This window comes from Mercenaria mercenaria, chromosome 9 (assembly GCF_021730395.1).
Source record: "Mercenaria mercenaria strain notata chromosome 9, MADL_Memer_1, whole genome shotgun sequence".
NCBI classification, from domain to species: Eukaryota; Metazoa; Mollusca; class Bivalvia; order Venerida; family Veneridae; genus Mercenaria; species Mercenaria mercenaria.
Genome location: NC_069369.1, coordinates 82,245,252 through 82,389,430, shown reverse-complemented (window position 1 = coordinate 82,389,430; position 144,179 = coordinate 82,245,252). Strand labels below are relative to the sequence as shown.

The window sequence follows — 144,179 nt, the reverse complement described above, 5'->3', positions numbered from 1 at the left end:
ATTATTCTGTTCAAATATTTTACTATAATTAAAATTAATTTAGATAATAATGTGATACCGTCGTCTAACCAATATTTGTGTAAAAAAAAATGGTGCTGCTCATAAATTTCTGTCATTGATTAAAAGCGTGTTCCGTTTGTGCTGTTGGTTGTGATAATGTTAATGTTGAGAACATTTACAAATACAAGTTCAAGACTGATAAAGTTTTGAATCATTCCCCCTAAAATTATATTAATTTTTATAGATATCAAATTCACTTCATCGCAATTAAAAGTAATTTGGAAAAATATACTTATGTGGTCTTTGAAATAAAATATTCTTTTTATATTTATTTGCATGTATGTATTGTCAATGATGATGATAGCTTCTGGCTAATCACTGCCAAAGAATAACCTATTCACAGAAATATGGCACCTCCGAAATTGCACCTTTCATACATATGGAAAGGAACATTTTTGCCAAGACGCTACATTAACTCTGGCACCGAGATATGGCACCTTTCAAACATATGGAATGGAATATTCTTGCCAAGACGTAACATAAAAACTCAGACACCGAAATAGTCACCTTTCACACATATGGAATAGAACATTGTGCTAAGCGCACATAAAACCTGACACCGAGAATATGGGCACCTTTCACACATATGGAATGGAACATTTTGCCAAGACGCTTAATAAATCTGACACCGAAATATGAACCTTACGCTTTCACACACAATAATGAATGGAACTTTTCTGCCGAGACTCAACTAAACCTGACACCGAACGTACATTACGACAAGTAGGGACAATAAAGGTATCATGACTTACACCATGTTAAAAACTTGTCTTCGTATTGCTGCAGCCGGTCAGATTTTGATTAATAAATGTAATTCAGAAGTCAGCTAACAGACAGTAACTTGTCCAAATCACTGTGTCCTTATGACATAAGCCCTGCGAGTCATTACAAACACTTGTCAAAAAATAATTTATTGCTTTGCCTTAATTATGATTAGATTTTTTGTCGAAAATTATGCATAATTTCTGCAACATGGCCTAGACTCATGCAATATTATTCTGAGATAGAACAAATTCTTATTTCTGGATGCAAAGCTAATTTTCAATATTTACGTTCGCCCTATTCTTTTCCATTGGAAACAATGACGTTTCTGTCGTATTAACAGCAAAAGTAAAGGCGCAAAAGACATACGCCATCACTGCATAGTGATAACCGTCCACTGTTTTGACGACGTCCGCAATATAGTCAGAGAACGTCCATATATGACGATCACAGTTGTTCTGTCTGTGAACAGAAATGGCCGGGAATCGATTGTAACGTTAAATCCAACAAAAATGTAGCACTTTATAATATAATCATGTTTAAAAATGGAAAGGAAATAAATGTAAAATAGAAGAAATGAAACAATTTTTTTCGGTGTTCATGCGAAAAGAACGACAGAATAGGATCAGCAAATTTAACCTGTATCGCTAGCGCGACTCATACAAACACATAAATCTACTCTTAGAATTATTCTGATAGACGAAATGAATAAGTTCTTTAACCAAAGAAAATTGAAAACGTTGATGTTTAAAAGGAACAGTGATGGTACAATGATGACACGTACCCGAACAGTAAAAACCTGCTTAAGCGGACACCTCTAATAGCAGACAACCTGTCTTAAGCAGCCTGTGTCTCATTCCAAAATGGTTCAATATTCTATAAATTACCATGCATTAATCAGCCACCTGCTGTAATACGCTCGTGCCAATTGGAAGAGTATATATATGAGTATGTAATTTAGGTATTGATGTTGGCTTATTGATCTAGGAATAGTCCCCTCTATATACGGAATAGTTGTCTGAACATACTGTAAATTAATCATTATTTTTTATTGTTGATTTATTGGAAATTTACGCACTGGAATACGCCTCGCGGCAAGAGCTGGTTTGACCACTCTTCCGTTGGATTAATTTTGTATTGTAAATTCGTTTTTAAAGAAAATTCCTGTTTAAACATTTTTTTGCTGTTATTTTATTTTATTTTTTTTATTTTTTTTTTTGTCAATGTTTTTTACTCCAATGAAATTTGCTCACCGTGTAGTTATTGTTTATTACAAATAAATTTATGAAGTGATACCATTTAGTTACTTGAATGTGTAATGAGAGTAATTCATTCTGTTTATTTAATTAGTTTATGTAGACTAAGCAGACTTATCTACATACAGTGACCAGTCGTTTAGTTCCCGTTGTACACAAGCTTAAGTCAGTTGGTAAATGTTGCCATTATTGGCAATAAAACATGACTCGTACTGCTATGTCTCCTATGAATAACTACAAAATGACGATCTTTCCAGAAAAAAACCCTTTAATTAGTGTATAGAATAACTCCATGATGGATATAAAACTATCTCAAAGAGGGTTATCATTGAATTAATTTTCGAATCGAGAGACGTCCGCCATTTTGTTTCTAATGTAAACTGAAAGATGGCCTTGCGCAACGGCCAATCAAAATCTATATCACTTTCCGTATATACCGTCTGAGTAGAGGGGCCCGCTAAAAGGAAATTCACCTCACGGGATATTCGGTTATATACCTGCCATGTAACCAATGAACAATCCAAGAAATTCCTTTGCAGGATTAGGATATAAAATTATAGAAATAGAATACATATCTCATAGAAATAACGACACTGAGGACCTAGCGCAAAACTTTTGTATCTTGTTCTTTAATTATATACAGTTACAATAGTTTTGCACTATGTCCATGATATGTACATTATGTCAGGTAAATGATAACTGGATGAAACAGCTATAATACAATATTCGAAATTATTCAAATTTTGTGTAATACAGTGACAAATTGTCCATAGCAAGATGCAATAATATACATTTACAAAAATCTGATCACGTGCGTTCGTGTATCTTGATACTAAATACAGCGTTGCTTGTCCTACGATATATGTAATCCTTTCGTGAACCAATAGAAGCACGTCTCACAGGCATGTAACACGCACTAATTAGTATTTAATCATATTGCAGCCTCCTGTGTTTCACAAATAAAGATATGCTCAAAGGGCAAATGTCAATCAGTTATTGCGCTTATAAAATTGTTCTTGTATTACTATTACATTCCAAAAATGTAAAGACAGAGTATGGCATGCGTTTCGCCAAGTTTAGAAATGGTGTTGTAAGAAACAGCCTTGTAGACAGAAAATTGCGACACCAACGCGACAAGAACCTACGAATAATTAAAGCATTTTTTTATATGAAATCGCAAACATTATACCACAGCATGCCCGGGGTCTGGGGGGTATTACTCGCAAACCTGACACAGACGAGGAGACTAGTATATGATTTTAAAAGATATTTCAAATACTCTTAGTTTGCATATTTACACGAGACAAAATATTCACAAATAGTATATTAATTTCAATCACGTTCCAAAATGAGAGCAACAATATGAGAATAGATGTGAAAAATGTTTTTGTTTTGTTTTTTCGTGTTGTTTTTTTTTTCTTTTTTTTTTAACAATAACGTCAGTAATATACAAATATACAAAATGTAACGCGGTATTTTTAGATCTTCTAAATTATTGGTTGTTTGCAAGCTATTGGTGTGAATGCATTTGCTTCTCCGGGTATTATGTAAGGTGCGGGTAGCATCTCGATAAAGCCAAAGACATTGTTCTGAATAGTAAAAACTACCCAGTTCGAACTATAACGGGTTTTACAGTTTTTGAATTATGACATTTCATTGCTATACATAACGTCTATGTAGAAATATTCTTGTCGGCGCTTCATTTTCAATACTTTTGTCCAGATATCATTTAACCCCACAGGACTGATTGGTATGAAGCTAAGGTGGTGTGCATATCGGTGTCAAGCCTCCTTATTTGTTGTGGAGTTATGAATCATTTAAAGTCAGTTTTCAATAAAAAGAAGAATGCCCAGACGACTTCTCCTAGTATACTACTGGTGTTCATTTTATTGCATCTTCACAAGAATGATCAATAGTTAGCCTCGTTACACATATATCATTGTTTTTTATTCACTGAGTTATAGCCTTTTAATTTTACACATGATACCTATATAACACCATGCATAATTTTCAGTAAACTTTTCTGTCAAAAAAATGAATTCCAAAATTTTCCTTAAATATCTGCAGTAGCATGATTTACTACCAAGGTTAACATAAATACTCTCAACCAACCACATTGGTAAACAGATTTTCAAAAACCTGGTTTTTAGTTTGGTAATTACCGTTGCGCGGATGGGCGGTATCAGCGTTTGATTTCCACAAAGTGACTTGAATTAGGAATGATCGATTGCAATGAAATTTGGAATATAGGTAGCACGCACTACGACGGAGTTTGGAATTTTATAAGAAGAAGTCACTATAGCCAAGGTTAATGTCACTGTTGCGAAAAACAGAGAAAGAAAAAACTGTTTCCACTCAATGAAGTAAGTTTGCATTGATGTATTGAAAAACACTCGACCTGTAGGTAGCTTATAGAAAACCCCAAAGTTTGGATTCTATACGGGTGTCAATGGGGTCAAGTTCAAAATCAAATAAATTAATAAATATGCATACTTTCAAAAATTCCACCGCGGCGAAGTTGACTAGAGCGTTGGGCCAAAGCTACCTTTTGTGTCATAGAACGGATGAGTAGCGGTTCAAATCCCAGCCAGGATCAAGATCAAGGACACAGTTACTAAATATAGATTTTTACGTCAACAAATTCGGTGAACAGAAAGCGTATGTGAAGAATTCGCTTTGGATGATATTTGGGGTCACTGTTACTAAAACTTGAAAAGTAGCTTCCTCTCAATATTTTTAGTTTTGCTACACTTATTGTCAGCAGCTTAGTGTGCATATAGCTTTATCAAACACAAAGGTTGAGATGTATTTGGGGATCACTCAGGTCAAGGTAATTGTTACTAAAAATAGGAAAACGATGTTCAGTTTGTAAATGGAAAGTATTAATTACACCTGTAGAGTTTGAAAGATCCTTTGTGCTTCAGTATCTAGAGTGCTGAGCCAAAGTCATTTTTGTGCTGTGAAACAAATGCTATATGTGTCCAAAACATGTTCGGCGACATTTGTGTTAATGGACGTTGGTCTGTACAAACTCGAAAAAAAAAGAATTAAAAATGGATTGGAGAGTGAAATTTTATGTCAACCATTTAGCTTGAAAAAAGATAAGAGGTAAGGGTAGATTTCTCGGAAGCACAGAGCACCAAACACACAGCCACAGAGCCACGCATTTGCATAGTAGGCCCACAACAAAAGAAGCTGTAAGAAAAAAATAATTTCATACGGTTTCCCAAACATCCAACAAGTACATATTAATTTTATGCTAAATATAGATGGAAAGAAGGAAATGGTAAGGCAAAATGGCCGCGGGGAGGGGGGCGCGGAGGAACCGAAGGGGAAAGTTTGAACAGACGAATATACAAGCATTATCTTAGATTTGGTATTTTGGCCTTTTAAACTTGCATTTCAGACCTCTCCGTGAACCAAAACTTTAGAAGCAGATGACATAATATTACATATATGGTCGTGCCATTTGCCATCTTAACTAAGTAGAACATTACTTCAGTTTTGCAATTACCCGCAGTCTGCAGTCACTGCAGTCACCTTTTCGTAGTCACTGTCTGCTCTCAACGCCACGCTATGGCTCATAAAAGTATATCCAGATCTTATCTGTTTGGAACTGTGACATTGTGTGATCATTTAATTTTGAAGACTTTTCCAGCGTTTCTTTTACAAATTTGACCCTGATTGCCTTTTGTTCTTCAATTAACATGTGAGGCACCCATCGGACACAAACTTTTCTTAAACCCATGTGCTTGGTGAGAATCTCATCAGTTCTCCCCGTTTAAATGCCAAGAAAAGACGCTACCTCGAACACTGTGTACATCGCGTCTTTATCAACCAGCCGTCTTACAGCACCAATCTCTTGACTGCTGATTTGGGTCGCCAGACAACCTGTTCTTTTAAGGATGCCTTACCATTTTTTTTTTTAATTTACGTACCTTTCTCTGTTACTGTAGACTTCCCACACTAGATATGCAGTTCACTGAGTATCTGCCTTGCAGTTATTTCTACAAAATAACGTACTTTACTGTACGCTCTAATTTCAGATATGTGTCCGCTTTTCATAGCTACATTTTTGTTAGTGTATATGACTACACCTGATACAAAACTAAACAACTCCGAAACGGTACGGTAGGTCTCAATAAAATATTGCAGGATTATAAAGGTACGTATAACAGGAGTTCCTTGCGTGAAGCGAGCGATTGCCATTATTTTTAGAATGGCCTAAAACACTGAAAGTATCATGATACAATATCTCATGTATTTCAGTAGCTTACTTAAAAGCATAATTAGCTGGAAAAGCAAGGAAACTGACAACCTTTTATGTGTAACCTGCCTAATTTAATAATTTAGTGTACTGATACAGCCATTGACTTTCACTGTACGTTTATGAAAAAGTACAACTAATCTATTTATAGTACCGGGTGTAAACATTGTGACGTGTAAACAGCGATGTGTTTGTATGATAGTGTTGTATTTATTGGTAGTACTATTTAAATGCGCAGTATAAATTATTTAATGTACCTAGTTAAAAGTGAAATATAATAATTGGAAACTCAAAGTTCAAACTTTATATGATAAGAAAACTGTACGGATTTAATTTGGGTCTTTATGAGGCAGGAAAGACGACTACGCTACTACTTTAAAACTTGGCAGCGTGGAAGTAAGTTACCACATGTCTAACATTGATTTTAAGTAGATAAACATTGCACTATAAAACATAAATATGATGACATGGGACATAGGTGGGTAGAGAGAAGTAAGACCATTACGGACCATTATTATCAAGACATCAATTGTCTGGTATAGTCCTGGATAGTAATGACAGGGTGAGGATACGTATCTATTTCACTAAATATCAACTGAATATTCTTAATTGCTTTAAATTTTGAATAAGTAACTATATTTACTGTTTTAAGAATTTATGTAGAAACCTTTTATCTGTTACGGAATGAATGCAAGAAAATAGAAAAGGAAAAGTGTGCACTTAATAAACTGTATTAACAAATTTATTGATACTATGATAGTAACAAAAAATAATATGAAACTCGTATATATACCAAGGATCTTGCATATATAATTCAACTACATTTCGAGAGTTTCAAAACATTTCGAAACGCATTTCATACGTTTTTAAATTATTTTGTATTTGCAATATATGATCTCGATATAACAAATTTCACATGTTCATACAGTAAATAACATGTTTTCTCTTTTGGCTTTCAGATAAATAGCTTTGACAGACTACATATCATAGAAAATGAAACATAATTGAAGGACAACCCGGTTTTAGTTTTCTTGGCTAATAAACAAGATCTTTTGGACGCCATCAAACGGCGGAATTATACGTAGATTTACAAGATGAAAGATCATGCGTGAAGACGATGGATGGTATTCGGTGTAAGCGCTGTTGACCAAACGAACAATGGCCTTTCGAAGCATTTTGATTGTTTCAAATGAATAGCTGCAAAAGAGGAAACAGAAGTTGGCATCGAGCCTTTTAAATCGAAGCGGATTGCACAGAAACAATGATAACACATATAAAACTTCAAGGACAAATATGGACAATGTTAATAAGTCTTTCTTTTCAAGTTGTGTTGAATCTCTTAAAAAGATGGTAGTTAGATGATATTGACACTGGGGTTAAATGAGATTTATTTCTTGTCATTAATTACTAAGTGGTTGAATAAAATAAGAGCGGACGGCGGGTATAGGTAACTATAGTTTCGGATGATGATACTACCATATGAGAACAGAATGAATTGTACTCTTACAAACATGCACGAATAATAAACGTGTTACTTGTTTTGCTTAAGTATACTGTATCAGATGATTCTCTTTAAAGCCATCACAAAAAATAACATTATTGTAAGACAATACACGAATCCATTTACTGGTAGTAGCCAGTATATGAAATAATAGGTTATTTTATTAACAATTAGATTTACTGATATAAATAAATGGCCGTGTTGTTACTAATAGTATTTCGCTTGTTGTTGTAAATGGTGTAGTAAAGGAACAGTAGTACTAAATAGGTAATAAAGCAGATAATGGCGGAAAGAAATCGTCATTTTTTTCCAAGCTAAAGTGGCATTTTCATGTTTTATATAACTCAGTCCCTGTTTTTATTTCATTTTGGACCTATGCTTGACATTTTGGTAGCATCTACAAGGAGATTTGTTGCATTTACAGAAATGAAAACAAGCCTTATTACTCATGTGTTCATACCCACATTTTAGCTGTAAGGTTGGAAGATATTCCATAGCGTTGACCTAACAGACAAAAAATATCTCTTAGAAGATTCATGGCCACTACTTGTCTTGATCGTTTATAGTTCATTTAAGAACATAAGGCTAGTAATTCTTTTTAAGATAGATCTGGCTATGTGTTAGAGCTCTGAGAAGACTGTGAATTTTATATAGAACCTATAGCAAATTTATTTAATACTATACACTGTCAGTCTGTAAACTATTTCTATACTCTTCCAACAAACAAACATTTATGAAATCAATGAAAAACCCATGTTAAACCCTTTGATTGGACTGTCTGTCCAAACTATTTCTTATAAAGTATTATTGGTATGAATATGTGAAACGAATGATAATTAAATTCTCTGTAAACATTATTAGTGCCGTGGTAACCAACGTTAGATTGAATGTTTAACACGATTAGATGACATAACTACCTTTCAATGTTACTATATTAACGTTAATATGATAATGCAAACAGTTATTCCATTGGCAAGCTTTGTATTAAGTTAATGAGCTCATGATGCCACTTGGCAATTTCCGTATAATTACGAACTCTCGGTTTGCGATTCGGCATTCTTCGGATGTAACTGTAGATGGCGCGCACAATGACTTTCCGTAAAAATTCATATACGGAGATTACGTACCTTTCCGATTGTCATTACGGGGCAACAACCTTAATTCACATGATTGTATTCTATACTTACAGAAGTGTAATATTTTTAAATATTATCAAGTACTTGTTTGTGTAGTAAGCTCCGGGTATGTTGACGTAACTGAATGGAAATAATAAAGTTGTTTTTATTTAATATGCTTGTAAATGTTCAACTTTTTGCGAAATGTTCTGTTAAAATCCGATAGGTTGATATTCACATAAAGTATTATTAGTAGAAGCAATTAGATCATACCGATACATTGTACTAAAGTGTTTAGGTTTTGCAATACCCTCTTGTTTACCTGAGAAATTATAAAAAATGTTGAAGACAGTACAATTTTTATACATGTGATAAAAATGCCTTGCCTTTCAGTTGTTCCTTTGTGAAAACACGCATGTACTCAATGTCGGATTCTATAGAAAAGAATGGGCTGCTCCATGTTTTACTGTTTCTTTTTAGGCTTTGCGTCACTTGTAGGCTCGAAACCTCGCTTTTATGATGTAAAAATATTTATGTGAGGAAATAATCTAACTGGCTTACTAAAGGTCGATGGTTCTACCCAGGCGTCTGTCTATCATTTAAATAACATAAACAAAACTAATCTACCAACAAGAAACATCCGTAAAATCTAAATGACATAGTGAAGCAATTCCAGTGATGTATGGAATTGTTTAAAACAGAAAATATTTGCGGACGATAGTATGTCAAACCGTCAGTGCCCTAACTTGAAACGACATGTAAAACTGCATTAAGGTAATATGAAAAACAGCTTGCACCGCTCGCATATAGGTCTGCATATTCAAACGTCTATATCGATATTTAATACTGACATTAAAAGAACATTTTGATGTAACTAAACCTTTTTTTTATAATGTGGCTTTTTGTATTAAGATAATTAACGAAAGTATCTTATACCTATAGCGTAAGTTTCAGCATGACGCGTAGTTTCTTACTATACGGTATATGCATTTCCATATAAATATTGTCTGGAGTACAGGTTGTTACAAGTGAGTACGTTGTATGGAAGAGAAGACGATGTACGCTTTTGTACTTATTTTCATATTTGACCCCACCTAGATTCTTAGGTAAATAGAAATTTGAACAGTTATAAGACCTGAAAGAGTTGAAAAAAATCAAAATGTTCATAAGTGTTCAAACTTGCAACCGTAGAACAATGCATGAACTAATGATTTAGCAATGCGTGTATAGGTCTTGCACATTGCTGTAAAGTACCAGCACATGGACATCTGTGAAAACTCTTGTGAAGTGACAGCACACGGACATCTGTGAAGACTCTTGTGAAGTGACAGCAAATGGACATCTGCGGTGAATCTTGTGAAGTGACAGAACATGGACTTTTGTGATGACTCTTGTGCAGAAACAGCACTTGGACATCTGTGGGGATTCTTGTGATGTGACACTGCACGGTCATCTGCGAGGACTCTAGTGAAGTGACAGTACACGGTCATCTGCGAGGACTCTTGTGAAGTGACAGTACATTGTCATCTGCGGGGACTCTTGTGATGTGATAGCACATGGACATCTGCTAGTACTCTTGTGAAGTGACAGCACATGGATATCTGTGAGGTCTCTTGTGAAGTGACAGCACATGAACCTCTGTGATAACTCTGGACAGTGACTGCACTTAAACATCTGTGAGGATTCTTGTGAGGTGAAAGCACTTAAGTATGTACGAGCGGTTTTTTTTTTCAGGATATCCGCCATTTTAAAAAATGATTCTTCGATTATTGCTTTCTAACAAAAGTTTTGCCAAAAAATAATGCTAAATAACTGAAATATGGCTAATAATGTACCATTTAACCAAACAGATTCTACTTTTTTGCGAAAAATAATGTTCACCTTTATTTTTGGCTGGTATTTGCCTACAATTGACGTAAATTTTACAATGGGGTAGGGGTAGGTAATTTCAAAAATCTATTAAAGTAAATCAGGTTTGGTTTTGATATTTTCCTGACTGATACATAAATTAATAAGCTATAATTGAAATAAAAGTTTTTACGATAGACTTTATATTATCTAGAAAATATAAATTAAAACAAAAAGAATACAAACCATCAAAATTCACCAGTTTTTAAGTTTTTTCTTAATAAATCTCTAAGATGCACGGTGATCCTACTCTTATTTCTTTCGATGTTGAAGCATGTTTGTGTGTTATTAAAGCTGCAGAATATTTTGAAAACCTTAATGTCAGAATTTTTTATCGATCTAAATACGTTTCTCCCATTGAAAATAAAGTGGTTAGGGTAATTATGTTTACATGCAAAAATGAAAGAGAATTGTTAGTGACATTTATGCTTATATAATACTGACATTACCTTGTATTCATATTGACCTGTAAGACCTGAAATCTCTATAACATGAAGTGGGATATTATATGTTTAATAAAGTTCCCCCATTATTTTAATTTTACCAAATTTCAGAAATGCTTAAACAGTGGGTGAAGATAATGCCCTATAAAATTAAAACGAGTCCGGTGACCTGTTTTTTCTTCTCTTGTTTGTCTTAGAAACTAATGTTCTTCATGGGTATGGAAAAATTCTAACGTTAGAAAAAATTCGTTCACACATCCTTAAACATCTGTGAGAACTTCTGTGAAGTAACAGCACATGGACATCCGTGAGCACTGCTGTGCAGTATCTATGATTAGAATAAAGTCTTATTCTGCTGCAGTAAAACGTCTTGGTCTGATAGAATCAATATGTACATTTCCTTTTTCGTTTCGTTTTTGAGGTTTCATATCGGGAAAACAATACATTCTGCATTTGCTGTCAAAATACACAAGCGTATAATGTCAGTTTAAAAACATTTTGTGTCTTCTCTATTGTCATATCTTCAAATGTTTTGAATTATTGTGGTTTCCGTGTAAAACCCTTGGTTTCTTTATCAGATTGACAAAGTTTATTGCGTGCACAATTTTCAGTGGGTCATATTCACTTAGTAAAATTTCTTTTTGGCCATTTTTAATTAGCAAATGTATTTTCCAAAAATTACTGAATTCTAATCGTTTTCATTGTATTAAAACTTATAGCTCGTAAAATCATATTTCTTTTATAGTATTATGGTGTCCGAAGATGTAATTAGAAAATGAATTGTTATACTGACAAAAAGTTACATTTGATTATGGCATTACTTCGACATTTTGATGGAGCAAGTTGCAACATTTACAACCTTTGTATATGAATAACGTTTGAATTATCAATTAATGTACAGCAAAAATACGCCTGTAAGAGTTAATTTCTTTTCTATCAAAGCTAAGTGATTCCCATTGATAAATTTAAAGGGATTAATGAATAAAAGTGGATGCTACCTTCACTTCAGAATACCAAATAAATTGATATGAGGAACAGTAATTAAGACTAATGAGATACAAACATGAAAATATGTTCCCAGGTTATAATAATCATCTAAATGAGAGCCAAAACGACCATTTAAACATAACTAATTTACTTGTTTTAAATTCATGGAGCGTAGCCTTTTAATATCGCTTTTTAATGAACCCATTGTACCTAATGAATTTGATAAACTCTGAAAAGTGGTTGTTCTTATCAATAGGAGAGCTTTTTGCATGTCCCATGGAATGAAACCTGTAAATTGTGCAATTATTGTTTATCATATTGCCTATAACAGAATCAGTAAAACTTAACGAATGTGGATATTCATCAATAATAAATACATATGACTGTTAACATTTCTACAATGGTAAAGTAATGCATTAGACCATTAATTGTCTGAAAACTACTGCAAAAGACGCTTGGAGTATCTGACCCAGGTGTTTTGAACGCTGAATTTGAAACAGTTCGATCTGAGAATGTAAGGATACAATTGCATGCTGCGGGTACTGAACAAAACTTCAAACTATACTACGAAATGTATATGCTGTTTAAACTTTATGAGCAATCATAGTTGTTTCAAATCTTACGCTTTATTTGAGACATTTGATTGCCATATTTAGTCAATATCATTGTGAATTAATATCATAATGACAATACTTCTCTATGATCTAAAACTCTTTAAATCCAAAGTCATTCGTCCTGTTTCAGACAGATGAGTTACACAAATGTTATTGCTTAACTCGACTACTTGAAAGGAATCTAGAGCGAGTATTGCTATTATATGTGTTTATATGTAAGCGAGTATTGTAGTAGTTATTCATGTAAACAGATTGAAAGGTTTTATAACTCTCGTGTTGCTTTTTCGTTAACATATGCCTCTTTTTTGAAATAGCAATTTTTGTTGAAGCTTATATGTACACTGGTATCTCAGCAATCTAGAAGGTAAGGGCAGACTTCCCGGAAGCACAGAGCACCCCAAACACAGACATATTGACCTCATAAATTTAGGATTTATTTAAGAACTGTGCTGTTTTGCTTTTTTCTAAATACAAACTTGCACCATTTTGCTAACGCTTGAAGAACTTTACATCTACGAGGAGTGTTCGAAAAGTATTGTGTATTGTGGTCTGAAACCTTGAAAACAGACGGAAACGTGCATGTTGTCATTTCATACCCTCAAACTATTCCCCGTGGTGTGAAATGAACTTTAGTTAACGGATCCATTTCCGGAAAGCGTCATTGTAGGGTGATTTTTGTATACTACGGTCCGAGGTACTGATGGACAGCAGAACCGAGAGCTGGTCGCGATCGATATCTACGACCAGAAAGGAAGTTTTTCAGTTTTGGAAACAGAAAGAAGTCGCATGGCGCCAGATCTGGGGAGTAAGGTGGGTGTGTTAGCACAGTAACTCTCTCCGGCTTCAAAAACTGTGACTCTGTACTAGAGGTGTGCGCAGGAGCATTGTCATGCAACAGTCGAACATGTTTGAAACCAGTGACTGGGCGACGATTCTTTTAGTACTTTCCTTAACTTTTTCAAGATAACGTCACGGTAGTACCTACCAGTCACTCTTCTGCCCTTTTATCTGGAATCTGTACTGCTATACCTTCGCTGGAGAAGAATATGGCATACAAAACTTTCTTTGCACTCAAAGTGCGTTTTGCAATAACTGTCCTTTGGCCATGTTTGGTGGCCCATATTTTGTTCCCAACCGTTCTGACAGGTTTAAAATAATGCACCCAGATTTCATCACCTGTAACAACATTTGCAATCTTTTGGCAGTTTCAACACGTAGCCTGTTTTGGACGTCAGTCAAAGGATGGGGTACCTACCTAACAAAAATCGTTCTAACTTTCAAGCTTTTCTTTAAAATAAACTGAACTGTTGATACCGAGCATCATTTTGAAGAATTTCTGTGATTTTCAAATGATTTTGGTCACACGATGCTGTCTTTGGCCGACCTGATTTTGGGGCAACACAATCAAATTTCTTTTTCAACCTTCGAACCGTCTCATAAGACACCTTACTAGACCCATAAACGCAGTTATTTTGGCTAAGAACTCTTTCAAAGAACAACCGAGTTTACTGCGAACTTTTATATATGACCGAATTTCTTAAGTATTCGTTATTCGTTTTCCAACCATTTTTGCTACAATGGTCAACGACTGTCCAAATTGAAATACCGACAACTCGGTAAAACGGTTATTGAATGGATACATGTATATACCATTGTGTAGATTATAAGATTCTGTCACTTGTTTTAGGTGCAGATGGGAATATCTGGCTCGAGGATAACTGTTTAGGCGGTAACGAGGCTCCTGCCGAGTTGCCGCATAAACAGTTTCCCGAGAGCCAGATATTCCAATATGCACCTACAGCCAGTGATCGAATCTTTTTCTTGCATACCATATTCAAGAAATTCTTGTAAAAATAAAATCTATCTAACGTTTTTTTTTTGTTTTTTTTGTAGAACTATTCTTAAATAGTAGCGCATTTAAACAAAGCGCGGGAAACCAACGTCCGTAAACAGGAAAGACGTCATAACGTTTCAAAGACAAATGGCAAAGCTTAGTTCCGGTTTTGTTTTATCAGTTGCAGAGTAACGTTATAATTTTTTGATAAAATAACGTTTTTTGAATCGAGAAATATACTATCAGGAACAAAGAGGAACTATCGAGGTACTGGCCTTATTCCGTTTTATGAAATAAGATATAAATAACTACATAAATCTTCTACAAATATGTAGGTCGTAATACGTCATTTACAGCACGAGAGTCATCCTGGAGTATAAGATGGATTTCTCTTGCATACCAGACGGGGATTTCCGGATATTTTACCGGTGCTGGAAAAATCCATCTTACACCCCGGGGTGTAAGATGACTCTCGTGCTTTAAATGACGTATTACGAACTACATATATGTAGAAGATTTATGTAGTTATTTATATTTTATTTTGATAAACGGAAAAAATTCAATACCTTGACAGTTTCTCTTTGTTCCTGATAGTATATTTTTCGATTCAAAACACGTTATTTTTTATCAAAAATTCATAACGTTACGCTGGAACTGATAAAATAAAACCGGAACTAAACATTGTTATTTGTCTTTGAAACGTCATGACGTCTTTCCTGTTTACGGACGTTGATTTCCCGCGCTTTGTTTAAATACGCTGCTATAAGAAATAGTTCTAAATAGAAAGCCGTTCAATTGATTTTATTTTCATTATTATACCTTGATATCGGTATGCAAGAAAAAGATTCTGTCACTGGTTATATGTGCAGATTGGAATATCCGGCTCTCGGGTAACTGTTTAGGCGGTAACTCGGTAGGAACCTCGTTACCGCCTAAACAGTTACCCTCGAGGCCGGAAATTCCCATCTGCACCTATAACCAATGAAAGAATCTTATATTCCAGCACCGGTAAAATACCGGAAATCCCCGTCTGGTATGCAAGAAATGAATAAAGGTACAAACATCGACGTGAAATTCCTCGTGGAAATGGCGTGTCACCACAATACACAATACTTTTCGAACACTCCTCGTAAGGTTTGATTACCATTCCGATGGTATACGCGTTAACGAAGTAAAATCTACTTTTATTGAATATTGGTACTAATGTTGTTTATCTTTCAACTGATATGGGATGAAAACAACATGACTACCATGAAGGCATATTTTATAAACAGCTTGCTTGTTTCGTTTAAATAAATATTCAAGCAGACATTTACACTCTAAAGGATTTACCAATCAAACCGCGTTTTAATGAGAGAACAGCTGCAGTCTGTTGTTATGTTCTAAAATCTGTAATGTAAAGCGAGTGTGGGATTGCCTAACCTTCCTTTTTGTTGATTAATGAAAAGCTGTTTTAGAGCTGATATTGCTATTATTTCATGTATATTGATTGACTCAAGGCTTTTGTCGGTTAATTTCCTGTCATGCAAAGAAGATTACAAAAGAAATACTTTTCTCAACTCGAACGTGTGGTTTTTTTTTTTTGTGTTTGAAGCAGATTTCTTTTACTCTTTGTTGAGTATTTTAGCTACCTTAGACAATACAAACACACAAGTAAATCTTTCGAGCTTTATTCAATGCATTAAACATTAAAATAAAAGAATAAATACGAACACGGTTATCTTCTGCATTTGTTTAAAAATTACTTAATCAGGCCAGCATTTTTTTATTTTCTGGTTTACGGGAGATTTCTCAAAAAAAATGGGTCGTGTGGCGGGGGGACAATAAAAAAAATCCCAATTTTGAGCAGTCGACTAAATAAATAAAAATAAAACGTCCAAAAGGATACATTTTTTTTTATTTTTTTGTACAATACAGATATCAAAATCTTTCAAGCTTAAATGGCATACACACTCACAAATGAACTATTTTGAACTGGTTTATATCTCATCATCTCAGTATACTGTTGTTTTCTTTATGTGTAGTCTGTATGAATAATGACATTCAAAGTCACCAAGGATATGTATTACTTGTGTTTTTGTATGTATCTATTTTGTAGTAAAAATAGACTGGTGGAAACATTCTTCATAATAAAATATACAGATCATAAGAACATTGCATAAGGCTTATTATATAAACATGAATAAAAACTGCTATTAAAATGGGGATATGCAATGACTACTTTAGGTCTGCATCCTGCATACATGCATATTAATTGGCCGGAGATGCAAAGTCTTAAAAGACAGGCATTGTCATACTAGAAAGCAAAAATTACGAATTGATAAATATTATACACACTGGCTTTAAAATTAAATGGCTTTGGTTAAGTTTCAGTGGCTTATATATTGTTTTATATTTTGCCGGATGTCAGTGCCACCTATATGTACGACAAGCCGAAACAATCTGAATTTTGGTTTAGCTAAAATGTGTACAAAATAACAACCTTATCGGCTGATGTTCAAACAACAGTATTGGAGATTTATAAGACTCTTCACTGAGATGGGACTTGGACTTACTCACTTAGTAAGTTATGAGTCCGAAAAAAACATTTATTACTGGATATGTCATTATGTGTTCCTCAGTGTCAAAGGCACATGTGGCATATAGTGTCTGAATGTTTGTCTCAAACATACTTTCAAAGGGTCTTCTTACAGATTTTATCGGTATACTTCAAGTGAACATGAGAATATTGCTTGGAGTTTCATGTTTGATAATTATCTTTAGAGTTACAGTACCTGGCTAGAACTTTAGTCAAACTAATTTGACGCGACCTTAGGAAATATTGAGATAATCTTTTCGTATGGGCAATATCTCCACTCGGTTAGATTGCCTGTCACAAATATTAAACAACCATTAATCTGACTGTCCAATTATTTTGACTAGTTTGTTATCACATGTATCATTGTCAAGCATATGTGAGACATGTGTCATTTTACATTGAAATTGCACTTTGTTTTGAACAGAACTACTGAAAATTGTGGTATTAGTTATTTTTTCTCCTCTAACCCTCAAGACTTCAAAGTAAAAAAATACATGTTTAGCAAGTTGATACTCACTTTTGCTCTTCCATTTTGCCATTTCTTTGGTTTCTTTCCTTTTTATCAATTGTGGTATTTTTCTGACAGTCCCACATGAATTTGATCGTTGTCCAATTATAATATACAGACAACAAATCTTGTACATGTGATACGCCAGATTTTTCAACATCTGGACAGCGTTGATAGTGAAGGTCATTTTTCGTACGTGATTATTCCTAATGTTGAGCTTTAGGTGCTGTAATTTCTACTCAGATCCAGTTTGTTTACAATACTTGTTATCTCTGCCAACTTATTCCAAAGATTATTGTCTGTTAACTTGTATATTTTCCTATTTAATTTCACACAATTTACATTCATGAAGGCCACCATTTTTCATGCGTCTGCTGATCTTGATCAAAAACCTCTACCTTACAGTTAAACTTTTATTTTTGGCAGCAGCAATTATGGACGGTCGGCGGGTAAAATGAAAATAAAAGTACTGAAAATGACTTTTATTTTTATTTTGTTTTGTCAAAAAAATAGGGTCGGCGCTCCAGTAAACCAGAAAATTAAAAAATGCTGACCTGACACTGCAAACTATAAGACTGGGTTATTTTTATTGTATGACTGACAAACTACAGAGAGTGGGAGCAGCATCGTTATATATACATGCATCTTTATACCCGATATGTTTTCCTATTCAATAAAAAACAAACAAAAAAACCCAATGTGTGTTATCATTTTACAATTCACTGCTTGTACCTCACAATTATGACGCCGTAGTTATTTGTTCCATGTTTAAGGTGAGTTTCAGGAACGTAAGATAATATAGAATAAAAAGTATAAATGACGAGAAAGTGCTATGTGAAGTTTTATCTGCTAAAATTATGGTGAAAAGTTAAAGTAAGAATAGATATATTGCAGATTTAAGAAGAAACTTTTAAGAATGCATTAATTCTTAATTATGAGCAATGTGTATACTGAATTATGCAGTTTTATTGTGAAGCAATTGGAGTCCGTTACAATTATATCCTACATGGCGTATTTTTACCATAAGAAGGAGATTGTATTTTCTTTGCATTCAATTTAAATTTTGGCACCTGCATTATGCTACTGTTTTCACCCAAAGGGATATCGAGGGACATTCATGGCCTATTGGTTAATGTTGCTGACTTTGAATAACATGTCCCTCACTGTTGTGGGTTCGAACCTCACCCCGGGGCGTTGAAATCTTCATGTGAGGAAGCCATCCAGCAGACTTACGGAAGGCCATTGGTTCTACTGTGATGAAACAATGTACGGAGTAGCACCTGTGGGCCTTCCACTACCATCAAAACTTGTAAATCGCCATATGACCTATAATTGTGTCGGCGCGACGTTCACCCAACAAAACAAAACAAAGGGATATAGAAAGTTAAAAGTCTCTAGTTTTCACTCTTTTATTATCATTTATCAAAACAACAAATGAAATTGCTAGGATTAGTATTTCATTTGTTCTTGTACTGAAAGAACGCCAATATGTTGAAAATTACTTAAAATCTTACCATTTTATTAAAGGCCATGAGTATGATGAGGCAGAACGATTTATGGAATAAAATAAAGTGAAAACTAGAACTTGCATTATGTTTATTGAGGAATTAAAATTATTATACCTGCGTAGAATGAATGATACATGTATCTTTCTTTTTATCCCACTACTCGATTTCTGTTCTTGATTTTGCGACAGGGTTTATAAAATAATACAACGGCTTGTCAATGTTGTTTTAGCAATCGCTTGTCTTTTCCAATATTTTAAGCATACGTGTATATATATCTTCAATAAATAAGTCCCAGATGCAATATCTTGTCCTGGGACGCCTCCGGTTATGAAATATGTATTTGATTAAAAATCCACCACAGGGAAACATATAAATCAATTTCACTTGTTATATGGAATGTTTTATCATGCTCAATATTTGGAATATGGGAATATGCAGACAGAATAATATTCATGGCAACAATTTCATCAGGATTATGCAGGCACTCAAAATATCAGAATAGAAAACGCACTGTGTGCTACAGCTTCAAATACATCCACTCAAATAATGAATTATTGAATACTAGTACATACGACTGTAGCATATCTATGCCTACACGATAAAACAGTGAATTATCAAGCCGGAGTTGCACATCGGGTTCTATATTTATTTAAAAATGCGTGAGTTGTGGGCTGTTTGTATCTACTTCCGAGTAATTGTTAAGGCACAAACAGATTTCTGTGAGATAATATAAGACACAATTATATTGACATTATAATTGACTGTTGAAGCCCAAAGGACAAGAACAACAAATGGAAGAAATTAAAAAAAAATATCCAAAACAAATCCACAAAAAAATCTTAGTCCACAAACAAATCCTTACCAGGTACACATATGTCAAAATACACCTAAACATTGGAGGTACCATCCATGTTGTACCACAGAAAAGTGGTTTCGGTTTTTCCCTACGGCCAGTAATACAAAAGTTACAAAATAATCCATTTATAGTAACATAAAAGGGAAGTTATCAAAAAAAAATATTGTAAGTGAACAAAAAAGCGATCTGCCAAAAAAAACAAGAAAACCGCAATGCAGAGCAATTTACACACGAAACAAAGTCATATGACCTTGACCCTAAGAGTGACATTGACCTTAAAGCAAGCCATCCGAAACACGCGCTCTGCACGTCGACTCGATGTGGTGTACATTTGTGCCAAGTTTCTTTGAAATCCTTCAAGCAGTTAAATAGTTACAGAGCGAACACGAAACAAACTCATATGACCTTTGACCCCCTAGTGTGACCTTGACCTTGAAGGAAGCCATCCGAAACATGCGCTCTGCACGTCATCTTGATGTGGTAAACATTTGTGTCAAGTTTCTTCGAAATCATTCAAAGAGTTCAAGAGTTACAGCGCGGACACGAAATTGCTAACGGATGGACGGATACCTGGGGTATAACATAATAAGTCCCTTCGGGCGTATAAAAGGACTTGACAGTAGATGTCTTCTCTTGCCTGAAAATCTCCATATACCCTTGAGCTGTTACGGACCCCTGTGGGATTCGTGTTAATTCCGAGTTCAAATATGTTTTCGTAGATGAAAAGCTGACATGTCGTGCTAAAGCCCATGTATTTTTAAACTGTTAGAAATTGCCGAAAATTGACTCCCCATAAAAAAAATAAAATAGAAGTCTGTCCCCTGCGCGTGACCCCTGAATATGTACCAATGCAGATTTGACTTTCGTTTTCAAGTTAAGCCTGTTTACTTTCATTTTCTTTACTTTCAAACAAAGCTGAAGGTCGTCTGACGTCATTTTCTGTGTTGTCAAGTACATACGTATGCCTGGCGAGATTGTATAAAAATCATTAATAACTATAATATGGGAACACTTTTGGTACTCGATTCGCAAGACCCGTAGCGGTGTACCGATCACGTTATCGAGATGACACGGCGGTGTAAAACGGTGCATACAATCGAGTCCGCTTGCTGTTCTTTTCGTCACCGGACTCTTTCAGCGTAAGGTATAGAAAGCGGCATTTTTAAAGACGGAACGAAAATGACCCTGCGTGATTGTGTAGTCATGTCTGATAAGCGGTTCCTCATTCATATAATGAAAAAAAAAATTAATAGTCTTATTCATATTGAAGAACAAAACCTCGACCAATGTCATCAGATGTGTTTTGATGAAATTATTTGTTATTAAATTGGTCGACGATATCAGTCTTGTTTCCAGTTCTAACAAAGGATGGTTCCCCTAGACACGTCACACAGATCTTACTTCAGTAAACTTTTCATGAACTGCTCAGGCTCAATTGTAGAGTACCATGCCACGTAACTGTATTAGTCGAGTTGTTGATGATGTTGTCAATGTGTAAATGTTGTAAAATGTGATTTAAAAGTTTTTTCAAGACAAAAGTTATACTTTTGTAGTCCTGTCTGGTATTTGCCAAAATGACCAAACAGGCATACGAATCAAACAAGAAAGCCACTGCACAAAATTTATATTAGCTTCAGCAATGTTACAGATAATAAAATGAAAACATCATATTCAAATGTGTTTCGCATGACAGGAAATTAACTTAACCCTTATCATGCTGGACACGATTGATTCTGTGTAATGTCTTTGGAACAGATGAAAGAAGCCAGCAATGTTATATGGTCACTTTAATATATAAAATACAATGCGTATACTCTAAGCTCATAATGTTAACTAACTATCATCTAGCCGTCTGCTACAGAGAGACTGCTTGGGCTTATCAGGTTACAGCTTAAGGAGAATCATGAATGAATATACTACATTTCTCTCTCTCATAAATTTAGAAGTGTTTATGTTTATCTTATTTTCTCAGAGTTTAAAATGAACACAGACAGTGAAAATATTTCCCTTATAAAATACAAGTAAACACATTAATTGCATATCCTTAGCATAATATTTAAACACCTAACTGTATTACAAGGACTAGACAGATAAAATAAAGTTTAACATAATATTAACAGTATCTTAATTGAACCACTCAAAAACCACTTATAAGTTCAGTCTATTAGGAGGTTTTCGTTCATGTGTTGGATATCTCCTTGTAATCTCAGTTTCATTGCCAATTAAGGATTGACCTTCAGGTCTACTTTCTGATCCACTTTCTGAAGGAATTTCTGGTTTCAGATTAGAGTGTCCACTATCTGAAATATTCTCACGTTTTTTACTTCCCGAGATATGAAGTCCTGTTGGTAATATGAATGGAATTCCAGAGTTCAAGTTCTCGTCTTCTTGTGGGAAATTTGCTTCGTTTTTCCTCAAATGATCAATGTGACAGTATCTGATTTTAGGCCCAACTTTAACTAAATATGTTACCGGTCCCTTTTGCTTTGTAACTGTTCCTGGTAACCATTTCCACTTTTTCCCGCCAGGTAAAGTTGTTTTTACCAACACGGTATCTCCTTCAAAGAAATGTCTCATGATACTACGATTTCTATCATGACTTGAGGCCATTTTTTCCTGTTTTTGTTCAATATCCAACTCTTTATTCGGTTTAAGCAAAGTAAGTCTGCTTCTTAATTGTCTCTTCAGAAATAACACAGCCGGAAATTCCTTTGTAATAGAATGAGGAGTATTTCTGTACCGTAACAGAAAGTTGGATAACCTGTAATGTAAAGTATTGTTCTTTCCATTGTTTCTCGCCTCAAATAATTGTTTCTTAAGGCTCTTTTTCAGAACTTGAATGGCTCTTTCAAATGCTCCATTCGAACTTAGATGATATGATGGAACTAAAGTATGCCTTATTCCATTATTTTTCATGAACATGTGAAATTCTGCAGATGTAAACCTAGGATCATTATCACTCACAAGTTCTTCCGGGAGACCCCATGTAGAAAACAATCCACGTAATTTTTCAATGGTTTTCTCACTAGTTGTTGACTTCATCGGAATTACTTCTAACCATTTAGAATAACTGGCCGTCACAACTAGAAATATTTGTTGTTTGAATTCGGCATAGTCAATGTGGATACGTTGCCATGGCCTTGTTGCCCATTTCAGTGGATGTAGTGGTGCTGTTGCTGGTGAATTTTGAACTGACATGCATGTCGCACATCCTTTGACTGTTCTTTCGATATCTGAGTCAATGTTATTCCACCATAAATAACTGCGCGCTAGGGCTTTCATTTTACACATTCCCATGTGTTTCTCATGTAATTCACTAAGCAACTGTTCTCTATACGGTTCGGGTATGACCACTCGTAATCCCCATAAAATAACTCCATTATCAACTGAAAGTTCATTTCGTCTGATAAAGTATGGTTTCAAATCGGGATCATTCACGTACTTTGGCCATCCATTCAGTGTATATTCACACACTTTACTGAGTATAGGGTTCTTTCGTGTAGCGTCCGCGATATCCTTGGCATTCAACGGTATATCTGTGATAAATGAAACAAAGTCAACGTCCTCTTTATAACTAGTGTTCATCGGGAATCGCGGTAGAAAATCACAGTTCGCGTGATCAGCAGATTTCCTGTACACTATGTCCTAATCATAGGCTGACAGTGTCACAGCCCAACGCTGCATACGCGCTGCTGCCATAGTCGGTATCCCTTTTTTCGGACCTAATATGGTTGTCAACGGCATGTGGTCAGTAATTAACGTAAACTTCCGGCCATATAAGTATTTGTGGAACTTTTTCACCCCAAATATTATTGACAGTGCTTCTTTTTCAATCTGTGAGTAATTTTGTTCACTCTGGCTTAACGTTCTTGAAGCAAAAGCTATCGGCCTTTCACTGCCGTCTTCCATGATATGTGATATGACTGCCCCTGTTCCATATTGTGAAGAATCACACGCAAGTGTCACTGGTTTTGTCATGTCATAATGAACTAATAAACCGCTGTTTATTACCAGATCCTTGCTTTGATTGAATGCTTTGTCACATTCACTAGTCCATGACCATTTCTCTCCTTGCTTTTAAAGCTGATGTAGAGGATGAAAAACAGTCCTAAATAAGATTTCAGCTGACTGACATTTGTCGGTGTTGGACAATTTCGTACCGCCTCTGTTTTATCCCCTGTAGGATGTATTCCGTTCTTATCTACCAAATGTCCCATGTAAATCACTCTGTCCTCCATGAAGGAACATTTCTCTCTTTTAAGTTTCACACTGTGCTCACTCAGCCGACGTAGTACCTCTCTTAGGCATTTCAAATGCGTTTTATCATCCGGCCCTGTTATCAAAATATCATCAATCCTGCACACAACATGCGGAAAACCCGACAAAATTTTGTCCATAACTGACTGAAATATAGCTGGGCTCGAACACCGTAGAAAAGTCTTCGGTATCTATACAGACCAATATGTGTATTCACCGTTAATAACTCCTCAGAGTCCTTGTCTAATTCTAACTGTGTATAAGCATGTGGAAAATCTAGCTTTGAAAATTTCTCCCCACCAGCTAACGTCGCAAATAGATCCTCTGTATTTGGTATTGGGTACTGTTTTTCACTGATTTCGCGGTTCACGGTTACTTTATAATCTCCACATGTACGAACACTATTAGCGGGTTTCAGAACTACCACCAGGGGTGTAGCCCAATCACTATTTTTTACTTGTAAACTATACCACATTTCTCCATCCGATTAAACTCCTTTTCCACGGCTTCCTTGACCGCGTAAGGTATCGGCCTGGCCTTACAAAATACTGGTTTTGCGTTGTCGCGTAGCCTGATATTCGCTTTAAAACCCCTTATAGATAAATTCTGGCCTTGTTCACTTTCGAAGAGGTGCGCATATTCTGTTTTTACACTCTCAAGCGAATCCGAGGATTGCACGTGAAAAATACTTTTCCAGTTCAACGGAATTTCCTGCAACCAATTTCTCCCAAAAAAATGCAGGTCGATTTCCTTTCACTATGGTTAAGGAAAGTTCATACGTTTTCTCGCCGTATGTCACAGGCACCGTTATTTGATCTAAGAGTTCAATTTTATCCCTCGAATATGACTTCAGTTTCAAATTAGATTTTTCTATTGGATAGTCTTGCAAGGCCTTTTTATACACATTTTCTGAGACAATGCTAACAGAACTGCCAGTGTCTAAATCTATTGCAACCATCGTTTTCCCCAAAACTGTTCCAATTTAATTTTCCTCGAAGTTTTTACCGACGACCGAAACTGATGTACACTATTTAGCTCTTCGCTATCCGAGGAGTCAACATATTTCGCCGATCCAGTCCCTGCCAATCGAGTGCGGGAGGTCGTGGGTTCGATCCCCGGCCACGTCATACCAAAGACGTAAAAAATGGTACTAGCAGCTTCCTCGCTTGGCGCTCAGCATTAAGGGGATAGTGCTAGGACTGGTCAGCCCGGTGTCAGTATAATGTGACTGGGTGGGGTATCATGCCACGTGTCTACGGCGTGATATTCCAGTGAGGCAGCACTATAAAGTTGGGCATTGTGCTCACTGCTACAAGTAGACACCGTCGTTTATATGACTGAAAAATTGTTGCAAAAGACGTTAAACCCGAACACACACACACACACAGTCCCTGCCAAACACTTTTTGGCTAAATGCCCTTTACGCTTACATTTAAAACACTTGGATGTTTTAAAACGGCATTTGTCCGGGTCGTGCATATTTCCGCACCGGAAACACTCCTTAGATCGTATACTTGTACCTTGACCACCTTTGCCAGTATACGTGTGCACATGTTTCTGAAAACCTTTATGCACCTTGTACTTCTCTTTGTGGCGTATGGAATTAATGTTAGCAGCCGCACCCTGAGGCTGGAAACTCGCTGTGTCCTCAGAAGCCATCTCCATGGTTGTCGCAATTTGACATGCACCTTCAAATGTCAAATCATCTTCAGATAACAATTTCTATTGGATAACTTCAGGTTGCAAACTAGCCGATCTCGGAGGGCATAGTGTAGAAAATCTTTAAATGCACATGATATGGCTAGCTTTTTCAGTGCCACCACATAATCTGCAATTTTCTCCCCCTCTCTCTGGTTACGTTTATTTAACTTGAAACAGTTCTGAAATAACCAACGGCTTTGGCATATAATGTCCTTTTAACACCTGAACTATCTGTGCTTATGTCTTATTCTTAGGAAACTCTGGTTTAACTAAATTTCTTTAAATTCCATATGGCTCTGGACCCATAACAGACAAAAATACAGCAACTTGTTATTCGTCTTTAAAAAGTGGAAATGATTACCAGGAACAGTTACAAAGCAAAAGAGACCGGTAACTTATTTAGTTAAAGTTGGGCCTAAAATCAGATACTATCACGTTGATCATTTGAGGAAAATCGAAGCAAATTTCCCACAAGAAGACGAGAACTTGAACTCTGGAATTCCCTTTGCACTAAAGTACTGTTCCATCCTTTCAACATAGTTTTGAAAAGTTTCTCTGTCTGGTTTAAAATCACCAATTTGCCAATGTTCGCCATAATTTATCAGTTTTAATAAACACAGTTTGCAAAAGTAAAATGTTAATTTATTTTAATCCTTTTTTATCCTCGTCGCCAGATGTAATATCTTTGGAACAGATGAAAGAAGCCAGCAATGTTATATGGTCACTTTAATATATAAAATACAATGCGTATACTCTAAGCTCATAATGTTAACTAACTATCATCTTGCCGTCTGCTATCAGAGAGACTGCTTAGGCTTATCAGGTTACAGCTTAAAGAGAATCATGAATGAATATACTACATTCTGTCTTTCCGATCAGTGTAGATCATGATCAGCCTCGTGCTCAGCCTTCTTTTCCGTGCAGTCTGATCAAGATCTGCACTGTTCGTCGTTTAGTCAGTATCGTTTTGGTAAGCACCCCTTTAAACAGTCAATGGTACTGTGCAAATTGAAAGATGGACAAGTCCATCATGGAAATTTAGCAGTGTAAGAATTATGCATTCAAGACACAAGTGCATGTCAGGCAGACAAGGAATTTAACTTCAGGGACAAAAAAGTTATCAATCAATTATATTAGAAGACTTTGGACGCCTTTAGTGGATATATTGGATAATCATGTGATCTCTTAGATACAAGTACTTTTTGACATAAACAACAATTACTTTGTGTGTTTCCTAAGCAGATTTATGAAAAGTATCTTTTCAATTCTTCTTTTATATATCTACTATTTATAACATAAAATGGGAGCATTTTTCTACTGAGTTAAAGTTATATATTTACACAGTATTCACCTGAAATTTGCTATGTGTGGTATTAGAACACTAAAATCACGACCTATCAGTTGATATCATTTTACTAGGGTAGACTAAAGTTGAAACTCGATTACTCAAACCCGATTATCTTAAACTTCCCGCTAATTCAAAGACATTTGCAAGTCCTAAGTTGTTGATGCACTTGAGGCTTGCTTTTACTTTGACGCAACTAAAGAGTTGTATGTGATGCACATCAAGCACTTGTATTTGATACACTAAAGTAGCTTTGTAGTTGATGCATCAAGCGATTTGTATTTTGACGCACAAAGAGCTTTGTTGTTGATGCTATCAAGCAGTTTTTTTTTGTACAACTAAGTACTTGTTGTGATGCACATCAAGGCGATTTGTATTTGACGCCCAAAGAGTTCGTATTGATGCATATCAGGCGTTTATTTTGATACACTAAGTAGCTTTGTATGTTGATGCACATCAGGCGATTGTATTTTGACGCACTAAGCTTCGTATGTTGATGCATATCAAGGCAGTTTTTATTTTGATACAACTAAAGTAGCTTTGTATGTTGATGCACATCAAGGCGATTTGTATTTTGACGCCACTAAAAGAGCTTTGTATGTTGATGCACATCAAGGCAGTTTTTATTTTGATGCAGCTTTAAGAGTTTTGTATGTTGATGCACATCAAGGCACTTTGTATTTTGACGCAACTAAAAGAGCTTTGTATGTTGATGCACATCAAGGCACTTTGTATTTTGACGCAACTAAAAGAGCTTTGTATGTTAATGCACATCAAGGCGTTTTGTATTTTGACGCAACTAAAAAAGCTTTGTATGTTGATGCGATTTTACATATAAGCAGCATAGGAAGTGATTTTACAGTTTTGTTTCAAAACAGGTTAATTAATACATTTCTATAGGATACATAAATATTGATTTTCCTCTCTTGACGTATTAAATTATCTTCTTCTGTCACTTAGATGACCTAATTAGCAACATCAAAACTCCAATTCCCGTATTTTCCATTAGAAACTTTATAGCATGAAATGTTTGTATAATTATGTACAAACTACAATGGACAGTCATGAATTTCCGTTAACGTTAAACGTCTTAAATGCATGGGAAAGGTCACATATCTGCAGCACCATGAGAAAACCAACACAATGCATTTGCGACCAGCATGGATCCAGACCAGCCTGTGCAATCCGCGCAGTCTGGTCAGATCCATGCTGTTCGCTTTCAAAGCCTATTGTAGTTAGAGAAACCGTTATCGGACAGCATGGATCCATGCTGGTGGCAAACGCACTATGTTGGTTTTTACGTAGTGCGGCCCATATATATCACGTGAGTGCTGCTTAACAGCAAACTGATATGATCTCTTGCAATTGAGATCCGTTCCAGTGACCTTGTTTTGGTTACACGGTTTCTTTTCCTGCAATGCTTTGAAAGACTCGTTTCTATCGGTCAGTTTCAATAAGTCAGTCGCCTTTCGTGCTTATCACATGATTGTGTTTCATCGCCGGTTTCATATTGATAATAAAAAGGAAAGCCAGAAGTCATGCGCTTCCTGTTGTTGTTTTTTTTTTTTTTTTTGGAAGTGTTCGGAGTTCTAGCTAATTTTTATAGTAAATTAATTGTGTATTTGTAGAGTTACACTCATTCATTTGTTAATTTCCAGTTTTTTAGTGGTGATAGACATTTATGCTGTGTTAAGCTATACATATCAAATGAGTACTGTTTTAACCGTACGCATAGTACTGTTAATACACATTATTTATACACAAACTATATGTAGTAATTGTTCATAAAAAAAAAGGTCTAGTATACCTTTAAACATGAAAAATTCTGTCTTGTCATCTCAATGTTGTAATATTTTGCCTTAAAGTGTAACCAATATTCTTGTGAAATGATATTACTTTGCTATTTGTGTATTTAGCCATATTTGGTTAGATCATTGGTACACTACACTACTAATATTGTTAATTAACTCTTCTATGAACCTAAATCTGTTTCGGATAAACGAATGAGAACTAATGCGTTCATTTTATCTTTCCCCCTCTGTAGCAAAGACGCATCAGTAACTACCCTAGGTCATAATTAACGAAATAATGCAACCACATTATACACTGAAAATGTCAAAGGAACGCCGACAGACGTAATCCGGCTTAATTTAATCAGTATTATAAAATCCTGGTATGGACGACCAAATAATTTGATAATTGTTAGTTTGGTAGGAAGGAAGGAAGTCTTAAATAGATTATACTAACACAGGAACGCCCACGTGCAAGCGTCTGCTCTGATGAAGCGTCCGGAAGAAAAGTATACATAATATTAGGTCCTAAAGTATAATTAATTTTCCTTAGAGTTACATATACGTGAATACATCAATGCAGAGATTTGCCACAGCGTTTTGCAGACAAAAGGAAATATTTTCTCTTTAGGAATCTATCAGATAGAACCACAAAAATCCCTATTAAGTGATATGTTGACCTGCATCTTTTCTCCTCATATCTGTCAGAATGCTGTCAGAATGAATAGTATGGTGTATTGTATTTAACCAGAGTGAAGTGGTCGAGCATACTTTTTTACAAATCCACAGACAGTCATCTACAAAAGAAATCATGATTTTCCAGCATTTTTTCTACACCAGGGGCCGTATTCATAAAGCATCTTAAGTATAAGTATAAGAAATTGATTATTTACTTAAGTATTACTTAGGTAAGAAATTTATTTTACTTAAGTATATTTGTCATTCATAAAACAATTTAATAAGTAATTCTTGGCTTTTATTGTGGACGAAAACATTAAAAAAACAACATTAATTTCAGACAGATACAACATGCACAATTATGTTTAAAGTGCTTTTATCTGAAAAATCGTACTCATGACGCTATTTTGTTTTCTGACTTAAGTCATTTCTTACGTATCTTAAGTTTAAGCTTTTTAATGAATAGGACTTAAGTTTTTTACTTAGACTTAAGCTGATATCACCACAAACTTAAGTAAAATCTTTAACTTAAGTCAAAACTTATACTTAAGATGCTTTATGAATACGGTCCCAGTTCTATAAAATTTGGTTACTTTCAGAAGCTCTGGATATCTATTTTCAATCAAATCTATCATGAAATGAGGGACTTCTTTTCTCTCGGATACACTTCCTTTAGTTTGGGGTAACGGGGAGAAGGTAACTGTACCTTATTAACTGTCAGAGAGATATGATTAATTATATGTTTTGTCGAACAGCAGTTTCAAATCCCCGCCAAAATGGAACGTAGCATTGCAGTAAACGTTTGCCCTTTCAACAATACTTTTTTTAGTAAATTATATAATTTTCATACAGCCTAATCAAGCTGTTTACAGACTACAAATTTATGTATTTTTTCACATGTTTGACGTCGCGGGAGTGAAATAAAGCCACTACATAAATTTGATAATACACTACTTTAGTGTAATAAAGCTTTGACGTCGACGCCGTTTAAAGTAGCGGGGACGTTGGTCAAATTGACTTGTTTATAATAGTTAAAGAAAATACATTTTTTAATCTTTTGGCAGGATAAGCTAATATGAGATAAAAAGAATATTACATTTGTAACTTTCCACATTGACTTTTTTAAACTCGTTGAATGAAATTGTTAAAATGCTCGGCCGAGCCTCGCAGCATTTTATTATTTTATTCAACTCGTTTAATAAATTCAATATGAAAAGACACTCGTGTAATATCCTCTATACATATCATTTATATGTATATATAATTTACTGAGTTTTTTTTTTGGACCATATGATTATGGATATGGCCAATAAATAAATATGCATGTTTTGAGTGCAAAAATGCCAGGTTTCGATATGCTATAGAACTTTTCATATTCATATACATGTTATCTTTTGCTTTTAATATGCTTCCGTTATTACAATATTTCATTATTCATTTTCAGAGGTGTCTCACAACAAGCAGTCACATCAAGGAATTGTTTACTCAGGATATTTATGAGACAGAAATTACTCAGGAAATTTATGAGACACTATATCCCCCTTGAGCGGCTTCTGCAACAAATCTTAAACAATACCTTAAAAAAGTTACAAGATAACGGTGATACTGCATTGCGTATATATGACAGCTGTCCATTAAAAAGCTTAAATGGAAGTGGTACAAAGCTTTAAAAGACTCCTTATTTCACAGACTGGTTCCAAAACCAACATACTTGTTCTGATCTTGGCTGATTTGTTGTCAAATAATGCAATATCAGATTGCATATAGTTCTTCTTTTTTAGATGCTGACACCATGAGTCTATTTTAGATTTAAAAAGAAATGGATAATTTTTAGCCAAAAGCTGGAGTCCAGTTTACTAAGACCTGACATGCAATTTGTAACCGACTGAATACACGATCGATTATAAACGACATCATTTCATGATTTTGGTCATGCTTTCAATACATATTTTATGCCAGAATGGCTTATTTGCAGACATATTATATTCTAGTCTGTTGTACGGTACGGGGATTATGAACAGAGGTAAAGTCTATGTAGTGCAGACGATGCAAATGCTTCGTGCATTTTCCAAACGTCGGGGTCACCCCAACGCCAATATTAAATCGCCCCTATTGGATGTACACACGTATTAAGTGTATAATATATTCACTTAAGGTTAGGGTTGGGTCTAACATGGGTTGAATTGTGAACATTCAATGCGTGCGTACACTCAATGCGGAAGAAATAATGCCGACCATCACTTCGAGGGAAAACCACTTCCGGGTGGCAGAGGGCCTAAAATAGTGGAATATTGCATACACATTTGGAATTCTAAACACTAAGTTTGCAGTTTAACTTTATTTGATGAGTTAACAAGATTCGTTCTGTTTTATTTTTACAGAATTACTTCTTCGGAGCGGATGACTACTGAAGCATTCGTCCGCCATGAACTGGAAAATAACCTGATGCCTGTTGTTTCAAACCAAGGAGGCGAGAAAACAAAACTGACATGAAGGCATTTTCTACGAATTTTCCTGCAGCTCATGTGATGAGTTTGATAGCATTATATGCAAAAATTCAACAGAAATATCGGAATAACGAATAGTTTTGCACGATATTCTAATAAATAACTAAATTTATTGTATATAAGGTAGCAAACCGTTGCAACTCTTTTAAAATAATGCAGAAAATTAAAAAAATTTCTTGCAATTTTACAAATGTCTAACTTTTATTTTCACCCGCTGTGACTTTATCATTTTTCAATGTCATTTGTACATTCACATTTTCAGCTATTTTATAAGATACGGAAAAATTTCTTAAATTGTTCATATAATCATCTTTTTAAGAGATTCGACAAAGCTAAGATAAAAGGGTTTTGCGTCTTTCTCTATAGTATGTACAGCATGTCCAGCTACGTTGTTATTCTTTTTGTCTGTGTCTGCTCCATATAATAGACCACATGCAAACCTGTTTTTTTCGTTTTCGACCATTTCGTTTGACAACCAGTTAAATGCTTCTTGGAGGCCATTGTCTTTCATGTCAACGGCGCAAACACCAAACACCATCCATTGTCTGGCATTAGTCATGCATTTCTCACTTTTTAGTTTATTAACAATATCTTCCGGTTTCATGGCGCCCGAAATATCTTGTTTGTTAGCAAGAACCAAAATGGGGATGTTCTTCAATTCATCTTCTCTAATTACGTCAAATAACTCTTCCAACGCCTCGTTAAGCCTAAAATAAAGACATTAAAAAGAAGTATTTGCACACTGTATGTATAGTATTTTCGCAACAAGTCGTGCAGCTGAAATTCTATTTCATATTTGTTTTTATACGTCAATTTCAATAACTGTTAATGTCTTTAAGCCAAGTTTCTTACTGCGTTTTTCTAGTGTGATCAGCTGCGATAGGGCACCTTGGGTCTTCCTACAAAATCAAACGATGGGGAATCGCCATATATCCTAGTGTGTCAATATGAATTTAACACAAATAATAATATAACCAAACTATTTTAATTTATTAAAGAATTTATGATAAATATCCCCGTTTTTTCCAGATTGGCTTTTGTTAAGTCATTAACGATATTCATCCATGTAGTTTTCGGACCATGATTTACCAGAGCTTAATACTTTAGTAACAGTAACAATATATGGAGGTGTTTGCGATTTTTGCAATCTGAATGAAATACCTTTTCAATATTTATCATTATGTTTCAAATTTATTCATAAAACCCATTAGGCTCATAAGCCCGTGATGACAACAGTCCAATACAACTATGATTTTGCCAGATCATTTCATACCTATTTGGAAAGTGACTATAACTCACTAATTGACTAATTATCAATAACTATATATACATGTACATGTTTTCATTACTACTTTATCTACAAAATGACAGATACTGAATTGTTTGACTATATATTTATCATGTACATACATGTTTATATAACAGTTGATTCTGAAAATGTGTTTTACCCATGATATAGACATAGTACAACTAATTTAAATGGGTCAACCGTGTTGTTGTACTTATAAAATAGACTGGTCCGGTTTATAGGTTGGTCAAGGCTAGGGGATGTGTATTGCAATTTGCCATGGAAATATTTCTATAAAATGCTTTCCCCCCTTACGTTTGGATCCGTCCATGTTTACAAACACGTTTGTTTATTTTAGTGACTGTATAGATAGGCTCATCATACGCATGTGATTCGGTTAAAATGGTGGAAAAAAAGAGCCGGTCAACCCCATGTTTATTGTGACTGTAATATTTTCTCTTGAATAGCTCTGCTGAGTTCATGTATTTTAGTGGGTTTGGAATGCATGCAAAATTGCAATAGTGTCCAGTCTCTATATAGAACATATAGTAAAAATAATTGTGGTCTCAAGGCCAGTGGATACTGCTAAATGCCCATGACATGACGGTTTTCTTATCATTGTGTTAACAATAACTATTATGTCTGAAAGTATGAAATATCTCAGTACGCCGGTTGCTTGAGACTGTAGACGGAGCGTCAGGGGAGGTAGCTAGAATCACATATTATAACTACCCCCATGTATACAAATATACATGAAACATAATTTGAAAATACAAGTATACTTACATTTTTGTATGCATGGATAGGATATTAAACGGCAAAGATACGTGTTGTGAACCGCAAAGTCAGTCATCTGTAATTTGATTCATATACACTCGTGCATTATCTGTGGTGTACGTTTTCCCAGACAATTTTATTAGTTCTCCTTTGATGTAATTACCAATTTATGTAATGCCATCACGGCAATCATCTTCAAGATAATCAGTTTATCTGGAGTAATTATTTCCGTCGAATTATTCCATTTACCTCTGCTTCCTTCTATGGTAGAGACAGTTTGGTGTACCTAATAATGAAAATAAGAATCGCATGCTTCTTCAATGACAACATTGTAATCACAAATGGCATCATACCAATGGCAAATGTCAGTCATCAAGTATCACCTAGCCATGTACAAATGTATACCGCATTTAATTCCGATACACTTACAGGATACACTTACACCCACACTCCCTCCCAGAAGTGTATGCAAGGTAGACATGCAACCTTTATACACAAAAATATCTTTAGAATATTTCAGTGTTGTTTAATATAGTGAAATACAATTAAATAATCCAACCCGGTAGTGAATTTAAGATTAATTTATTCACCGAGAGTTACCGAGGTTGGTCGAGTAAATATCAGGCACTCGTATTTTGTATACCGGACATAACTTTCTCGTATTTTTATCCTGGTGTTTAAAAAACTTTTCTTAAACCCCGGGGTGTAGGATTGCCGTTGAGCTCAATGCACAAATGTACGTCTGTTTTAAAGTTGAGGTTCAGTGGTATATTTTGTTAACAGTCTGTCCATTACTCAACAAAATGTTGGTACTTTGGAAACATGAGCCGTATTATTATAACTGAATATTCAGGATAAATACTTTATGCGACTTGGAACGAGAACGATATATCACATTAGGGCCTCCAAAGAGATTATATCTCAACTTTTTCATTTTTTTCCGCCACTTCTCCGCAGGTGTGGTCATAATATGTGGTAGAGAAATGAAGAAAACAAAAATCTGTGATACATATTCAGAGAAAATCGTTCGCATTAATTTATATAATTATGTAGATAGATAATAAGATATATGACATTGTATACCTTATTGCGGAGAAAGCTTCATTTCTGAGTAAATGATATATTTCTTACCCATCTAAACACACAGAAGCCACATTTGTAATAAAAACCAGATCTGTAATAATTATAACATTTCTCGTTTTTATAACAAAAGTGGTTGCAAAGGGTCAACCATATTTGTAATAACCAGATTTGTAATAAAAATCGTAAAAACTGTTTGCGATTTTTATTACAAATCTGGTTATTACAAATCTGGTTGAACCTTTGCAACCACTTTTGTAATAAAAAGAAGAAATATAATAATTTTTTAAAGTAACATATGTCCATGAAAAGGATTTCAGGTAAAACATTTGGAGTTCTTAAATAACCCAGGAGAGTTCAATTCGACCTGCACGTGCTTAATAACGCATGCATAAGCTTGAATATCACGTTGGAGAACATATATATCCCGAAAAAAACGTTTGCGATTTTTATTACAAATCTGGTTATTACAAATGTGGTTGACCCTTTGCAACCCCTTTTGTAATAAAAACGAGAAATGTAATAATTTTTTTTTAAAGTAAAATAGGTCCATGAACAAGGATTTCAGGTAAAACATTCGGAGTTCTTAAATGATCCAGGACAGTTTAATTCGACCTGCACATGCTTAATAACGCAGGCATAAGCTTGAATATCACGTGGGAAAACACATCTCCCGAAAAAATAAGTTCGCGATTTTTATTACAAATCTGGTTATTACAAATATGGTTGACCCTTTGTAACCACTTTTGTAATAAAAACGAGAAATGTTATAATTATTACAAATCTGGTTTTTATTACAAATGTGGTTGTAACAAAGGCACCACTTCCATGCATTGTCCGGGTAGGACTCAAAAATACCACTCGCACGTATACACCAAAATAGTCTAAATTTAACGACGGAGAATTTAGTTTTGGGAAACTTATTCGAGTAAGCCAACGCCCTCATTTTACCATTCTTTTATGTTGTGTTTCAAAGATATCTGTGGTGGGATCTCGAAACCTCTCACCTTTAAAGAGAAAAAAATCTTTTTTTCCCGGAAATATTTATCTACGATCCTACAACGCGCACAGAATTTACCATTTATGTTTTAAAACATATCTAGGTAGAGCACCCATGTGCCATCCTCACATGTATACTTCGTTTTACAGAATTCAACATTTTCGTGCTTTAAAAAATCTCGAAGGACTATACCTTTGACAACACTAGCACATTAAAACAACAAAAGAACAATGTTGTTGCACATAGGAAGCGTCGTTCCAGGCCCTTTTCACACGCTCAGAAATCTACATTTTGGTTGTTTTTATACGAAACTCCGAAATCTCTCGCCCACCATTTTTATAGGAGACATTCCCTCCTTTTATCTCTCTCCTTTGTGCGTAATGTAAAATTAGCACAACCCCAGATGTAGAAAAAACTACCAATTCGAAAATACGTCTTAATACATTATATATACCCTTGCAACGCATTTTGTTGCTACCGGAAGTATAACAATGGAAAAATGTATAGATTTTTTCTACAGTTTTCTGAAGTTAAAATGCGTAGATAAGTATTTAAATGACTCCCTTCATCAATGGCAGAGTTATGGACCGGACAAGAAACAGACCATGTTAATCTTTAACCTCTAAGTGTGACCTTCACCTTAGAGCTAGGGGTCTGGACCTTGCGAATGACGTCGTCTCATTTGGGAACATTTTTGTTAAGTAATTTCAAAATCCCTTCATCAATGGCAGAGTTATGGACCGGACAAAAAACAGACCTGTTAACCTTTGACCTCTAAGTGTGACCTTGACCTTGGAGCTAGGGTTCTGGGTCTTGCGCATGACACGTCGTCTCATTATGGTGAGTTATTTCAAAATCCCTTTATGGATGGCAGAGTTACAGCCCGGACAAGAATTTACACGGACGCACGCACGCACGGACAGTGCGATTTTAATAAGCTCGCCTTTGCTGGCTTCAAAAGTTAAAACCTAAAATGGTCATGTCGGGACGCTAGATTTTGTCTTATTTTGACCTCTCTTTAAAATTGAAGTTTAGTAATATTTATGACAATACAGAACGCATTTATTCGTCATCCGGAAACTTAAAGCGATAAATGCTGAAACCATTTTGTAAAAAAAAGAGACGACAGTTTTCAAAAGATATCTTAACATTTCATATTTACCCTTGTCTTAAGCCCGCCCGCTTAGCTCAGTAGGTAGAGCGTTGGTCTACGGATCGCGGGGTCGTGAGTTCGATCTCCGGGTGGTGCGTATGTTCTCCATGACGATTTGATAAACGACTTTGTGTCTGAAATCATTCGTCCTCCACCTCTGATTCATGCGGGGAAGTTGGCAGTTACTTGCGGAGAACAGGTTTGTGCTAGTACAGAATCCAGGAAGACTGGTTAGGTTAACTGCCCGTCGTTACATGACTGAAATACTGTTGGAAAATGGCGTTAAACCGAAAACAAACAAACACTTGTCTTAGCATTCTGTAGCATTCTGTCGTGATGATATATTATAACTCAAAGAGAGAAAGCCACGTTCAAAGATTGCCGCTTCATACCGACGGTGTCGATCGAAAATCCCGAATAACGAAAATGCCTATTTTTTTCTTTGCCGAATAATGTTTAACATTTTCCCGTGCACATTTTTTCCAAATCTGGGGTCAATTAGCTAATGGGAAAGGGGTGAAATTTGAAGAAATAAAATACCGAATAATGAGATAGATAGAAAATGCCGAATGAATCCGCTGGTTAAAAAAAGCCGAATAGTTAATTTCAACATTTACTTAAGTTACAAGGGTCTTTTCAGTAGTTAAGCATGTAGCAAATCCAAATACCAATCAGCATTGCAAGTATGGATGTTCTGTGTTGTTTACTTTTTTTCAGAAATTGAAAAAAAAAATCATTATTCGGTATTTTATGTTTGATATGGAAAAGGCGGGAAACACTAAAAATTAGTTGTTTTTTTTTTTTTTTTTTTTTTTTTTTTTTTTTTTTGCCTCTCCTTAAAATCACCTTTTTACTTTTTGAGAATTTCGAACGACACCGTCGATATGGTATTGCACCAGTTAATACATATAAGGGGAAGCAATACCTACAACTCGAATATATCAGACTGCATGTAATTATCTCTCTTACCGTGCAACCGAAGTCTGCAAATTAGAAATAATAGGATGACATATATCACGGGTACTAAACCGTGCCTAGGGTGACGTCTGCGCTGATGAGGAATGAGGATACTTCGCTTACGGTACCACAGGTACTTCGCCAATGTTAATAAAATGAACCAGATCGGTGAGCGTTTGTTTTGTTTTTTTTTTCTTCATTCTTGTTATTTTGCTACTGCATGGCGCATTCTTTTAAAAATCGGGGGATGTAATTGGGTGTAGTTGTATATTACCTATACACCCATGTTAATTTTAGTGGCAAATGATTATTTTCCTAGAAATTCAAGGAAAATCAGTTTGGACGTAAACGGCACATCGAGATTTAAAAACATGAGCGAAAATAAACATTCGCGAATTGTACCAAATCGACAATAATTTGCCCTACATAGCCAAGAAAAAAGGGCGTTGGGCGGATGAAATGTAGAGAAAAATGATCTTTGCTTAATAATTACAATATCAAGAATGTTTAGAAAAATGAATTATAACAAAGAAATACAGTTCATATAAAAACTTACACCTCCCCTTACACTCCCCCACATCCTTTCTACTCCTTACCCCTTACCCCTTCCTCCCCCTCTATAGTCATCTATACTTTGCATAAAAATTAAATGTATTTGTTGGATTTTTGAAGCAGCCGTCTGTGATATTTTTCCGTTACAGCTTCTTTTTGTTGCGGGCCTACTTTGCAAATGCGTGGCTCTGAGGCAGTGTTTTTTCTGTGCTTCCGAGAAATTTACCCTTACCTATTACCTTTTAAAATGCGGTACAGTAAACCTGTGTAGCACATGTCGAGACTTATTGGTTACAAGAAAAGCTGACCTAAGGAAAAACTCCAACCTTGACTTCAGACATGTGAATATTGGATCAGTTGCGCATGGAAGTTTTTGCTTAAGGTACTTCCACAGTTTGACTTGGTTATATTTTCTCTCATGAAGAGGGTGATAAATATTGATAAAGTTGTTGTGTTGCTAATTGACAGTTTCAATGACGAGTCTTTCAGTGTCATTTGTTTCGCTGGATAACATTCATCACCCATAAATGTATTTAACGATGTCCTAAGTGCAACCCAATGCTACGATCTTTCATCGAGTCGCATCCAAGGCATATTCAGTTTATTTCTGATGTTTTCTGCTTTTTGCTTACACAAACGCCTGGCTTCTTGAGACACATAACAAAAATTAAATCAAGTCAAATTTTAAGAAAACAAATGACAAAATCACGCACGGGATTTTTGTAAAAGTAAAAGTTATTTTACCAATATTTGTGTAAGCATTCAAATCAATAAAACGACGTTTAAAGGATATCCTAGAATATATGACAAAATACGTTCGCTTTAGTCGTTATAACTACAAGTATTCTATTCTGTGCGATATGCTACACATTCAGTATGAAAGATAGTATTGTTATGTTTTGGCATTTATTCCAGCAAGGATATCCACATATGTAATGCTTCTTGTGCAGTAGCGATGTTGCTTTTAAAGCTAACTTTAAAATTTTACCCTTGTGCTTAACCATCTACTTCTTTCATCTATTTATTCATGTTTATTTGTATATGATATTGTTTACAGAAGACGTATGGAACAAGTCTGAGCAAAATCTGCCAACCTCTAATTGTCTTATGGTCGTCCTTTTATTCTTGAATCTGCCATAAGTAATGTTTTATTCCCCGAGTGTCGAAGGCACACGGTAACTGTATCTGTCGTCTTTCCGTCCTAAATCGTGAATAACTGTCTTTTTAGCTCCTTTTACATTTCTCATTTAAATCAAATCAAACTTGATATGAAACATCAAGTCGGCATTCCTATTTTATCTAGACAATAAAGTACAATTAATTAATATTGAAACCTAGTCTCATAGCCATGGCACAGCTGAGTAAGACCACCCAATGAATAACAGATCTTGCTTATCGCACGGTTGGTTTGTGCGCCAGACATTTTATCACATACGTTCCTGTTTTGACTTTGTATGTAAACTGGCTGAATTAATCGTTAAAACTATTGCTAATGAAGGTGTGTTCTGTTTGAGAAAACACCTCGAAATTGATCGAAATGTTTATACATTTATGTAGTCGTCTACATTTCCATTTACGTCGAAAATATCTATAACTAAGACTAAAATCAATAATTTGAAATGAAAGTTCCGACAGATACTTCCATGATGATGATATATACCAGGAGCTACGAGAGAAGAAGTTGAATGCACTTGTCGAAAAAAAGATCTTGACTCAAGAAACTGACACAAAAGTAATAATATGCACATACAAACTTTATGTTTATGATTTATACCAATTTTCATTTGAATCTGATGGAATATGTAGGGAGAGTACAGATGTAGTTGGATATTTGGAAGTCCTAAGAAAAAATATAGTGGCATCTGTGGCCAAGTGGTTAAGGTTGCCGACTTTGAACCGCTAGCCTCTCACCTTTGTTTGTTCGAGCCTCACTCGGGGCGTTGTCCTCAATCCAACTTACTACCCAGGTGCCCGCCTGTAATAGAATATTGCACAGAGGGGCATCCTCCAGCATAAAAGTTGGAAAGTTGCCATATGATCTATAATTGTGTCTGTGTCACGTCTAACCTAACAAAATCAAACAGCGTAAAACAAGATAAAATAATGGACATAAAAGTCCGGACAATATGCGCTGTGGCTGGCTATGAATCACGGAAAATACCCACTATCAAAAGTCACGTTGATTTAAGTAAAGTACCATCAATTACAGTGAGAGCTTTATTTCTGCACCAGGAGGCCTTACTTATGGCAGTTCTGTTCAGATTCAGGAATAAAAGAACGACCATAAGACAATTAGAGGTTGGCAGATTTTGCTCAGACTCGTTTCCATATGTCTTCTGTAAACAATATCATATACAAATCATTAGGAACAAATTAATTGAATAAATCAAGAATGTGCAGACATATTTATCTGAAGCAGATGATTAGTTGATTATTATGTTGATGTGTAATATAGTGTCTATAAATAATGAACTTTGACATAATTAATGACAGTCATATGTATAATATAGCTACTTAATCATGTGTTGAGGTTTAGTCAAAATATTATATAAGTCAAATAGAACGGTGAGGCGGTGACATGACTCAAATGTGGTCTAAAAGACAAGACAAGCTATGTAATCATAGAAATGTAAAATACATTTCCACGGCGTCTACGCTACACTAGGATAGCGTGGCCGTACAATTTATTTCTTCGCCAGTAACTTAAAACTCCGAGAATGGATCTTACATTGTGAACAAATTACTTTAGAAGTGCTGTCTTAAGATAAAGGTTACCAAAAAATCGAATCTAAAGTTTTGTACTAAGCTAATTGGTCGTTCTGATATGCATTAATAAACACAATATCAAACAAAATGACAACTGATGACCGGATTAAGCATATTATAACTAAATTGAATATCAATCACTGTTTAACTTACAACTTGGTATCTTTAATACTTTTGAGTTATCCCCCGGACAAGACGTGTGGCGGACGGACGGACAAGAAGTTGGCAACTATATACTCCCGCCTTCGGGGAGCATAATAAGCAAACCTCAAAGACTAGGACAAGTACCATATGATATAGGATTCAACAATTGAAAAGCGCATAGTGATCATGTAATAGCAATTTTTTAACTTTGAAAAACTTTGCGGAAACTGGAGGTAAACTAGGCATTATTTCAGGTTATGTCATAGTAGATTTATTCAATTTCATGGAAGAACAATTTATAAAAATATGATTTTTTTGTATCTTGCATTGTTTAATCTTATTGAGTTTCTCGGGCACGAGTTACTGATCCGATTTTCAAAGTAAGATTTAGACATGGTAATTAATACTTCAGCTTTAAAAAAAGAAGAATCCTCTAAAAATTTTTCTATATATGTTTTTTTAGAAAAGCTAAGATAAAAGGTCGAAGTAAAGCTGTAGCTCTTTAATGAAAAAAATTAAACGTTTTCTTTAAGTGCACACGTAATATGTACCATGTGTACTGGCTTGAAATCTAAAGCTTGTTCACACAGCGTTTGATTTAAATGTCAAAACTTGTTAAGACTAAGACTGGCATCGAGAGTAGTTAGGGACATTTGAACGTCTGTAAAGTATCTTTGTAAATGACAAGACATAACACAAAATGACTGAATCGAGCAAAATTAAAATTTCACACATGGTTTTTACAAATATCTCAAGTGGATGTTTACTAATTTCCTTATCTTCCAGTGTCAGACGTATATTTTACATAAAATCGATGTGTTTGAAGATATAAAATCTCGAACGAGTTGCTTAAATCAAAGAATGACTAGTATACTGCACTGAATATCTGTAGCTCTATGGTATGTAGCTTTCTTTCAAACACGCTTAAGCGGCTGAATGTATTTAACAAATAATATCTAATGTAGATCATCTGGAAAACATAGAACGCAACAAAAGATAATAAATAAGGGTAGATTTCTCGGAAGCACAGAACACCCCAAACACAAACCTAAGAACTCGATCTAGTTGGACCGGGCGTTACATTACAGAACACAATGTTTACTACCACAGTTATTACATTAAAAAGCTTATAATGAAGTTAGGCACATATTTAAAACAATGATAAACAAGATAACAATAAAATGCTCTGAAAAACTTACACAACGAACAGCAATATAACAACTTTCAATAAATATGACAACAATACAATAAAAACACCGACTTTGACACTGGACACTGTTAAAAATGTAAAATGTAAAAATGTAAAGGAGCCATGTATTTGGTTACAGTTTGTTCAGGAGCGACATTCTAAGCATCGTGGCCGAGTTGGCAAGGCCGCGAACTTTCATTCACCTGCTCGTTACCTGTGTCGGATAGAAACCCCACTTATGCTGTAGAATTATTTCATGTAAGGAACCTATCCGAGTAAATTCCGGAGAGTCACCTAGGTTCCTCCTTTAGCGTAAAATCTGTATAGATGCCATATGCGTGCCAGCCTAGTGAAATAATAATTCCATTACAACAGAATACTTAGATTGACAAAAGAAATTATATGGGACTACACAAGTTAACAAAAGCAATGAAATATGTAACGCTGTGGAACTTTCCTAGAAATGTTTTACTTAAAACTTTTCACAACCAGTTCTTTAATCAGTAATCCTAGGCTGTACACATCTTCCCTTTTTTCTGATATTTTGATACACAAAGTGGGCTCATGACGAATCTGTATATCACCAACTACCTGTAAAAAGAAAAAAAACCTCACAAATTGATCTCATCAAACAAAAAAAATCAAAAGGGTCTGCATGAAATATATATGAAGTTACAATTATTGTTTAATTCATATGGTTTAGTGGTGTTCCGAAATAAAATACAATCAAATCAAAGGACAATCTCTGTGATAACAGTTTACATACAAACCTTTGCTTGGTTGGTGTTGACGTAGATAGAATATTCATCAATGCGCCTCAGAACCAATCCGTTTTTGTGTAAAACACGAAGACATTCGGTTAGTTGATAGCTCATCTTCAGTATAGCTTGGAAAGGTATGTGGTCAAACTTTTGAAAGCATTCTTGTACCGTGATGTAAGAGACATATACGCTCGAGTCTATTAAATAGAATCGTCGTGTCATAATGTGCTGACTGACCAGAAATCTTTTACCAATTCCTGAAATTATACACGATAATCAAGGTTATAACATAACTTAAATTGCCGGTCAATGGATATGCTATTGACTGGTGTTTCTTTTAACATTAAAATAATATCGAAAATGTATGTCTAATGTCAAGTAACAAAAGACTTACTGAAGGCTTGCTGGTCAATATTCAAGACTATTGTCCGATGTCAAAATTTTGGACTATTGACTGGCAAGCCATTCAGTATGTGTATAATATATACGATAGACTATGATGAATCTTGAAGTTTTTTCACTGACATAAATCTTTAAAGAAGATTTAAACAATAATAATCACAAATGTACTTTTATTCTGGTGTAGTTTTAATGTAGAAAACTAATGTATTTCAGATTAAACGATTACAGACTGGTTCATATATTCCATAATGTATAATTCCATATATTCAGGTTAATCCCTGCCCTTGATTATTTTTAAGACTAAGGCAGCGCGATTCTTACTGTCTTACTGATATCATTCTAAAGAACTCCAAAAACAATAACATGAAATTTCAAAATATCTTGATTAATGTTGAAGGTTTCGGCCATTTTGGAAACCAGAATTACAATATTGACTTTTTTGTTAATGGATTTTTAAAAACTCTCAGGACATATAAGTAAGGAGTAAAAAATATATTTATCCATTTAAAATTTTCTGTATCATTTCGAAACATGTTTTCAAAACATTTCCACTTGACAAAAGTACATTTAAGCCGTACATTTATAAAGTTGTATTACTTATATTTAGATTTTGCAAAATATAGTCGTAATTCAAAAAAGCCTGTTACGAATTCGGAGACAGAAGGGTAAAACTTTTAGACTTTTGTCAATTATTACAGTTACAGGAGAATAGTTCTGTCTGTTTAATTTTCAAAAATCAGTGTACCATTTCATCCGCTCTATAGCTATTATCATTTATAAACAATAAAAGGTAAAGGTAGATTTTCTGGAAGCACAGATCACCGTCATAGAGAAAAGTCTATAAATACGCAAGCGTACAATTGTACGTCTATCAAAGCTAATTAGTATTACCTTAGATTAGACATATCAAAAGGGTTGCAGCTGAATAAGAGATAATACAGATTAGTATACCATGCTTTAAAAAAAAGAAATAAAATGCAAACCAGTGTTAGTAGTGTTCCTCTTCTGCTCGTCAGTATTTGGAGTGAAGCTCTGGTGAAAAAGTAAAGGTTTTCGAATATAAACAGTTTTAAAATGGATTTTAAAAATGTAAATATCAGAACGAAAATAAATGATTTGTTTAGTTATAGTAAACATGCATATGGCCATCCGTTTTGAGTAAACATAAAAATGTACTGACTTTTTGTAGTAATTTACAACCTGTGCTCTGTACGAACGTGATAATAATTGCTGTTTCGCAAAATGGTCTGCCAAGGATATCATACATTCAATATGTGGATGTAAGATTTATTAAACACTAATGTAAGATGATGAAGTAATTACTTAATTTTTTATTTGACCAAGGTGATATTCACCTGGGCCGATAGGCCAAGTAAAATAGGACCTTGTTCATGTCTATTGACTTGGATATTCACCGATATTATCATACAATAAGTGTTTTATTTTATGTTTACACATAAAAAGGGCAAAGTCATAAGCATACAGTCAATGCACAATCTTATCGAAATGTTTACTGACTGAATAACGAATGACGTACGATAGGTCGTAATTTACACGAAATTTTAAAGGATTTTAACATTACCATATAAATATTGATTTCTTTAACATTTACTAAAGCTTGACTGTAAGAGTATATAACAGAAACCAGCAAATGGGCAACAAATCTCAACGCTGACTTTGATTTATTATTTAATAATTTACCTTTTTCCCAATAATGGCTGTAAGTGTATATAACACAGGATTGAGGGCCGAGTTAACGGGAAGAATAAACACAGCTGCCCATGCATACACGTCACCGGAAATGACGTAACCTGACATCGCCATCACACCTATAATATAAAATCAAATGTTAATGTATGTCTAACGGGCACAGAATCCTCATTTAACACGGACTGTATGACCATTTATCTTGCCTCCTCCAAGTTTCTTGCATTTCTATTGGTCAATAGACGTGGAGACAGTATATATTCCATATCCTGCAAGTACATTTCAGATATGAATTTTGATTAAAACAAAATGGCTGTCACACCGCTGGCGTAATTGAATCAAGTCAGATTATTATTAGCTCCAGAGATAGTATCGTTTCCGTGAGTAAATTTAGTGTTTTCTTGCCGATTTCATTCTACTTAAGTTGAGGTTCATAAAGTTTGATAAAAGTTAGCAATAAAAGCGGAATAACTCTGTATGGGAGACACGGGACGTTGAAATCTTGTTTTAAGTTAACTCATCGTAAAATTAAGGAATTGACACTTAATCTACGTGCAAGATTATGATTTAACAGGAAACGGGATGAAAGCCGAAATATGAAGACACTTGTGACATCGTGAAATCTGGTGATTTTCGAAAGGATGGAACAAGAAAGGTTTTTTTTTGTGTTTCTGATCTAAACCAGTTCATAACCTGTGAAAATGAGCTTTTGTGTTTTGTGATTTAACCAAAATACAGGTCATTGTGCATTTCATGGCTGGTGTAAATCATATATAAATAAAACATGATGACCAAACAAATGATTGCAGGATTCCGGTCTGCACTGTAAGTAGCTTTGTTAATTTATAAAATGTGTCGATTGTAACATGTAAGTAAAGCGTAGTCGGCAAGATAAAATCGTTACACATCTTGTTGGTGACAGGATACGGGATATACGCTGTCTCGAAAATCGACAGCGTATATCCCGTATCCTGTAACCAACAAACAGTGTAACTAATGATATTTCTTGTAGATAATACAGGAACACTGTTTGATCCGCCTAATCCGTAACAGGGTTTTTCGTAATATGCATTTTAACATTGTTAGATATAAATATAAACTGTGCAACGTTCTAAAGTTTTCCGAGAGTGGTAGTGGGTTCTTTCTGAATTTTAATGGTATCTTTAATATCAATTAAAAGGCGGGACAAACAGTAAGACGTTAGCAAGCCTTCAAAATATCGTTACTGTTACGAAATCAAAACTGGTAAAAAGTTATGTCTAGAAGTGTTAATACAAGTAACAAGAGCTGTCGGAGGACAGCAACGCTCGACTATTCAACAGCCTTGTCAATTGAATGAATACAAGTTGAAAAAGGGGCATAATTTTGTAAAATGCAAAGTAGAGGTATTGAACCTCTGTACTGCATGTCATATCATGACAGTGAACAAGTGTGTGAAGTTTCAATCCTTTCCAATTTGTGGATACTGAGATACCAGCTTACATACAAAAACTTAACAAAAAAGTGCTAAGTCAAAGGGGCATAATTTTGTAAAAATGCCAAGTAGAGTTATGGGACCTTCACAGTGCATGTTAGATCATGACAGTGAACAAGTGTGTGAAGTTTCAATCCATTCCAATTAGTGGATACTGAGATATCAGATTACATACAAATATTTAACCAAAAACTGCTAAGTCGAAAAAGGGGCATAATTTTGAAAAAAAAGAGAGTAGAGTTATGGGACTTGCTTAGTGCATGTCAAATCATGATAGTGAACAAGTATGTGAAGTTTCAATCCATTCCCATTAGTAACTACTGAGATACCAGCTTACATACAAAACCTTTACCAAAAGTCGAAAAAGGGGCATAATTTTGTAAAAAAGCAAAATAGAGTTATGGAACCTGTGCAATGTAGATCAGTTCATCACAGTGAATAAGTGTGTGAAGTTTCAATCCATTCCCACAAGTGGTTACTGAGTTACCAGCTTACATACAAAACCTTAACCAAAAATTTCTAAGTCGAAAAAGGGGCATAATTTTGTAAAAAAGCAAAATAGAGTTATGGAACCTGTGCAATGTAAGTCAGTTTGTCACAGTCAATAAGTGTGTGAAGTTTCAATCCATTCCCACAAGTGGTTACTGAGATACCAGCTTACATACAAAACCTTAACCAAAATCGGGACGCGGACGCGGACGCAGACGCCGACGCCGACGCCGACGCCGACGCATGGGCGAGTGCAATAGCTCACTATTCTATGAATAGTCGAGCTAAAAATGGCAAGAAACTAAATGAGCAAATCATGACATGAAAGGCCTTGGTTTTCTAATACAGACGCATAAAAAGTAAATTCTCGTCTATATTAAATATGATGGCCTTATATCGCTCGCCAGAGTTGATCTAGCCTACTGACCTCGCTTTTGACTCCAAATGACCCAGTTTACAACTTGACATAGAAATCATCAAGGCATACATTCTGACCAAGTTTCACAAAGATGGGGTCACAACTTTAGCCTCTAGAGTGTTAACAAGCTTTCCCTTTGATCTGACCGGGTGACCTAGTTTTTAATCCCACATGACCCAGATTCAAACACGTCCTAGAGGATATCAATTTGAAACTCATGAGAATTGGACATAATGTTTGTCTTTTAAATGTGGACTCTAGAGTGTTAACAAGAGTTTCCTTTGATCTAGCCTACTGACCCAGTTTTCAATGTCACATAACCCAGTTTCAGACTTGCCCTAGAGATCATCAAGGCAAACATTCTGACAAAACATAACAAGTGTGGCCTCTAGAGTTTTAATAAGGCAAATATTGACGGACGACGGAAGCCTAACAATGACAGGTCACAATAGCTCACCTTGAGCACTTCGTGCTCCGGTGAGCTAAAAATCTAAACCCTTTCAACTAAATCTACAATTAAAGCGAATATGACAGTGTTTGACTTCTGCACAGTATTGTAGGCATTGCGTCCCTACCGAGTCCCTTTAAAAATAAGTTGAATTCATCTGGCGTTATCTTTATGTTTCCTCCTTTTCACGATCCATATGTTGATCAGACACTGTCTAAGCTCGTCCGTTAAATTTCGTCATCTTCTGGAGAAATTGTGAACAATCACATACTGTGAATATAGATTTTATAGTCATTGATCGCGGCCTCATCATATTGAATAGGTCAAGTATTTGCACGCTGGGGAAAATATTTCATGATGGACCTGTCAATTCTTTACTTTATGGGTGAAACAGGTCTCATAAGCGTAAATACGACTAGCTTCTACTGATTATAAAAACATACCGTACGATTTCTTGTGAATTAACTGTTGTTGTACTTTTAGTAGTTCAACCGCCACCCTTGTTTAAGAGCAACATTTAAAAAACACGTTTTTTTCATCCTCAAGTAATAAGTAAGTAGACTCGCCCAGTTTAATCAGTCTAGACGCATAATCTAACTATACGAGCGTCTATTTCACCCGATTTACATTCGGAACATTTTCACGCGTTTCGGGCTTTATCGTATGTTTAACATGGGATTTTTGAACCGTCCAAGATGTTGGAAATGTTTGTCTCATTGTTTATTTTTTTTAATAAAACTGTTACTGCTTTCATTGTTTACCACTTTTTTTCCACTCTTGCCCGAAAAAAAGTAATGAGTTTGTACACTGTTCAGACAATTGTGCTCTGTTGAAATTTAACCAAACACAAGTTTACCTGCATAATCAGAAAGCATGATATGTCACCATGCGCGGATCCAGAGTGGGGGTACCGGGGGTCCGGACACCCTCTGGAAAATTTTTAAAAAAGGAAAGAAGACAAGAAGGAAAGAAAATGTTTTTCGAAAAAGGCAACATTAGGACTGCATGTAAAGTATATGCGGCTGCTGCTACATACGACCCCGACATAATTCATATTATTTATCTAAAAGAGACTAAGAATTTTACCTTCAAGAAAGCTTGATTTTATCATTTTCCCAAATTTAACAGGTTAGTCCATAAAACTGTCCCAGAATGCAAAAAATGAACTGCTAAATTTCAAAATGTCCAGAGGCGGGGGGGGGGGGGCAAGGGGATCGGCCCCCCTCTGAGAAAATTGGCTGTGTCCGTGCATGGTCACTATACCTGTCCAGTACTGGACATTACGGTAAACGCTTCTTTCATGCACAAATGACAATTTCGCAACTTCTGTCCGGTTTGTACAAATTTCTGGCCGCGATAAACCATTTGACTTGTAATCTATATTGAATATGGAGGAAACTATGCAAATAAAGTATACTGAACAGCAAAAGAAACTATCTAGATCTTAAACTTAGATTTTTTTAATTAAAAGCTTAAATTATAAACTTGACTTGTTTTCTTCATATCGCACTTCACTTGAAGAACGTCACGTGTTAAATTTAGAAAATCTATCAACCGTGAAGTTAGTACTCCAGCAAGAGCTGTTTTGCACGAAATTCACGTGCGCGTGTAATTAATGATTTTCTTTTTGAAATTGTATTGTCATTGGAAACCTTGATAATTGACTCACTGGAAAAACAATATAAAGTAAAAAACAAATGTTGCTGATGGCATGGCACGTCGGAATCAAATTCAGCGCAAGCGCCAAATTGGGATGTTACAATGCATTATACGCGCAGAAGATATTGCCAGAATTTCGTGCAAAATGGCTTTGGAGTACTAACTTCATAGTTGATCGAAGTGTTAAATCTAACATGTGAAGTTGTTCAAGTGTAATGTGGTATGAAGAAATCAAGTCAAATTTAATAAACATATGTTTTTTATGAAGACATACCCCATAAATACATGTGGATAGTTTCTTTTCTTGTTCAGTATATATTACATATACTTACCCATACATCCAATTGGAAACCAGCACAAAAAGTCAGTTGCAACTACCAATAGCAAATTCCGTGCAATAATTAGATCTTTTTTTCTTGACTGTGATTTCCTTAATTTGGAACTGGATTTCCTTATTTCCATGTATATAGACCATTGACCGGCAGCAATTAGCAGAAATGTGGCAAAATTAAGACCAATGAAAACAAGTACAGAATAAAGCCAACCAGGAGGGCGATCCCTTGTCAACGGCAATGCAATACAAACTCCTGATTTGTTGTAGAATCTGTTTTGGAAATAGCCGGTTAGCATGAGAGGGAACAGCGCAATAAACAATGACGTGATCCAAGCAAGAACGGATATCATTGAAGCTTTCCTGGTATCAAATCGAACCTGTCCAAACGGGTATTTGATGACAAGAAGTCTATCCAGAGTGATGAGGCAAAGAAACATGACGCTTGCCTCTGACGACAGTGTTGACAAAACACCAGCAAATGTACACCATGAACTGTTTCGCCAATAGTCGTCCATGAAAATATACCTGTTTTAATAAAACATTATAGCATACTCTACATCTAAAACTGAAATTATAAAAACAAAAAGATGTAAAATTCCATTGCTTTAAGGCTAACTGTCAAGTAACCTTCCAGTTCATTTTCACCAAGATAGAGTCCGCTTTCTTTGAATCGACAACAAGTGTCACATCCTAAAAATGGAATTTAATTAAAGTGTTCAAAAAAATATTTGAATAATTTGCAAATAGAAAAAATTATTTACACAGTAAAAAGTAATTGTCCTTTTTCCAAACTATTACCTATTACCAATTACCTTTTCCTGAAAACTGCATCCGCTACGGCTATAGTCAGAAGATATATCCCCATCAAGAAATCGGCAACAGCAAGATTTGTAACGAAGATACCGTATCCAAGACGCAAACGTTGTCTATCAAAAATCAGTCTGTAAATAACAGACAATATATTCCCGATGAGGGCACAAAGCCCTATAAGCCAAAGCATAGTTTGTAAGGCAGAAATTCTCATCAAGTCCTCGCAGGATGAAAATTCATCTTTCTGTGGGAAACATTTGTCTTCTGATACATAGTTTGGTCTTATGCAGCAAAATTTGTACGCCGGTGTCTGTAATGATTTTAAGGCTAAAACCCCGGTAAAAACACCTTTATGGAAGCTTGTTATGTCGTTCTCTTGAAAACGTATGTGATTTACCTCAAGATTGCCAAGACCAAATTCTTCAATTTCTTGAATATCATTATCACGTAAATCAAGAATTTCAAGACTTAAACCGGAAAATGTGTTCGACATGACTGTTCGTAATTTAGTTCCCGTAATACGTAAAACACGTATAGCCACTAGTTGCTTGAATGTAAATGGACCCAAAAAAGATATCTCACTGTTTCCGTCGAGATTCAACGTGTGAAGATTTTGTAACCCCGCGAAAACATTCTCAGAAAGCGCGGTTAACTTATTGTTACTGATGTCCAGTATTCTTAGATTAGAGAGTCTGATGAATGCATTCTCCTCTATTCGTTCTGTCCCGGAACTGGACAAGTTTAGGAGGTATAAGAATGGAAAATCAAATAAAGTTTCAGATAAAGGTATGTCTATGGCACTATCGGTCAATTCTAATGACCTTGTCCATACGGGAAATCCTCTAACGTCTGTGACATTGAAGCCACTGTCTCCGCAACTGACTGTAAAGCCACTGCAGACGCATTCAACTGGACAGGTGAAATCGCAAAGAAATTCGTCATCGCCATGAATGCAATGTCTGTAACCATCACATATTTCTGACAACTGTACACACATCTTACTATAAGCACATTTGTAAGCACCTGGGCAGTGAGTCATTGTAGCCTCTGAAGAAAGTGAGAAAACTTCATATTCGTGATATTTTACATTAAACAAGTGTTTGGACCGACTGACATATCACATATTTGAAAGCAGTTATGTGTGTGCATAAAATGTATTGGAAACCTTAAATTTTTGATCCCGTCCTTAAAATCTGATTGTATCTATAAGCAATTTCTACTCGATTTTAGAGTGAATATGTAAGTTAATATGAAGAGGGTGGCATCATCTATATATGGCGGTAGACATATGACGACAGCTTAATTAATATGTATCGGTGAAATAAACCTTTTCTGTACTTATTATGAATTCCGATTTCAATTATAAAAGCTGAATATTATATGAACTCACGCAAACGGATAATTATTTTCAAATTTAGATGCAAATTTTATGTTCAGATAAATACCTTTGCACAGCTTCGGCAAATACCTTGCAGCTAATGTTGACATAACGTTCCAGTTCTCAACGTAAACATCTTTAACATAAGGAAATTGACCTTTTGCAGTATTGACACCCTCCATAATCCTATAAACTGTAAAATCCGGCATGTTTGTAATGTTTGAAAATATCAGACTAGCTACTACAGCTGATTCTGGACTATTCTGTATAAACAGTAAACTGTGTGATGTCTTTCTTGAAAATTGTATAACATTCATAAAGTCGTTTGCTAAAACTTTGTATTCACATGTATAGTCTCTGTCATTCAGCTCAAATGGTTTTATTTCTTTGTCACTGATATGCAAAATCCTATGTTTGAAAGGAATTCCTTGTGAAATTTTGTTCGATTTGTATTTCACACTTCGAACAATGCCGTTTGTTGAATATAGCTGTCTCGCAACTTTGATTAAGTCGGGACCTCTGAATTCGGAATCCTCATGCAAAATAATGACCTCCCTCTCTGTATCACCACAACCTAAAAGAAGGCCAAAAATAAATGCGAATAATACTGAAACAAGAAATATCTTTAAAAATGATGGTCGGCGAATTGTAATAAGGAAAAATGTTTATGAATTTTTCATCTAACATTCATCTTTCAGCTAACATTTTTCAAATTGCAAAACTAAACACCGCACTTTAACAATTTAAATGGTTCTCTTTTAATTTTTTGCAAAGGTTTCGTAGGGTTGCAATTTTGTTTCGTTTATCCTTAGACGAATAATTACAGCAGTAGTTTGATGAAGATTCATGAAGCGGTTCATGAGAAGAGGTCATTAAACGTACGCGTGTTTATATTTTTAGCTAAATTGGTCCCTATCCCCATTTGTAACAAAATAGCAGGAGACCTTACGATATTGTTACACATCGAGTTTGATAAAAATCCATTACATTTTAGTGGTTAATGCGAAGAAAGGCATATCTACTTTTAGCTATAGTGGTCCCTAATAGGGCCCAAGTTCTCATATAAATAAATTTGGAAGAGGACCTTATAATGATGCTCCAGACCAAGTATGACAAAGATCCACCAAGTTGTTCATGATACGCTGTATAAAGGCATTTCTAGTTTTAGCTCTAGCAGCCCCTAAAAGGGGACAAATGTCCCAGCTGAACAAAGTTGGCTGCGAGCCTAATAAAGATGCTACAAATCAAGTTTGATTAGAATACATGAGAAAAAATCAATTAAAGGATTTTTTTATTTATTATTTTTATTTATTTCTAAAATAGGCTAACTGAACCCGCTTTAACAAATAGCATATTCGCTATTCATGAATCTTTGGACAATGACGTCACACCTATAAAAAAGTGAAGGTCAAGCAACACATACAATTGTAATTATTTCAATATTTCTGTTTCATAAGCAAAGTTTGACCGTAGTCATATCACATAGATAAACTGTATGCAGCGTACCTTCATTTCAGTGTAATGAGATTCAGTCATTATATAGCATATATATAATAAAACAGATTTCAACTGAGTTCAATATTTGCATACCATACTAAAGAAAAATATTCATATATAATAAATCAGTTAAATAATTTATAACAAATATATCAAAGCAAACAAGTACTCATTTTAATATGCAATCTGAATAAGTCACAAAAGCAAGAAACCTTTTCATATACAGACGACAATTGTAACAAGGAAAATCTTTTAAAAAGCACTTCTCTACATAAAAGACTCTTATCACACCCTTATTCATGTGATACGCAGACCGTATTCAGCTCTTTCTTTAATTTGATATATGTTGGTATTTGAACAGGTTTTTATAATATTTATTAAACTTACTTATCATTTTGAGATATATCAATATTCTTGCTAAATATACTGAGCCAAAGTTAGCTTTAAAACTGTGAACAGCGTCGTTTAGGATAAACGCTTTGTCTACATTTCACTCAGCGTAGCACAATCAACAGAGTGAAAGAAATTGACACTCTCGTCCAATCAGGCAGAGTGTTGCATAAATCTTCCATTTTGATAAATTATCTATAATGCGTTATCAAGTAGTTTGATTTGCAAACTAAAATCACGTGGCATAGGTAACGAAAACGAATTTAGACGGCGTTCGCCGAAAAAATGCGTGTGTAAAAGGTATATTTGTCTCCCTTTGCAGTAATTGATGAATGTCTTATTTATTTGTGACAATTAAGGGGAATTTTGGTGTGCCGAAAGACATGCTGCAAAGTAATTCGAAGTGTATATTTTCAGTCTTCGAAAATCAAAATGACCTGATCTTGTTTTTTGAAAAAAAGTCTACTGAAAACATATTTTTGTACAAAGTCATTTATATTCAATGGTCAATGGATACGTTAAACTGGTACTTATAGGCTTTATTTACACGGGATAGTTACTGACAGCTAGCATAGCGTTTGTCAGGAATGCAGCTTGCAGCGCTTGGATTATGGAATATTAAGAATGAGAAGGACTAGTATTGATTTCATTTTGTGTATTTTCTTAAGCAAGCGGCGCTTTGGCTATATAAAGTTAACCCAGGCCTACCGTTTGATTGGTCTGGATTTGGATCCAACATGCATCTTAACTTTAAATAAAACATCACTTGGCAAATAATGATGTCAAGAAGAAAACTCAAGGGTACCTTAAGTTTTACTTCTTTGACATTTATTATGGGTAATTGGCTTCACAACAGTGTCAGATTAAAAAGAAACAGACCGATATGATTTTCTTTTGACTGAAGTTTGTTATCAGTACAAAACAGTCTGGCACATAAATATGATTTATATAATTGATATGACTGATTGTTAAGTATTTCATCTAAAGGCATGTAATATAAGATATAAATGATTATAATACTAGTTAAAACGTCAATATATTTTTTTATGTTTACTAAAGAAATGAATAAGTTTTTAAAAGTTCATGCATAATAAATGTTCATTTTATTCCCTTCTATTTCTTACAACCAAATGGGTGGTTTCTTTCCAATTTAATTTTATTCATCGCAATTGGGCTATGATATGGTCCCTGGTTTTTAATTTTGTCTTTTGGCATATCCTGTGATATGTCTATAACCTCAGACCCCTTTCTAAATTCCAGTTTGTTTTGTTCTGCTTATTTTATTCTCATTTAGGGCAAAGCCATTATTTTAACTGGGGACCATATGCCGCTTTTCATTGAATTACATGCAAGTGTATCATTGAAGGTTCCATGTGCACATGCGGATGTCTCTTAATTATTTTGTACTTGTAGCATGTGTAAATGTTGAGTTCTGCTCCGGGGCTAGAGGGCGTGGACGGTAGCATGCATTTCCACTACCGTTCATGAACAGGCTCAATCAAACCAAGCCTGCAACATTTTCGTTTTTGTCGTGTTGAGCAACCTGTGGAGTTTCCACTTTTTCTGTTCTATGAAATTTTGGTTGCAAATTTGATGTTAATCATATGGCGTGTTCTTTTTTTACGAGAAAAGTCATGTTGCGTAAATTTAAGATTTTTCGTATTGTTGCACGAACGATAAAACATAAAAGAACTCTTGTTTTTCCAGACAAAATACATTTTGAATTTAAATTTTAAAGTTTATCAGCCATATTTCCAACATCAAATCCCCATCTAGCTTATGCTAGATAGTTTCAAGACGTGTGAAAAATGTAACTTTCGTCAAAAACTTGAAAAAGAATTAATATAAAATTCCGTTATTCTAGAAAATATAGAATGGATTTAATGAGTCTGAATAATATTTAAACGAATATTCATGTATTTATTTTGGAGCTAACACATGTTGAAATGTTGGCAGATAAAAATTATGAGACACCATTTTGATTCGCTATTATGGAAATATGTGATCTCTCTGATTGTTGGAAATATCGATCCCGTAATCTCTGGTATTTTCTTATTAAAGATATATTACATAAGAAAACAAATGAGCCGTGCCATGAGAAAACCAACATAGTGGGTTTGCGACCAGCATGGATCCAGACCAGCCTGCGCATCCGTGCAGTCTGGTCAGGATCCATGCTGTTCGCTAACAGTTTCTCTAATTCCAATAGGCTTTGAAAGCGAACAGCATGGATCCTGACCAGACTGCGCGGATGCGCAGGCTGGTCTGGATCCATGCTGGTCGCAAACCCATTTTGTTGGTTTTCCCATGGCACGGCTCAAATACCTATCTACCTGTCTTTAAGGTCAAGTTCTTATACTTCTCTTGGTTTTGAGACATCACGTAAATATCGTTTTAAGCATAAAATTAATGATTTTTATAATCAATTTTGCTTATTCACAATAAAATGTATTTGAACTTCAGCTATGAAATTGTACTATAAAATGGATAGGAAAAATTATCTTAATTCACAAATAGTCGGTTCAATGAATAGCTATGATGATGAGACAGGGTTTACTATGCAGTGGGACATTTATTGAGGTTGGCTGTATAGTTTATATCAGGAAAATTACCAGAATCGTAAAAATACTGTAGGGATGAGAACACCAATTATTTTGCACAGACTTACATTATAGCATTCTGACGTTCACCGACTTCCCAAAATCGAAACATGTATATGTACTCACATTTTCTGAAAGAACTATCTTAGATCCACCAGAAAAACATATGAATAGTGATACTTTATTTGAGTAATTTTCCCGTGAACGATATGACCCCCTGTTTACATCGATTGCATGACGGATGAAAAGCGTTATAAACAACTATTTTTCAATACTCATCAAAGGTAGCAAAAATGGTCGAAATCTGTAATTAAATACTGAAAGAACATTAGAAAATGTCGAATTTTTAAAAAATGTTCACTTTTTGTGTTTGTTTACATAACTGACCAATCAGGACGCAATAACCCTTACCTCATTCCCAAACATACGTTACCTTATTCCCAGTAAGTTCCCTGTACTTTTTTGAATTGGTGGTCTCTGACCTGTATTGAAAAATCTTACCACATTGGAACTCGTCTTCAGAATTTGGACACTGTTCCACACCATCACAGACAAACCTTAATGGTATACAGTAGCTATCAGGACATTTCACTGTTCCTTCTGGACATTCATGGTACTCTAACACAAAGTGAGAAAAAGAATAAAAACAAAGAAAAATATCAAACAGGGAATGCCACGCACCAAAAGCGCAGCCTCCCCAAAACGAACCCCCCCAGCACGCAAACGCGTGCACCACACACACACACACACACACACACACACTCAAAGCTTATTAATTAAGCCATATTATTCCGTACCAATTTTATCTCTATGTTTTATATCAGGTATAGCATACTGTTTTAATGACTTTTTTTCTAATATTCAAAGGCATTTATAAGTGCAATGTCAGACTTGTGATGTCCTATTTGCAAGGACTAATTCATAATTGTCTGTTTTCATCTGTGAAAACTATTATCAGATATACTGTTTAAGATCTACTTGAAAAGAAAACAATTCAGCAAAAAAAAAGGAATTACTGCAGTTTTGAAGGTGTGATCCACTTCTGCATCCAATGATAGTTCCTGTTTGGTCAGTGTCGTAGACGCACAGTAGTGACATATTAAACACGTTACGTGCCTCTCCGCAACCGAATGTTGACGCATCCGTAAAATACTCTGTAAAACAAAACAATGGTTTATACTTTAATCATGTAAACGTTTTATATAATTTACTAACTGCAGCTGTCATTTTTCGATTTTAAAACATGTAGGCACGATTTTGAGAGAAAGGACTGCGTTATAGAACATAAATGATGGGACGAGGTTAGTACCCACCCCTCTCCTGCCATAGAGGTCTCTGGACACACAAAGAAAAAATGGAATCTGTTTGATGCCATTTAAGCTCTTATTTAACTCCGCTATTCCCAGGAAATTTATCACCGCTTTCAGTCACAGCGACACCAGTAGTGGAAGAACCCTTCCTCCCATTTTTGACGGCCGCAACGTTACATGACTACCGTTGCAGGGTTCTTGAGTTTAAAGCGGGTACATTACTGTATTTTGAAGGAAAAGAGCTTTTTACGGCTCGGTCGGGAAGGTGGTTCAAAATTGAAACATAGGCAGTAGTAATCTTTTCTTTACCTTAAGAAAACGGCTGTCGCTTGGTTACTATTTAACTGCGACGGTATAATTTTCGGTCAATGTTCTAATAACTGATTCCAATATCATGTGAGAAATCAACACCCATGGGAAATATGATGAAATACATTTGAGAAAAATGTGAAATTAGCTTTGAATACAATAATACAATGACTTTACGATTCAAGAAGGATAGAGCACATAACCCAGCCCGAGCCGTATATCACCGAGAAAGCTCGCCAGAAGTAGAAACTCTTGTTAGTTGCTTTAATTATCCAACAGCAAGTACATAAGGTATATAAATGGAAATGAGAATTAAGTTACCTTCCGTGAAATTGTATATATTTATACGTTTTATTTACAGTTATTACATTTACATTTCATTTTGTTAATTTGTTATAATTAATTTTTCATGGTGTACCGAAACTTATTTTTAGAACGTGATATTGAAAGTATAGTATTTTCGTCAGTTTCCCAATACTACTACTAAAAAAATAAAAACGCGGATGTAAACAGTCAGCAGTGTAGACAGCAATCAAAAGTACCGAGATTTTTGGTAATTTTTCTATAAAAGGTACATTTTGGTTTACGAAGAAATAAATATTTTTTCAAAGAACCATTAATCGTTTCTGTTCATGCAGTAATCTTTTTTTTCTGTAACGAAATTAAATAGTGCTTTTGAAAGAAGCTTTTAAAAGAAACAGTACAGGCGCCAGAAACCGAACACGAAAAAATTTGTGTCCCTCAATGCTTAGACAGAAAATTTCTTATGTTAACCTTCCGCAAACACAACGGGTCCTATTTGAAGACGTAGACTGTCAGATGGTATGTCCGAATTCTTCCAAGATAGTGCTCTATGATTGGCGGTGTAGATATAATCAAATAAAATACTGTCTCTTTCATCCTCAGTTAGAAGTCCCCCTGTGCCACAGTCTCGAACAGAACTTGAAATATAAATAATAACGTGATAAGCACATAGGAGAAGAAAGTTGGTTAATTTTTCAACGTTTCCAGTTCAAGATGAGATGACAATTGAGATTACTCACCTGTCCTTCCGTAAATGACATCTACACTTAACTCACTCAGTAAAACGTTGGATGCGTTTGGATAGTCTACTATAAAATTGTTGAAATAAATATATACAATGCAGAACTAGTGTTTCCATACCAACATAAAAGAACAAAAACGTCTTGTCAAAATTTGGTAGCCTGATTTTTTAAATAAGTATACACAAATGTTCCATTGGTGACCTTCAAGTAAGAATGCTTAAAATATTCCGTCTCCAAAGACAGTGGCCGCCAAAGTTTTAATAGAAATAACTTCAAACGTCATCCCAACCCGAACGGCTGGTTTGCTGTTTAGATAATTCCATATGTGACCCGCTACTAAAATGTCTCAAATTACCATGATTCGCAAAATGCATAGCAATTTGGGGGCATGGCCACTTTTTCCTATATGTACGTAGTATGTATAGACAGTAGAAACTGTTGTCCCAGTTTTAAAATAATTCAAATAAATCATCGGGTGACATCAAGATTTTTCTTAAATTATGCTGATCGTTATAAATACTGCCGCCATAGTCCTAACATATATCTGTATTGTTTGATCTTAAAAAATATTTTTTGTCAAAACTGTTAATCTTATTTATCATATAAACGCGACCATCACAGCCAAAATTAGACTGGCTCACGTCCCTATGTTTATTCTGCCATATTTCTTATATATAAGTTTCTTCATCAACAGGGGAGGTAACTCCAGCATACTGTTTCTAAATTGCCATTTTATTGCCCCCGACTTCAAACATGGTAAAGCCATCAGATAAAATACTTTTAGAGGCTTAAAAATATTTAAGAATGTTTGCAGTATTAAAAAAATAACCATGTAGCCAGGAAGCCAGGTTGATCCTCCTATAACCCATAGGTCTTATTTTGAAATAATTTCAAAGAAATAGTCCTTGGCAAGCCTTTACAAAAAGTGTTAATTTTTTGTCAGACAGTGTGTCTTGATAGAAGCTAGTTGCTTAATTGTTCGCATAATTCTTATGGCATAATCCGATTTTTTATCATATAGTATAGAGCATAATAGTAAAAATAATTGTACTATCATGTATGAATAAAACCTCATTATATATTGCATTGAATGCTCGAAAAAGCTAACGCAGAAAAGTTTAAATATATACATGTTTTAAGAGAATGGAACGAAAAGAAAATGTTTACTTAACTTACTAAAACTTTAGAAACAAATGATTACTTACTTAGATTGAAAGCTGGTTCTCTACCTATACCGAATGTTATTATTATTTAAACACCAGCATTTACTTAATAGTTGGTTCCCTACCTATTCCGATTGTTATATTTGACTATCAGCAGTATATACACTTACTTATTAGTTGGTTCCCATGCAATTTCGATTGTTATATTTAAACACCGGCAGTATATACACTTACTTGATAGTTGGTTCCAATGTCATTTCGATTGTTATATCTAAACACCGGCAGTATATACACTTACCTATCAGTTGGTTCCCTAGCAATTTCGATTGTTATATTTAAAGACCAGCATTATATACACTTACTTATTGGTTGGTTCCCTAGCAATTTCGATTGTTTTGTTTAAACTACGGCAGTATATACACTTACACTTACATAATTGTCGGTTCCAAACCAATTCCGATTGTTATATCTTTAGTACAGCAGTATATACACTTACTTAATAGTTGGTTCCCATGCAATTTTCGATTGTTTTTTTTAAACACCCGCATTATATACCCTTACTTATGAGTTGGTTCCAAAGCAATTTCGATTGTTTTGTTTAAACTACGGCAGTATATACACTTACTTTACAGTTGGTTCCCAAGCAATTCCGATTCTTATATCTAAGCTACAGCAGTATATACACTTACTTAAAAGTTGGTTCCCAAACAATTTCGATTGTTATATTTAAAATCCGGCAGTATATACGCTTACTTATTAGTTGGTTCCCATGCAATTTCGATTGTTATATTTAAACTACGGCAGTATATACACTAACTTAATAGTCGGTTCCCAACCAATTCCGTTTGTTATATCTTAACTACAGCAGTATATACACTTACTTAATAGTCGGTTCCCAACCAATTCCGATTGTTATATCTTAACTACAGCAGTATATACACTTACTTATTAGTTGGTTCCCAAACAATTTCGATTGTTATATTTAAACTAAAGAAGTATATACACTTACTTAATAGTTGGTTCCCAACCAATGCCGATTGTTATTTTTAAACACCGGCAGTATAAATAGGCGTGGTTGTATCTGATATCGTCCACCTCAGACGCTGCGTCAAGCGGCGGAGCGCAGGACTGTACAATCTAAAATAACAAAGTAAAGTTCACATTCCGTGTATTTCATCGTGTAATGTAAAGTAGGTTCAGTATTGTTTGCTTTGAAAAGGCCAAAGTTCCAATGTAGTCGCAATACATATTTTCTATAGGTTTCATCTACTGAGAAACATTTTTGCAGTTTTGCAGACAGGATCAACAAAGTAAATCTCGAATTGCAATTTATAAAATTTCTATAAATCACCACATTGTGTAAGTATAAATTCAGTGACTTGTGCGCCATCTGTAATTAAGGCTGCCTTTGCATTATTATTATGTAGCAGCTGCAGAGAATGTTTTACCAGCTTATTCACGTTCTTTTCGATCAGCTTGCATAAAATACTAAGCATTTTAAATTAAAAACAAATTCACTTACAGTTAACACCAGATATTATTCTCTTAGGTTATCACATTTTATAAATATCAAACTATTCGTGAGAGATTTATTAAAAGTATTTCTATTGTTATTCAGCGGTCCCTTATTTGATTTAAATAAACTTGCAAGGATACTTTTGACCAAATTTGCTGAACATTAAAGTCTTATAATTTCAGGCCAGACTGTCGCTAAACGAAATCAAGCAAACTTTTTTGAACAACTGTTCTTCTGTTCAAGTAGTTGAAAATCTATCAATCGGTTTATGGCAAGAATATACTTAAAAACTTTCTATTTCGAAAGTTGCAGATCTTAATATCTATTAAACCAAATTGGACAGGGACCACCAATGATATGATGTTCTGACCAAGTTTCGTAAATATCATCGTAATATGAGCCGTGCCATGAGAAAACCAACATGGTGCGTTTGCGACCAGTATGGATCCAGACCAGCCTGCGCATCCGCGCAGTCTGGTCAGGATCCATGCTGTTCGCTTTCAAAGCCTATTGGAATTAGAGAACAGCATGAATCCTGACCAGACTGCGCGGATGCGCAGGCTGGTCTGGATCCATGCTGGTCGCAAAGCCACTATGTTGGTTTTCCCATGGCACGGCTCATATCGTAATTTACTTCTTGTGTAAAATTAGCTGTGTCGTCTGTAGAAGCAAACAGAAAGTCAAAAATGTCGTCGTATGGAACATATCTGTTGTCATACTCGACAAATCTTGTATAGAATACCATATTTCCTTCCCTGAAATATATAAAGCGTATCTATTTTCTTCTCAGGCAGATTCCAATATATTAAAATAAGAGTTAGGAGACCAGTCTAAACTATTCAATATGTAATAGGTTGATTTCGAACTCAACTTTAAAGCGAAAAAACGCAGATCAGGACTGAGACTACTCCTGAAACCTGATACCCTGAACGAAATAAATGTCACCATGGAACGAACCTATATATCTAACTACAGGAAGAAAAAGGCTTTGTAAGTTGACTAGTATGTAAAGAACATAGTTTCAGCTTTTTACTGTTTTCAAAATGGTTTATGAGACTGGTAATTGCAAGCACACGTGTTTTTTCCGTGAAAATGTCAGATAAAAGACATTTTTTAAGTATTTTAAGCTTTGATATTTGTTCGAATAATTGAAAGAAAACAAAAATGTTACTTATTTTAGAAACAAAATGTTTTGAACTGCAGGAAAATTGAAAGATTAGTTAATTTAATAATCTGTTTTTTAAAAAAAAGAAAAAGTAACTTATGTGATATTTTAAACATTCCTGATGTCATTGCTACTTATCACCTCAAAATATGATCAGACATATGTTAATTGTTTGATATTCTGCTCAAACATTAACTCTAATATTTCATAAAGGTAAAGAAAATAGCACTGAAGGTCTTAAAACCCCGTTATCATATATAGCTGCTAAAAATTAGAGAATATGCGATACGATGGAAATAAGCGTTCCGCGACATATACGATTGCAAATTTTATTTTATATAAGAAAACTAATGCATATGCTAATAAAAATATCAACAACACAGACAGCAGACATCTACCCGAAATAAACCAAAAATGTAGCATGTCCTTCTTTCAGTTTGATTTACCTTTAGCGGGTCATGTTCTTCAAAACCTTTAATCATTTTATACTTGAAGGGACGAAGACAAACAGACATAAGATTTCGGTGCCTAAATAAGATGATTACTCGAAGTTTATGAATTTCTGCAGTTTAATAAATTTGAATCTAACCTGGTAACAAGGTATCCCTCATCATTAAAAGAAAGTTAGATTCTAAGATAGAAATCGGGAATAAATAAGGATTTATCGCGGAATTCGAGCAAATAATAGATATGAGTTAAATGAACAGTGTTTCTAAATAATAAAGACTGTTGTTTCGTTATGTATATAAACACACTAACGATTTGTTCCCAGCTTTAAACAATATATGCAGGTAATCAATCTAACTTAAATCGTATAAAGTAGTTCGTACTTACCACTCTATGATATCAACCTGATGGAAGATTGTATATATAATTCCCATGCTTGTCACAGATGAAAAGTCACATATCACTGCTATTTCAACCGAAAGTTCACTTGAAACTGGTGAAGAAAATTGTTAAGGGTTAAAATTAGTATTCAAAGAGTTTAGAATAATAGGTTAATAGCTATGGATCAAGAGATATACAAGAGTTCTGTAGCGAAAATGTTGCGCGGCTATAGGAGGTCAATATCATTACACTAAAGAACGAGTGCATATTTTTACAAGTGTGAGAAAAATGTGCAGCCAGACCGGGACTCGAGCCCAGGGCCTCGAAGTACCGTTCCGACGCTCTACCAACTGAGCTATCCATCCACCTACACATTTTCTCCCAATTTTGATATTCAAGTCCTATACCGGGACATACTTTCCCACTATATGAAATTCGTACTCTAATTTCTAATGGGATAGAGAACAAGGTTAACATGATCTCGGAGTTTATTTAGTCATGGTCCCTCGTTGGGCGCCAAATGTCACAGGGTGAGCAAAAATGTGCAGAAATGAACCCGGGCCTCGAAACGCTCTACTGAATGAGCTTCCCGGCAGCCTACCCATTTTCTCCCCGTTTTGATACTCAATATTTATTGATATAAACTGGTAATCTTTTTACTTTGATACATAAATAAAATATTAAACTTATGCTAAAACCACAATCAAATTGAAAATGTTGCCGTTAATGAACTTTATCATGAAACTTCTATGCAAAGTGTCTAATGTCACTTGCTTGATGTTTTATTTTGATATCAGGTCATACCGACGGTCTAGCTCGTACATCAAATTTTCAGCGCTTTGGACATGTTATATTATTATGTAGTTTCCCGAGTCAAATGTTTAATAATATGAAAATAAAACATGCTCTGATTTATTCATGCGACTGATTTTGATTTTTCACGCAGGTAAAAGTTTATTTCATTAATAGTTTTTTATAATAATATCATGAAGTCATTGTCGAAGCCGAATTAAATATGGCTGCCATATTATTTCGTTCAGATGTTTAGGGTCGGGTGAATTTTCAAATCCGTAAAATATGAATATATTTTTACTTCGGAAGTCATTTTTACGAAATAAGAAATGAGTGCAGGTTGTATGAGTTTCATGATAAATAGAATAACAGACAACTGTCTTTTGATATCAGTGTTTCCAGGATCGGCAGATATGAACCTCCAGGCCATATCAGTCTCGGCCTGATTACATTAATATCAAAAGACAGTTGCCTGTTATCCTCTTTTTGTAGTGCGACGACATATATTAAAATAAAGTAACGCAGTTGATACAAAATTTAAATATCAATATGGAAAATTATTGACGTTTCAATACCTATAGTAAGTAAACGGAAATTGAAATTTCGAATGTAATAATCAAGAACATCGAATCCTCTATTTTATTACGAAAAGAAGAACTGGAACTGTCACAGGAGTGACGAATACCCCCACAATACGGTCTTGTCACAGAAGAATGGCAACCATAAGAAAGACATGGCCACAAGAAGGTGCAATTTAAATCGAACTTGACCTGTATTTATGATGTTACACATGTGTACCAAAATTTATCTAAATATGTTAAGCCTTTTGTGAGTTATTGTCCGGCAACCACGAGATTGACAAATTTTAAGTTGGAAAGGGGCCATAACTATATATTATAGAATTGGTGGTTTGTAGCCAAAGTCGAACTTTACCTGTATTTTACCTGTGTACCAAAAACATTTAAATCTATCAAGAACTGTCACTGGAGTGTTCAATGACTCCAATGGTGGATGAATATTGCATAACAGCTTGAGTCTGTGTTAAAAAATATCAAATAATAAGAGAGGTACAGATAAAGTGTATCAAACACTATATCAGTATAATTCTAAGCAAAAAGTGGGCATAACTCAGGAAATATTGGTGTAAGAGTTATTCACCTTGTGTCATATGATGTGGGTGATCATGTGGAACAACTACTTCAAGTTTGATACAAATGCCTTTCGTAATAACCGAGATATAGTGAAAATGCATCAAAATTAACCTTAAATTCTAAGTAAAAGGGGGCATGATTCATGAAAAATTGTGTGTCAGAGTTATGCACCTTGGATGTACACATGATTTGTGGGTGAATAAGGGGTAGAACATGTCTTATTTTAAGTTGGTGAAGTCAAATCCGTTTAGTAATAACTGAGATATAGATTTCGGGACGGGACGTGACGCGACGGGACGTGACAAAACTGACTCTTATATAGCGCCCCCACCCCTTCCCCACCCCAACATGTTAGGTTGGGTTATAACAATTATTTACTCCAAGATAGGAAAAGAATACTGCTTAAAACAAAACAAGTTACTGATTTTTGCTTGACTTTTATTTGTGCCATATGACGTGATATGTACAAGAAAAAAACAATATTGGCCGAGACGGTAGTCGATATCAATATGATAGATCCAATTATATCAACAAGTAGTCATTTACCTGTTGTTTTTTTTTTATAAACATGTATGAGGTATAAATATATGAATTCTTTATGGTTAGTTTAGACCCACTATTTCAGCAACTGTACATCATGACGATTATACGCCAAGTTTTCACCAAATACAAAACTTTCGTCCGCTAAGTAAAACTGAATATAAATTATTGAATATGTTATATATACTAACTAAAAAAAAAGACTTAAGAATGTAACGAAGAGATTAATATAATGGTATGCAATCGCTGTATTTAACATCGTGCAGGTAGTTGAGCACGATATTATTATTATTATTATTTACCAGATTTTTATAGCGCTCTTTTCATCCATAAAATAAACGTTCAAAGGCGCTTAATACTGAAATGAGAGAAATCAGTATTTTACACTTCACTCAGATTACAATAGACCATTCATCCTTGTTTGATCGAAACTGGAAAACAAATAAGCTGACCAAGTTATACATTGCAAGCCTTTACAAAGCTTTTGAACATAAAAAGGAAAAACAATTTCATGAAAACAAACTTCACACAGCTCCAGTGTTACATACTCCACACAATTTTCAATGCCCAATTCGAAGATTGGACTGGAATAACGTGAAAATGAACTTGCATCTTTTCCCCCATAGATCGACGCAATTTTAATTCTGTACTCACTTATATATTTTCCTGTTTCTCTATATCCTGCTTCCCACCATTCTTTACAGGAAGTGACGTCACTAGTGTCGCATGATGACTCATCACTGTTATCCTTACAGTCCGGGTAACCATCACAAACAATTCTCCAAGGCAGACATCGCACGAAGTCACAATTGAAAACTGCTGGCGAACTGCAAGATTCTGCTCATGGAAGAATTCATGAATAAGAAGAAAGGAGATGTGTATTTAACCAGGCTTACACGTGAATATTTGCTATAGTTTCTTAACATAGATTAAATGTGTATAAACGGTTTCTATCGTTGGGCGAGGCAAATTTGACTCGAATCAAAAGTGAACGTAGGCCGTTTGATCTCCATCTTAGTTACTTATAAAGAATGATCGTACCATACCTGATGTTGGTATGGAACACTCTAATACTGTTGCAATATTAGCATGAAATTCAAACTGAGTCTCGAATAAAGATTTAAAAACGCAGATATACATACGCGACGACATATATTTCTTGATATTTGATTATAAAATATATAAGAATATAATTTGGAAGACTGGGTTCGAGTATGTTAATGAGAGGTTATGAAATGCGCAACACCTCCTCACGCTCTCAAGCACCGGCATAATCAGAATTCTATTATTAAGAAAAATTAAGTGTAATAAAACTATTTTAACAGTACTAGTATTTCAAAAGCAAAACGGCGTTCGTTTAACATAACCAGAGTTCCAAAAAATTGTATCAATACATAATTGTTCTACGTAAGATGCTTTAACAATTAGAGTAGAAGGATGCAAGACCTTATAATATTATACTGTCTCAAATATATGTAAAAAATTATGCAAGTATAGTATGTAACGTCCAAACTTACGGCAGTTATTTTCATCGGTTCCATCCCAACAGTTATGAAAGGCGTCACATCTCTGATATGATGGAATACACTGACCACTCTCGCAGGTATATTCATCTTCACCACAGTCCGGGAAATCTTAAGAGGAGACACATTTTAATTGTTGGCTACTTACCTTAAGGACAGAGATTTTTCATATAAGATTATTGATCTACATTGTATTTGCAAACATTATAGTAGTAGTACTCTGGCCCACAGATATTAAAGGATAGGGAAAGTATTGAAAAGGATGTTCAGAGTTAAGTATTATTTATAGTTATTATTATCATCAGCTGTGCATTTGTGTCAAGTTTGAGCATGTTCGTTGAATTGAATGACAATTATATTTAATTCTAGTGGCTAATCATTAATATTTGCGCGTTCGTTCAAATATGAAGTATTGACGACGTTATGACATGGAATACAAATTCAAAAAATTCAAATTTATTTTACGACAATCGTAAGCCCTTATAATGATATTACAGACGAAATTTTCAAAACAAAGAAGGAACTATTCAATACCACATATTTCATCGGAGGAGTCTGCGCAGTCAGTGACAAAGTTACACACTAGACTAACATGGATACATACTCCGTTACCACACGTGAACTGGTTTGTACCACAACCACCTGCAATAAAGTACCGATAAAGTTGCAGATGAGACTGTTATGGCTATATACCAATAAAAGAAATTGTTCTTTGTTTCATATAAAATTCAGCTACTTCAGACCAATTTTGTTACAGTTTCTAGATTTTCACTCCGTTGTAGACCTATTTTCCACAAGATATCCATACATTTGCTTCAAGAAAACAAAAAGAAAAAGGGGTGTTGAATAGTATGCAGTGAAATGCAAGTCGACTGAAGTCAGGTACCCTCATATTGCCGCATTTCAGAAAACGGTCCGCAGAATAAACACCCTACTTTCGTTTTCAAGTAAACAACTCGAAAACATGCGAGTATTAGCATGAAACGTGTCCTATTTTATGTAAAATTCATTCCACGAGTGAAATAATGCCCATTTGGCCCCCGATTTACGCGCAAATGCGCGAAAAATGGAAAAATTAGGATCTATTTATTAGGGACTTCTTTCGACACCACGGAAGCACATTTTGGACCGAATTACATCATTATAACCTATAAGAATGAATGCGCTGTAATGCGCTGTAATGCGCTATAAATAATAATGTTTTCTTTTCGTAATGGTCAATCTCTGTTTAAACAATATTTGTCAAAAATAGGATATTAAATACTATAATATTTATAAAATAATGCATAGAATTAAGATTCATATTTAAGCGTACGACCTAGGCGAGTCGGACCAAACATCGTGCAATATATATGAACTAATACAGTAAAGTTGTGTGGCTACCTAATGAGTATACAATAGATAGGTGTATTATCTGTTATATTATACAAATAATCATAAAGGTTGATACAAAACAACATCTCTTACATGGTATTGTAGTTGCTTCTACTGGTCGGATTAACATCATTTACTTTTAATTAAAACATCAATACTTTTTACTTACCTTCAGTTGAGGTCGTTCTTGAGCAGTTAGTTTCATCCGAAACATCTTTACAATCTATTATTCCGTCACAACGTGCTAGAGATGAAATCCACTCCAGGCTGCCACACAAAAATGTTGATCCAGGGTCCACATTTGGGACACGGCTAGTACTTTCAACAAAAGATGCTGTCTTTAGCAGCGGGTGAACTGTAAATTGTAGATTAGTTGAATGTTGTATTTCATACGCCGCGTGTACGACACAATTTTCATAAAATCAATATTGATATTATTACGAGGTTTCTAACATATAAAGTTACAACATATATATCAATACGAAATTTTGTAAAACAACTTTTTGTCTATTGTATAATATGATTTCATGGAAAGATTTGCAACACCACTGGAGAGTGAGCAATTGCCATTTTATCAATTAATAAAAGATACTTTTTCAATCAATCAGGGGTTGTATGTATTAGCATTTAATATCTGAAAGTTAATTTGTGACTTAAAGAGGCACCACAAAATAAATGTATTCTTTTGTATTTCCATGATGGTAATTATACATGATTTGCATGAAAAATATGAGATATACAAGAATTTAAATTCAAATTGACAGTTACATATATTAGGCCAAGACACTGTGATTAATATCTTGACATTTTATTGAATTAATGTAGTAATATGTACATAAATTAGTGTATTTAGTTAGATTTCAATCGCAATTAGTTTCTACAGTGTAAGGCAGTTATTCATCTATATTCTTGAAACTATGCTGAAAACAGATTGACTGAAAAAGTTTGCAGATAAAGTTGTGAAAACACATATATTCAGGAAGGCTCTAAATTGTCCACCTGAAAACTTGTAGTATAGCTGTATATTACCTGTATAATAAAATGATTTTCATGAAGTATTTGTGGGGGGAAAAGTAGGTCACTAGGTCGTGATGGGTCTTTAAGAAAGACATATCAATTTTTTTAAAATCAGTTACTTTATTACGTTTTTATCGTAAGAATGTTTTAGTAATTTCAGAATTCAATCTCTCACTGTAAGCATGATTCATTTTTTTTACTTAATTTCTAAAACAAAGGCTGGGATCGAATACTAAATTTAAAGACCTGCTCCGGTCCTACTTTTAACCTTAAATTGTCACTGAAAAAGCATGAAAATCTTGACTATGAACTATGAAATAAAGTGTGGCGCGTGGCCGTTTACTGTTACCTATTGTAATCAGGGTTGCATACACACAATATAATTTGAATAGTCGCGAAGCAAGGCTTTAAAGTAGCATGCCTCCAGATTTGGCTAAAAAATAATCTTTCTTTCAAATTGAAGTTTTGGTCATATTATGAACATTACAATATGAATGTTTGTTTCTAAAATATTTTAAACATTAAAAATCAAGAAACCCCGGACCGTCGCGGCAATAAAGACATTTTTCGTCGTCGTAACCAATAGCGCTTTGGCTGAAGTAGTGAATAATTAATTCAAAATAAAGATATTTATAAACGAGACAGTTTACCTGGAGTAAAAGTGACAAACGCTTTCGATTTTCATCGTAAAAATTAGTAAAAACAGCAAATTCTCATGTGTTTCCGTAACATAATGTTTGTGAGTAATTCAGTTTTAAAGCCTTCTTAAGAAATATAGCATTTATTTCAAGATATCTAAAAAAATTATTTTTTTTTGTTGTCGAACGATCTGGAGGCATGCCGCTTTAATACTAGAATATGAACATTGTAGAATAAATTCATATACAAGTACATCAGTTTTACTGGCCGAATATTGGTTTGCCTAAACTGAGATAAGCCAGACTGTTACATTTACTTTACTATGATGAATTCGACGTTCATGTTCAATGTTGTTAACGGTTAGAATCTAAATTCTTAAAAGTAGTATTTTTATTTCAAAAATTATTTTTTTTATTTGGAAACAGTATTTATTCAAGAAGTAAAACAATTACTCAAATTTATGCTTAACACCGCTAGTGACGTAATTCCATGCATGTCACGGTGTTTGATGGCGACATGTGTATATGTGTTTTCAGCTTCGATCTATTGTCATAAACAAATGAAAGAAAAGTAAATACTGTTCCTATAATATGATCGGCTGCCTTCCATTGAATAATATTCTTATATGAGTACATAAAAAGACATTAAGTTATATGATAACGAAGTGTAAATGCGTTTGCAATTTTGGATCTGCAATTTTCACACATGACATCTTTCGGAATAAATGAGGAGTATTGACCGATAAATGTATTGATGAAAATGTCTAGTTTGCTCCTTTTGAAAGTTTGAGTATTTGATAAAAGTTGCAAAACAATTAGAAGAAACTGAAAAATATGACTCATTTCTCTCGCGATTATTCAAATTCGTAAACTGCATGCGAATTGGTCCTACACGCTTTTAGAAACAATTGTGTCATGTCTTCTTGATGTACATGCATTATTTTCTTACGTTGTGAATGACAATCCAGTTCATCCGATATATCGTCACAGTCAACTATTCTATTGCAGGAGGCATAACTGTGTTCATTACTTCCATGATTACATTTCAACGTGGGTTTCACATTAGCGCTAGAGTTGTCATGTTTGTCATGGATTATCTTTCCATCTACAACGAAAACTACAACTAGAGATTGTTTTTCAGGAAAAACGTAAGTCTTACACCACTTACTACGCAGAAATTGCAAAATGTTACAAAGACTCCATGGAAAAATTACTAAACTTTAATATTTCAACGACATAACCCCTGTGAATTTTGATTGAATTCCAACCAGTGGTAAAGGACAAGTAGCACAGATCAAAGCATTTGAAAAATCAAGGGTCATAACTCCGCTGAAAATCATTAAACCAGAACATGACGATAATATGCACATCTATGCTATTACTCATGAGATTTGATGATATTCATCCTAAGCATTTAATGTAAACATTGCAATATGTGACAAATCAAGGTCCATGACTCGGCTGAAAATCACTAAACCAGAACTTGCCGATAATATACATAATAAAACTTGGCACAGATGCATGCTTTGGTGGAAATCCCATATAAACGAAGTGGCTAAAACATAAAAAATAACGAATTAAGGACCATAACTCTACACGCACATGATATGCGCAATTAGGCTTGGCACTGATCACTTTTATATTCCTCCTGATTGTATCGGAGCAGTTGCCCGAACAAGTTAAAATATGAGTTATCAAGGGCCATAATTATGCTGTAAATCACAAAACCGGAACATGAACTTCATAAAAATGTCTCCTTTAACTGTGAAGAGCAAGATGTATATATTCATTGTAGAGAGAAGCTTTGTGTTAATGATCGTAAAGGTGACCCTTGAGTCATTAAACTATATAGGAATATTATTCAGCATGTGAAGTTGCGCATCTCATGTTTTGTTATGGATTTTACTTTGCAAGACTAGAATTATGGCTGGCTCTTGACTTAGTAAAAAAATGCATTAAAAGTAAGGTTTCCTGGTAAACCTGTTTGATATACGAGAGACGGTCGGAAAATATCTGGACTTTTAATGCTCTTTCATGTGCAGCTATTTGCATATATTATACATAAGCAAGATCGAGTGGCATTGCAGGAGGTAACTGATCAGCTTAGGATCGGTAAAGCGTCGGCACATCAGATTTTACACGCAAAATTAGGTATGAGCAAGTGTAGTGCTAGGTAGGTGCTGACACAGCTGACAGAAGACAAAAAGGCATCCAAGGTCCTTAGCATTTGGTGCATTTAACCATGATTGAAATTCATTTCTGAACTATATTGTCACTATGGATGAAATGTCGGTCTGTTATGCTGAACCTGTAACAAAAGCTCAGTGAAAGCAGTGGAAATGAGCTGGTTCCCCACCTCCCAAGACCTTTAAACTATCTCCCTCTGCTGGTAAGAGTATGCTGGTTGGCATTCATTCAGAAGTAATTTTGAACAACTTTAATGAAAAACTCGTCTCAAGCTAACCCAGACAATGTCCTTCTTTAGCATGACATTGACCTCTCTCATACTGCTTTGTCTTTAGTAAAACCTATAAATTCCTTCAAGTAACAATTATTGTCCTATCCTCCGTCCAGCCTAAACCTTGCCCTTTGTGACTTTTACTTGTTTCCAGAACTGGAGAAAGGCTCACTACAAACATATATGAAGCTAGGGCGGCTTTGATGTCACCTGTAAATCAGTACTTTTAGGTCTACTGCATGGTTTGCAGAATGAATATGAAAGCTCCTACAAAAATGACAAAAGTTGTTTGACGTAGATGGGGAATGCTTTGTAAAAGAGTAAAATAAAATCTTGAAAAATATTGAATGTTTTTTGAGAAGGAGCAAGAAGTCAAGATCTTTTCCGAAAACCCCTCGTATGTCTTTGATAAAGTAACGTTTTAGTTTTTTACTAGTTTTACTTCTACTCTTATGTTTCTTTATGAACAGACGCCCTTTGAAGTTTACAACAATGATTTTTCTTTTCCGTTTTGGTGGCGATTCAATTATAGAATTTTATCGAATGGGCTCATATGAACGAACACGTTATATTACGAAGCAGGAAAAAATGCACTTGTATGTAATAAAAATGAACGCAAGAAATTACTTACAGTCGGCCTTACAGATTTCCCACGATTTTCCCGGATATGTTGTGTAACACCATTGAAAACCCGAGGATGTTGGATCACGGCAATGATTTCCTGCTTCGACCAAATCCTTGTCCGGAAAAGCAAATTGATCAAAGTTGTTCTGAGAAAAATGCATTTCCCATCTTATACAAACCGTTCCAGACACAGTTGAATTCTGAACCCCAGAATACGTGTAATGTGTCTCGAAACATCTATCAGATTCAGTGTCTGCAAACGTAAACATCATGTTACTGAACAACATTATCTAAAACCATTTTCTTTCAGTAAGACATTGATACAGTTGTCTAAGCAACATAATTTGTAATGTAGACGGAAATCATATTTGTCAGTAAGTTAGAACCAAAGGCTGCTTAAAATAATTGCGTTAAGGAATACTTTAAAAAGTGATTGTTTCTTTTCATTTACATTAACGCTTTAGTAACATAACCTTTGTATCTATGTCATTCTAAGTGTTCCTTATCAAATGCTTCACGTAGCGGGAGTGAAGTAAAGCCGTTACATAGATTTAATAATACACTAGCTAAGCTTTGACCTTGACGTCGTTTAAAGTAAAGGAGACGTTGGTCGAATTGACTTGTTTATAATAGGTAAAGAAAGTAGATTTTTTTATGTTTCGGCTGAAAAAGCTAATATGTGATAAAACGAATATAACAATTGTGACTTCCACATTGAATTTATTAAACACGTTGAATAAAACTGATAAAATGCTCGACAAAACATTGCATTTTATTATTTTATTCAACTCGTTTAATAAATTCTATATGAAAAGACACTCATGTAATGTCCACTTTTTATCAATGTACAATAATAAGTAATTTGTCACGTTCTTGTAGGAACACAATTGTGGAATATCTTCTTAGCTAAAATAATATAAGCTTCGTTTCCATTGTAATCAACATATCATAATAGCTAGTTATTTACCACGTTGGTACAGGGAAATACTTGAGAAATATACCTTTAAATGCACAAGTTGCATAAATATTCCTTCCATTGTTATCCAACTCGCATAACAAATAACTCGAAGTTTCGTCATTAAAATTTACAGGGTAAATAACACGGCAGTAGTTAGATGCCTCTGTTAACGTTCCATTGAAGAACGACACACCTTGCTCCCATTTTGAGCATTTTTGGCCGATCGACGTGACGTCAAGATGCCCGGAATATGTTACAGGTGATCTTTCTTCTTGCAGTTCTATATTGCCAAAGTTATGAAATCAATCAGAATTTCCGCTAAAATCAATTGCTAAACAAAATATAACAATTAAAATAAATTATTAGATTTGGTCCAAATCACGTAAGAAAACTAAAGTACCACCGCTGATTTGGTCACAATTTGTTCTATGTTAACAAACTTGCATTAACTTAACTGCATGTTTATCACATATCGCGTTATGATCACATAACACCGGTTACTTATTTGTACAATGTACAATGCAAAACAATTATAATTTGATAGTAAATGCTTTACTTGACGACTTCTCATATGTTTTCGCTACTTCACATACAGTCATAAAGCCGCTACTAAACCTCTTCCTGTTCCTTGATTTTACCAGATAAAATAAGATATGGATCTAGTGATTAAAAAATACCAGAGTAGCCTTTAAAACCTATTTTTGGTTGCGGGTTTATCCCGCTACCAAAGTTATAAGTGTATTTCTGACAGTCATATAGCATCTTTATTTTATTCCGAATCACATCCAAAGGATGTTCATGTGCTACACAAAATAGTCCCATTTATGAACAATGCGGATGAATTATCAATGAACAAGCCGTTCTTATTCAACCTGTATCCACTCACACTGATCATTTAGATTATATAAGATCTATCAATGATAAAGTATTCCAGCCCATGGTTACATCACAAGTAGGTCAGGCAGAGTTTATCTTAGATATGAGGCACATTAAATTTGTATTTGTTTCTCATTCATGTATATTCACAGACGCATTTAAACAGAAAATAAATCTACCCAAACCCGCAACCATCAGACATTTCAAGGCTTTGATTAATACATGCAAAATTACATAAACTCTATGTTATAATTGTTCACTTTTTTCGTATACCTTTACGGTTACGACAAATACAGGTACTATTGAATCATTATACATTGTAAAAATATTTTCGTTTACAATTTTGACCTTATGAACTCACAAAACACTGTCTTTGATTAACACCAACCTAAATATTGGTCATATGATAACTTTTTAGCTGAATAAGCGTTACATCTAAATATTTTTAGATTTTTCTTTGTTAAGCGGACATGTTGAATCAGTAGACTATATACGATTTACCTATCATGGTAAAATTTTAAAGTACTTTTGATGTAATTGTTTAATATAAAATAGGAAATGAAACGAATTAGCAAGATGTAATCTACTCTCAACCTCGAACTGTTAATCCATCCTCCGAGGGTAACAGGGATTTTTGCAGATTGAACATATCTTAATTTATTTAGGTTTTGTACTGTCGGACGTATGATATAAATTCAATTCGAACTAGCATGATAATGATGTATAAATTACATCAATATATAGCAAAAAGAAAAAATATTAACAAAATCCCCATGGAGGCATGCCTGTCTGCTGTGAAATCTATAGATGACAGTTTACGTTACATGAAATTTGTTTGGGTTTTCATACTTAACGACCATTCCGGGGCATAGTCATAGTACATGTTAATCAACATATGTTTTGCTACTTCTAACATAGTAGACAAAGAAACATTCTCTATTTGGTAAAAAAATCCATTAACGTTAGAATCAACTCTTAATTACCATTTGCATAGCAAAAATCTGTCTTTACATACGGGTCGGTTGTATAGCAATATAGGCGAGGACCACGTGGTGCCCGACAGTAATTGGCGGCGTCGGCTACAGTATTGTCAGGGAAGAAAGAATCTCTAGAAAATATATGCTGATGTGGGTATTGTTGGTCCCATCGCTGACATGTCAAACCCTTGACAGTAGTGTTTTGTGTTCCTTTGTAATCGATTACGTGCACGCGATCTTTAATATCTTAAAATAAAGCAGAATATCTTTCACTGATTGGAACCTCCTCTAACAGTAGTAAAAATATCGAGAAGTACATGAAAATAAACTGTATTCAACATAATATTGGAAGATATATTCAGATATGGCATGTACTTGCTGAGATACTAACTTATGCTCTAAGATGAAGATATAAAAATGAGGATTATAACCAATGAAGTGCCATTTAATTGTGTTGTGTTTAGATACTTGTTCTCAGTTGCGAACTGCATTTTCTTAGGAAAAAATGTATAGGCACTAAAGCAGTAAAGTTTGAAGAAGTATGACATCGATATCAATCTATCAGTATTATCACCGGAAAGGCATGTACAGTCTATGGAGTTTCTTATAGTCGAGCTCTTTGTAGTTAATGAGTCAATAGTGAACACATCTTTTTATGAAAATGGACTAGGACAAAGTGGGGGAGGGGGTGTCATTTCCTCAAAATAATAGCAAAAGCCATAAAATTGCGGCCATTTTGTTTGTTTACTATATGAATAACATGTGTATTAGCAATTTGACAGATATGAAATTGCTCTAAATCATAATAACGGTGTCTATATTCGCCTTGAGGTACAGCAAAAGCTTTCCGAGTTTTTGTTACGTTGAAGTATCACAGTAAAAAAAAGTTCGCTATTGCTATATTTTAATCGAATGGTTTTGAAAGTGTACTCAATTAAGAACTGTGCCTTTTCTTAATACCGTTGCAGGGGCCTCCATGGCCGAGTGGTTAAGGTCGCTGACTTCAAATCACTAGCCCTTCATCGATGAGGTTTGAGCCTCACTCGGGGCGTTAAATTCTTCATGTGAGGAAGCCATCCAGCTGGCTTACAGAAGGTCGGTGGTTCTACCCAGTTGCCCGCTCGTGATGAAATAATGCACGGAGTGGCACCTGGGGTCTTCCTCCACCGTTAAAGCTGGAAAGTCGCCATATGACCTATCATGTGTCGGTGCGACGTTAAATCCAACAAAAAAAAATAATAATACCGTTGCATGATTTTGGAAATTTTAGACGGCATTTATATGCTGATTTCTTTTTATTAAACACTGCATATCCGTGCTTTTGCCAAACATTGACTATTCAACCAGTGACTTTTATGTAATATTCTTTTGTGTACATCTCTATTAGAGGTTTAAATACCTATTGATCGATTTCCAATATCATGTTCACATACGAAATAAAATGCTTTTGATAACTTTGAACATTCCGTTGCCTCCCAGGTCATGTCTTCACTTCCTAAATGGAAACCCATCCTGGTACAGTCACCATTTAATGGCTCTCCCTTTTTCCTAAAGTATAAGAGATTTATGCTAGATAAAGTTTTCTCATTCAACCATATAAAATACAAATTGTCCTGTGGTTCTTGACTAGCAGTATACAAATTACCTTTTAATTTCGAGAGTGATTTTAGAAAATAATATATCCTACACATTTATTTGTCATATCATTGTTTGAAATATGTAATTTCAATCTTAACACGTTTATTATGTAGGATTATCATATTCATGTTTGATAGCATCCACCAAAAACGTTTAGGAAAAGAATAATTCAGCTGAGTCTTATCACCAACTTACCATGCTGAAAACGTCACTGGAGTTTTATTTTCCCACATTTCATACACTTTTCCTTTATTGTCCCTATATCTTCGGAGACCTAAACAAGACAAACATACTAGCCTTTAACTCGTACATCTACATGGGGAAAAGTTCAATAGCCAATTCATTGAAGGTTCTATAATTTTTATTGCAAATAAAAGAGTAACGTTCATAAAATATGTCAAAGAATAGATAATTTCGTCCGTTTTGAATAAATCTAAGAACGCAAAGAAACTCACACAATATCAACTGGAAAATTAATCTGTGATGAGCCTTGGGTCGAGCTGTATTGAAAACAAATCTTCATAATTTATTTCAAAATCTGATGACTGGCTTCAGAGGAGACGATATTTGAAGTTTTCACTTTACGTTTGTAGGAAAAGCAAGCCCTATCCATGACATAAATCAGTATATATCTGCCACTACTGTAAAAGGCCATTAGATAGTTATTTACTATGTGGACACAATTTTTGAAGTTTACTTTAAACTTAAATTTATTTAAATACCGCTGGTGGCTGTAAAAAAAGTATTCCCGTAGTTGTTATATTTTCTGGTCCTTTGATATCATGGTGACATACAACTGTACTATAGAAGAATTCCGCTTAAACCGGTGCTAGGGAGGGGGTGGGGGAGGCGTAAGGAATGTTGGTCATTTCATTAGCTCTTTACAGACTCAATGGAATTTATCTTATATTATGTTGCCTGGTTGCTTTTTGTGCTACCAAGAGATCTTTATTCTGACATATTTGATCTATAAAATTTCAAATATTTATTTCAGATGATCCATTTTTCGTATGTTTATTACCCAAGTGTTTGAGTTGTTTTGATAAGGACATCAATTTGTCGGTTTAACTTTTTTTTGTAAGACAATAATTTAACACTATTGTTCACTGGCACCAGATCAGAAAGAAAATGCCCCCGTACGTGTTATACCCTACCCCTAGGTATTCTATAAGAACCATGGTCATGAACGGGAAAATATACTAACCCATTTCAATCGCGTATTTCATAACTAAAACACGCAGTTCAGTAAATGTGTACTATCGATATTAAACAAGCGATAATTTATCTTCCATCGTGCACCAGTCACATTGTCTCAATATACCATATTGCAGAGATGCTCCATATATTTTATGCTTTAGTCAACGATACAGAAAAAACTTGCGTGAACTCCCCTAATGAACATCCGGTCTAGAGGTTACGGCAGTGTGCACATGTTAAAGCGAATTGTAAACAAACAAAAACAGAATGCAATATATTCACAGTTTTACGATAAGACTCGAAATGATGAATGAAATTCATCTTGTATATGATTTTGAATTTGAAATCGTACATTGGTATACATCTATTCTGTTTATTTAATTCATTTTGCACATTTATGTTGCATATAAACATTATAGCGTACACGTGTAGTAAAATGACGACTGACATACATTTTCACATCAGCCAATCAGAGTGTGTCTGTAATCTAGACCGGAACTTCACCAGGGAAGTTCAAGCAAGTTTTTTGTGTACCTTTGAAAAAACTGTAAACTACACGTTGTTTTTCTAAAATAAGAAGTACTGAAGAAATGTGACCGGTACACAACGGAAGATAAATTACCGCTTGTTTAATATCAATAGTACACATTTACTAAACTGCGTGTTTTAGGTATGAAATACGCGATTGAAATGGGTTAGTATATTTTCCCGTTCATGACCAAGGTTCTTATAGAATACCTAGGGGTAGGGTATAACACGTACGGAGGCATTTTCTTTCTGATCTGGTGCCAGTGCTATTGTTAATTCTAACACGATCCGATTCATTTTCCTATTAAACAAAGAAGGAAGAAAGCAATGAATTATCATACAACAAATCACTGTTCTGACGTCACATTTATTACGTCACGGCGTCAAGCGGCATAGCGGCGCGCTGGAAAAGAAACCGATTGAAAACGGGCAAATATTTAATGCATGTCATCAAGGATGTACTTTAAAATCCTTTATAACGTGTTAGAATCGGAATAATATATCTCATTTAGTGATTTGCTCTTGAATAAATCACTGCTTGTCGTTCAGATGCGTATTATTATATCACTCGGGCTACGCCCTCGTGATATAATTCCTTCGCATCTGAACTCCAAGCAGTGATTTATTCAACGACAAATCACTGGATGAGATATATTATTTCTTAAACACTACCTTTTAATGTTGATATAATTTTTGTGTTGTATTGTGTGTCCATATCATTCTGTGAACAGGGCTTTTGAACGTTTTGTAAAGATGAAAATAGCGCTATAGAAATTTTGTAAATAATAATAATATTGTTTACGTATTTAGAGGAATTACCTAAATTTCATCTGATTTTGAACTGGAAGACCACTTGATAATTCGTAGGAAACTATTTTAAACTCTCATAATCAATTTCAGACGAGAGGATCTTTGAAACGTAACAAACATGGAAAGTAATGCATGATCAGGGAAAAGGGACCTAACAACATAATAGCCATGATTTGACGAATACTTTGAACACATTTAGCAGCGATTTGTCCAGGGAACATTTTAAGGAAATGAATTTAAATCTGAAATTATTTGAAAATCAGATTAGTAAATAATCTGAATAATTCAACAATATTAGAAGAAGGTCACAATTGATCATTTGTGTGAATATTAAAAATGGGCCAGTATTTTCCGTTGGCATAGTTTCATCCCAAAGACATTTAAAATGAACGAGGTGTTTATGACGAGATATCGTTTTAAGATTTTTCTTTTCATATTTTCGGCGGTCCCTTGATCCGTTGAAAAACAAAACACTGTGGAAAAGGGCATATCCATGCCAAGTCTTTGTACCGACATCGCTCAATACATACGATTTTATTACTGTAAATATCCAATAGGATGCCCCCACATACTGTGCCATCCTCTAAATAGCAAATTACAAAAGGGCCATAGCTCTAGAAAAAATAGCACAGAGAAAGTAAAGTTTTTATTGATGGAAATCTTCACATGAAGGTCCTTCAACTGCGAAACTTTTAATATATCTATTCAATAGTGTTTTCAGAGATGAATATACAAGATTTTTCTCTATAGTCTTCATAGCAAAACTGTCAAAGCGCCATAACTGCGCTACGCCATATGCTCCCCCCCCCCCCTCCCCAAAAAAAACCCATACAAATATGTTGGGGGAATAAAGAAAGTGATAGTTTATATATTAAAGAGTTGTTACTATCGAACGCTTTTATAAGTTAATTTTACAATTGGTTTTGAGGTTGAGGCTTCAGTACGTGCACTTGGATTTGGTGAGTCCAAACACAAAATAATTAGCAGCTGTTTAATAATAGTTCAGTCGCATACAAGTCTATGCATAGTTTTGAAGCGCAAATTTAAATCAGGTTTTAGATGTGTCCTTTAAAGGTGTAGATGTAAATGTGGTTAATATTTCGCGCTCGTGCTCGTAGAACATCCAATAGTACGAAAACATTTTAATTTTTCGTTAAACATGTTGAATACCACTGAATTTTCCGATGTTTATGTCAGAAATTTTAAACACAAGTTGTTGTCTTGAAATTTATGTTACATTTGTAGTTGGATTCTAACATTAAGATTATGATGCCAAAACAAGAGTGGAAATTGAAAGCATTCGGTTTAGTAGCTTCTAAGTAAATTGAGACGCGGAAGCCGGCGCCAAACGTTGCGAGAAGGTGACAAAACTAGCTCTAAATAATCAAAACTAAATATGCAGAATAATGCTTGAAATGAATAAACTTACATTTTATAAAGAACTATTGTGCTTCTTTTGTGCAATAATGTCTTCACCAGGACCAATTATTGTATTAAAGACAGCAAACCCGGCACGGACAAATAATACATAAGATTAAGCCAAGTTAATTTTTACTATTTTCAAATGGTAAAATGGTATTTCAGAAAAGTGAAATATAAGAAACGAGATATTTTTACTCTTGTGATAATTGCTTTCATACTATACCATCTTTGTTAAAATAGTTTTTATTACAGCTCGTTTTATGCTATATCATCTAATATCAACCAGATAATTTGGTTTTGTATAGAGATATATGTAATTAAATTGTCTTTGTCTTACAGAGGATAAAAGCTCCATCATTTTATTATATCATACAAATCTTGCCTTTTCATGGGGACCGTGTTTTAGGCAGAGAAATGCCGAAAACTGTCCATGTTGTGCATATTCTAGGCAGTTTTCGGCTTTTCTCCTTTACGTATAAGCAGACGACGGAATATGAGCCTGCCAAGAAAGCTTTGTGAGCTCATCAACTAAACCTTTCTTAAGACTATCTTTGTTAGTACTCACCTATGTATGCGTAATAAAATATAGTCCTGTTGTGTACAAAAGAAGTTTCAAACATTTGCGGGTATTGTTCTATCATTTTCAAAGTCCTTAATAGATATTTCACAAGTTTTAACTCTTCAAAAGATCGAATAACTACTAGTCTTTGATGCCTGATCCAGCACTCATCTCCAGCAATATCCCACGTGTTGAAATGCGAGTAGATCATATAACATTTATTGAAATGTCTTGAACATGCTGCAAATAAAAAATATATATATCAGTCAATATTTGTTTAGACAGTCTAGTACCATAGCAATTCGTATACCTTCTGTAAATATTCAACTCAAATATTACTGTTTCTTTTTTAATTTCCTTTCACCGTTTGTTAAACGTTATTAAATGACTGAATGGAGCTGACATAAAGTAATACATGTTTACTTAAGTGACAGACTGTGATGAATCTTGTAACAGTTCATTGCATGCGAAAGGGTTAAAGGCAGGAAATACAACAAGGGCATTGTAATAATGTTCCTGCTCACACTTTAATTGATATAAAAGTAGAGTGTTTTCATCTGTTTATGTTACTCTCATTAAAAAGTAATTTAAGAAATCTAATAATTGTAACTATGGAAGCAAACGAGTCATACCTTTATGCAAAAAACGTGGTACGTTGATCGAATCTTTAAATGCTGAAATAGAACAAAAGTACAGTTATAAATCAAAGCTTTTCCAAAATGAAGCAATCATGGTTGAATATAAAAGTAACAGTGCCTTCAAAACAATAATTAAAAAGAAATAATCATTTATTCTACTTCTTCCATAAATTAGAGGAAATGAAGTTTCATATAACAACACTCTCTCTAAAGTCATACTTTAATATATAAACAAGACGGCCATTATGACCTTAAGGCGCTCCTCCGAGTTTCTTAGCTCCAACAGGTCTTACATTTCTATAATAAGACAGAATAGCTTCGCCGGTTTTTAGAAACAATAATACTTGCTCAAAAACTGTCTATCTATAATACTCATACCTTATTTGCAAATAATATTTCCTTTTTATGATACTTTAAATTTAAGCAACCTACCCATGAGAGAATGTCATAGATGTATTACAGTACCGGTAATATGGCTTAATGCAGTACCGCACAATTTTACCTTAAACTAAGTCTGTAACTTGAATACTGAACGTAGTTTGAAAACATGTTGTGTTTTTTAATTCGTAGAACTAGACACCGGACATCTTAGGTTGTTTATATGCGCACAGGTAATGAATAAAACACCGAGGCTTTGCAAACCGAAATACGTTCAAGGTATAAAAAATTACCGCGATGAAGTTCTTTAACATTTACCTCTCATTCACTCATGAAATACACGTAAATGTCCTACTGAAAATTACATGATGGAGCAAAAACAGTGAAATAAACATATACAGTATAATCACATTGATACGAGTACTGAGCACAGTTGCTGAAATGAACCTCTTTGAATTTTGTGTTTGATCTTAATATGTAAAATACATATCTTGTTTGTACTTACACATGATTCGCCCATGTTCATATTGAAGGAGTATGCTATCTAAATAGATAAATATCATATATTTATATATCTTAAATCTATTATACATTTACGAAAGCGATATATATGTAGTAGAGTTGAGTGTAAATATTTACTATTAAGCTAGCTTTTAAAGCGACTTTGTAGAGTGCAGGTGTAAGAGGGGTTCCATGTTCGATTCACGGCCAGGGCTTAAACTATTTTCAGTCTGTTACATTTTGCGTCCAAGGTAAATCACTTACAAGTGAATATGAATGGACAACTTGAAACGTCCAACAGAAGTTCAAACTCCTGGAATTCGAGGACGAATTCTAAAATTTAGGTAGTGTATGTAGCAGGGTAGAGTATAAAGGTGCACATGTGCTTCCTTGCTATTGGGCTAGCTTTTACAGTGACGTGGATAAGTGTCTACCTTAGCAGTAGGAGGTTCCGGGTTCGATTCCCGGTCAGGGTTTAAGTATTTTCAGTCTGTTCCTGTAACACATATTAGATGTGTATGACTTGATGTCTTTTATCCAAATATCTTATAATATAATCTGGATTCGGATATTAAAAACAAACACACAGCAGTCCGCGAGCAAATTGAAAAAGCCACCTTAGATTGTTTTATTTAAACAAAAATATTATCAAAATTATGAATTTTCTATGGGTTTACATTACAATTATATGCTAAATAGTAATTCATTTTCAAGCAGGCCTACTTCCTAACATTTTTTTTGCATACTTTTTTCAGTATAACGGGAAGTTTTAAAAGTGTTTGTATGAGCATGCGGAGTAACCTGAAAGTGTTCATACTTAGGCTGCTATCCTGAGTGAAACGTGCTTCCAGTTCCATGCTGCCTATGATATCTGTGAATGAGAAATATTACTGAATATTACCTACGTGAGTACAAATAATAATAATAAGAGATACAGGCCGCAAATTGCAATAAATAGATGACAAACGTACTTTTCGTTTTAAGCGATATATCATGTCTCAGCTTGGCAAAGTTACATATATTCAGGCTCATAAAGTTTAAAGTAATATAAAACGATTATTTTTGACTCCAGCTAATCATTATGTTGTGTATAACTGCACTTTGAATTGGACATGCATTGTTGTTTAGGGCCAGTTCTTGGTAATTTGTGTATCTGTATAAATAATGGCTTCCACTACTAAGGTTTTTGACAATAGTATAGATATTGATGGTCTTGAAGTTTGCGGTCATCTTTATGCTGATTACATGTATATATAGTTCTATTATGTGAAAATGAGGCGACCCAGCAACGAGTATAAGATGTACTTAAAGATTGGTAAATTGTAATTTTCATGTTATAAGTTGCAGATGTCATAGTTCAATTTATTTTGTTCACTCTAGCTATTGAACATGTGTGTATATTTGTTATTAATTTTATCTAATATACCTATCACCCCATAAAAACTTCGTCATCATTCATTTATATCTAATTTGAACTAATATTAATGCTAATTCTAATGCCTGCATTAAGGGCCCCATTCCTTACTTTTCCAGCAATAACACGGCATACATGCGCACTCAGAACATAATATAAACATAATGTATGCAATTTCATATTGTCGGTACTTTTGAATTATTTAAGAGTGTTTTGAGCCTTTGCAGGTTAATTGATGATTCTGCGTTTGTTTAATTATTCATTTCTTGAGCATTTTCTGTATTTTTATTGAATGTGCACTCAGAACATTATATAAACATGGATTACGCCCTTCCATGTACGACAACTTTGGTAGAATTACTATATAGTCAGAGGTCAGTCTGAAGCATGTGACTAAGTCCGTGCCGTGGCGCTGACATATGAATCCTAATTAGAAACAATTATCGAGAACTACACCAACCTGGAACACTAGATGCCCGAACTGTTATTGTTTCCGGATACACATCTTTCACTGCTCTGTAAAGAAGTCGAAATGATTCGACGGACAGTGCATTTGCTTTAGAAAATGTAACACCCACAGAGCCAGATGCGGTGTAAATGATACCAGGAGGCCTGTTTAAAGTGCAGTACTTCCTAGAATCCATGAATCGGTCGGCTAAAATAAACTCTGAGCCTGAAATAAATCGGTATAATATGATGAATAATAATTTAAAAATAAATTAGGTTAAAATGTTTGCATTATAGTATTTGATTCACTAATTCCGCGAACACGTTTTTTTAAGATATTTTTCCTAATCTTGCAATACCAAATTTATAAGTTATTTAGCTACTGACAGTGAAAATTTAACGTTTCATTTCATGTTTAAAAATGTTACGCTCATGACATTATTTCAATATTTCAAACAATATTTCACAACAAAATAGTTTGGTGTCTGTAGCTATCAAACATTATGTAACAGCTTTTTTATCTGGTGTGATATAAGTTTACAATTTCATTGTTTTTAAATAAAACAGAATTTTAACAAGACAGAATAAAAGACACGATAAAATCACATGATAATCTAATTTACCTCCATCGCATTTGACATCAAAATATAACATTTCTAAGCGTAAGGTTCCGGTTTTATGAGAAATATTCCATGTTTCAGTTAAGCCATTGAAAGGTATATTATTGTATGCCATCGAAGTCAGATACATAACTAGCATATCGCAGTTTTCAACGTGCTTGTCTGATAATGGACTAAAATCGTTAACTGTAAAGCATGTGGGCACATCTGTAAACGAAAAACATTACATTGTATTCAACTCTTTAGAATTATTTTTACAAAATCTTTCATCCATATTTTCCTCCTTTTGCATACAGATCAATGATAGCACAAGTTCTGCATATTTCAAAACAATTATAAATCATTGTTGAATGATGTTTTGCAGAAAAAAAAATGTACAGATTCTAGCACTATTTTGTGCAGGATGCCATCCCATAAATCAATATTTCCATCCAGCTGTATATCAGGACCTTATATTAATCAGTGTGTCATGTCTGTACAGCTTTATCATTATACCGGAGATGTCGACATTTTCTGTCGCTTTAAAAATAAAAAAGCAAGCAAAATAGCGCTCCTGTCAACAAGAACCTTGTTTCTGGACAATAGCACGGAATCCCCTTCCACGATGACTTGCTGCTGTATAATACTGACAGCTTGTGAACGTCAGAGTCAGCTGGTACACCCTTGAATCTATGACAAATATCCTGCCGTTATAGCTGCTGTCAATTGTAAAACGTTTCCAGTCATGTGTGCTGAACACTTGACGTTCTTCATCAAATATTATAGTATCATCACATTGCATTTGGTCTGCACCGGGCTTAAAAACAGAAATATTTTAATAATTTAGCTAACTTGACACACATTGCGTGTAAATGGCTATTCAGTACAGTGCAGTCTAACCTTTGTTAATGACGAGTACTTCCCTATATAATTTCTATCACAACTGACGCATTTCGTAGTAAATCAATCCGTCCAATGAAAGTTCAGTATATGGTTGTTCCTACTTTTTGCAAGATGTATGCATGATTTAGTAAAAAATGCTAGGCAATTGTTATTTATGTTTGGCAATAATACGTTACAGTAAAACCTATAAGAAAAAAAAGGAAAAGAAAAATTGATATTTTCAAATATTCTGAGTAGAGTCGAGATTTTTTTAATCAGTCTTAATCCAAGTTCATGTATTTTATCTAAAAAAAATCAGCAAAAACATGGATACACATACTTATATAACGTTTTCTTTCTGTTGTGTATGATTAAAGCCACTTACACAGTAAAATAGAAAAAAAGTTGTCCTGAAAGAAAAGTCATGACAAAACATACGCATTTTTATCATATGTTTGGTATTATTCTACGAGGCATTTTTTAGCAAATAGTTTTTTACAAATATGTTAAGTTTGGAATTTATATAATAATTTGTATCGGTTATGTAATATTATATCTATAGACGTAAAAATTCAAGTTGATTTGTCAGTAATCTAATTGGTTACCTTTTTGTTTGCTTCAGATTTTGTTCTCATGTTGGTAACTCATTTATCCTTTCTTAAGGTTACGAAGAAGGCATTGAGGAACAAAAATCAAACATTGCCAAATCAAAGAATGAAAGATTTGTTTGACATGAAAATGGAACAGCATGTAAAACATAAATATTACTTTACAAAACAAGTGTCAGTATACTGATATAAACATTGACTTCCAGAAAAGGACTGCCTATAGGGGCCCCACTTCCGGACAGTCAAACGCCTTTAAAAACTCACCATTTTCAAAGAACTGTTACACATGTTCGTTTTGATGCATTTGCAATAGTGTGCGAGTGGTGAAATTTCACATAACAAGGTGGAACGCAGTTTTCAGCAATTGTTTACCTTTATTTCTTTACAAATGGCATTCATTTTCAAAGGGAAACAACTTTTTCTCGACGATTACTTAAAATAATCGGAAAAAGTTGTCTCCCTTTGAAAATGAATGCCATTTGTACCTAAAGTATTCCAAAAAAGTTGTCGCCCTTTGAAAATGAATACCATTTGTAAAGAAATAAAGATAAACAATTGTTGAAAACTGTGTTCCACCTTGTTATGCGAAATTTCATGACTCGCACGCTATTGCAAATGCATCAAAACGAACATGTGTAACTATTCTTTAAAAATGGTGAGTTTTTAAAGGCGTTTAACTGTCAGGAAGTGGAGCCCCTTTAGGCAGTCCTTTTCCGGAATTCAATGTTTTTATCAGTATACTGACACTAGTTTCGTAAAGTAATATACATGTTTTATATGCTGTTCAATTTTCATGTCAAACAACTCTTTCTTTCTATGATTTGGTGTTGTTTGAGATTTGTTTCTCAAGGCCTGATTCTCATCCTTAACAATAAAACGGGAATGATTATATACCCTAATGCTCGTTGTAATTTACAAAGTAAATTCAGAAATAGAGATATGTCAAAAAAAAGTATAAAATTGTCTTTTGAGAAAATTCCAGGAAATTTCTTTAAAGACACATTGTGAATGCACCTTAATATATACAATTAAAGACACTTTGCTAGCATACAAAATACTAAACAATGGTGAATACACACCTCATACGTATTTAAGGACACGTTTGTAATGACAAATCGTATGAATTCGTATTCCTCGTACTTAATGACCCATTTATAGCTTTCTCCGTGTCCATAGTGTAAAGGATAGCCAATGCTTGATATTATACGTTCGTTCTTTATCACTGATATATAAGAAACGATTTTATGTCTTGAAACTGTATGGTCGCCATGTACAAACCTTTCGTTTGAGGGGTTGTAAAAAATGTTAGGTGTTTGTATGTAGTCTGAAAAAGAAAATTTGGTTTAGTTCCAAGAGTCTAAAACAAACATTAATACAGATTTATCTAACCTGAACAAGTATTCATAAATGTAATAATCCGCCATGCAAATATAATATTCATAACACAAATATTTTTTCCATTTATTCCTAAATTGTCATGATAATAGAAGCGAAACATATGTTTGAATATGTTTGTCCCAAATCATAAAACGTGGTACATGTATGGAATCAATGTATAACTGGTTACAATAACAATATTAAATGTTTGATTCAAGTCGGTATCAACAAATAAGGCCATACCTGATTCACATGTTTTAGCAGCAGTATGTCCAGCAACACTATCCTTAGACTGCAGATGCCATAGCTGGTTGTCAGTCTTCTTAAACAGAAGACAATCTCCATTTGAACTGACATGTACAGAGGTACACTCTTTATTGTGTAAGCATGCACGCTCACAGTCTTCTAAAGATGTATTTTGCAATGTATTGGTGGACTGAATCTCTGCCATTACAAGCCCGGAATATCGATTTAAGGTTTCTAAGTCTGACTTTGTACATTGCAAATTCTTTACGCCTGTAATTGGAAATATGATTTTGAATTCTTCGAGATATGTCAGGCTATTTATGTTATGCGAAATCATAATCTGGGCACCGTCTTTGGGTATTTGCACTCTACCTATTATATATTATACTGGTCATGGGAAGTGATTTGTAAGTTGTAAGTTCCTCTTCAAACAGACGTCTGACGGGAGACTTTAAGGTTCTTACAATACTGACTGTGTAAGACAGGTTTTTCAAAACCCGAGGGGAATGGAAAACCGAGCACTAGCGAGATCTTTTATCCACGTAGGCCCGAATGTTTGGAAAACTCCTGCCTTACTCATGCAGTCATGTTAGATCATCTTTTCACTAGGTGATCTCTTACCCGGATGACTTTGTCTTTCTCCACGTGATAGGTAAGAAACAACTTTCAAAGGGAATCAGAATGGGGCAATTAAATTAACAGCATGCGACAGAATTAAGCGTCTTGTTGGTTTCACCATTCTGTGGGTCAAACATAATGATTATTACAAATTTTACCACGGATCTAACCTTTTATGATGAATTTAGGGAGAAATAAGATAATGATGGAATATTTAGATTCCATATCTGACCTACGTTTCTCTTGTAGAATAAGATAACTTGCATGGACCAGTTCATCAAGGCAACAGATTATTGAATTAATCTGGTAAACGAAATTACTTTTTAAAGTAAATTTAATAACAGCAGCATGAAATTCTTGAGTATGTATTCAGGTTATAAAAATGATTAGATTAAAGCTCACCTGTTTTCCTACAACCGTGCAATTCGAAGCGAAGACATCTCATGTTTTGATACAAAGGTTCAAGGGTATGTATTTTTGCAACTCGCGCATATACTGGTCTGTAAAACCGGAAATGTTGAGGTTCGTCCACGTGATACAGTAAATCAACCTTTCATATTGACAAACATCCAAATTAAATGTTAAAGTTTTTCATATATATATATATATATTCATTTTTATTATGACATTCACAATTTTCCATTTGAATTAAAATCAATTTTATATTCACAATGTTCAAATTATATTGAATACACTGTGAAATTAAAGTACAACAACATATTATGTACTGTACCATCCATTAGCATACATATTTGCGATGCATTATTTTCCCTTGAAATAAAATATTCTTGAAATGAACATGTGCAATTTTGAAATGAAGTGCATAGTATTTACAAAAGTAAAATTTTTCTTTCAACATTCTTCTTAATTTCAACTGCACACTTAGCTCAATAGGAAGAGCGTATATCTACGGGTCGCGGAATCGCGAGTTTGATCCCCGGGCGGGGCGTATGTTTATCTTGACGATTTGATAAACGACATTGTGTCTGAAATCATTCGTCCTCCGACTCTGATTCATGTTGCGAATTTGGCAGTTAGTTGCAGAGAACAGGTTTGTACTGGTACAGAATTCAGCATCGCTAGGTTAGGTTGCGGAATCAAGAAGTGTCGAACATTTCAATATTCTAATATAAAGACCATTATCATGTCAAAATTATTAGACGTTATACGGGTTATCAGTTACCTGGAATCCCGAATACACAGTAAGATTATCCTCCGTCAAACCAAAGGAAATTTCGAACGCTCTAGCTCCCATTTTAAAGAACTGTTTCTGAATACTGCCATTGACAACTGTTACCGATGTACCTTCCCAATTCCAAACTGTAAGACCATCTAATCTAACTGTCGGGTGCAAACGTATCTACAATGTCACAAACAATTTAGGACCCGTATACATAAACACAATGTCGCAAACAATTTCGGACCCGTATACATAAACACAATGTCGCAAACAATTCCGGACTCGTATACATAAACACAATGTAGCAAAAAATAATGTCGCAAACAATTTTGGACCAGTATACATAAACAAGCAAGTCTGATATTCATACTTTAAAGCCAAGAAAGAAGAAGTGGTAACTTTATTTATTTAGAGATTTAAAGACAAAATCTGTGTTGAATACGAGCCACGGAGAAGGATGCATATATGCATTTTTGTCAAAACATAGTTTCAACCTCCCGATCATACCATCAATATCTTGTTACACATGTACTATTATGTCAAATAAAACTTAATATAAATTTCTCTTTTATGAACAGATCAGATCTACAAAAAAATAAGCTTATATTTTTATTAACTAAACTTGTCTAATGTCTCATCGCTACTAACATTTCTCATTTCTCATTCTACATTTTTGAAACACCTAAAATGAAATGTTAAACTAATATACCATTATAAAGGGAGAGGTGTCATCTATTTCGGCACACCAACCCGCTAGAAAAGGCCGTGCAAATGTTGCAAGAAGATCCGCCAAGGTACTTGATGACGTAATGTCATAATCTTCTATATTTAGATCTGTCATACCCATGTCGCTATTACACGGAAAGTTGTTACCGGCAAAGTGTCCTAGCACAGAAAAAACGAAAGACAGATTTGAATACACATGTGTTTTAAAAGTGGACGTTGTAGAATTATATATTAACCGTATTTGGTTGTCATGACATTTATGACCGATACACAAACGCTATATACATATGTAATGCTAAACTTAGCTTGGCTTGTCTTTGTCACAGTTTAGATCCGCAGGAATAGAACGTCTGAGTTATTAAATATCTTAGCAGCTGAAAGATGCAATTTGGTAAATTAGAAACCACACTACAAGAAGACCTGATTATTTTCATTTCTAACATTTTCATCGAAATATTTTTACAAAATCTGTGCTGGACTTCATTCATCCGACTACCACTGAACCGGACCTCATGTGGCAATATGACGTCATAACTGACGTTATTTTATTTTCTTACCAGTCCGCACATCAATTATTATTTATCGTAGAATATACAGAGCTAAAGATTCTACTCTGTTTTACTGGCAATCAAATCAAGCCATGTTAGAATGTGGTATCCACAATACATAAGTCATAAAAGTCCCAAATACATTTCAATTAGGTATATTTCAACAAAACCATACCTGTTGTGTAAGTCGAGATATGTCTAAACCTAAAAACGTTTGTCTTTTCTTTCAGAAGAAGTGTTTAAAGTAGCCATTGAAAGCTATCTTTTTTGAGGCAATTCATTTTCAAGAGAGATATGACAAACAAAACAAGGGTTGATCCAGAAATAATGTTACTGCAGCCTTAAAGACGTGTAAAATAAACAGAAAGCAAATATAATTCATAGCAAATCTCCCTGATATATTTACAATATTTCCCAAAAGTATCACCAAAATAAATAGTGCCACAATTTATTCTAGCCTGTATCGGCGAAACGATTTGTTTGAAAACAACGAAAATGACCGAAGCTTAGAGTACCATGGAGAACCAGCTAACATGTCACAAGTAGACTAAAGAGATTCTTACAGTTAACAGCTATTGAAAGTTAAAACTGAACCTAAATCAGGCTAGACGCTTGTTGTAGAAAATTATCTATATCAAAACCTAGATTCCTTTTGCAAATGTGTATTACTGTTATTGTATCTGTTGCATTGGGCCACAACTTTTTCCGCTGTAAAATCTGTTTACACGGTTATATCGAACAGTTGCATAGTAAAGAGTTAACATACTTACCAAATATGTGATCAGTAATTAAGACTTTGATTTGGGCGTTTCCTGTTGGCAGTTTTTTGTCCGTCGTCATGCTATTATCTTCTATAAGTACTACGAATCTGCCTTCCATAACTCTGCAATAAATTTCAAATCGAGCATCATAAAAGTATAATTGTTTCAAGAACAGAACGCTTCAATAACGGTTTGTAATAGATTAAAGGTATTTGAACCATAATAACAATCCGACTTTTCCCCTTGATACGTATTCTCCGTATCCGAGTTCGGCAATTTCCGGCATTTTCCGGTACTTTTGAAAAAGTAACTTTCTTTAAAGCCCGAAGTAAGCCGAAATATTATACGACAATGCATAATCGTATGGAAATTACTGGTTAACTTTTCTGATTGCATTGTAAATTGCGATGGATAGGTTTATACTGCTCGTTTGAAATGATAATAAACAGAACTGTTAAAGTGCAATACAGGTTTAAAAACGTTCAATACGAAATGCGTTCCACCAATTTGACGTTAGGCATAAAAGTGATATGATCTATTAGATATAACAACTGAAAATAAAGTCAAGATAAAATAATTAATTTGTACCTTATATTGGTATAGATAATGTGCTCCGACGGTAAACTTGTTAATACAGTTAAATATTGTTATAGTATATAAGAAGCGGAAGCAGTACTCCAATGGTTGCTATGCTGTCTGTGAAACCAAGGGTCTTGAGTTCGAACAACCCCCTCACTTCAACTAAAATTTCTAACTTTCGAATAAGAGCCCCGTATATTGGAGCTTTTTTACCGGCGAGAATCCGGCATGCTGATCTTGCACTAGTTTCCACCTACACTACTGGTATTCTTTTGGAGCGTAACCCGGTCGTGACTATAAATATGCTTTGATACACGCAAAATGTTCCACACGTTATTAACAGGCTTAGACATTGTGCAAGATATTCTAAACCAATTTGGTCGTAGATTCATATGAATTATGATTACACTTTCACAATATTTTCTATCTATTATCATTGAGCTGGGAATAGCTAGCATTCAATTAGAAAATGATATAAATGTAGTAGGTAAATAAGTACTTATTAAATCGCATGTAATAGCCAGCTGGTGTTGTTGAAAAATCATAGTAGACTTTGTAGGAGCAGGTTAATGCACTAAAGTGTAGGAAGTCCCATTTTCCATTGCTGATGAAACATCGTGGGAAACCTTCACCTTCTCTCCACCAGTGAAACACTAAAAAGGACGGCATAAATGATAACTATAGTGATAGCTGAAAAAAAATACTAGCTTGCTGGAAAAATAATTTTCTGTTAAGCATTGTTTTTTTGGTGTGTGTTTTTCTTTTGCAGAATGAGTGTTGGCAATAAAGAAAATATATTATTTAAATAGAAATTAATAGGACAAAATATTGTGTACATCAATTGGCGTCACGAGCTACTTTGATATATCAAGCACGTGGCGAGAAAAATGCTTAAAACAGCTGATACCTTTATCTAGTAACTTTTATGTCAAAAGCTACCCCCATCATAAATATCTGCAAAATCGCCATATTTAGCCGATGTGATGTTAAAACCAAACAAAACAAATAGTGACACTTCATGCTTTCCGCTAAATAGCCAAAACATGTGTAACAAAGACAACAAAATTACAATAAATGTACATAACCTAAAAACTAACCTTCGCATAATTCTCGAGAATTAAAATCTGTCATGCAGAATAAACGCGATGCCAAAAAAGGTCCAACAGGATACCGACAGTTTCTTCCTGCATCACGGACAGATTCATCCGGGAAAGTATAATCATCACCCCAAGCATGATTTACGACATCAGTCCATTTCAGACAGTATTTATCATCTTGCCCATGCATGCTGGTTACACCAGTAAACGTTTTCATGTCAATTTCATCTGCATGATAGACATTTAAAACCTTTATCAGATGTAATATTCAAGTATTAACCGACTCGGAAATATTGGTATACTGTCAGATGTGCAAGACATATAGACTGGTCACACGCATCAATTTTGCAAAATATCTACAAGAATATAAATAACTAAATCTGCAAGATGATCATTTTAAAAACATGACTGTCCGATTTGAAAGGAGCCAAAACTCAAGTAAGTGAAATGTGAATAATTCATATCAAAAGCACAAAAGCGGAATTCACTGACTGGGCACATACCTAGTCATAGAAGTGAAGCTTAAAAATAAGACACTCTGGACAACAGCAAGTAGTTGTTGAGAAAAAAGTGCACAATATATACGAATCTCTTCTAAAGAGTGAAGCTTCCCATGAATGTTTGCTGAATATCAGCCAAGGGATGCTGAGAAATACTCTGGACAATGATGGATGAGCACTATAGTCTACTAGTGTTGACTAATCAAAGGGAAATAAAGCAATGAAAAATCATTCGACCGGATGGCGATGTTTTTATATCGCTTTCTAAGAGTGAACATTCTTTATTTTTTTGCTGAATTCCAGCAAATTGTTGCTGAGGAATACTCCGGACAAGAAATACTGCTACATATACAAATGTTGAACAATCAAAGGGCAAAACGTAAATGAAAAAGCATCCACCCGGTAAAACAGGCGGTATGCGAATCTCATGTTAGGATTGGAGCGTCCTATGAGGTATTCTAGCTTGTAGTTGCTGAGTAATACTCCGGAAAAGAAATGGTACTATAGTATGCTAATGTTAATTATCGAAGCGAAATAATTTAAAGAAAATCATCCAAACATGTAGTACATATGCGCATCTCCTCTTGGGAGTGAAGCTTTTAAATAAAGTTTTGCTGAATTCTAGGCAGTGGTTGCCCAGGAATAAGAACCGTACTATAATATGCTAATGTTGACTAACCAAAGCACAGTAATGTATGAAATATCATCCGACCGGTACATGAAGATAATTTGCATATCTCCTCTTCAGAGTGAAGCTTCCTATGAAATCAAACTACTCCGGCCAAACAAAATGTACCATTTTATTGTTGTGGTGTATAATAAAAGGGCAATAATTCAATGAAATATCATTCAACCGGAACATGAAGCTTCCAATCAAATTTCAATGAATTCCAGCCAGTAGTTGCTGAACAATACTCCCGACAAGTAATGGTAGTGTAGTGTAGTGTAGTATTGTGTAATATTGCATTATCAAAGGGAAATAACGCAGTGAAAAATCAACCGACCGTAACATGAATATATCATTTGCGAATTTCCTCTTGAGAGTAAGGCTTTCCATGATGTTTGACTAAATTCCAGCCAATGGTTGCTGGAAATACTCTGAACAAGAATTGCGAGATGCACGGCTTGACGGACGGAAGAAACGGCGATTATATGTGTCCCCTTCGGTGAGTAAAAACAGAGTATGACTAAAACAAAGAAGGCTATCTGGACGACTTGTCAAATCTATAAGAAGATAGTCTGGAAGTATTAACACAACAAGGTCAAACAATAGCAGAGTCGGTTAGATTGAGCCTGTTCACGAGAGAGGCGAAGGTTTAAGCGAAATTCCATTGCATAACAGCAGTAAGTGAAAACTATAACCACGAAGTACCATAAATAAGATCATCGCTGAGTCTACAGACAGAGCCACTTTCAATGGTCGCCATTTAAAATGTAAGTCAACAGCTCTTTTATGTACTGTTTCTTTTGAACACTATCATTTTATTTTATATTTACCTTTCCAAAAAATAATACGGCGATTGTTGCTTAAAATGTACTAACATGGAACAAATACAGCTGAAAGTGTACTTACGTGGAACAAATACTGCCGTGACTGGAAATGTTTTGCCTAAGTCTAATACTGTCCACTCTATACTTGTTTGAGCTTTCGTGCTGTGTGCAAGAAACCCTGATAAACCTATAAACAAAAATATTTTTAGAAAATAACGTATTGAGCTTGAGACATAACCTGTATTTGCAGAGCAAAAGACTGTCCCTAAGCTGATTCATTCGTTCTTGTTTTCAAGGAACAGGTTGAATATTTCCATTTCTATTTCTTTTGTTATGAGCCGCTCAAAGTGGAAATACTTTTAATGTAAAACAGTCCCCATTTCACACTCTTTACTGATATGTGTTATTAATTTTACCAAGATGTATTATCTTTCATTACAGCTCACGTAAATCCCCAATGCAAAATTCAAATCGCTTTAAATTCAACATACATATATATCATATTCCTCAGTAATTTAATATCTCATGCGGAGAAGAGCTATTTTAGTTTTCTGCGCATGGAATTTGATCATAAATTTTATATCGCATATGCAAAGCTCTAATCATTGCTTTCTACGCATTTCATGTTTTGTTTTCGTATCTACTACCTCCATTTCATTGAGACTACGACGTTACAGATTACTATTGTTTGTGAAAAGTTCGTATAATAACAGAAATATGTCTTAAAACAAATTCGATCAGGACGTTTTACCAGATAAAATACTCCACATAAAGTCTTTATTACAATTTGCGCTAATATTCTTCATTTTATTGATGATTTCAATAATCTTATGTAACCAAAGACGTTTTTTTTTTTTTTCTTTTTAATAAATGTTTAAATCCTTTTTTTATGTTTTCGGTATAGTAAAATAAGTATTGCAATCCTAAGAGGGTGATAAAAAATCACCCCTCGAAGCTAGAATTTGAATATAATTATAACTATTTCTCGTTTTTCATATCATCCTATCAAGAATGCAGTATCTATATAATATAGAATTCATGAAGCTAAATAGGCCAATAAAGTATAAAGAGATACTTCTCAATATCTGTGTTAATATTTTCGAAAATTAAAAAGTGCTTACCTTCGTTAGAAATCGGAAATAATACGTGAAAATAAAGTGAATTAGTGTGTTTTCACTAGTTTTTATTTAAGGTTTCGATGGAGGCCTTGAGAAACAAAAATCAAACAGCACCAAATCATAGAAAGAAAGAGTTGTTTGACATGAAAATTGAACAGCATGTAAAACATGTATATTACTTTACGAAACAAGTGTCAGTATACTGATATAAACATTGAATTCCGGAAAAGGGCTGCCTAAAGGGGCTCCACTTCCGGACAGTTAAACGCCTTTAAAAACTCACCATTTTCAAAGACCTATTACACATGTTTGTTTTGATGCATTTGCAATAGCGCGCGAGTGGTGAAATTTCACGAAACAAGGTGGAACATAGTTTTCAGCAATTGTTTATCTTTTTTTCTTTACAAATGGCATTCATTTTCAAAGGGAGACAACTTTTTCTCAAAGATTACTTAAAATAATCGGAAAAAGTTGTTTCCCTTTGAAAATGAATGCCATTTGTACTTAAAATAATCGGGAACAGTTGTCTCCCTTTGAAAATGAATGCCACTTGTAAAGAAATAAAGATAATCAATTGCTGAAAACTGTGTTCCACTTTGTTATGCGAAATTTCACCACTCGCACGCTATTACAAATGCATCAAAACGAACATGTGTAACTGTTCTTTGAAAATGGTGAGTTTTTAAAGGCGTTTAACTGTCCGGAAGTGGAGCCCCTTTAGGCAGCCCTTTTCCGGAATTCAATGTTTATATCAGTATACTGACACTTGTTTTGTAAAGTAATATACATGTTTTACATGCTGTTCAATTTTCATGTCAAACAACTCTTTCTTTCTATGATTTGGTGTTGTTTGATTTTTGTTTCTCAAGGCCTCCATCGAAACCTTAAAACCATTTTAATATACGTGCAGCCTGTAAAATAGATACTTGTAGCGTGCACAGTAAGAGAATTAAAATGTGAAATAGAACGGATTATCATATACCGACTTATGTTGTATTTGAATTCATGTACGTTACCGTGTTTTGATGCATATATCTATAAATAATATACCTTTTACTCTACTGTAGACTGTTTCCTTTGACCGCGACGGAAACGAAAACGAATCCGCTAACACATTTCCTCTTGAAATGTAAACATTTGTATACACGAAGGAATCTAAAATAACGACGAGAGAGATAGAGTGAACCCAACACACACTGTTAACATTTGTTCATGCGAAGGAATCGCTGGTGACAAAAATAAAGGCAAAGTATAAAATGTATGTGAACAAAGTATGATCAAAAGGGTATCTAACAGCATATAAAATGTTAAAACGAAAGGTGAATTAATTATAAACACGAAATGTTAAAATATAAATTATTCAAAAACATTAGGTAAATACAATCTATAAAAACATACTCTGGAATCATAGAACGCAACTAACAAACGAATTGCAGACCCGATTTTATAGGGGTACTAAAACATGCAAAAACCCTAATGCACCTACCCCGCCCCCTACCCCAAGCACCGACTTAATACATAAAGACTGAAAAAGACCAGAAAATATAACAACAATGAGTTTATGTTTAGGTTTTATTATGATTCTTTAGCGTTCAAGTGTGAAAAATATCAGATGAAAATTTTAGTTGTAAATATAACATGTATAATCCAGTCTTATTTCATTAAACTTATGAAAAAGTATCAAATACTGCTTTAAAGCAGCATGCCTCCAGATTTGGCTAAAAAGTAATCTTTCTTTCAAAGTTTGGTCATATTATGAACATTAGAATATCAATTTTTGTTTCTAAAATATTTTAAAAGTTCCAAATCAAGAAAAAAAGATGACCGCGTCGGGAATTGAACCCCGGACCGCCACGGCAATAAAGACATTTTCCCGTCGTCGTAACCAATAGCGCTATAGCTGAAGCAGTGAATAATGACTACAAAATATAGATATTTATAATCGAAACAGTTTCATGTGACGCTTTACGATTTTAATCGTAAAAAGTATTTAAAAACAGCACATTCTCATGTGTTTCCGTAACATAAAGTTTGTCAGTAATTAAGTTTTAAAGCCTTCTTAAGAAATATAGCATTTATTTCAAGATATCTAAAAAAATATATATTTATTTATTTCATTTTTTTTTTATTCTTTTTTTTTTTTTTGCTGTTGTCAAACGATCTAGAGGCATGCCGCTTTAACTGTATTGAAATTGTATGCGATCTATAATACCTAAATGTGTAACTGAACAGCACGGGATTTTCGTGTGCATATCGGTTTTCTTGATAAAGTGGCAGTTCATTTGCAAGAAATTCCGTCACATAAAATTGTACATGACATTACACAAGTAAAACTAAAACTGGCTTTCTTACCTTCATAAAACGGCACTTGAAATGTCGCTCCTGTCATCTCGTTAAATTCTGAAATAAACTAGATGTAATGTCCATAAGACACTGGTGCCCCACTTCCTGTTATTGTACATGGTTTCATGACTCTAAGTGAAATATTTCAGTTAAAATACATGCAGCTCAAACTTTTAAACATTTATGTGTATTTTACATTAAGTCAAGGTCCATAATTCTAGTCTTGCTGAGAAAACTCCAAAAGATAACACCAGGTGCACATCTTCAGATGCTAATCCCTCTAATGTTTTAAGACTCTCTGTCAAATACATTTTGAGATACATGCAACACAAACTTGCATGCCGTTCATGCATATCTTTTACTTTATCAAGAGCCATGTCTGTGGTCAAACTGACGGAAAATCCGAACAAAATACCAAGTGCACGACCTCACATGCTAAATTATATTCTTATTATTTTTCATGCTACTGTGCAAATACATTTTAAGATACGTGCGACACAAACTTTCATACCCTTTTATGCATATTTTGACTAAGTCAAGGGCCTAACTCTGGTTTGGCTGAGTAAAACCTATTACAAAACCCCAGGTGCACAACTTCACATATTGAATGATATTGCTGTAATGTTTCATAATCCTAGATCAAATTTTGTTTTGTGATACATCCGACACAACCTTTAAGACACACTTTCTGCATATTTTTGACTCAGCCAAGGGTCATAACTCTGGTCTTGCCGCGTAAGATCCCAATCAAAACCCAAAGTGCATAACTTCACATAATGAATAAAACCCTAAGGCTTTGAGGTTTGATGACTCTGACTCAAGTACTTTTTGTGATATGCACGACAGACGGACGAACAAGGGCGACTCTAAATGCACCCCTACCGCAAAGAATGATTGGGGTTGGGGGCATTGAAAATATGTGTCTGTTTTACAGGAGCTATACGCGTAGGATTTATATAGATTACAGAATCTAATATTCGATTTAACTTTTTTTATGCGTATTCAAAAACCGAGAAAGGCCGTTTTCCAAAAATTATGGACAGAATTTTTCTTTTATCTTTTTGCTTGACCTTTTACCATTTTTGTGAACATTTTACGACCGCTGGTTCAGCAGTCAGACTGTGTTACCGCTGTACTGGTCCACTGTGTCCGATCTAATTATTAGTTTTTACGACTAGATAATTCAGTGGTTTAACACATACCAGATACGTATATATATATATATATATATATATAAGATTATGCGCCTTTCATATGTATTTTTTCCATATATTTTTAATATGTATGAAACAATTTTCATACGAAAATCATAAACTGCTGCCATATGCTTATCATATCCGACTCTTTTTTATGATTAGCATATGAAAGGTCATAATAATGATAATCTGTTTCATATAAGGCGGCATTGCCTTTGTATCCCTTCCTTTATCATATGTATAATTGATTACACAGTCAATTAATATCGTTACAACAAACGAAATTTTAATAATTTTGCCAAATTGAATATATGTTATTTAATCATGTTGGTATTTTACATATACATACAAATTTAGTTAGTAATCTGGTCAAACTGTACAAATCAAACTAGGTATCTTTTCCAGTGTAAAACATAACACGAAATTTAATAATTGTTCTTACCGTCAGACCATTGGACAGGCCAATAATAACAAACCGCCAAGAGTGACGTCAGTGCTGTGTTATTATGCGGACCAGGCAATACCGACTGTAGGTATAACATTACTCCAGTAAGGATCATCTTTTCGTTAGCGGAACATTTAACGGTGCTTTCCTTGTGAATAAATTGTAGGAAAAAAATATTATAAGTATTTCTCACTCATCAAGCTAACTTGTGTTTAAAGCATAATTTTGACATTCAATGTATGTGACGAATCAAATAAAATATATTTTAGATGCTACAGGAAGTATTGAAAAGTTTAACGTGCAATGAATATCTACAGCGATATCAGTATTTAAGCAATATCATTATTAAATTGAAATGTACAATGAATATCTACAGCGATATCAGTATTCAATCGAAATGTACAATGAATATCTACAGCGATATTAGTATTTAATTGAAATATCCAATTAATATCTACAGCGCTATGAATATCTTATCGAAATGTACAATGAATAACTACAGCGAGATCAGTTATCAATTGAAGTGAAAAATGAATATCTACAGCGATATCAGTATTTAATTAAAATGTACAATGAATAACTACAGCGAGATCAGTTATCAATTGAAGTGAAAAATGAATATCTACAGCGATATCAGTATTTAATTAAAATGTACAATGAATAACTACAGCGAGATCAGTTATCAATTGAAGTGAAAAATGAATATCTACAGCGATATCAGTATTTAATTAAAATGTACAATGAATATCTACAGCGATATCAGTATTCAAATGAAGTGTAAATGAATATCTATAGCGATATCAGTATTTAATTAAAATGTACAATGAATATCTACAGCGATATCAGTATTCAAATGAAGTGTAAATGAATATCTATAGCGATATCAGTATTTAATTAAAATGTACAATGAATATCTACAGCGATATCAGTATACAAATGAAGTGTAAATGAATATCTATAGCGATATCAGTATTTAATTGAAATGTACAATGGATATCTACAGCGATATCAGCATTCAATTGAAGTGTAAAATGAATATCTACAGCGGTATCAGTATTTGTTTGAAGTTTACAATGAATATCAGTGGGATGTCTATTGACTTGAAATGTTTGTCGAATATCAGAGATATAACAAATACTGAATCTAAATGTACGACGAATCAGCGATGAGGGCATTCTGACTTAGATGTGTTTTCACTAGAGGAATCATGTCAATAAAATGTCAGAAATGTCGTCTCTACCATGATCTAAAGGAAATTAATTCTTCACAATTTTCCCTGTGCATCCACTTAAAGGATTATCATATTTTAGAGAAAATGTGTAATATGAGTGAAATTGATAGAAGTATTAAAATAATTAGTTAATGAAGAGTGTTATTTGTCAATACTTATCACTTACTTCGTTTCCGTTAAGCAAAATAAATGGTTCCTTAGACGGTAGTGATATATTACCAGAATCCTCACTCCATTCTAAACTGCGAGTACAAATACGTATCGATAGCTCTGAAAGCATAAGGCGGGCTTAGTTAGTATGCTGTAATTAATATATACTTTACAGAGAATAGAATACCAGTATACAATACAAATCTGTTTATGTAATATTTGACGGCATATAAGAAACATCATATCATGATTTCGACTTATTAATTTGAAATTTCGACTTATTATCTCAAATTGTCGACATATTCACTAAATTTGCATATACATTCAGGTAGATGTATCGGTCCCGGCAAGAAGCAGGCACCTATTGTTGAAGTCATTGAAGATTACCAGATAGTGTTCCTACTTATAGTACTTTGACATTGAAGGTTTTCATTCTTGTTCGAGCCTCCGCGACAGGATTATATACTCCGAGTAGGCCTATGCATGGTCATGTAGGTTAATATTTTTGCTAAAGTTTGAATTCTTAAGGCTCTAGAGAGAAGGGTACAAGTTTACATGGAGGAGAGGGTCCAGGACAATGTTGGAGTAACGTTTAGCCTAACCCATTTGTAAGTGCTTTTCTAAGCGTGATATATGATATATGCTTGTGTGCATATAAACAATTAAATATAATTAAACTAATATTTAGTTATATATGCCATTAGATTTGTATCGAGAAATATGCACGAGTTCTCGGTGGAAACATTGCGCGACTTCATGGGTATTACTCAACGGAAGAACAAGTGCATCTTTCTTGACATAAATCTAATAATATTTTTATTACATACACATACTTTATTTACAACTATTATATTCTTCTTTAGCTGAAGTAAAATAAACGAAACGACACTCATGAACCTGACGTCACAAATCACGCCACACGCCCGATATGAAATGTGAACACCAGTATGTAAAATGTCTCATTGTAACTTAACATAGATCTCGTTTATAAATGAATGTTACAAACACAGTTTTGACCTATGCTTACACGCTGTGTACTGTTTATGGATGTGTAGGTACATGTATCAACTTTACTGTCAAAGAGTTAAATCAAATGACTTAAAAGCTCAGGTCTAAGATTCTGTTTCAAGTTAATAAGTCGAATTAATTAATATCACGAAATTTTAAGGCAAAGTTGCAACGGACGGTCACGTATAGTGGCGCGGATACTTTTTCTGAAACAAAATGACCAAAAAGAAAAAAAGTGCATTTATAATCAACTGTAGCACTAAGGATTCATAGGTATGAGTAGAATCTAGTTGTTGTGTAAAGAAATGAATGCTTGAATCTAATTGCTTAGCTCCTTGGTGACTGTCAAGTCAAAATATGATATGGCGTCAAAAGTCAGTCTAAACCGGAACAGTCATCCACCCAAAATTTACGAAAAGAGGAAATGGGTAGGTAACACTGTTATAAAGATATGTAATTTGTAGATATTACAAAACCAGTCTCCCAAATGGGCGATTTGGATCATCTTTGTCACAAAATCAAGTATCCTGAAACCGGTACTTAACTTCATATCATTTGAGCCGCGCCATGAGAAAATCAATATAGTGCGTGATTCAGACCAGCGTGCGCATCTGCGCAGTCTGATCAGAATCCATGCTGTTCGCTAACGGTTTCTCTAATTGCTAATACCGGAAAACGGGATTTATCCTATAACGTCGATATCGAGAATAGGTTTTGAAAGCGAACAGCATGGATCTTGACCAGACTGCGCGGATGCGCACGCGGGTCTTGATCCAGGCTGATCGCAAACACACTATGTTGGTTTTCTCATGGCGCAGTTCATTTGTATTATAACTAATATAGCAGCTATTATAGGGGATTTATCACCGGCGCAAAGCGCCGGGGATGAAAATCCCCGAGACGGTAACGTCCGTATATAGATATTCGTCTTTGCTGTTTGCATATACTGAGGCAATTTTTTCGATGTTTTCCGGTTCCGGTTTATGTAAAATCCGCTGACTGGTTGTCTTTATGAACATCCGAGCACCCCGAATCAGTCATAGAAACTCGTAAACCGCGCTAACATGATTGTTTTACTTCTTTTTCGTAATGAAAACTGTACATGCAACTGAAAAACACTTTTAAAACAGTAAGGAAGTGTAAAGACCGTCAAGTTTCTGCGTGGAGTGCAAACAAACAAAACAAAATTCTAAAAGCTAGTGCGAGAACGCTGAATGACGTCACCGGCATGGCTTCCGTAAATTTTGCAAAGTATGATATTCGCTGTATGAGGTATGATGACACTAAATGTAAACTACAGTTTAGAGCAAAGTTTCACTTTCTTGAGCGTTGAATATTTCTTTCTAAGCGGATATATAAAAGATAAATCCCCAATGCTAGGCGGTGCCTTAATTCATATTATACTAGCTGTTATTTGGTGTACATATTGATATCATTTCTAAATGTTTATAATATGTATGTTCTGCTCTTCATAAAAAAGGAAGAAATAAACGGATTCATATTCATCTATCAGTTAACATAATCATGACAAAAAGAATATTACATTCAAAGACACTCATGTAATATCCTCGTATTTCATCGTCTAATGTCTTTGGTTCATGTACTTCCGACACAGTTTAAATCATATTGTAATTTTAAGTCGGTAAGTTTCTTTTAAAAGATCTGCAACGATGTTTGGATTATATATTTTTCGAATAAAAAATACATATTCTGCATTGTCTACTTACGATATGAATCTAAACAGTTGTAACGGCCAATTTCCGAAATCAAGATAAACATCTGTATGGCACTACTTTCTAATTGAATTAAGTACACATACGAAATAAATAAAAAAAAACTGGCATAATTCGTGTTATCTTGTTTCTAACCTTCATTGTCTTCAGTCCTTTCTGAATGAAAGAAAGGCAGATACCCATCACTTATCCAGAAAGATGATTTAGGCAGCTTAATAATTTTGTCGTCAACAGAAAACCCTGAAGTTGAGTAAACCACATCTTTTAAGTATTGTTATGTTACCACATAAACGCACAGGTCAATAGTAAGCATATATAACCCGCCTAACTGAACAGTCTGTCATATAAAGAAAGTGCTTAAATTACACGGTCAATCATATCTAAAACGGCACATACAAACACATCATTTATATATATTACCTGTTAATCGGTCTATGTTTTAGATATCTTGACTGTGTATAAATTACGTCGAGTTGTTATTGGATAGCCAGTAATATCAAATAAGCCCTTACTAAACACAATAATAGTGGAATAGCCTATGTTATGAAAATGGTACCTAAATTTTACATAAAATATTTGACATTAAAATAGTATTAACTTCTTTCGTTACATACTATTAGACATAAAATAAACAGCAGCTAAAAGTTCTTGATTACATGTTGAAAAGACGGAGATATAAAATATTACAAAAGTTTATTCAATTACCTATTGCAATTCATGTAATATCAAAACAGTCAGTTACTGCCACACCTTCAACAGACATATTACCTGTTGGACACCCAGTTATATCTCCATATATTCCGTAAGAACCATTTGGCCACTCGCCTATATCTAGTATGGGATCATTCCTCAGTTTGAAACAGAAGTTAAGCTTTATTCTATATCTGTTGTATGGTCCCTTTATCAAACTCTGTATATCAGTAATCTGGGCCAGGGTGATATCCTCCAGGTCAACAGTTGTGTCATTATCATTCACATCATCAGACGTTGATACATTTCTGTTTAAAACAGCGTAAGGGTTCTCCCATGTAAGGTCAATGTAACCTTGCTCCCAACCCTTCCATTTTGACTCTGGACATCCGTCAACTGACATAGGCAGGGCATATGGTCCGGCCGGCCAATCACTGACCATGTCACCTATAACACATACATGTACATGTAAAATTAATTTCACAGGCCACATTTCTTGGTGTGGTAATTTTATACTTTCTTATGAACCCTAACATCTATAATAAGATCTACATTTTCAAGGTAATCAAAAAGTCATGACGTAAAAAAAAACATAAATACATATGCAAATTGATCTTTCTCACAATTTACAAACGCTGGTATATCCAGCCCGGATGAGGCACCGACGCCTTCTTTATAAAATTAACAAACGTCTGAGGCCTGACTGCAGTACATAACAGGACCCATTAATGTAAAATGTATTTGTTTAAAATTAAGCAAAAATGCTTACAGAGCAAATCCAAACTGAGATAAATTGATATGACGTCATAGACGAAAATGTCAAATCCCACTTATTTACTACATATTACGTTTTATTTAACTGAAGACCAAATGACCGGAAAACAGAACCGATACTCTCATGCTTTTTCAAATGACAATTTGAAGCATTTATACAAAGTGTGACATAAGCAAATTTCAATTTAAAGTATCGCAATAATTGCATGTTGTAACTTGTTTAACGAGCAGCTAGAGTGAACAAGTTGACTGATCTCTGAAATACTACAAATAATTTTCAGCTTACCTGGTTCCCAGTTGACGTCATTAATTTCAGCGCACGTGTTACCATCCCATGAACATTCGGAAAACCGGAAGTTATCAGTCCTCTCCAAATTTCTAACCACACATACTGTAGAATCTAACATATATGAATATACATTAATCAGACTGAAGAATTGATATAAACGTAACAGTTTTTAGATGCTTATGTACCTTTAAAATGTTATATAGACTTTTCTTGTTATATGTCTGGCTACAAAATACACTAACTGACAAAATGAAAAGTCGTGAAATAGATTACAAAACCTTATCAATAAAATGTAATTACATTACGTTGAAAGTGAAATGGAGAATCACGTGATTATATGCAGTTTAAATCATAGCATTTCAGGTGTACTTCGTCACGATAATGTTTAAACCAAGTATTTCATGAGGTCTGAACACTCAGCCCGATTATGGTTGGTTATCCGAAAACATGATGGTAACTCACCTAGAATTAAAATCCTGTATTTGAAATTTAAATCTGGAAACCTTACTTACAATCGAGAGTTTCAATTGCAAGCATAATGGAGTCTTCGTCAGGGTATTTCGCAAAACTTCAAAAAATCAAATTCAAAAAATGGTTCCGTATTAATGTGACAATTAAAATACTTCAATACAATAACCTGTTATCAGTAGAATGGTCATTAACAATTGCGTAGTCCCGTGAACTCCATGCAAATACATTGTAATATGGCGCACTATAAACAATAGTGAATACAACCACCGCTTGAAGTAAAGACACTTCCAGCAAGTCCAGCAGGTTTTATACTACTAAACTGGTGAATAATATATTTGTTCTACTGTCTGATTCAAGTATGTCGTAACAAGGTTTTCATAAATTTCTTTTTAAATGTTAGAAAATACCAGTGATATTTTACGCCACTCACAAGAAAAGCAATATTGGAAGAATTAATAATTTGAACTGAACGTTTAAACAATTTTGATATCTCAAATTTCATAGTTTGACCATGTTAAACATTTAGAATATCTTACATACCACAAAAATTACTTAATTTTGTAAAAGTTCAATAAAAGTTTAAAAGGTCGTGTTAAATAATTTACACTGGAATTTTTTAAAAAGTTAAGTACATCTTCAAAATTCAAACAGTTAACATGATGTATATTCTGTTTTTAAAATAAGCAGACATTAACGAAAAACTAGCGCTGTTCATCTTATGAATCAATCAGTAGATAAAACTATTTTGACGCTTTTTCTCGTGCTATAATTTTCAGTTTGAAATTGATTTCCACGTAATATCGTGTTAAATGCTTTCCTTTATTCGTCTCCCGTAGCTAATAAAATATCATTGCTCCTAGCCAGTCGTTCAGCTTTTCGTGATATATTTCTGACAGCACTTAGGATAATGACAATAGTTATTAACTGTTTATAAGTGAAGCTACAGATTTCCCGTGGTAGCACTTTAAAGGAGATATTTATCTGCTTCATGTTTTAGACTGATTAAATGCAACATTTACATATCTCAAGAGTACTACAAGAGTATACAATTTATTGTAAACTGAGAATGTCATACAATTTTAATAGCCACTTTAAGATGAGAATACCGTTATTCTGTTAGCGTAATAGAAATCGTGACATCCATCTCAATACCCACTAAAATGTAGAAGATCATTTAAAGGCCATTCAAATTAATAGTATATATTATGTTTTATGAGTGCCCGTAGTCTACCCGTCAAGCGGAACTATTTCATGAAATATTATTCTAACACGACAAGGTGTGTGTTAGTATGTAATAAAGTCATTGTTTGCCGGTCAAAGCACATACACTGTGCGTCACACTTTTTACGTCATAAGGTAAAACATCATAGCGAAAATGAAAGATAAATGGTGGGTATTTTCAAAGATGTAGGTAAAAATCCTTTATAACGTATTAGAATCGAAATAAGATTTCAAAACAGTGCATGAATTGTCGTTGAAAAGAAACATCATTCAGATGCATAGATTCTATTTTCATAATTATACTTTAGGATGCTCCCTCGTGATATATTTCCCTTGCATCTGATTTTCAATGATTTTATTCAGCATCAAATCAAGTGCTGTTTGTGATTTATTATTTTCTTTAACAAAAAGGACTGAAACTGTGTATTATTATGCCACACAACGACTATTTGCACGTAACAAAAGCGTCAAACGTCATAGTGTTGCGCTAAATGGAAAACCAAACCAAAACACGCCGATGATAGGTATTGAAAACAGCAACAGATCGGTACCACTAAATGCGAAAGTCAACCGTCCGGACGGTCCGTTTGTACGAGACGATAGATCTTATACTTTTTAGTATTTCGATAAAAGCCAGGCTCGTTTATCGGTAAGACTGTTATTTTTGTGGTATTATAGATGGACATGTAGGGTTGTGTCTGGCAAATAATTTGTGATCCTAACCTTGAGTACCGGATGACGTATGATGACGAGGTAACAGGAGACGAAATATACCTTGAGAATAATTTTATGGTGTGGCCTATGTTCTCTGGCTGTTTTAAGACCCCTTTTCTAGGCATATATAGGTGTCATATATGCACATGTAGGGCTATAATATACCAAGACCCTAATCATTGATTTAGGATGGCAAGTTAGGTCTCACTTGTCGTAAGAGCTTTATACTTTTATGATAATTTTGAAGTGGCTATTCGCACGGTCTCGTACGAATCAGGCTATTTGTACGGCTCTCCGATACGAATAGTGAAATAGCCCGCAGGTGGCTATTCGTAAGACAGTTTTGTATTACATTGTACTGAAGTCATTCAACTAATATATTTTCAACCGATTTCTTTTCTATTCTTTAATTTTAAGTCACACATCCAGAGAAGAGAAAATTTCGAATATAGGAAAATGCTAATTTTATACTGTGTATGTGCAATATTTTATCATCGTTGCATTAGTTATTTATCTATAGATATATGCAATAAATCTATTGTAATAATCATAATGTAGTAATAGTTTATTAATTTTGTGAAATGAAAATAATGAAGGAAGAGTGAACAAAACATTACATATCATGCTTACAGCCAGCTACATTAATTACTCATCTGCCAATCTTCGGTAGTGACATGTAATCACATTCATCATCATGATACAAATAAAATGCCAGGCCTGAATTGATGCCAACATGTCAAACTGATGTGTGACAAATGTCAACTGAAAAGTAAAGAAATCAGTTGAAAATATATCAGTTGAAGGACTTCAGTACAATGTAATACAAAACTGCCGTACAGATAGCCACCTATTTCCTAATAATTTACTGGATTCTGTAATCTATGTCCCCAGCATTTTGCATTACTTACTATAAGTGTCCGTTTCTATATCGTACGTAAAGATATAATTACAGGAGCGGTTGGCTAGTGGATTAGATGTCGGCCGCCCAATCCAGGAGTCGTGGGTTCGGGCCCCATTGGGGTCATGACCATGACTTCTCATATGACACCGGTACTGGGTTTCCCGGAAGCGGGCTCGAGAGTGGTTTCAATAAGCTTGAAGTTTTCATCACATTCGAGCTGAAACAAATTAATCTAAACTATTGTTTGTTCTTATTTGATAGATTTTTAAAACAGCTACAAATTCTTAGAACATTATGTGTATAGGTTCTTCCGTCTCACGCACTTAAAAATCAGTCGGTAACTGATAATTCCGACGGCCAAAATACCATCTAGCGTCCGTCAGCCTCTTGCACGTAAAATCAACTTGTTAAGATCAGATACACAAATACATCTACAATGTATATATCTGCCGTGCTGACTTAGAAAAATACTGGTTTATTCCATTCCTAGCCATTTTTGACGTACGAGTACAGACAGACAGACGAGGTATGATGTACGCGATGCATATTTTCTAAATTCATTTGAGTAGCGCTATTAAACAATCGAAGTTTTATAACAATTATATCTTCATTCATGGCTTTTAAATATTTGTTAAAAACGGATATATCTTTAAGATTTTGTACCTCAAATTTACTCCCCCTCCCCCGCCACCTTTGGAAGATTTTTCCATCCGGACGGACATACCAACAGACATATCTAAACGAAACATACATGAACGTATAGATATTTTCAATAGGTACAAAACGGTATGTTATTTATGCATATATCTCTAGAAAGGAGCACATAATCTATTGTTAAAGTAAGATAGCTCCCATATATTTGCCCGAAATAAGCTGCGGAGGTCATATGTTCGAGCCCGCACGGCCGGAAGGACACCTTTGACTTCACAAGACACACATGGACGTGTAGATAAATTAATTACCTCAGTCAACAATATCTGATTAAGCACCTTTAAACTTAGAGCGTTATACGGACTATCAATGGTCAAGGGAAGAACTCGATAATGAAATTACTTTAGCTTTCTCAGTAAGTGTTGGTCACTTTCAGCGTGCGCGTACGGTCAGATCGACACGGTATGAGGTACTTGCAATACACTTTCTGAAAGCGCTTGAATAGCACTTTTTCATGATATGGATAAACACATATTGACTTGTATCTTTGCAATATTTGTTAATTGAACTATTTTTACGGCCTATGCTCGCAATTTCGATAGGTTTTTCAACTTGGACGGACGGACGAACAGACATACGTTCAAAAATCATACATGAACGTGTAGATATATTCAATACCCACACAATAGTGTTTTATTCAAGCATATATCTCAAGATATAAGCAAAACATCGACCGTTAAAATAACATACTCCCCTCATTTTGGCCCGCACGGCCGGACGGACACTGTTCCTTTAAGGAGCATACATGGACGTGTAGATACATATATTAACTAGGCAATGATGTATTATTTGTGTTTATATCTTAAGAAACTAGAAAATAATTGTGTGTTAAAATAACATATCCCCCTGTTTTAGGTACAAAACGTATCGGAGAGGTCATATGTTTGCCCGATAGGCTGGACGGTCATCCCAACCGTCATGAAACATACATGGCTATGTAGACTAGTAAATTACCTCCACAACGATGTTATTTTAAAGCTTATATTTTAAAAAATAATCGTCCGTTAAAATAACATACCCTTCTGTTTTTGGACCACAATAAAGCCAAGCAGGTCATGTTCGAGTCCAGACGGCGGGATGGACACCCGCATCTTCGCAAAACAAACATGGATGTGTAGACAGTAAATGGCCTTCAATGTGATACCTCAGTTATTGATACTGGACAATTCATTTATTTTCTTCAGACATTTAAGCACAATTTAAACGTAAAGGGAAAGAACTGGCTAAAGAATTTACTACGAACTTCTGTTATTTTTTATCACATTTGGCGTACGCGTACGGTCGGACGAAGATGGTATGGGATACTTGTTATACATTTTACGAAAGCCCTTGAAAAGCGCTATGCAATGAAATAAATTTCATAATTATATCTTGATCATTATTGTTATTATATGTATTTGGAATTCATATATTTTCTCTCAATTTAAATCGGGTTTTCAACTCGGACGGACAGAAGAACAAATGTACCTTCAAGAAACATAGATGAACGTATAGAAGACGTTGTAACATCTATGCATATATGTCAAGAAACAAGAAAATATCTGATTAAGTAGAATACTCCCTTTTTTGGCCCGAAATCAGCAGCGGAAGTCACATGTTCGAGCCCGTTCGGACGGATAGACACTCCAGTCTTAACCATCTTTTTAAATGTTTAAGATATATTGAGACTCCTTCTAATGATGTATAATCTGTATATAATATAGTATATATATACTATAATATAGTATAACTGTACTATCTATATTTTCGTACCTTCCGACATCGGACGTTCAAGTGTCACCGAATCATTTCGACCCAGATGAGATATATATAAACAGTGCTTGATGAGGCAGAATCATTAAACAAAAAATGGTGACAGAAAACACTACTTTTGAAGATTTGAATATTCCAATTACAAATGAGGAGGTGAGAGCAGCAGTCCGTCGTTTAAATCGCAATAAGGCGTCTCGTCCTAGTGACAATCTATTAAACGAATATTGTACTGAGTCTATTGATATATTAGTAGGACATATTACAAATTTAATCAACACTGCTTTTGATACAGAGTATTTTCCTGAACTTTGGACACAAGGTTTTATTGTTCCTCTTCATAAAAATGGAGATAATAAAAATGTTAATAATTAGCGAGGTATCACTTTACTCAGCAATTTTGGGAAATTATATACCAGTATTCTTACGTCAACAGTACAGAAATGGTTTGAGGATAACAATTTTTTGCCAGGTGCACAGTTTGGTCTTCGAAAGGGATGTAGCACAGCAGATGCAAGTTTTGTTTTGCACAATGTGATTGTACAAATGTTAACAGAGGAACATAGATTTCCATGTGCTTTTATTAAGATATTGGTCGTTATACATATGTAGGACACAAAGGATCAAGTGTTGTTGATTATGTTATGTGTTCACAGAACCTGTTTCAGTTTATAGAATATTTCAATGTATGCGACCCAAATATATTGAGTGATCATTGCATGATTGATTTTACATTGTCGTTTAATGATCTATTTATTTGTAACTTTGATAGAGATGATGCGTATGAAAATATTAATTCTAAATATGTATGGAAAGCCGAGAAGTCTGATGTATTTAAGGAAAGTTTACTTTCTGATGCCACTATCGGTAAATTGAATAGTTTTAATGACAATGTCTCTAATGTTACATGTATGAATGATATTGACAGCTGTGTTGATGAACTTTCGAATATACTTGACGGAGTAGCCTCCCCTTTATTTAAACGCAACTTAAGTGCCAATTCTTGCAAAAATGACTATGTAGATAATAAATGGTATACATCAGAGTGTGAAGAAAAAAGGCTTTCATTTTATAATGCTTTAAATATGTATAGGTCTAATGAAAGTGAAGTAAATATATATTAGATATGGTATGTAAAAGATCGCAGTACAAAGCATGTAAACGCAAAGCTAGACTTAATTATGACAGAAGTGAAACACAGAAGTTGTTAGATTCTAGAAAGAAAAATGCTAAATTATATTGGAAAATGTTAAAGGGTGCTGCTGGAGTAAAAGATGCAAATATATCCCTTGATACTTTTGAAAAATATTTCAGGTCTGTTAATAATCCCGAAGACAGATTTTTTACCCCGGATGACGATATATTGTATTTTATTGAGCGATATGAAAATAATGAGTTGAATATTATGTTTGAGGAGCTTAATGTTCCTTTCACTAATTCAGATATTATTACGGCTATAAAACAGTTGAAAAATAATAAAAGTGGCGGTCCGGATTTATACTTAAATGAATTCTTCAAAAATGGCAAAGATGTGATAGTTCAGTATGTTCTTCCATTATTTAATAAAATATACGATATAGGATACTTTCCTTCTGTTTGGTCTGAGGGATATGTCATTCCGCTTCATAAAAAAGGCAGTATCAATGATGCCAATAATTACAGAGGAATCACTCTACTTAGTACGTTGGGTAAGCTATTTACAAGAATGCTAAATAACCGTCTTTGTGATTGGGCAGAAAGTTATGATGTATACATAGAAGCTCAAGCTGGTTTTAGAGCAAAAATGAGTACAGTAGACAATGTATTTGTACTACATGGTTTGATTAATCATATTATTATTAACGGAACCAAATTGTTCTGCGCTTTTATAGATTTTAGTAAAGCTTTTGACTATGTTTGTCGTGACAACTTATGGTTTAAAATGATTAAATTGGGTTTTAGGGGTAATATCCTTAATATTATACGATCAATGTATGAAGGCATAAAATCGAAAGTCAAATATATGAATAAATTAAGTAACAGTTTTGAATGTCAACTAGGTGTAAGACAGGGTGAATGTTTATCTCCCCTGCTTTTTTCTGTGTTCTTAAATGATATAGAAGACATGTATGTAACCAGTGGTTTAAATGGAATAGATATTGACATGTTTAAAATGTTTCTAATTCTATATGCAGATGATATTGTCTTGTTTGCAAACAGCCAATATGAGTTACAAATTAGTTTAGATATGCTGCATGAATACTGTAATAAATGGAAATTATTAGTTAACCCGCTTAAAACTAATAATGTATTTGTCGTGTTTTTGTGTCGGCGGGGTGAAAACACGAAAAAACAACAAATAAAGGGCGCCGACACGACATATTTATACCAGCCAACACGAAACTCGACAGATAAATTTGTCGTGTCGACGCCCATAAAACGTCGAGTTTTCGCAAAAAAATACGTGTTTTCGCCCCGCCGGCACAACAACTCTAAAACTCCACAAATTAGATTTTTGTCGAGTTTTCGTGTTTTTTCCCCGCCAACATGCCAACACGAAATGGCAGAAATCAGCCACAATTGCATATGGTGGTACATATGGTTCGTTTTACATTTTACTCAATTCTTACGCCAGTTATGCATTTCGACCAGTATTGTTTTCTATGTTTGATTCATCCTCTGTGCAATTGACTTTACTGAGTACTCTTAAAGCATCTTTAAGCTATTTGTAAAATGTTTGTCAGGGTGTCATAGTGTACTCTATAACTTGCAAAATACACGGTGGGGAAACCAAGAATGCAACGTCATCAAAAACCAGCGCAAATGAGCCGACCAAACACAAATTTACGCCGATTCAGAAAATAAAAGTCTTGTAACTTTTTTATTACTGCAGCTTTCGACTCGAGATAAAGAGCACCGTACCCGGCCTGGAGTATACTATTCTGCGGTGGTGTTCCATATTGTACGCATAGCTTGGTTTTTGCCCGAAAAAGCGAGAGTTGGCAAAGAGGGCATGAGCAGTACCACACTCTTGTTTCAGAAAGTGAGTTTTGACCGGATGTTCGTGAAATGAGGACAGATTTGACGCTCATTTAATATCATTGACTAGCATAATACTCAATCATTGTTGTATTTTGCTGTTTTCAAGGATATCTGACGATATTTTACTCGAAACAAACAACATTTTTAAAATGAGAACATCCACACTGACGATCTTGTTGGAGAACATTCACACTCTTAAGTACATGTATCTTGCACTGTTTAGAAAATTCTAAACCATATTTCTTTTATATCTGACATGTATACAGCAAAAGTGACAATTGTGTGTCATTTGTTATTTTGTTTCGGATGAAAGCATTTGTGTATTTTCACGACATACATTTAATGATGTCAATTTGAAAATATCGTTGCAATTCGTAGGGCGTAAGATCTATATAAATATTAAGTAGAGCAGAATCCACATGAATCGTGAATAGGATCGTGTTACTTTTTCGAGAATGATCACATCTTCCCGCTGTTATTTTCTGCTTTATATAATTTGCAAATACTTGTAATTTGATGAACTTTGCATTTCAATAAACTAATTGTTGTTTTTGAACTCTTTTGTTTGTTTGCTTTAGGTTTAACACAGTATTTCAGTCATGTAACGGTGGGCAGTTAACCTAACCAGTGTTCACGGATTCAGTACCAGTAAAAACAGTTCTCCCCAAGTGACTGCCAACTTCCCCACATGAATCAGAGGTGGAGGACTAATGATTCCAGATACATTTGTCGTTTGTCAAATACTCACGGAAAACATACACTCCACCCGATCGAACTCGCGACCCCGTGATCCGTAGACCGATGCTCTTTCTACTAAGCTAAGAGAGCAGGCTTTGAATCTTTTTAAAGCCCCATAGGCCTACACCAGTGACGAGCTGACAGACTAAGAGACGATAATATTTTCGGTGACTGAAATCACAAAGAATGACTCCGCAGCATAGAACATGTTGAATAATAAGGGACACACTTTACCTGCACAATAAATATAGATCTTATTTATAAAAAAGGGAAAGAAAACATAGATCTTTTCCACCTTTTTAGTTTTTGAAATTATTTTTGTACAATGGCATTGTAACATTGTTCAAATTTTTGGGAAATTATTTTCAGTAAATCATCATTTACTTCAAGTTGTTTATTAATCCGGTAAGTCACATACTGTAGGAGGAGCTTAAATTTGTAAACAAAAATAAAAATAAAACACTAAACAGGTAGGTTAGACAATAAAACTTCTCATCCCATATAAGTTATTTTGGCACCAATTACACATCGAGATAACAAAAGTATGTGTAAATTTCTTTCGCCAAACTGAAAACCTATACTTAAAATTAGCATTATTTACCTAAATCCACAGCGAACCTTATAAATGATGATGTCATAAAGTTCTACCTCCCGAATGACGTCACGCTTATGGAAAAATATAAGTTATTGATATAATTAATTAAAAATAATTTGAAATTATATGAAAGAATTGATATCACTAAATGTTTTGGTTTTAAGATGCTTAACAAAATATTGTACATAGAAGTACATTTTAGCAAGCTTTTGAATGCAGCTAGAAAGTCAGCTTTTTGACTGAAGTGCGTAGTGGTGTAGCTTTAGTCGGAAAACCTGCTCTATGGAAACACTTGGGCAGTTGCATCGTAGAGACTAAGATGTTAGGAGTGTGGAATGGTGCATAAAGACTGACGAAATTTTAAGCCGTTACATGAGTTCTTCACTGATTTGAAATTTGATTAAAGCCCTACTCCGCGGCTATTCAAATTTTATTCTGTACGCAACCCATGATTACAATAGGTTATAGATAACGGCCACGTGCCACACTTAAGCACGCAAAACTACAAATATTTGATGCAGAATTTTATATAAAATAGACTCAGTTTTGACAGGCGTCCTGTTCATAGTCAAGATTTTCATGCTTTTTCAGTGACAATTTAAGGTTAAAGGGTAGGAGGTCTTTAAACCCCGATTGTTTTTAAAATTAGAGAATAAACTTGCAAAGTGCGGCAAATGTAAAATAATAGTGGCATGTGCTTATTTTGCTTGACAGAATGTTTTAGTCTTACCCAAGTTGCCTTACCCAAGTTTTAGTAATAGGTGCCTATGGGAAGTCATCTTTTAAGTGGTTAAGGTCGCTGACTTCAAATCACTTGCCCCTCATCGATGTGGGTTCGAGCCTCACTCGGGGTGTTGAATTCTTCATGTGAGGAAGCCATCCAGCTGGCTTATGGAAGGTCGGTGGTTCTACCCAGGTGCCCGCTCGTGATGAAATAATGCACGGAGGGGCACCTGGGGTCTTCCTCCACCGTTAAAGCTGGAAAGTCTCCATATGACCTATCATGTGTCGGTGCGACATTAAAATAAATTAATCCAACCAACCCAATACAGCTTTTAATGAAACTTTTTTAGAAACTATTTTGAACTATTTAACATTTTAACAGTTTTAATATTTGGTTTATGTTTAGAAATATAATACTATTGTCATTTTAAGAACTTTACATGGGGGTTGCCATACAAGAAATGAATTCGAATCTGGAGGCTTTAGCCTATGTAATGCTAATACATTGTATGCCTTACTTCCGGTTTATCAAATTTGCAGAATAACCTTATATGACAATGCCTTTTGTATGTATCAGGTTGGATTGTATTCGATATTCGACTTCCATTTTTTTTTAAATCAAGGTTTAAAATATCTTACAGTTATAATATTTAATTAAAGTAATGAACTAACTAACCGTGTTTTATGCAATGCGGGATGGATATAGATCCTGTTATAAACAAAATAACAGTACTATTTCAATCCACTATTTGCTTTTAAACATGGTGTGCAGGACTTTTAGGTATGACGGTAGTAATGCGCCGGTAATCCTCCATGGTCCACTCGAATGTAGTCCCTGACACTATATAGTTCAAATATTTTGGGGGGTTAAAAAGGCATTTTCATGCTAGGTAATGCTTTTATTTTCAATTTAATCAGTGATAATAAACTTCTAGATTATTTTAGAGATATATGGAAGATGGTAATATGTAGTTTTGTGATGTTGCTTAGTGACAGCTGAGGATGCTGGGAATGTTTGCGGAAGAATACATTGTTTACAATAGTGATGTCATTCGAAGTTAGCCGGTGCTCTTGCATTATGGTCAACATATTGTTTTTTTTCTGTGCTTTCAATAGGATTTGGATTTTTTATACAAGGAATATGGTCTGGCAACAAGTGAAAGAAAAGAAAAGTAAAATAAAACACTGTAGACTTTGACAATTTAATATGACTCAAAGAAGAAATATTTTTAATACCGTCATACCTTTAACTAGTGATGGGCAAATTGGTTAGATTTGCCAACCGAATAATCGGCATAATCGGACAAGCCAACCGATTCGATTAATCAGATATAATCGGATAATCGGTTACTCTAGTTGCATATCTATAAGTTCACCTCACAGTGTATGTTTTATGTCATTACTTAAGAAATGAACCTCAAATATATCAACTATCCTATTTCTTCTGTACCCCTTCATAAATTTAGTTAACAGCATAACAGTAAAGTATTTATAAAGATAGTAAACTTCAAATCAAGTACTCGTCTTAATTTTACCAGGGACTTATCCAGTGATATTATGTTATTAAATTAAAATTATTTGGAGCAGAAAAAGTATAAACGATTTATTAATTCTTAGTTAACGACTGGAATGATTTCAATCACACAAAATCAAAAATTGAAAATACTTTTGCTAATATGCTTGCGTAAGTCGTACTGCATGATATGCATACTGCCATACTAATGTCAAGAGATTAGGTTGATGGTTTTCCCAGCTTGATTTTGTAAAAGCCATATATCTTCCAAAATCTGGGTGGTCACCGATGACATCAATTTCTTTCGACACTTGGATGAAGCCATTTTTACGTAGAGTATTTTCCCTTGGCGTAATTGCCCCAAAGAATCGTAAACACCAAAATGAAAAAGGTCAAAAACAACTAAATTATCCGTTTAGGGTGCCAAGTAATTAGTGAAGTCGGCGATCGCGCTCATGAATGCAACGCCGACGATTATTCGATTGTCGCTGATTGTCGGCCCATCACTACCTTTAACCGAATTTATCTTTGTTATCCTAAAATAATGTCTTTCCTAAAAAAGCAGTCAATCTGAACGCCGTATGTCCATAATATGTTACACCATACACATTGATTTATGTTAGCCTAACATGTGCTCAGCCGTTGCTATATGATTTGGCAGATCTATTTTATGTGGTCTACAGCCTCGCGGTAAAAGTTTTTAACTGCTGATTGTATGTATAGACGATATTTGTTGTTAAACAACATAGTGACTGCCTAAGAGACATCTTTTAGGAAGCATACCTGCAATAATGGTAATTAAGAGTGTGGATGTTCTCCAACAAGTCGTCAGTGTGGATGTTCTCATTTTAATAATTTTGTTTGTTTTGAATAAAATATCGTCGGATATCCTTGAAAACAGCAAAATGCAACAATGGTTGAGTATTGTGCTAGTCACTGGTATTTATCGAGCGTCAAGTTTTTCCTCATTTCACGAAAATACGGTCAAAACTCACTTTCTGAAACAAAAGTGTGATACTGCTCATGCCCTCTTTGCCAACTGTTCGCGTTTTCGGGAAAAAAACAAGCTATACGTACAAGATGGAACACCACCGCAGAATAGTATACTCTAGGCAGGGTACGGTGCTCTTTATATCGAGTCGAAAGATGCAGTAATAAAAAAGTTACAAGTCCTTTCTTACCTGAATCAGCGTAAATTTGTGTGTAGTCAGCTCATTTGCGCTGGTTTTTGATGAGTTGCATTCTTGGTTTCCCCACCGTGAAATATGTACAACGTGTGATATCATGTCGTGCAGTTATAATATAACAACATCTGTTAAATGTGAACGTCTATTCTTCATTCACAAAATGTGATTACAATTTGCTATATGTTTCATTTCTTTACTTAAACATTGTATGAGTGTATCTGTATCCGACCAGGGGCCGGTCTCGGTAGCAGTTACGGTTGTTGAATACGATGCCCTGTTAAACTTGTGTAACTACGTACAAACATCTTCCAATGTCATGCATCCTTTTGTGACAAGAGACAGAACCGTATCCACATCGTCAAGGATAGCTCCTGATAGCTCCTGAGCGTAGCTTGGCGTGGAATGCATACGCATTGGGAAGAAAATATGGACCTTTCAGTCCATCGGACAACAGGGAACATTTCGCGACCTTTGTTCTGCAAACGTTTCCAGAACTGCATGAAAATTTGTCAAAGCAGATAAAACACTCACCTTGGATTGATAGAACAACGTATGATCTTTCAACCCCAGCGAGCCTTTTTGTGGAGCTGCTTGAACCTCGGAAAAGCCTTGCATTATCCCCGCCTAGGATTGCTCCATGCAGAGTGCTTCCAAATAAGAGCTCCACCTTCAGACACTCAAAGTGAACAGTCCGATCCCTTGCCCCGTCCCTTTCAAGAAAACCAGCAGTACCAAGTGATGTGTGCGCTTCGACACCTGCTCCACGGTACTGACTCCGGCACCGCAACTTCCCATGATGTCTTCGCCACAGCCCCCAGAGCTGTCACCTGAATGTCCGCAACCACTGGTCACGTCGGGTAATATAACAACGGAGTTCATTTGTACGCCAGAAGTCCCATCAGGTGTACAAGACCCAGTTGTTACATACATGCGGGGATACGCCCTTGGTCACTGAGCCATTACCTCGTTCAAGTTCTCTTTTCTAGAAAGAGAAGAGGACCTACTCATCGGGGAAACTGAACGAACAAGAATTACACTGACAAAGGAAGGTGAGGCTGAGTTCTCGAAATATTGGATGTACGAAATTATATTATCAGCGGCATTGAACAAGAAGCCCACTAAGACAACCATTGGACATAAACTAGGTAGTAAGTTGGTTAAATGAAAGATGGAGTAGCCTTACAGTAAATAATATTAAGGACAAACTATGGATACTTGCAATGCGCCAGTTGAAAAACTCCAAGAAAGAGGTACCAGTTGTAAAATTCATGAACTTGAGGAAAATAACATTTAACTTTGTATCAAGTAACATTGGTATGTTCTTATAAATCAACAAAACCGAATGTTGACAGTTGAGTTTTGCAAAATACAATATATTATTCTCCACTATAATCATAGTTAGGCATTTTGTATTACTTCCCTCTGTTTTAAAACAATCCTTATCTTCTACACTTTTAAGTTTGTTTCGTCTTATGATGTTAATGTACTATCTAAACTGTTAGGTTAATATATTTCTTTGATTGTCAAATGTAAATGCTGTAATTATGTTTGTTTCTTTTTGCCCTATTATTGTACTGTACAGTATATGCCTACTCTAGCAAAGAGTTGACTGTAATAGGAAAGCTCTTATATTAAATGCTCGTTTTGCAGTTTTGTGCTACTGCATACATACTAGTAATCTAATACCTCATCGATGTGGGTTCGAGCCTCACTCGGGACGTTGAATTCTTTATGTGAGGAAGCCATCCATCTAGCTTACGGAAGGTCTGTGGTTCTACCCAGGTGCCCGCTCGTGATGAAATAATGCACGGAGGGGCACATGGGGTCTTCCTCCACCGTCAAAGCTGGAAAGTCGCCATATGACCTAAAATGTGTCGGTTTGACGTTAAACCCAACCAAAAAAGTAATCTAATAAATTTCTAACTATTTCTAAGAGCGGTAATTTCAAATTGATAGGTACGGTTTATCTTTATTATTCATTTATATTTACCAATATCAGTGTGAATTTTCTTGTACAGGTGAAACTCAATAATCTGATTTTATCCTATTGTGTTATATTGCAATAGCTTTGATTTTACGTTAGTGAGAAAATAATTCAACCGTTCTTTTGTAAGTTTTGTATATAAATAGAAAGATAATATCAATCACACTGATATGACATTTTCATTATTATTATTAAAGATGATGAAATGTCACTTATTTCCTTTACCCTCTAAATCTAAGTCAATTAAATACGCATTCTACACTGTATGTAGCATTGATGTCGTCATTCTCTTACCTGTAAATGCGGCGATTCACCGCAATTCACCGCGAACCACCGGCACTTCATCGCGATACGCTGCGACATGTCATTGCAATACATCACAGCCGATTTACCGGTACTGCTTTTGGTCGCGGCGGAAGCCGAAAAATATATTACGGGGATGCAGGAATAACGCGCATCCCCGAGGCTCATAAAATTGTCCGCACTAGGGTCCAATCGCGGGGAAGCACTGATTTTGAAAAATCCGCGAGCTAGGGACTATAACCGTCAAACTTGACAAATGTTTTGTATCCATGTTGTTTATAAAATTATCCGTTTCCTATAAATAGCCTTGTTTGTACCGATTTGTGAACAACATCATGAAATGCACACGCCGTGGAAATCAGTTAGTCATCACGGTTAATTCAAAATCGCTCAAACAAATAAAAAGTGACTGTTTTAAGAAATCCTTTAAAGGAAAGCTGTTTTGATAAATAACATAAATGTTTTTAAAAAATAAAATGTAAAAACACTAAGCAGACATTAGGCTACGGCTGCAGAAATTTGTTGTTTTGAATTTTTCATACTATGATATTGAAAACTTTTCATTACTGGGACTGAAAAATGTTAGCAATTAATGTATTGAAGTTTTTATATATATATATATATATATATATATATATATATATATATATATATATATATATATATGGCAAAAATAAATGACTATTTATATTGCTTATAACAGAAAATTATGTTGTATATTAAGACATTATGCTAGGGTGAAAAAAAAAACTAAATTTTGAAATCTATTTAAGAAATCATTTATAGCAAAAGAGTGTTTTATTACTATCTATGTACGATGGGCGGTTATACGTCGGGCGTAATAATTTCAAGAGGGCGCAGCCCGAGTGAAATTATTTGTACGACGTATTACTGCTCGAGTGTATAAATAGTGTTAAAACACTCTTTTGCTATAATTTATATCGATTCTATTACCCAGCAAACAAAAGATGTCTTTTTTTGGTTGTTATGACGTCTTTCCGAGACGTCTTTATGACGTCTTTTTTGGTTGTTTTTGAAAGGTGCGTCTTACTGCGCAGCCGACACTTTCTATGGAAAACTGAACTGAAGTCAACATTTGTCGAACATGTTACAGACAATCTTAGATATGAGGTTTCTTGAATGAAATAACATTTTTTGGTAAGTTTTATCAGTAATCAAATGTTGATACTGGTTTATGTTGTATTGACAAGTATCATGCCTGACAGATATCTTGCTATTTTTGTGGTTGTGTTTCATATCGCATTTTAGTACAAAGACAGTGTTGTTCATATAATGTAAGATAATTGACTTAGTACTGATAAGTCAATATCACCTTTCAGATTATTTAGTATTCAATTATAGAAAGAATTAAGAATTTTTAAAACTTTTTTTAACTTCTAGCGCACATACATGTAATCAATTTGGCCAGGTTCGCGCCACTTTCCGTCCTAACAGGTGTTGTATTCTAGCGGTCTTAACATAAAATTTAGCCAGGTGACCCATACATTTTTAGCCATTTTTATGTTCACAATACAATTATCTATACACAAGAAAAACAGGAAAAAATTATATGAAAGAGTTTTTTCAAAATTTAAAAAAATATTCTTCTCTATGGGTACTTTTCATTGAAAAAAGTTCACAGAAGTAAATATGAAACAATATTTTTTTCATTTGTACCAATTACTGTAAGGATAGAGTATTACAAATATGGCTATAATATCAAATAAGTATATAATAAAATTTATAAAAAGAAAAAAAAACCTTATTGTGCTGTCTTGATGTATATTTTGGTTGGTATTTATAAAAAACCAGAAAATTATGAAAATGTTGAAAAATCGCTGGCAGTTTCAGTAACAGTTGGTGTGTTCAAAACAATTTTTCACAAAAACGAGCCTGGTGACATATTGTTTTTATTTGTTCATTGTTTTCAGCACAAAATTTCATATCATATATGTGAATTTAAAAAAATTCTATGAAAGGAAAAAAACTATAGGAATTCTCTTTAAAGACGTCTTTTAGAGACGTCTTTTTCACGTCTTTTGGTGACGTCTTTTTCTCGTCTTTTTCCGGTTGTTTTTGAAAGGTGCGTTCACGTCTTTTAGAGACGTCTTTTTCACGTCTTTTAGTGACGACTTCAGAAACTCCCCATAAAACATTTAAAAATTAAAACTAGCACAACAGAAAGATAAAACACATGTTCACTTTAAACATTTAATATTTACATTTTCAAAATCAAACCAGTGTTAGCCAAGAAACATGATGTTATGATACATATACTTAACAACTGATGATTCCACATGATACATATACCCACTCATGTTTATACTGTAAAAAACACACCTCTGCTATATTTTCTAAAACAACTGAAACTTTGAAGCATTAAATCCAAGAAGTAACTATTGCTATTTACATTTCCTCGTTTTCCGTTTAAAATGGCGGTCTACATGTAAACACGTGGTATGCTGGATTTTGATTGGCCCGCACCTAGTTGGAATTTATTTAAGGCACGGGAGGTAAATCGTTATGTACAGGGCTTGTGTATAGTTGCCTCTCTTTGAAAATGTTTACAACGATCGCATTTCATTTCTGATAACAGATTTTCGTTATTTTTTTTCAAACAAATTGTGCTGTATTATCATTGCACCTAAGAAGAATAAAAGTTGAATTCTATTTTTGCAAAAACGTCTTTATAACGGAATAAAAACGTCTTTTAAAAGACGTCTTTTTTGCATGCACAACGACTTGAAAAACACGTTGATTTTTGGTCACAGACGTCGCGACCAAGAAACAACCAAAAAAGACGTCTTTTTCTGGTCACAGACGTCGCGACCACGAAACAACCAAATAAAGGCGTCTTCCAGACGTCTTTTGTTTGCTGGGTATGCTCTTAATCTAAAACAGTAGATAAAATATAGTAGCGCTCTTTCTTGGTCGCAACAAAAACATTGGCGTCATCACACGTTAACGTGACGTCATTCTAGCGTAAGCGTGTTTTAACAGAAACAAGCATATTAGAATAAATATTTTAGATTGTTTAATTGGTTTAAGTGTATGTTTGGGTTTAGCGTCTTTTCAACAATTTTTCAGTCGTGTTGAAAACGACGCTTAATCAGAACAGAAACACGCAATACACGCACACACCAAATAAACAGTATACAGTTTTTCTTTCTTAAGTCGTTAATTTGAATTCCACTTCATGTATGTCGTTAGTGTCAAATGCAGATTGAAACGGAAGGAAAGTTTTGTAATATATATCTAATACCACAGTCACACATACGGCGCGGATAGGTACGTTTAGCTACAGACAGAAACGTAGTAATTCGTACCGATCCGTACCTGAGCCGTACGGATTGGTACGGATTGATACGGGTTACTACATTAAGGTACGGCTAAGGTACGGATCGATACGGATTACTACGTTTCTATTCGTGGCTAGACGTACCTATTTGCGCCGTATGTGTGACTGGGGTATTAGAGAGAATAATGTTACGGTCACTTACGCATAGCCTACAGGTACGTTTAATGCAAATCTCTGACAACTGTGCCAAAATGTGACAACTCTTTAATTTAAACATATTTTATTTCTCATTCAATATTGGGCAGTTGGGATTTTTCGTCATAGAAATGCTATGCTCTTTGATTTTTGTTACGGAAAGTAGTCGTATGAATAAATACAAATAAAAAGTATTTGCACTGGTATATACAAAAATATTAATATGAATTTAGGTGCTACCTAGAAGGCAGAGCTCCCTTGAAAAATCACCAGTGCCCCTTGAAAATTAAAAGAGTGCTGCTGGAATTATCTGGAATTATGGATCCGTTTTAAGAAGTTTATGTTCTTTAAGATCTATTAAAAATTTAAGAATTGATGATAATTCATGATTTCTGAATGAATGTCTTAGAATGCATTAAGCAAAAATCTTGACATGCGAAAACTCTATTAATATAACTAAAGAAAGTTACTGTTCTTTTTAGAAGGAAAACTGTGTCCAACTTTAAGACAAAAATACTGCTATGATAGACGTCTGGTATGGGGGAATAAAAATCATTTACATGTACAAAGCTTATTTAAAACCCAAAAGACTAGCCATCTTTAAAAGTTAGTGATGAGAATTTTACCCAGAGAAAATAACTGTTTGCCGAAATTCTCGAAAACTCCTGTTTTATTTACTGAACTGCTAAGTTAGCAGAATAGCAGAATATGACATTTTTACGGTGAATCTTTTAGCACTACTGATATAGAATAAGATTGGTAGTAGGAGCCTTTTTGATTTTTATTGATAATTTATAGCCAATAGTTTTTTTCCTAGTAATAAACTCTGGTCAGTGATTTTTAAGCTTGTGGATGAAATATATGTGAACGGGGAGAAGAGCATTATGTGCTTTTCACAGTTCAATGCCTGTATATTTTGTTCCCAAAACCTTTTTAAAAAATAAGTTTTATCTACAGACAGTACATTGGAACCTGAAAAGAAACACTGAAATAAAAAAGAAATTTAAAAAAAGGCTTCCGGTGATTATCAAACTCCCGACCTTTGGTTTTCAATGCGAACTCGGTAACCACTGCACCAATGTGGAAATATGACGTCATCATCACAACTATAAGTATACATAATAAATTTCAGTTATGGCAGCGTGACGAAAATCGTTTCCCATTGAAAATATTGTATTTTATCTTTTTTTTTTCTTCGTAGTAGAAAATGTATTTAGCACTAAATTCTTATTATTAGACGCTCCTTTACATTTTTATTCAACTTTCAAAGAAGTGAGCGAAACGCTTTTGTCAACCGTAAACAGCAAGCGTCTACTGACGTCTTACTGATTAATTACTATGAGCATTGTGTACTGGAAGAAACCCGAACAACACCGATTCCAAAACAGTACCACGAATTTTCAACTCTATAGTAATTCTATACACAAATTTATTCATTTTCTTTTTCACACGTTTAACCGTAATGCGATGCTGTCGGCGCCGCAAAGCATGTTAACTAGTTACGTCTACGATGTCAACTAAATGCTTGCTCTGAGGTAGCAGCTGGTAGTTTCTATCCACAGATTCGAATTGGCCAGGGTCAAAATCTGTCATTAGAGATAAAACCTTGAAGTGAAGGCTTTTTTGATGTTTTAAATATTTGTTGATATGAGTTTTTGATTAACAAGTTTAAGAATGGTATGTTGCAGAAATTCTGGCAGATGCGAATGTAAGCTTGATGACATTATTTTCGTATAACTGCTTATATACCACTATCAGCATTCAGCTTCTCGTGAACTGTCAAATATCATATAAACCTCACACAGTTGAAAATAGTGAAAAAAGTAACCGGTTGACAGGTATTTTTGTCCAGCTCTGCAAGTAATACTTGAAACTGAGTATAGAATGCATGTAGCCATTTGGCTCTATCATTTCCCCTAACATTTTAAGGCCACTTGGAAAAATGGCTAATTTGGGCTGAAATGTCATGTATTTTCGCGGGCTGAAATTATCTTTCAGGTGGCTTGTGGATTTAAAAATCTATGCTTTGTATGAAGTTTACTATGTATTTTTTTTTCTTCTTCAAGTAAAATGTAAACAGGTATTTTTTTATTTTCAGCATCTCGAAAGATATCAGAAGCCGTCTGACTTGGCCCCACCGCTCGGAAGTCCGAAGTACTAGAAAAAACCGGCATCTGCTACCTGAGCTCTGCCACCTAATAAATTTAAAGCACCTTGCACAGTGACGTAAACATTTGACCAGGGACCAGCGATTACGTGACAAATTATTATGTGTGTATTTCTTTTAGTTCAAACTCACGTCGATACAGTTATATTTTGTATAAAACGCGTGCAATACGCTCTATTTAATACACTCTATCTACACGTAATACTAGTTTTTTTGTTGTTGTTTTTATTTCGTTTTTTTTTTCTTTTATTTGTTTTTGCGAGGGGGATTATTTATAAACAAGATTCTGCAAACATTATTTAAGAAATAATTTATAGCAAAAGAGTGCTTTATCACTATTTATGCACGATGGACGGTTATACGTCGGGCGTAATAATTTCAAGAGGGCGCAGCCCGAGTGAAATTATTTGTACGACGTATTACCGCCCGAGTGTATAAATAGTGTTAAACACTCCTTTGCTATAAATATAATTACGATTCTAATATGTCTTTAATCTAAAACAGTAGATAAAATATAGAAGCGCTCTTTCTTGGTCGCAACAAAACTCTGACGTCACCGCACGTTTACGTGACGTCATTCTAACGAGTGTTTTAACAGAGACAAACATATTAGAAAGTATCTTTTAGCCTGTATTCATTTCTGCGTCGTTTGAAACTTAAATACACAGGAATCGTATATCAGTAAAGATTGAATATGTGACCGAGAGTTCGAATCACTCCTGGTTACAACACACTAAATAGCTGACTGTTCTTCTTCATTCTATTGACATATTTCGAATGGCCGCTGCACACATGAGGACACATTTGAAATGTCTGTAACCTACATTTTCTTGAAGAATATTGTCAGTGCTGAATAAATTCAAAAGAAAAGTGGGGGTCATGTTTGATGCAAGAAAAATATTTTCAGTCAAAGACACAAACTGCACAATTAGCTAAAACATGAGACCCCAAATTGTAGTGGTGGTGTATGATCTAAGTTTCAATGACAAATTCTGTCATGTTGTTATTTCATTATGAAAATTCTACCTACATGTGAAGCATTAATCTGTAATGTGATTTCAGCAAAAAGAATGCAAAGAAAACAAGGAAACTAGTTTTACATAGCAAAAATAAAACTGAAGACTATTTGAATCCTATCATTTTTCGCGCCATTTTCCTTATCAGTGTCTTATGCCTTCTCCCTCACCGCTGTGGGTTGAAAACTTCGCTTGGTGTGTAGAATTCTTACACATGAGGAGCATTCTAGCTGGTCGAAGGTGGATGGTTCTACAAAGCCTTTAAGGTGCCCGCCAACGCCTGCAATAATGCCCTGATGGGCACAGGGAGTCTCCCTCAGTCATGCAATGGTTGACAGTTGTCATATAACCTCTAATGTTGGCGTGAAGTAGCATTTGAAAATCAGTTTTGCATGCTAATTAGTAATTACCCAGTGTAACTCCCGTTTTAGTCTACTTTCATTTCTTCAACCGGAAGAACTTAGTAATGGCCTAACTATAGTAAAGGAACCAGCGTGGCAGCCATCTGGTCTAGTCACGTAATGGCAGACAGGTTTTTGAACACTATTTTTTCACTTGGCGTGTCCACAGATGTCTAAATTAAAGTTGTTTTCTGTTTAAATTTCATTTTGGATGTATTTTTGACATTAGATTAAATGGGAGAGGAGTTTATATTTGGTGAAGTGAAATTCAATTGTAGTATGAGTAGTATTTCCAGTTCACACCAGTGTGATTTTGATGTGATTTTACAGTAAGCAAATGTGACAAGAGAAATCTCTCTTAGAAGATACATGACCCCTTCTTTTCTCGTCATTTTATATCAGTTTTATCATAACTCTTTAAACTGAGGTAATGATTTGTTCTCTGAAATGGGTCTTGCTATGTTTGGCAGCTTTTTAAAAAGTATCAGTTTTATATAGAATATATAAGGAATACTAATGTTAGTGTAGTGCGACCTAATATTGCAACATTCGTTCTAAAAATAGATTATTGTTCTGACTTTGTTGCTCCGGGATTTAATGTTCTGCATATCAAAAACATCGATACATTTTAAAGTATTCTTGTAATAAACAGATTATATGTTATTTAACTACAATATATCATTTCCCTGTTTTATTTCAAAACAAAAAGTAAACTTCTATGGTTATTTCCCGGGTTTTATCAAGATAAATCGACTTTCGTTTTAATTAGTATAGTACTGCAGAGCTAAAATAGTGGCAAAATATCTGTGATATCTTATAAATGCTGAATGGAATATAACAAATCCAATATATTAGTCTTGTAAGTACATAAATGTCTATCATTTCGTGTTTTGGTGTACTTCCAGTAAATTGTTTTAGTTTTTTTTATTTATTTACACCATGTTTTTTTTTTTTTTTCTTTTTCTTTTTTCAATTTGTTTCATTAGAGTGAGTGCTACTGGCTGAGCTAACGACCGGAAGCAAGATTTCCACAGCCCCACGTTCGGCGGCATGTGTCACCGGATGAAAATTATATGCAGTCATTCCAGGGCTCGAACCCATAACCCCTCGCTTACTGTAAAGAGTGCTCTACTGACTGAGCTGCCTGGCAAATATTCTCCCCAAATAAGACCAAGTCTGTGCAGTGACATACACATTTTTAGAGTATGGAAATAACATTTATCACTTTGATATTTAAGCTTAAACTTAATAATCTCTTCCGCATAAGAAATACCACAGACATAAAGTTCAGTACATACAGTCACAATTTGTTTACATTTCAGGCTTATGAGTCATGCGCCCTAATAAACTTAATTGACTTATTGTTATTAACGATACTTATTTGCAAGTAATAGGTCATAAATAATTTGATGTCAAAGATCCAGCAGGAACAAGCATGTTATAGCAACAAAACCTCTCCAAAACGTGCAACAGTGCATATATAAATGTGTCATGATATTTTACTAAACTAATGAAATTTTCTAAAGATTTTATAGGTAATGTATTAAATTGACTGTTACAATGGTGTTTTGGCAAGCATCCTTGAAATTATAATTGATATTCTAAGCTTCCATTATTTTTTTTTAAAGAAAAAAAAAACAACTTGGGTCCTTCCAGCAGGGAGCGAAATTATTATGTTCTTGTTCTAAATACCGTTGAAATAATCCCGTATTTTTACTTCTTACTTTATGTAATGTATATCATATTGTTCCGAGCATTCAGAGCAGCAGTATTACATAACGTATTACTTCATCATGTTCAGCTCGCCAACATATTTATCTATATGATGAAAAAGAGTTAAATATCGATTTCAAGACACTTGATTTTAAGTCTCAGTCACACTACACCGTATAGCTTTAACGGACGTCAAACGTATAACAAAATTTTCAATCCGTTCGTGTCCGTTCGAATGCGTTTCTTTTCCATTTCTCATGCGGCGTCTGCACTCCTTTTCCGGCGATTTTCGTTCCATCCGGCGAAAGGTTTTGAGCATGTTCAAAATTTTGAACGTACACCACCGGACAAAATTGTCAGTTAGATGTGCGGTAGCAATGCGCTGATATGCGTTTTGTTCGTTACACGTGCGTTCCCTATTCTGTAATCGTTAGATTTGCATCAGTTCTTGTCCGGTGGTCCTGATTCACGGCCGGACTACTACCGCACATGCAGCCGGACAACTACCGATGCACACATGATGCATTTCGTCACCGGATAACTTTGTGTCGCAGTTTTTCTATTCGTTTGGCGTCGGTGTAGTGTGACTGATGACTACATTAAGATGAAATGTAAGGAGACATGCCTGAATTATCTGCAAATGATGACTGAGTGTAAGACTGAGCATGCGACAGAGAACCATTTACATTTTCCCACAAGTTTGACCTTTATATCTGCTCCTCACTAAGGAACTAGGAATTCAATTATTTTACTCAAAAATTACCCGCCAAAAGCAACCAATATAAAATTATGCCTTGTTTTAGTCAAAATAATGAGATCTCAGGTAGACCAATTTATATTCTGTATTTCAGGTTATCTACCTGAATCGACCAGTTGAATTAAGCTATATTTATAACACATGTGGAAATTCAAATTTAAAAATTAGGGATGGGAACGAATACTGAAATCAATATTCGAATATTTGGTTTGCCATATTCGAATATTCGGTTAGTTTTAATGGAAGCTTTAAATTCTTATTAAGTGATTGGCATATACACAACGTATTCATTTGTTTAAAGCGTGGATCATCGTAAATAAGGCCAAAAAATGTTTGTTTCGGGTAACCCGATCCTACATGGCGAAACCCGCCGATCCTAGCGTTTTATTTCACGATTCTGTCAGTATAATCATGAACATATTTAACTTATTTAGTGTTTTAGCTTCAAAATGATACAAAAAATCAAAACGATTAATTTAAACCGTCGCAATTTTATCTAAAAATAGCAGGTCGTCCCATTTAAACACGTGACGAGCTGTTGTATTACCGCCGCCATTTTGCAAAAATTTCAATCGGCGTGTAAAAATCGTCGTGTAAAATGCAACTTGCAGCAGGTAAGGCAGACTTAAATCTCCTTCAACATGAACTTGTGCATCAATCCTACGTTTTTCTTGATTTTATTATTAACTACTTCAAAATTTATTCGAATACGGCCGATTGCGGATGAAAACCGATTCTGCTGATGGTCTGAAACGTCGTACAAAATATTGTGAAAAGATCGACAATATGTACAACTTTGGTATTGTTTTCGAAAAAAAAATCTACAACTTGTTACATAAAACAGGCGCCAATAAAAATGAACAAAAGATAAAAAGATATCACCTTTACGTCTAATTTAATACAAACTGTTAATCCGTAGCGATGACCCCAGGTAATTATGCATTGCAATTTTCTGGTTAATTGGACATCTGACACATTGACGCCTGTTGCAAACTGTTAATAAGTAACGATGGCCCCAGCCAATTATGCATTGCTATTTTCTTGTTAATTGTTAATTAATCTTTTGATACGTGATAAACTAACATGACATGGTTTTATTCTGTAGAATTAGCATGCTCATATTGCCCAAAATCAATGATACTTATTTTGTAAAAAAAAAAATATACAATAATTTACGAATATTCGAATATTCGACCAATTTTCGAATATTCGAACATTCGTTCCCATCCTTATTAAAAATACATTTTTCTTAATTTAGCGTCAGGTATTTCCTTTCTTTGTTTCTATTTATACCGGGACATTGTTTTATCATTGTTGTGGTCTTTCCTGTTGTTATTAATTGTTTATTATGTTGGACTTTAAAAATGTTAGGTAAGAACCGTACTTTGTTTTAGAATAAAACAGCAATTAACTTAAGCAAAAAGGTAGGTACGGATTTTTTAGTAAACCGTCAGCTACGGAGTTTCTGATTCAGAGATACTTCATACAGAGTAACTTCTGTTATTTGTCAAACTTAATTAATATTTGATTATTTTGACTATTTGTTTTAAAACATCCCTAACAGCATGAATAAAATAAACCCTGAAAAATATCTAAAACATAGGTGACTGTACGAGTAAAAATATTTTTGAGACACATCGCAATTAGCAAACAAAGGTTACTCATTGATAAATACCAGTTGAAATACCCTATCGTATCTATGTTCGATTTTTTATATTATGTTCAATAATCAGCCACAAATGCGTTTCTGTTCGATGATCGCATACAAATAATTATTTTCATGTTACGTGTGTTCGATGATAAAACAAAATGTATTTGATTGTCGCAAATACTTTAATTGTTTTTTAACTCTTTATATGTCCAATAATCGAAGACATATTTGATACATTACTGTATATATATGCGTTCAATAATCGAAGACATATTTGATACATTACTGTATATATATGCGTTCAATAATCGAAGACATATTTGGAACAAACTAATAAATGTGTATCCAATAATCGAAGACTTATTTAATGCATGCTACTATATATGTGTTTGATAATCGAAGACATATTTAATACATACTGCTAAATGTGTTCGATTATCGAACACTTAAAGTAGCATGCATTAAATAGGGCTTAACAGGTCTGTCTGAGTTAACGATTTATACCGTAGGTGGTGGGATGTGTGGTCTAAAACAATAGAAATCCGTTCTTTTCACTCCGTGACCTCTTAATTCTTTTATTCCTTAAGTGGTCCTTCTTTTGTTTTCAAACAATGGAATTACCACCTTATACCAAATTGTGTGGTCCGTCCGTCGTACGTCCTCGCTTTTCTTCAGAAGATTTCTCCTCTGAAACTAGGCAGCATTGACCAAAATTGGTCAGCAACATTCTGGCATAGTCCTCTGATCTTAATCAAATTTCGTCTGTATCATCGTTTTAAGGTCCTATCCCAAACTGTTTAAAATTGGAATACTAAGATCCTTTTTAATAGGGGCCGTTAGATTTAAAATTGAAATACATGTACTTTTATATGACTTCTTCTTCTATACAGCTTTATGGTTTTTCATAAAACTTGATCTGTAGCATTATTATTAGGTCCTCTGGCATAATTTGTGTATTGGGGGAGCTTGGTCCGAGTTTGGGGGTTACTAGAGCTAAAACTAAAAATACCGTTAAATGACTTCCCACTCACCACATTATGTATCTTCATTCAACATCAGTGTGAGATCTTCTCCCAATTTTGTTCAAATGGGGGCGCTCAGCCTCTTTGCGTAGCCACTAGAGCTACAAATAGAAACACAATTAAAAAGTTTTTCTCGTTAACTCATCAGACCACTATAAGGTCCTCTCTTAATTAAATTCAAATGGGAATGTTTGACCCCTTTTAAGGGCAACTAGAACTAAAAATACAAATATATTTAAATGCCTTCTTCTCGAGAACCATTTGATGGATCTACATTAAATTTGATCTCTAACACTATCGTAAGGTCTTCTCGCGAAGTTGTTCAATTGGGTTTTTAGGGGCCAAAAGGGCTAAAATGGAAATGCCTTTAAAAGATTTTTTCTCAGAACCTGCTTGATGGTTCTTCGTTAAACTTGGTCTACAGCATCGCTATAAAAGTCGCTCCAAAATTGATCAGATGGGACGCGTGGTCCCTTGTAGTGGCCTCTAAAGTTAGAAATATATATATAAACACTTTTAAACAACTTCTCTTGAACTGCTGGATGAATCTTCATTAAACCTGGTTTGTAGCATCGCTATAAGGGCTGCTCCTAAAATTAACCAGATGGGGACGCTTGGTCCCTGTAAGGGGCCTCTAGACTTAAAAATGTAAAACAAACTTTAATCAACTTCTTCTCTTGAACTGCTTGATTTATCTTCACCAAGCTTGGCATGTAGCATAATCATAAGGTTTTCTTCTAAACGTGTTCAAATGGGGACACTCGGCTTCCTTTTAATGGCCACTGGAGCTATAAATAGAAATACCTTTAAACAACTTCTTCTCATGAACCACTTGATGTGAATAACCTGATCGCCTGATCTTCTTGCGGCGCAGTATTGCAGGGGAAGAGTGATTCAAATACTTGATGATAGGGTATTTTGATCTTCGATTGAACACTTTTTATTTTGTGTGAATAGGGTCACAACTTCGTGAAATAGAAAGCAAACATAATGAACAAGTGAGCGACATAGACCCTCTGGCTTCTTGTTAATGAATACGGCCAGTCCAAATAGAAACTTGAAAAATAGATAATAAAAAAAAAAACAGAGTATAAAGGTAATTTTAAAAATTCGCACACGCTGTATGGAATGCTGGTAAGACAATTATAGTGGTAATTCATTTACAGTAAAACGGATACGAATGTCAGTAAGTAAAGTAAAGTAAAGTGTTGGATTATTATAGAGTCACCCCTACTGAAAGGGCCAGTCTAGTTGGCTTGTGAGACACCTGCATACATTGAACAGCATTACATCCCGATTCCTATTTTTAATGCCAGGCACCAGGCATTATCTTACTAGCTGGCGGCTCACCAACCGGTCTCGAGTCCCACCTCTGACAGGGCTCGAACCTTCGACCTCCCGACTGCGGGGCAGGTGCCTTACCTATTATATTAATAACTTGGCATCGTTTTCATATTTCATATTTCTCAGTATATTATTTAAGGTAGAAATTGCATTAACAATTGTTACGGCATTAGAATCAGATGCCAGATCTGTTCCTGTTTACTTACATACTGTTTGAGAAACCCCTGTTGTAAATCGGCAGTCCGTATTCCGTAACGCGTCGAAGTTGAAAATCACTATCATGATCATTATTACTGGAACGAGGTATACATCAGGATGATAGAAGCCTAAACGACAATCTTGTGACAAATGAAGCCAGTAAACACTTACGGAAATTTGGGATACAGACTAGATTACTTAGTCCCCTATTGGTTGAGAATATAGGATTACGCTTTTCCGCCCGTCCGTCCATCCGCACGGTTCTTCTCTACTTTACAGTAAATATAGGATTTATTAACTATCACAACAGCAGCCTCGTACTTGGATTCAGTGTTGTTATAGTTTTCCGTCATTTGGGTTCATCGATAGATCAATAACCAACAAGTGTACGTCATTGCAAAGGTGCTCGTCCAGACTTGGTGCCCATAATATTATAGGGCCCACCCCCATTAAAAAGTTTTTAAAAGCCCACTGTTTCTTACCCTAAAACGAAAAAGAAATGAAAAGAAAAACAAATCCGATATACTGATACTATATTGCGTACCGCTATGGAGGTTTACTAGGACACGCTATGAGACAACAAAAATGTTCAGTTCAGTAACAATGCACGCTACTTTGCTGCCGTTTACACATTGGGCGTTTAGAAAGTAGTAAACAATCTTTTTATGCTTTTTATGCCTAGTCTACAGCCTTAGATAACTTACATGTAAACTCAAAGAGGCCATTTTGTGTAGACACTTGCTAAATAACGGTGACGATCGGCCATTTTGTTGAAAAACGAAAGTAGAAAACCTATGCTTTGAGTTTAAATATAAATTATTTAAGGCTGTAGACTAGGCAGAATAGGATTGTTAGCCCGATGTGTAAACGGCAGCAAAGTAGCCTGCATTGTTACTAAACTGGACATTTTGGTTGTTCAACAGCGTTCAACAGCGTATCCTAGTAAACCTCATAGCGTTACGGCAACAATGTATCAGTATATAAGGAAAATATTTTGTTTTAAACTTTTTTTTCGTTTTAGGATTAAAAACAGTGCTTTTTAACAATCTTTTTAATGGGGGTGGAGGGGGGGGGGGGGGGGGGGGGGGGGAGGGTACCCATATGGGCACCAAGACTGGACGAGCACATACACTGTGTGTCAATTTCGATCAATTTCACGAAGACATAACGTTAACATTTTCAGAAGAGAGTCGATATAGCAACACAATGAGAGCTTCCGGTGGGACATGCTAACATTCAAATAGAGAGTGTGCGACTTCAGTTATGTAGGACTGGCTGAGATATGGTGTGGGCGCAATAGTGCGGACAATGTATTTTTAAAAAGCGTCATCTTTCAAAGGTCAGTAACAAGATTGAGAAAAGATATCAATGCGTAAATGACAGATTTTGTTGTTACAGTAACTTTCAAAGCAAACTTGCAATAAAAAGGTCAGTATAGGAACAACCTGCTAGAGTTTAATAAACAGGGATGAGAGTTACCATGAAATTCATGAACTTGAGGAGAAATATATTTGTATTAAATAACATTGGTATGTTCTTTATCAACACAGATTGATACTCGATCCCGAATGTTGACAGTTGAGTTTAGCTATATATATATATATATATATATATATATATATATATATATATATATATATATATATATATATATATATATATATATATATATAATTATATTTGTTTAAACTAAATGTGATTATATTAGATCTACATAGCTTAATGACATGACTTTTTCTAATACACAAAGAACAGACAAAACAATGCAAAACGCATGATAAAATTTTTGAAAATTCATTTCGACCTTTCATATGTGTGAATTGAATAAGATGGCATAGGACTTATTTTAAGCCAGCAAGATAATATGCAAGAACAAAAATCTATAATGATAAGGAATAAAACGTTATATTTAATACAGTTTTAAAATATAAATTACTTTCTGCCTCTTCTTACGTTATAAGTTATAAATTACAGACACCGGTATATACCGGATTCGAGCAATTTGAAAGAAAAGTATCTTTTATTATAAAATTAATATGTATATTTTGTAACCATGTTTTTTTTTTATTATTATTATTATTTATTATAGTGACAGGTACAAAATAAACAGATACAGTACACTTTTTATAACACTTAGATCAGATCAATACTCAGCCTAATAAGGCTTATCAGTCACTCAATACATTTTAGATAAATCATGCATTATATATTTTACAGTACAAAGGAAGTAAGTATACTGTGGTAAATGATACTATATATATGACAAAAATGAAAACATAATATGTATTAAAAAAGATGAACTAGGTGGTTCTTAGCTTTAAGGCATCTATTATATACTTGCCAACATTAACAATATTTCTATCTGTTGAAAAAAGAGCTTTAACCATATCACTTTCTAGCAAGGTTGACAAAAAATCTATTACATCAAGATAGTTGAAAAGAACTGAGCGTAAGTTATCGTACCTATGACAGTGAAAAATGAAATGTACTTCGTTTTCAACAGTTTGTGCATAACATTGCTTGCAAAGTCTATTTGCACGGGCTATGCCATAATAGCGACCAATTTCAATTTCAATTGGCAGAGTACCAGATCTTAACTGAGTAATAACAGATCTAATATGCTTACTAAGGTACATTTTTACATATTGTTTAGTATGAAATTTTGTTTTTACGATTCTATAAATATCAAGCTTGCTCTGTGAGTTTACCTCATTTTGTCATTTACGTATGAAACTTTCCATTAATTTTGTTCGAACTTCTTTCAAAAAGTCACTATGATTGAAACCTCTGATTGATAATGTTCTAAATGCTTCTAACTTTCCAATTTCTTTAAATATACTTTTAACATCACTGGACCAATTTCGTTTACATTTCGAATAATCCCACTAAAATATTGTTTTGGTCAATCGGTTATTGCTCATAGAAATAAATCTTTTATAAAGTCGAATACTGTTCAGCTTTCTTCTGCCTATATAGGTGGTATCCACCCCATATCTCCCTGAATAACAGGATTTGAAGTACATTTGTGGACACCGAGGAAATATTTAATTATTCTGTTATGCAGATAGGAAAAACCCCATACAGAAGACGAGTAGTCCATAATAGGGACTAATCTACTTTCATATATTTTCGTGTAGGTAGTAAACATAAGGTCATTGTTACTGTATAAGTTTGATATTAAACTTGAAAAAGCTCTACTTGCAGAATCAGTTAAAACATTTGCTGTTTCAGTATAATCTAAGAATTCATTAAGCACAACGCCTAGATATTTGTAGTTTTGACAAATTTCAACAACAGAACTACCCAGTTTAAATATGAAACCAGTTTTATCTTTGCTTTTTATCCTAAAATGCACTACTTTTGTTTTATTTATATTGACTTGCATTTTGTTTTTACTACACCTGGCCAGTGGTCTAAAGTATCTAACATCAGCTGGAGATTTTGTTCACTTGGCGCTATCAAAACTATGTCGTCAGCAAACAACAAAATAGACACAAATAATTCATTACTTAAGTTTACTCCTAAATTTAAACGTTTGATTTCCTCTGCTAAATCGTTTATAAATATTGAAATTAGTGTAGGCGAGATTACGTCCCCTTGCTTCACACCGGAAGTGATGTCAAAAAAGTTTGTATAACTTCCGTTAACGTCAACAGCAGCCTTGCATTCAGTGTAAAGTGCTTTCAGTGACTCAAAGATGTGACCAGTAACGCCGATATTGGCTAGTTTGATATATAAGATGTCTCTATTTACCCTGTCAAAGGCTTTTGCCATGTCTACAAAGCAAGTGTATGTGCCTTGATTTTCTGCTTTCCTATTTCTAATAATTGAGGTCAAGGCAAATATATGGTCTTCACATGACCTGTCTTTTCTGAATCCGTTTTGCTCGTCCTCTATAGTGCCATTTTGTTCTAAGTAAGTAACGAGTCGCTTATTTAATACATTCGTAAACAATTTACAAGATGTAGATATTAGACTGATTCCTCTATAGTTTATTGGTACACGAGGGTCATTTTGTATATTTTTTGGTATATGTTTAATTATTGGCTTTGACCAAAGCGACGGGGTGAGATGACAAGTTAAGCATTTGTTAAAAAATGAACATAAGAGGAGCTTAGAATTATCGTTTTGAAAACTTCATTTGGGAGACGGTCAATACCAAGAGCTTTTCCGGACTTTGCACAAGAAATAATTTGACTACATTCTTCTAAGGAGACAGGAATATTTAACTCTTCAGAATTAGTGAAATGAATCGGATTGTCTAAATTTGGAAAATCGTCATGGGGAGTTCCGTTCGAGTCCGAGTTAGGATTGTAAACACTTTCAAAATCGCACTCCCATTTATTTAAAATAACTTCTTGTTCACAGGAAGTCTGGCCGTTTTCCAGAATTACTTCATTTTGGATTTTTGTGTTGGATTTTTGTCTGCCGATTGTTTTTAATTTTCGCCAGAATTCAGTTGGATTTTAGTCTCATTTTCCGCTATGCCTACCTTTTATTCGTTTTGATAATTTCGTTTAGCTTTTCGAAATTCTTTATCAAATATCCTACGTTTAGTTTTAAATTCAGAGAGTAGCCTTTGTTTGGAGGTGCGGTTAGTATTTTTTAAGTAATTTTTTCAGCTTTTATATAATTTTTAAACAGTGGATTTAATGTGTCATTCCACCATGGTTTAAGGGTCCTTCGAGCTCTTCTCTGATATCTAGTGTCAAAAGAACTCATTTTATTGTCCATTTCACTGTAGTATATATTACATATCTCAGCATATACGCTGTCAATAAAAGCCTTATTTATCTGTTATATATTTACTCTTTATTTCCACTTTTCAGTGATTATAACATATATAACAACT

General features: G+C 34.5%; 2 protein-coding genes across 2 annotated transcripts; both read right to left on the bottom strand.

The window, feature by feature from the left end:
- Positions 1-22,345: 22,345 nt before the first annotated feature.
- Positions 22,346-23,782, bottom strand: LOC123546332 (uncharacterized protein K02A2.6-like). Its single transcript, XM_045332533.2, has one exon. The coding sequence runs from the start codon at positions 23,780-23,782 to the stop codon at positions 22,346-22,348; it is 1,437 nt and encodes a 478-aa protein (XP_045188468.2).
- Positions 23,783-42,041: 18,259 nt separating this feature from the next.
- Positions 42,042-114,843, bottom strand: LOC123546331 (uncharacterized). The gene is made up of 35 exons (XM_053550676.1): positions 114,771-114,843; positions 109,732-109,845; positions 108,750-109,118; positions 108,117-108,221; positions 98,840-98,944; positions 96,767-96,994; positions 93,765-93,940; positions 93,059-93,235; positions 92,278-92,425; positions 91,255-91,527; positions 90,714-90,856; positions 88,733-88,961; positions 87,559-87,771; positions 86,502-86,555; positions 85,949-86,017; positions 79,847-79,925; positions 79,413-79,561; positions 75,210-75,455; positions 73,070-73,225; positions 70,635-70,820; positions 69,626-69,733; positions 69,086-69,202; positions 68,092-68,405; positions 63,727-63,867; positions 62,586-62,713; positions 60,142-60,308; positions 58,765-58,902; positions 58,250-58,366; positions 53,329-53,835; positions 51,886-52,930; positions 51,072-51,598; positions 46,246-46,373; positions 45,528-45,576; positions 44,152-44,399; positions 42,042-43,972 (listed from the first exon to the last, which is right to left on the bottom strand). The coding sequence occupies exons 1-35, from the start codon at positions 114,841-114,843 to the stop codon at positions 43,850-43,852; spliced, it is 7,149 nt and encodes a 2,382-aa protein (XP_053406651.1). The 3' UTR covers positions 42,042-43,849.
- Between the last annotated feature and the right edge of the window lie 29,336 nt (positions 114,844-144,179).

What these genes read in the sequence shown, in the direction of transcription:
- LOC123546332 (XM_045332533.2), bottom strand. Translation starts at nt 23,782, where the DNA reads ATGAACACTAGTTATAAAGAGGACGTTGACTTTGTTTCATTTATCACA.
- LOC123546331 (XM_053550676.1), bottom strand. Translation starts at nt 114,843, where the DNA reads ATGCGGGTGTCCATCCCGCCGTCTGGACTCGAACATGACCTGCTTGGC. An exon ending in TGACGTCAACTGGGAACCAG is followed by an intron (nt 109,119 to 109,731) that starts GTAAGCTGAAAA and finishes TATGTGTTATAG; the next exon opens with GTGACATGGTCAGTGATTGG. An exon ending in GCACGGTTGTAGGAAAACAG is followed by an intron (nt 91,528 to 92,277) that starts GTGAGCTTTAAT and finishes TTCCAATTACAG; the next exon opens with GCGTAAAGAATTTGCAATGT.